General features: G+C 44.5%; 1 protein-coding gene across 3 annotated transcripts; it reads right to left on the reverse strand.

The window, feature by feature from the left end:
• Positions 1-23,769: 23,769 nt before the first annotated feature.
• CALCRL (calcitonin receptor like receptor) lies at positions 23,770-117,275 on the reverse strand. Of its 3 annotated transcripts, none has more exons than XM_083468951.1 (13): positions 116,930-117,275; positions 58,287-58,390; positions 57,199-57,370; positions 54,774-54,884; positions 53,197-53,309; positions 48,299-48,390; positions 47,533-47,659; positions 46,400-46,553; positions 37,929-37,989; positions 37,742-37,808; positions 36,115-36,333; positions 34,313-34,354; positions 23,770-29,498 (listed from the first exon to the last, which is right to left on the reverse strand). In XM_083468951.1, the coding sequence occupies exons 2-13, from the start codon at positions 58,335-58,337 to the stop codon at positions 29,208-29,210; spliced, it is 1,500 nt and encodes a 499-aa protein (XP_083325077.1). In that variant the 5' UTR covers positions 58,338-58,390; positions 116,930-117,275; the 3' UTR covers positions 23,770-29,207. The 3 variants fall into 3 exon arrangements, with proteins under 3 accessions (XP_083325077.1, XP_083325079.1, XP_083325078.1); XM_083468953.1 differs by lacking the exon at positions 116,930-117,275 and adding an exon at positions 70,355-70,379; XM_083468952.1 differs by lacking the exon at positions 116,930-117,275 and adding an exon at positions 59,004-59,157.
• Positions 117,276-130,921: the final 13,646 nt, after the last annotated feature.

The raw sequence follows: 130,921 nt of genomic DNA on the forward strand, positions 1-130,921 counted from the left end.
AGAGGCAGCCCTACATATAATTCATTACAGTAATCTAACCTTGAGGTTACCAGAGCATAGACAACAGTGGTTAGCTGCTCCGGGACCCCACAACTAATTCTCCCCTGGCCTCCTCGCTGGCCCAAGTAGGGCTAATTTAGCCAGCTAGCCCTGGTGACTATCTAATGTTTATTGGATGGATTCCCCCCCAATTGATTTTTGAACTTTCAATTTTATTGTTATTCATGCTTTTATAGTATATTTTATGCTACTTTTATGTTGTATTACAATTAAGTGTTTTAAATTTGTTGTTAGCCGCCCTGAGCCTGGGTTTATGAACCAGTAAGGGCGGGGTATAAATAAAAAAATATTATTATTATTATCCCTGTCCAGATGGGGGGGGGGGGGTTAGCTGGGCCACCAGCCAAAGCTGATGGAAGGCACTCTGGGCTTATGTATGCCTTAATGGCCCATACAAAGATGGCCATTACCTCACCAGGAAGCTAGCCTGGCTATCCCAGGAATTGAATCTGGTCAGATCCAGGAATTAGAAGGAGTCTCAGGCATCCAGTCTACCCCCACCAAACTCATAAGAATAATCTTATTATGCTTCGGTCTAATGTGCTGCACAGCACTTTGTTATGTACTAAGCTTGGATCCTAGAACAATAGGCAAGTAGGATCTTAGAATGCAACAACTGATTGGCTTGCAGGAGAAGACCAGTCATGCTCCAGGAAGAAGTTAATCAGCCTATTAGGCTGGTAGGATTGTAGAATGCAACAACTGATTGGCCTGCAGGAAAAGACCAATGAGGCTCCAGGAGGGAAGCAGAATCAGCCAATCAGACGGGACTCATTGTGCAAATAATGTATATAAAAGCCTGAGGTTTGGGGGCAATTCAGTCACTGTTTTACAAGCTGCAATAAAGAGTATGAAATCACTACAGAACTCTGAGTATATTTCAGTTTCATTGGGAGATAAGAGTGCATCTACACTCCACTTTAGGGCTTAATGCTGATTCATAGCCTGTGTACTTCAGATGAGCCAGAATAAGAATTAAGAAGAAAGTGAACCTATTCACAAACATTTTACGAGGGGCAGAACCTCTCTCTTTCTTTCTTTTCCGGCCTTAGGCTATGTGTTTCAGTGGGAAAGGTTAATAAGGGGAAAACACAGCATATAAACATATATCCTGTCCCCAACACCAGGGCATTCTTGTTATATATATATATATAAAAGTCACACTGGTTGGAATAATGCAGTCACTTTGATTGAGGAAATTGCTAGAACAAATGGGGCCCACCCAACTTCAAAACAATTTCTGGCCTTTAAAATAATAATTCCAAAAAACCCATAAAAATATGAACAAGAATGATGTTCTTTGGGGAAACAATGGACAACCAATAAGCATTTCCAGCATTTTCCCTTGCTTCGCTATATAAGCTGAAACAAGGTGCAGAATTGAGGGGTGCAGAATACGGCTGATTCTTGCAGGTGTTTGGATTATGGGCTCCCAACATACAAAGGAACGATGTTCCTTTTTCCTCCCGACTGATTCCTGCTAGCCAAAAAAGACAACGAAAGCAGATTATGACCATGGATTTAAAGTACCGCACTTTTCCATCCATAAGATGAGGGTTTTTTTTACTCAAAAATAAAGTCAAAAGGGGGGGGGCGTCTTATACATGGGTAGTGCAACGGGAGAACAGGCAACTGGTTGCATCTGCAAGCAGGATCTAGCGATTGGGTGGGTGAATGGTATCTGCTGCAAGGGCTGCTTCGGACTGGCTGCTGCTTTGTCAAATGGGTGGGTTATTTGTGGATGTGTAAATGGCTGCTTTGGCAATGTGGCTTGCTTCGCTTGTGATTGTTAGCATTTGCCACTTGGGTGAGTGATATTCGGTTCGGCATTCTCCCCCCCCCCAAAAAAAAACCTTGCTCAAAATCTCCCCCCATTTTCTTAAATTTGAGCCCCCCAATATAGGGGGCATCTTATACATGGGGGGGACGCGGGTGGTGCTGTGGGTTAAACCGCAGAGCCTAGGACTTTGTGTTTGCTGCAAAAGGCTAACCCAGTTTATATGGGTTTGCCATCTCTGGGAGACGGAACATGATGTTCTAAGCCAGTTCTCAGTTCAGAGCCTCACAGCGTAGGAAAGTAGAGGGCTTCTTTGTGGAATTCTGGTCCTGTTTTGAAGCACACCTTTGTTCATTTTCCACCTGTGTGAAATGAATCTAAAGGTAAAGGGACACGGGTGGCGCTGTGGGTTAAACCACAGAGCCTAGGACTTGCTGATCAGAAGGTCGGCGGTTCGAATCCCCGTGACGGGGTGAGCTCCCGTTGCTCCTGCCAAGCTAGCAGTTCGAAAGCACGTCAAAGTGCAAGTAGATAAATAGGTACCACTCTGGCGGGAAGGTAAATGGCGTTTCCGTGCGCTGCTTTGGTTCGCCAGAAGCGGCTTAGTCATGCTGGCCACATGACCCGGAAGCTGTATGCCGGCTCCCTCGGCCAATAAAGCGAGATGAGCGCTGCAACCCCAGAGTCGGTCACGACTGGACCGAATGGTCAGGGGTCCCTTTACCTTATACATGGGGGCGTCTTATAGGCGAAAGGTACGGTACATTTAAAGCACACATACCTAACAAAGGAATCGGAGGTAGACTTCAGTGTCCACGGGGGAAGCAGATCCCAATGTTAATCTTTCTTTCCCCTCCTTGTTCCCAATGTAGATCTTCCCTCACCCCTTCTTCCCTCACCCCACCAATATGGGGTTTGCCTCACGTGCCAAAATGCTAGTAAGCCCGTCCTTCCCACCTTTACTCATCAGGCAAGCAGAGGCATAGCATGAGGGGGCCAGGTGGCAGTGGCTCCAAGGGCACATTTTTGAGGGGATGTGACTAGGCACATCCACAATTTTGTGGTGTTCGTATGGAGCCCCCGGTTGTCTCACGGACTATTGACCCGTACACCACTAATCCGCTGCCACCAACCAGGTCCTCCCCGGTAAAATCACTTCAGCCTCAGTCAGGTTCTGAATTAGTAAAGAAGAGTGTACAGTGGTACCTTGGGTTAAGTACTTAATTCGTTCTGGATGCCTGTACTTAACCTGAAACTGTCCTTAACCTGAGGTACCACTTTAGCTAATGGGGCCTCCTGCTGCTACTGTGCCGCCCGAGCAAGATTTCTGTTCTCATCCTGAAGCAAAGTTCTTAACCTGAAGCACTATTTCTGGGTTAGCGAAGTCTGTAACCTGAAGCGTATGTAACCTGAAGCGTATGCAACTAGAGGTTCCACTGTATTTTACAGTGGTGCCCCGCAAGACGAATGCCTCGCAAGACGAAAAACTCGCTAGACGAAAGGGTTTTGCGGTTTTTTAGCTGCTTCGCAAGACGAATTTCCCTATGGGCTTGCTTCGCAAGACGAAAACGTCTTGCGTTTTTTGCAAGTTTGTTTCCTTTTTCTTAACACCCTTAATACAGTTGCGACTTGACTTCGAGGAGCAACTCATAGAATGCGGTGTGGTAGCCTTTTTTTGAGGTTTTTGGCGATTTTTGAAGCTTTTCCAAAACTTTTCCGACACCGTGCTTCGCAAGGCGAAAAATTCGCTAGACGAAAAAACTCACGGAACGAATTAATTTCGTCCTGCGAGGCACCACTGTATTTCAGACACAAACAAAACTTTTACAGCATTCCAAACGTTGTTGCTCTTTACTTTCTTAGTCTTATTTTCCTCTCTCTATCTCTTCTACCTCCCCACACTCAAGAACCCACTGCCCTAACTGTCTCTCTATTACCAACTGCCTTTCCCAACCAGCCAACCCACTAAAACCAACCAACTACCCCCAACAGGCAAGGAGCCCTGGCAGCTGAGGCCCGGCAGCGGCCAAGAGTGGGAGGCGACACTTGCCCTGCCATAGTTGCCTGCAACCCACTGCATGCAAGTTGGTCAAAGCAAAAGCCTAAGCGTTGAAAAAGCTTGTGTCAGTTTGGACAGACTCCCCCCCCCCTTTTTTTGTAACTCAGGTTCTGCTGCTTCGTCTCTCCCCACACCAGCACCTCAGAAATAACATCTGCCCCACAAGGCCCCACAACCCCCTGGAGCAGATTTTGAGGGTGAATGGGGGGGCTGCCTGGGGGAGGAGGGGGAGGTTTTCTTGCAGAAGTGGAATTCTGATGGCTGCGCAAGTGGAAAAACAGCCTTGGGTAGCTTTCCCCCCCTCTCTCTAACTGCCAGCACAGACTCAATAAATGAGTTGAATTTCTTTCGAAGCAGCCCTACACGTGTCTTCTCAGTCCCAGTTTAAATCGGTAAAGGACTGCAGACCTAACGGTGTTAGATCTTATTGCCCGTTTGACCAGAAAACAGTTGCCAAAAGGAGACTTTAATTTCAGCCATATAATTTCTTCTTTATTATTTCCCAGTAACAATGGATTTTAACATAACTGCATAAAAAAAATGAGATTAGGATTCATATTCCAACCCAACCCTCTTTTTACGGGGCTTTCCTGAAGTGCCATTTTATTTTCACAATTAAACCTCGGCAACATGTTGTGCCAACTTGTCAGACCACTTCCCAAAATGTTCACAGGAACATTTTCAAAAAGGAAAAGAAATCTAGGTGAGGTGTTTATTTTCGTAGAGGCTATCCACAGTGGCCACAAAATCAACTAAATCTGGACCATTTGCAGTACTTAGATCTTTATCGACACTCTCTACTAAAAAGCTGGTAATTTAGCTTAAATACACCCTCTGTACCAATCCCTAAATTACTGCTGCAACCTCTAAAGGAGAAATGCAGTGCCAGATTTCCATATAAGCTAAACAAGCTATAACTTAGGGCCCCACTCTCTTGGGGGCCCCAAAAAAATTTAAAGGGAAAAAATATACATTTCCAAAATATAAGATAAAAAACAAACATAATAAAACCTATATACAGTAACAGGGAACTGCCATCGCAGTCAGGAGTGGAGGGAGGGCTCCCGAGCGATGCCGGAGAAGGTCCCAGCAGGAAAAGAGGGGACTCAGTGACCGGGGAAGGAAATCAGCGTTACACCAGGGAGAAAGGCGGGCTTCGGCGGGCTTCGGAGGGATGGCTCCAGGACTCTTCGCCAGAGACCAGCGGGGAGAGCATTGGTCCTCCACTGCCCACACCTACCCTGCGCAGAAGACTTCCGCGCAGGGAGGCTAGGCGGCGACTATCCGTCAAGGAACTTTTATGTTGGAAGAAGTTCAGGAAACGCCCACTGACGGATTCTGCCAGTGACTGAGACAGACGCGGAATCAGGACTGTCCAGCCAGGGAAAGGTTTATCCAGGCAACCTCACTGAGAGTGGCGGCAACTTACGCACGAGCAACCCCCAATTCCCATTACATACAGCAACAGTGGTTTGTGTTGTGTAGGCTCCTATGATGTAAGTAATGGGCCCCGCCTGATAGCCTGCTCCCTAAAATATCACTGGTTTGCTCATTTCTATATATAGGGTGCCTACAGTCTGCATGTGCAAATGGCTTTAGATACCTATTAGGTTCATAAATTACCATATAGCATATATTCAACCCAAAAGAACAGCGACAATTTGTTGTTGACAAAGGACAGCTGGACATAGAAAGGGCCCCATTACCTTCAGTAGCTTAGGGCCTCATCAAACCTAAATCCGGCCCTGTATATGCGCTTTATAATCTGAGACAGCTCCATAAATTTTTAAACACCTCCTGAACTTGCTTTGCTACCTGCAAACTGAGCAGTGTACATGGCATGGAGATGTAAGCTAGACTGAAGATTCAGAAATATCACCCTCCTCTTTTGTTATGTCTCCTGTTCTGTAGGATTTTTACTGATGCCTGCTTGTTTCACGGGCTTGAGGGTCCCAGCCACACTGAAGAACTCGCTCCATGAGAGGAACGGTATCTGCGTATACGTGTTTCCATGGTGCTCTGAAACCTCATTTTGCTCTCTTAAGTGCACTTCCATGTCCACTTGCCCCGTCTTCCAGCCCTTTGATATTCATGTGTTCATAAGCACAACAAAGGACAATGAAACCATGCCTTGGTGAATATCAGAAACATCCACAACATCCTTCATATCAGGTTTCCTCCTCCTTTTAGTGGATTCCTTTGTCAATTCATACCACTCACTAGGCATATCCCTGTTCCTGTTTCCTTACATAAATATTATTATTGAAATAAGAGGCAGACTTCCTCGCTCTCTCTAAATGTGAAGCTGATATTGATCTTAAGATGCCAGCTTTCGGTGGTAACAATTTCATTTTTTATCGGGAATTTTGATTCGTTTGCTTCTTTTGAGACCAAGGACTCATCTACACGGCTGCAAATAAAACGTTTTAAATGTGCTGTAAAGTGCAGTGTAGAAATGTGACACTAGATGGGCACAGGGAGCTATGCAAAATTCAATGTATTTTTCAAAACGTTTTTTTAAAAAGCATTTTCATAGCATTTTTTAAAATATGTGTGTAGATTCCACCAAAGAACAGAACAGGATGTCCACAGGGTTGCTTATGCAAGAGCAGAGATAGGGAATCTGTGGCCCTCCACATACTGTCAGGGTCTGGATGAGAGACTCTCAGGAAACTATGTTACATTGCCTTGGGTTCCATGGCGGAAAACAGTTAAGATATAAATGTAAGAAGCTAATAAAAATAGAGAACAGTTAACCATGCATGTGTCATAACATCTAGTTCCAGCTTCCAAAGCTGGGCCAAATGCAAAACATTTTCTTCTAGTACAGCACTTTGAACAACAATTCCGTCGTTCTTATTTTCAGAACGCTCTCATCACCGAGGAGCCAACAGGATCAATATTACATACTTGTGATTTCATATAGTCTTCTAAAGGCAGAATTCCCTTGGTCTGTTTTCAAAATAAGGCTTACACAATGTCTGCCTTGAATGTTTCTCCAGTTCAAATAGTCCCGGAATCAACAAGGGAGCAATTAAACATTCACTATGACATTATCGTAATGCCATTAATTGCATTTATGTAACTCTTGTTGTGTTCAAAAATGTAGTAAAAGTACCAGCAGCAAGTCTCCTGCATGCTGATTAATCGTACTGAACAAATCACGCTGTTCCATCACAAAAATTGTCCACTTCTAATATCCTCTCTTTCTCTTTCTCTCCTTATCTTTTTGAAGTGAATATATAATGCTGAAAAGGGATTATTATTATTTTTTTTTACCCAATGAGAACAGGGAGAGCTTACAAAGCGAAAAATAGTGAGCCCCAGAGGTAAGCCTTTAGACTTCAAAGAAGCATATATTTTTCATAGTTCAGAACCACTGCAAATACTACCCTATCAGAAAATGAATTTGAAGCTATCTTTTTTTTGCATTTTTGTTCATCTTCAATTCACTGGCGCCATGAGAGACACACATTTCATACAGAACAGTTTTGTGCTGCACAATAATTCACGAAGAAAAATTCAAGAGCTCAAAGCCATTGTTTAAAGCCTTGGTTGTTTTGCATATTGCAAAATGGGCTTTTCCTGAAGAGGCAAGGGCTGGTGGAGGTAGAAGTGATCCTTCTCGGTTAGAAATGCAAGAAGGCATCAATTTCTGCTCCGACCTTTGTTTAACGCATGCTGCACTGTTTCCATTCTACTGCAGTTCGGCTTCTGACAAAACTTCATTATTGGCCTCACTGTCTGCTGTGGAAGATTTTTACCAAATGCATTACACTGTCATTGCATTACTCCTTGCCATTCATTTCAGAGCAAAGAGGATTTGTTATGATGCAAAGGAAACACGAGGCAATACCAAACACAGCAATTCCTCTGTGCACTCATACCAACTGCCTAGGCCGGCCCACTGTACCTATGCTACCATATTTTTTGCTCTATAAGACTCACTTTTTCCCTCCTAAAAAGTAAGGGGAAATGTTTGTGCGTCTTATGGAGCGAATGCAGGCTGCGCAGCTATCCCAGAAGCCAGAACAGCAAGAGGGATTGCTGCTTTCACTGTGCAGCAATCCCTCTTGCTTTTCTGGCTTCTGAGATTCAGAATATTTTTTTTCTTGTTTTCCTCCTCCAAAAACTAGGTGTGTCTTGGTGTATCTTATAGAGCAAAAAATATGGTACCTTTTTAATGTTTGATGTTTTATTGTGTTTTTAATATTCTGTTGGGAGCTGCCCAGAGTGGCTGGGGAAATCCAGCCAGATGGGCAGGGTATAAATATATGTTTAAGTTTATTATTATAAAGGGCAGCATGGGATGTGACAGTGAGACCAAGCAAGGATGATCCACCTTTTCTGCCTTACACAACCATCGCCACATGTCCAGATTGCACAAATAAGGCTGATGTTTCTGCACATTTGGTCTTTCAATATCACAAGTGGAAGTAGTCTATGGCAACCATGCAGAGGGGGAAAATGCTGCTGTACTTAAGAAGCAATAGAAACTGGGGCTTGGCCCAGTGAGCCCCAGTCTGCAATGGTAGCCCAATTGCAGCCCAATATGCGTCCCCAGTCCTGAAAGCTCTGCTCTGGCTGCCAATGTGCTACCAAGCCCAATTCAAGCTCAACTGCTTGGGACCCAAGTCCCTGGAGGAGGAACTCCTTCAATATCAATCATCTTGGTCCATGAAAAGGCAGGTCCTGTAGGTGGTTCTGCCTCTGGCTCCTGCCGGGTTGGCATTGTCCCATGGCAGGACCATCTTGGTGGTGGCTTCCCGGTTTTGGAACACCCCTACTGGAGAAGCACATCTGCCTCTCTCATTGACTCACAGGAGCAATCTAAAAATGTATCTTAGAAATGGTGGAAGTATGTAATTGCATTGGCTCCCAGTACGTTTCCGAGCACAATTCAAAGTGTTGGTGCTGACCTTTAAAGCCCTAAATGGCCTCGGCCCAGTATACCTGAAGGAGCGTCTCCACCCCCATCATTCAGCCCGGACACTGAGATCCAGCGCCAAGGGCCTTTTGGCAGTTCCCTCATTGTGAGAAGTGAGGTTACAGGGAACCAGACAGAAGGCCTTTTCGGTAGTGGTGCCCACCCTGTGGAACACCTTCCCTTCAGCAGCTATCCTATCTATAAAAGACATCTGAAGGCAGCCCTGTTTAGGGAAGTTTTTAATATTTAATCCTGTACTGTTTTTAACACTTGATTGGGAGCTGCCCAGAGTGACTGAGAAGGCTCAGCCAGATGGGTGGGGTACAAATAATAAATTTATTATTATTATTATTATTATTATTATTATTATTATTATTATTATTATTGCTTTTAAATGTCTTTAGATGGTTTTGATTTTTAAAATAGGCTTTTATTCTATTTTATATGCTTTGACCTGGTGCTGGGTTCCTTTGGGAGGAAGAGTGGGAGAAAAATTTAATAAGGTCGTTTTTCTTTTTAAATGTAACCTTTGGATTTAGCTGCATGGAGTTTGTAATGATGCAAATTAATACAGGAAGTAGTTGGGGATTGGTGTAGCGGCATCTAATGTCACAAAGGCACTGAGGTTCGGGGAGGGCTTTCTCCTGTGTGAGAAGACAGTTTTACTGAGAGTAGATCCTTTTATATTACTAGCCCTAACTCAGTCATCTTTATTCATTTCATAGGGTCTGCTCTGAGTAAAATCTAGCTCAACAGCTTTTTCTTCTATGGCGATCACTCATAGCTGAGTAGGATTGTTTTCCATGAACGCCGTTTTAACAGTGAGTCCGTAAATGACTGTGGAGGCCAATTCTGGATCCACATGACCTTTCACAGTGGGGACATAGGTTTCTGGATGGGAGTTGATCACGGTGTGGATTTGCCAAGTGTGCCTTCCTCTTAGCACGTTTCTCCCTTTTGTCCTGAGTTCAAGCGTCTTCAAAGCCCATGACACCTTCGGTAAAGGCTGTTCTCCAATTGGAGTGCTCGCAGGCCAGTGTTTCCCAGTTGTCAGTGTTTATACTACTTTTTTTAAAGATTTGCTTTGAGAGAGTCTTTAAACCTCTTTTGTTGACCACCAGCATTGTACTTTGCATTCTTAAATTAAGAATAGAGTAGTTGCTTTGGAAGACGATAATCAGGCATCCAAACAACATAGCCAGTCCAATGAAGTTGATGTTGAAGATTCACTGCTTTGACACTGGTGATTTTTGCTTCCTCTAGTACACTGGCATTAGTTTGCTTGTCTTCCCAAGTGATATGTAAAAAGATAAAAGATAAAGGACCCCTGGATGGTTAAGTGCAGTCAAAGGCGATTATGGGGTTGTGGCGCTCATCTCGCTTTCAGGCCAAGGGAGCCGGCGTTTGTCCACAGACAGTTTTCCGGGTCATGTGGCCAGCATGACTAAACCGCTACTGGTGCACGGAGGACTGTGACAAGTGCCAGAGCGCACGGAAACGCTGTTTACCTTCCCACCGAAGCGGTACCTATTTATCTACTTGCACTGGCATGCTTTCAAACTGCTAGGTTGGCAGGAGCTGGGACCGAGCAATGGGAGCTCACCCTGTCGTGGGGATTCAAACCGCTGACCTTCCGATTGGCAAGCCCAAGAGGCTCAGTGGTTTAGACCACAGTGCCACCCGGGTCCCTGTTTTAGATAGTGTAATGACCTTCTGATCAGCAAGCTCAAGAAGCTCAGTGGTTTGGACCACAGCACCACCCACTTCCCTCTAAGTGATATGTGTCCAAAGATGGCACCCACAAGCACAGCATTGTACCTGCCCGCCTGCATAGTTCATGCACAGAGATGCTTAATGAATGTAGAACAACTGCAGAGAGATTCAAATGGATCAAATCCCCCCTCCTATTGACCATGTATAATAGTCTCCTGTTGTGCTTCATTTCAAGGTGAGAGATGCCAAGAGCACCAGTATGATGCCAAGAGCACCACAATGACTACTTGTGGGACGCGGGTGGCGCTGTGGGTAAAACCTCAGCGCCTAATACTTGCTGATCGTATGGTCGGCGGTTCGAATCCCCGTGGTGGGGTGAGCTCCCATCGTTCGGTCCCAGCTGCTGCCCACCTAGCAGTTCGAAAGCACCCTTAAGTGCAAGTAGTTAAATAGGTACCGCTTTATAGCGGGAAGGTAAACGGCGTTTCCGTGTGCTGCTCTGGTGCCGGTTCACCAGAGCAGCTTTGTCATGCTGCCCATGTGATCCGGAAGTGTCTGCGGACAGCGCTGGCTCCCGGCCTCCATAGTGAGATGAGCGCACAACCTTAGAGTCTGTCAAGACTGGCCCGTACAGGCAGGGGTACCTTTACCTTTACCTTACTTGTGGAATCACCCAGCACCTTGTTACTGCATGGCATGGCCTAGACCACCTGACTTTGTGAGTTAGCGTACTAACCTAAGTGGTTGTTAATGCCATTTAAGCCATGCTAATCTCTACCACAAGGATGCAAGCACCATGTCAGATTTAGTTTGGGTTTGCAAATATTCATTTATCTGTCAAGTCCTGTTCCTGCGTTCTCCCAGGAATTTATTTGCTGCTAAAACTATGTAAACTAAAAGGAGACTGGTTTACAGGCAAGTTGCGAGCAGACGGAATAGTCCTGCTTTTTGTGAACTTTTGTTCTTAGAAAATGAGATAGTTAAGGAGAGAGATCACCCGAAATAGTTCTAAGAATATTTTTAGCATGCATGCGTAGAATTATGAACAGTAAATCAAGAAAACACAAACCCGTAGGTCAGATCTTTTTGTGCTCTGTTAGACAGAAATAAAATATTTCATTTGCCATACAGTACTTACTTATTAATTTATTTCCTTGTACTTATATTCCTCCCTCCTTCCTAAGGAAAACACAGAGTGTCTAGTAGCAACACAGTATCACCTATGCATCAGTACAACACAGGGAAATAATGGATTATAGCACATTATAACTGGCTATGAGAACAGAATAAAAACAATAAATTCAGATGTTGCTGAACTTCAGGTATGTTATGCTGCAGACCTTAAACAAATCTGAACAAATTGAAAAATACAAATTGCATATCACATATTCATCACGCCATGACTAAACATACAGTTTCCTCCCCTCAAATATATAAATGATACAAAACACGACACAGTGTTACAATGTTTTTGCAATATTTACAACAAACTAAAAGAGAATTTTTTTTTTAAAGCTACATTTTGCAATCTTCGTAAATAACTTGTGTGTTTTCTGAACGGTTGATTTCTTAACAAGCTTTATAAGTCTTTAGATTTTGGTGCTGTCCCCTGTGATATTGCATAAATAATACTTGCAGCAGTAAGGAAGAAAAGACGTGAGTTGATTGTGAATACTAGTAGGTGAGGCATCTTTAGGGTTGCCATATTTCAAAAAGTAAAATTCCTGACACTACCCAAAGCAGCTCACAAGGGCTTGCGATTTATTATTCACCCGAATCTGATGCACACCCATAGCTTCTATCCAAGAAGTGTGTACCAACTCAAAACATGGTGCAATGAGAGAAAGAAGAAGTTTTGCATTTGCAGTGCTATCCGTTCTGAACTCAGCTGTTAAGATTAATAGTAAACAGACTATTATGTAACAGCACTAAGAAAAAAAGCTAGAAGGTATGCATTTGCAAATCCTGAGGATATGATTAGATATAGATTTGTGTTCAGTGCCAATCACAAAAGGATCATGGGGGAAAGTATTCAGGGAGCATGAAAGGAATTGTATTTTTTTTTATATAAATATTTATTAAAGTTTTCACAATATTACAAAATGAAAAAGAAAAAGGAAAAAATACAAAATAAAAAGCAGTTAAAAACAATTCCAACTTTTTGTCACTTATCTTTCATTTACTTGTTTCCCAGACCTCCTCATACCTCCCTTTTTTGTATTCCAATTCAATTTATTAGTTCAGCAATTCCTTTCCCTCCTTATTTTATCCTGATCTTTAATCTAAATATATTGTAGCATTAAATTTTTACCTGTTAAAAATCCATTTTTTTCATATTCTTTTATACCATTACAGCTAGAAACCACTTAACCTCAATCCGACATCATTCTAGCATTCATTAATTTTGCAATATTTCTGTAAATAGTTTTTAAATTTCTTCCAATCTTCTTTCACCATCTCTTCCCCTTGGTCTCAAATTCTGCCAGTCATTTCTGCCAATTCCATGTAGTCAATCACTTTCATCTGCCCATGAAAGGAATTGTAAAAGGCATCTGCCGAACCTCACAGCCCACAATCAAATGGGGGGAAAAACCCTCTGCATTGGATACTGAGAAATTTATTTCCTGTAGGGCAGGAAAGAGAGGTCACATAAGTTCAAAGAAGAACAAGCCACCTTGATCACAAGGAAAAGCAGACAGACATGCAGACCCAAAGCCCACAAAATGTGCTTGCTGAGGCAAATGACACCTCTATGAGTTTTCCTTGCATTTTGGTCAAAATATCACAGATGTGGGAATGTGAATCAAGTAAATTATTTCAAACCATTTTAATCTGTTTCATTTTGATCAGTTAAATGTTTCTCGCAAACGGCTTACGGGTTTTGCCACAATCAAGGGGCATATACACTTTCTTTTTACAATAAATAAATGAAATCGCTGCTCTTCTATGTCCAGAACAAATGGCATGGGAAGGTGGAAAAATCACAGGTCTCTTTCTGAGTTTATTAGTCTCTTTCAGTCTCCCAGGGATAAATTATACAGGTTATCCTAGATGAGTAGCTGTGCCTATAAGTGCAGTTTAAGCACACAAAAATTGCTGCTGTGGGGCTCACAATCCAGATAGAATGGGGGTTTGGAGGACTTTAACCCTTGTTCCTGCTGTGCCGTCCCCAAAGTCAACAATTTGCATTCAAAAAAACCATCCATCTTGCTTCACTGCCTCCCCTTGCTCCCCCAGCAATACAAATCACACATATTGGGTCCATGGCAGCTTTCAAAAAGGAGTCTTTCCCAATCCTACTGGGAGATGTCTGAGACTGAACATGGGATCTTTTGCTTCTATTCCCCCCCCCCTCAATTTTTTAATAATTAATTTTCCAGAAAAATTTTTAGACCAACAAACAGACAAACATACATCCTAACTGTGGTTAAACCAATCTTAATAACATTGTTAAGTGACTTCCTCAAATCCCCCTGGTTGAATTTCATTGTATATCATTTTAGCAGTTTTCCAAAATCAATCTTCTCAAAAAATTAACTTGATCACTTAGCATCTTTCATGCTTTCAAATCTAATTTTAATCATCTTAATTCCTACCCTTACATATTTAAATCCTCAGCCTATCTAATATTTGCAAGCTTTTCCAATTAAATTATCTTAACATATTTAGCTAAATAGTCTTTAAATTTTATCCATTCTTCCTGGTACTCCTCCTCCTTCTGGTCGCGGACTCTTCCAGTCAGGTCGGCTAGCTCCGAAAAATCCATCATCTTCACCTGCCAATCTTCCACTGTTGGTTCTTTTGCTTCTAACACAGGTACTCACATACCCCACAAGTGTCCTGGAAAAATGGGACATACTGTTTTCTCATGGAAGAGCACGGCGGCCATTTTGAGTACTGCAATCTCGCGTGATTTCACATCGTGATCTCATGCTGAAACTCCCCCCCGAGAAATGCTTTCTTGGGGGCCACGATCTCACACAGTACCCCAAAGCATTCATTTTTGGGCACCATGCGAGCACAGCCTCGAAAAAGCACGTCTTTAGGTGATCTCTCACAGGTCATACGATTCACACTGTCGGGAAGATTTGCATCCTGGTTTGGGAACTCGAGATGTTGGTGGGCTTCAATAATACCTAACCTATTTTCAAAATTACTGAGGAAACCTTAAGGCATTACATAAGTGCTGGCAGAATTATTCTGTTACCATTTTTCCATAATTTTTTTTTTACACCCGTTCTAGTTTGTAAGAAGGAAGCTGCCTCACTCACTTAAAAAAAATAAAAAATACTACGCTTTGCCTTGTCATCCCATTTATTATTAAAAAATTGAAATGCTTCCCAAAAGCGATTGTTCGAAACATATTGTCTTAATATCTTGCACAGTTTTTCATAACACTGTTACTCAACGTTAGCAGAGATTCATTACTCAGACCATGTGGAAGTGCCAAAACTAGTAACAGCACCACTCAGTCATTTTTTAAGGGACCAAAAGCTCTCTGCTGAACTCCACTGTTTTAATTCTTCCAGGCGTTGCACAAATGCGGCCCATGGGGCATGACAGATAAAACTCTGAGGATATCCAGAAATTGGTGATAGCAGCAGGGTTTGTTTGGACAACATCTGTTGTGTATAGGACCATTGGCGTGGGTAGACATCAAAACATAATCACCATAGCTGTCAAGTGTCCCTTATTTGAAGGGACAGTCCCTTATTCCAGCGCCATGTCCCGCTGCTGTCCCTTATTGATGATGTCCCTTAAATTTCAAAGGAAGCAGCTCCTGCCGGCCAGGGAGGAGGGAGGCTCCAACTGTGTTGCTTGGCTGTGTTGCTCACCCAATAAGAAGTCTAAGAACGGCTGGGGGGGGTGGAGCTTGCATGCCTTGTGTGTGGCTAGTTAATGCAAGCTGAGGGGTTTTTTGAATGCTGGATGCCATTTTGTTGCACATGCTGCTGCAAACTTTGCAGTGCAAAGCCAGGCCGGGGAGCCATCTTAAGTTGAGGCTGCATAGGCCTTGTGGTGCATGTGATGCAGATTCTATTCAGTTGAACCTCTGGTTACAAAGTTGGTTGGACAGTGTTCTCGACGCTACCAGCATGAGTTTGACCAGACTGCAGGAGGACAGGAAGACTGGAGTGCCTGGAACAGGTGAGGCTGCAAGTCCCTTATTTGGGCTGCTGGTCCCTTATTTTCAAGGCTGCTGGTCCCTTATTTTCAAATCTGTAAGTTGACAGCTATGATCATCACTGAAGTTTGCTGAGCGAGCAAGACAGAGGAATGAAGAATTGTGAGAGTGAGCTCCTACTTTATGGCATTGCATGAGCAGTTTCTGTCTAGTTAACAGTTCTGATACTGAAAGCACCACCGTTAACGGGAGGCATTTCTGCTGTGTCAAGACTTTGTCGTACATATGTCACTAGCTCCATTGCCAGTTCCTGGAACGGAATCACCCATTCGTTTCCAACAGACACATGGAACAATAGCTGAAATATTGGAAGATGCTGCACATTTGTCTTCCTGTGGGGATCAGAAGAAAGAAGCCAGGGCATCTTCCAAACATAACAATCCATGGGAAACGCAAAGGCTGTATCCTATACTGCAGACTGAAGCTGGTTTAATGACAATTTCCATCAGCCGCAGCTAGGAAGTTGTCGTCCGCAGTATCTCCTCCAGTATAACTGAAGGAATGTCTCCACCTCCATCGCTCAGAATGTGGTCCACCTCCGAGGGTCTTCTGCAGGTTACCTCACTCCGAGAAGCGAAGTTACAGGGAATCAGGTAGAGGGCCTTCTCGGCAGTGGAACGCCCTCCCATCAGACGTCAGAGAGATAAAAAACTACACAACTTTTAGAAGACACCTGAAGGTATTGGGAAGTTATTAATGTTTGATGTTAAATTTTTGTATGTGCTGGAAGCCACCCAGAGTGGCTGGGGCGACCCGGCCAGATGGGCGGGATATAAATAATAAAATTATTATTAAATCATTATTATCTGGTGGGCACCAGGTTGGGGAAGGCTGGCTTAAGGCACGTTCATCTGCCTAGGGACATATTTTCCCCACCTCACGCTGCAGATGGTAACATTCTGCACGCTGACAGGAAGAGCATATCCGCACCACCAACAACAAAGAGGCAAAGTCAGCGCTGCCTGAGGGCGACACAACTCAAGTTAGAAAAGGCACAAAATAACTACTTTGTTGTTTTTCAAGGTCTCTGTCAGGTTTCAACAGTGGATGCATGGAGAAGTTTTAATGATTCATGTGGGATTTAGCCTTCTTTACAAATCCTGCATTTGGCCCAGTTCAAATCTTGTGAGAGTGACACCCTGCTCTGCTGCAAAGTTGTTTCTGTGCACAAAGCCAGGTGCCTAAAGGAATAAAAAAACGAAGCAGGAACTGTTCTGTGCTTCTTTAGATTAAGGTTCAGATATATTACAGTGGTACCTCGGGTTAAGAACTCAATTCATTCTGGAGGTCCATTCTTAACCTGAAACTGTTCTTTACCTGAGGTACCACTTTAGCTAATGGGGCCTCCTGCTGCCGCTGCACAATTTCTGTTCTCATCCTGAAGCAAAGTTCTTAACCTGAGGTACTATTTCTGGGTTAGCGGAGTTTGTAACCTGAAGCGTCTGTAACCTGAAGCGTCTGTAACCTGAAGCGTCTGTAACCTGAGGTACAACTGTATACCATTTCTGTCCTGCACAGCATTTGTGATTCTGTGTGTACAACCCACCTACCCACAGCTGCATTTGCATACCAAGGCACCTGAGCCACAAAGTTCCCAGGAAAACAATAAATAATAATAATAATAATTTATTATTTATACCCTGCCCATCTGGCTGGGTTTTCCCAGTCACTCTGGGCGGCTTCCAACTGAATATTAAAAACAGTACAGCTTCAAACATTAAAAATTTCCCTAAAGAGGGCTGCCTTCAGATGACTTAATAATAAATAACACTGACACGGAGTATTTTGGTTTATGGGTTCAAATAGGCCACAACTTTATTGGTTACAGATGTGAGCAGTTTGGCTTAGGCATTGGGGTGAAGCCAGGCTATATCCAGACTCCTGTCCATCTGCAGGGAGTCCACGGAAGCGTGAACCACCCATAGGGGGTGCCCTGTAACTCACATCAGATAGTGGAAGCCCGTGGGGTCCCAACAGGGGCTGTGACATGGCCCTAGCCCACGCACAGACTTCGAACAATATTCACACCCCAAATCCCTTTAACGGGATACCCTTACTGAGGAGGGGCAGGCGAAGGCAACAACCTCCCCTCCAGCCAAACAAAGGCTTACCCAATGCCTAACCTCACAAAAGTTGTGATGATTGTTACTAGGTAGGTGAAAGCCAAATGGCTGATGCCAATTTGCCAAGAGGAAAAAATTCCTACCCGGTCCCAACAACATGGCGACCGACAATTGCCACAGCAAGGTCATATCAGAGCAAAGCATGAAAAGAGGGTAGGTGTGTAGGGTGATCTGATGGAGAGGCAAGGAAGAGGGAGCTGGCCAGCTCTGCAGTGATTAAATTACTCGTGGCTACTCCCACCTTGCTGGCTGATTGGCTGGAGCTGTTGCCCAACACAGATGACGCGGCTGGCTATGATGTAGGAGGAAATAGCATACCTCCCCCCTAAGCTGGAAAACCGGGGGTCAGCAAACTTTTTCAGCAGGGGGCTGATCCACTCTCCATCAGACCTTGGGGGGGGGGGGGGTTGGACTATTTTTTTTTTTTGGGGGGGGATGAATTAATTCCTTTGCCCCACAAATAACCCAGAGATGCATTTTAAATAAAAGCACACATTCTACTCATGTAAAAACACCAGTCAGGCCCCACAAATAACCCAGAGGTGCATTTTAAATAAAAGGACGCATTCTACTCATTACATGACTGATTCCCGAACTGTCCGTGGGCCAGATTGAGAAGGCAATTGGGCCAGATCCGGCCCCCGGGTCTTAGTTTGCCTACCCATGTGGAAAACTATTGAGGCCTGGCTGCCTGGCTGCAACGCCGCCCACCGGTAAAAAGGCGAGCAGATTTAAAAGATAGTGTCTGGGTGAGGACATTTTGTGTGTGTGTCCATTCTGTGCTCCTGTTCTGGATCCTTCCCCCAACGAGCCTGCATTTGCCTCAGAAGAAAAGATGTCCATTTTCTTCACAGGGAAAAGATCAACTGTGGGTTGCATCCAAAGTAACATGTCTGAGTAACATGTCTCTCTTGCACACTGGGACTTCTCCTGCCCCTAAATATGTTCCCTGGAGATTTAGGGTGGGCTCAGGGCACATGCAGGGGGAGGAAAATCCCAATGCAGAAGTGGAAATTATTGCACTGATAAGGATGCACCACCAGTGGCGTAGCGTGGGTTGTCAGCACCCGGGGCAAGGCAAGTAATTTGCGCCCCCTAACCCGTGGATTTGCGCCCCCTAACCCTAACCCCCAGATGTTGCGCCCGGTGCGGCCGGCCCCCCCTGCACCCCCCACGCTACGTCACTGTGCATCACCATATTCTTCGCTCTATAGGACACACCCGACGCACCTAGTTTTAGAGGAGGAGAACAAGAAAAAAATATATATCTCCCTCTGTGCTCAGCGCCTCTCCAGCAAAGCTGGATCCCTCTTGCTCTCCTGGCTTCAACGAAAGCTACACAGCCTGCATTCGCTCCATAAGGCGCACACACATTTCCCCTTCCTTTTTAGGAGGGGAAAAGTGCGTCTTATAGAGCAAAAAATATGGTAGTTCATGGGTAGGCAAACTAAGACCCGGAGGCCGGATCCGGCCCAATTGCCTTCTAAATCCCACCCATGAACTGTCTGGTAATCAGTGTGTTTTTACTTGAGTAGAATGTGTCCTTTTATTTAAAATGCATCTCTGGGTTATTTGTGGGGCATAGGAATTCGTCCCCCCCCCAAATATAGTCCCCCCCCCAAGGTCTGAGGAACAGTGGACCGGCCCCCTGCTGAAAAAGTTTGCTGACCCCTGGATTAGTTGGAGACTGCTTTGAGTATGTGTAACTGATGGGGCACAATGGCAGGGGAAAAGTTTAATTCCCATCTTACCTTGCACTGTGGCTGAGGCCAAATTAAGATGGGTGAGGGTTCTGGTGCAGTTCTCCAAATAGGACCCCACTTTCCCAAAAGGGAAATAAAATAAAATAAGGTTTTTTGGATGTTAAAGACTAACACATTTATTATGGAATAAGCTTCCGTGGACCAGAAAAAATGTATTCTGAGCATGTGCAGTTTCACAACTCTTAGCAAAACACATGCACAACCACCATTACCCCTTTCAGCATTTGTCAACCTCGGTGAACAAAAAGGAAATTCCCTGAGTGTATAAAGTTTCACATTTTAAAATCACTTCCATGGAAATAAACAGTAAGCTCTTAATGGAAGGGAGGAGACGCCTTTCATACAATTACTGGAATTGAACGATGTCTCAGTGTCCATACGAAGGGAATAATTGTTGTGTGAGAGATTTCAGAGTCTTTTTTATTCATATTTATTAATAAATATATGTACCACATTTGCAATATTTTTCCTCTCCTGTGTGTTCTTATTTATTATCCCCTCCAGGATATATTGTATCCCCCCCCCCCCCGCTGCTGGAATTTTTGGGGTCAAACTTTCTGTATTACTACACATGAAAAAAAATGATTAAAGAAAGGAGAAAAACTAATTTGTTTCCATTTCCAATAAAAAGAATGAAAAACTGAATATTTGAGGATGTTAGCTTGTTCAACTTACTTTCTCAACATTCATTTGTCGTATGAGAGACAAGGCATTGAATCGACTAACATTTTCTCTTTGCAGAAATTGTAAAACAGAACTGTAACGTTCATCCGTTTTTATCTGGACTGTTGTTTTGAAGGAAACAACAAATAATTTCCTCATGCCAAAACAGCACATCCCTGTGGCCTGCCAAAAAGACTGGGTTATCCAAGCTCTCTTATGTATATAAGTTTGATTTTTTGTTGTTGTATTATTATTGTTGTTTGGCTGTTTATCAGAAAGTGACTTCAGTAAAGGAATGGAACAAGTCTCCATCAGATTTTCCTTATTTTAACTTTCAAGAAAAACTTGAGCCCAGGTCACCAGAGAAGGCAAGGTTCGCCAATGCAAATGTATCAAAAGTAACTAACAGGCAAAAGCAATCCATATTGCTCCCTTTTTTGAGGCTGGCTGCCATATCAAACTCATGTGGTTTTTTCAGTAACCAGGGAGGAGTAGGGGGTCGTTCAGGCTACCATATGTTTGGATTTTCCTGGACATTACAGGGATTTCAAAGGCAGAACTGACGTCTGGGGGAAATTCTGAAAGGCGGCACTTAGTTCTGGATCTTAGCCAAGTCAATCACATTTTTTGGTGTGTGTCTAAAAAGTGCTCAAAAACTTTTGGATTCCCAAAAACAACCCCCCCAAACTGAACAACTTTCAGGGTGTCCTGGATTTTACTTTTTGAAGTATGGCAACCCTAGGGGTTGTAGAAGCTTGTTTTATTGTGGCAGCTTTAGCAGCTAGGGGAGGGGAAAAAAACTCATGAGAAGCAGATTTTTTTGGCTTTATATGCTCAGAGCCTGTTAACTTTCACATCTGGGAGTGATGTTATTTTGGAACGGACACTGCCTGTTCTTGTAGGACGCAACCCTATAAATCTCTTATCTGGAGCATCTGTAAATAAACCAGGCTTTTATGAAGACACAACAAAGCATTTTAAATTTCTCTGCATTGCAGGCTTTGCTAATTTTCTATTTCCCACTTCTTAAGGGCTAAAATTTGAACAATTACACCTACATTTATTAGAACACCCCAAAGTAATTTGCAGACAATTAATTAATGAACGCAGGTGGCGCTGTGGGTTAAACCACAGAGCCTAGGACTTGCCGATCAGAAGGTTGGCGGTGCGAATCCCTGCGACGGGGTCCCTGCTCCTGCCAACCTAGTAGTTTGAAAGCATGCCAGTGCAAGTAGATAAATAGGTACTGCTCCGGTGGGAAGGTAAACGGTGTTTCCGTGTGCTGCTCTGGTTCGCCAGGAGCGGCTTAGTCATGCTGGCCACATGTATGTCGGCTCCCTCAGCCACTAAAGCAAGATGAGCACCGCAACCCCAGAGTCAGTCACAACCCCAGAGTCGGCCCCACAACTGTGGGTGCCCAGGGTTGTGGGTGCCATGCGGCGTGCCTGGCCCTGGCACCAAAATTTGTGGGTGCCCTGTCCCTTCATGGGGAATTTTGTGGGTGCTCGGGCACCCAGGGCCCCAGGGAATTGGCACCTATGAGTAGTCCTATCCTGTGATGTTCTTCGATGAGTTATTGTATTCCCGGATAACGTTGGCGCACTTTGCCAAAGGAGGAGAAGTCAGGAGGACTCTTCAGGATGGGCCGTGAAGTATCCAAGATATGGAACGATGAAGCAGCGCTGTTTAATTTCTCAAATAAATGGCCGGGCAGAAATTATCCCGGCGTCTAGATGAATGAGCGCAAGGGTATAAATCTGGGGACTTTCTGCAGCCTTTGGGCTCCATGCTCATTTCATGACACAGAGATGGGATGCCATGGAGGGAGGGATGAGGCGGCAGAGGGAATTGGAGGATAGGGTGGAACAGCGCAAAAAAGAAATGGGTTGTTGGTGCTGACCTTTAAAGCCATAAACAGCCTCTGTACAGTATATCTGAAGGAGCATCTCCACCCCCATCATTCTACCTGGACACTGAAGTCCAGCACCGGGGGCCTTCTGGCAGTTCCCTCACTGCGAGAAGCCAAGGAACCAGGCAGAGGGCCTTCTCGGTAGTGGCACCTGCCCTGTGGAACATCCTCCCACCAGATGTCAAAGAGAACAACAACTACCAGACTTTTAGAAGACATCTGAAGGCAGCCCTGTTTAGGGAAGCTTTTAACGTTTGATGTATTACGGTATTTTAATATTTTGTTGGAAGCCGCCCAGAGTGGCTGGGGAAGCCCAGCCAGATGGGCGGGGTATAAATAAATAAATAAATAAATAAATATACTAATTATTATTATTATTATTATTATTATTATTATTATTATTGTTGTTGTTGTTGTTGTTGTTGTTATTAGTGGAGATAGCCTCTCCGGCACGCGGGGCGAACCACCCATAGGGACAGAATGGGGCACTTGGAGCCCATAGGGATGGGACGGGATGGGCGCAGTGCCCTTAGAGAGGGAAGGGATGGGGCGCACGGTGCCTCAGCTGTCCTACAGCTGGGGGGAGGCAGCAGGCGGACAGTGTGGAGCCTGCGGGTGCCAAAAGGCATGACTCGGGCATGCTGCAGGCCCCGCAGTGAGTGCCGCCCGCCATTTTGTCACCGCCTTTCAGGGTGATACCCAGGGTGAACCGCTCCTCCTGCACTGCACTTCCTACCCCCCTGGGTGGAGGAATCTGGTCCCTGGTGTGGGCTGTTGCAGTAACCCTCCCGACTCCCATCCCTAGTTGGCCGTCAGCACTATTAGAAGTGTGAGTGAAGCACCCAGTGGGTCTTAGAGAGCCAGTGTGGTGTAGTGGTTAAGAGCAGTAGACTCGTAATCTGGTGAACCGGGTTCGCGTCTCTACTCCTCCACATGCGGCTGCTGGGTGACCTTGGGCCAGTCACACTTCTCTGAAGTCTCTCAGCCCCACTCAGCTCACAGAGTGTTTGTTGTGTGGGAGGAAGGGAAAGGAGAATGTTAGCCGCTTTGAGGCTCCTTCGGGGTAGTGATAAAGCGGGATATCAAATCCAAACTCTTCTTCTTAGAGGGAAGGAAGGTGGAGATATTGGGCAAGAGTTGCAGAAGGAGGAAAAAGGAAGGGAGGGAGAAAGGAGTCAGAAGGGAAAGCCGCAAGTGGAGGGAGGAAGGCAGGCAAGCAAGCAGGCAGATGGACTGACAGAGGAGGGAACAGAGCACACCCAACCTTAGTGGCCACGGAGGAAGTCACTGGCAGAGTGTGAAAGGTGACAAAAAGCAACCTTTTTGAGTTTCTGGTCCATGGTTTCTCCTTGCTTCAGAGGCACTGGTGCGGGTCCTCCATCTTAAATCTGGGGCTAACCCTGCCCTCGTAAATTATCTATTAACATGACTCAGTCTTGGATGTTGATGATTGAGCATGCATTGGAAAAAATGTGCAAACTCCAAGAGTCCAGAAATGCAGGGAGAAGGGAAGGAAGAGATTGAATTGTGTGTCAACCTTGGTGGAGAAGGAGAGTAACTAAGAATCTTTTAAGGATCACACGCAAATAGTAGTTTCTGACATTTTATTAACTGAACGCGTCAGCAGCAGAAGGAAAAAAATAAAACGGATATTCATTCATTTGAAGAAATATCTTGTAGCACTAAAATTTAGACATTCGTTGTTATTAGATACCATTTGTAAGGCGAAATACTTTTAAAAAAAAATCCCTTTCTTGACTTCTTAGGTTACTAAAATGATGACTGTCAAAGAATGTTGACCACCTTCAAAAAGTGCCATTATTCCAAGATGCTAGTTTACTAACCACATTTATAAGAGGATAAACCACATTTATCCATGCAAGAATGCCCTGCAGGTGAGGAATAACCCTGGGTTCAAGCCACTAAGGGCTGGCTCATACAGGCATGGTTGTCCCATGGCTGGAACATCAAACAACAATCTGCATGTCTCAATGAACTATCACCGATTAATCGCCACAGAGAGAACTTTCTTATCACCCAATATCTACTCAGTTGCAATATATTTCCAAACAGAGAGCTCATATACAGTCGTACCTTGGATCCCAAACATCCTGGAACTCGGATGTTTTGGCTCCCGAACGCCGAAGAACCCGGAAGTGATTGTTCCGGTTTGCGAATGTTCTTTTGGAACCCGAACGTCCGACGGGGCTTCCGTGGCTTCTGATTGGCTGCAGGAGCTTCCTTCAGCCAACCAGAAGCCATGCTTTGGTTTCTGAATGTTTTGGAAGTCGAACGGACTTCCGGAACAGATTCCATTCGACTTCCAAGGTACGACTGTAGTCACCTGAGAATCCGCAAGTGATGGCTGGATCACGTAATGTCCACGCAGGTTTGATAAAGGCCTCAGCTGATAGCGTCGTAGCACTCAAGTTACAATGACCTCACATCCAGGCCAGTGTACGGGAATGATATGTGGGTCTCAAAGAAATTTAGAATTCTTTTTTAGGGGGAGGGGAGCAGAGGTGGAGTTACTTATAAATAAAGAAAGGAATGGCTGTTATTGAGGTGCATTATGGCAAGCATGGCCACAATCCAAAGTTCTGTGTTTCCGGGGCTTTCCATTGTCTTCTTTGGAAGAAATATTCCCGATTCCACACTGCATAGCCAGAGCCTTCTTGCCCTGCTTACAAAAGAAAATCACAGCATGTCCCCAGACCCACAGCTTGGCCTTGGATGCAATGAAACGATTCAGGCTTTTCCTCAGATTTGGGCCAACGCAGCAGCCTGCTAGATTAAAATCTACAGACAAAATGACATTTCAAAGCTCTCCTCGCATGGCTTTTGAAAAGGAAGGGTTGGACCCTGAGGTACCACACCCATGAGCAAGCTCCACAGAAAAGAAAATTGTAAAATAAACATGTGTCCTTCAGTGACACCGTGGGTAGGGCAAATCTGTGTGTCATCTCTCCAAGAAAGATGCGTCTAATAGAATTAAAACATGTTTATTGTGCAACTTTAGGCCCAGATGTGTTTCCAGATGACACACTGTAAGTACAGCACTGTCAGCTAATTAGATTAAAAAACTCCTTTACACCCAAAATCTGAATGCTGTGACCTATATAAAGCAGAATATATTTGCATAATTTAGTCACGGAGAGGAGGAGGTACCCAAAGGGACCGGAAGGATCTTTCTGTGGAAGATTTCCCTCCGACCCCTGGATTCTGAGACCGGAACACACATTTTAAACCATTTTTTTATAACTCTAAAAAGAAGAAGATATTCTTAGGAACATGAATCCTGTAGACCAGCGGTCTCAACCTGTGGGTCCCCAGACGTTGTTGGACTACAACTCCCATCATCCCTGAGCTCTGGCCTTGCTAACTAGGGGTGATGGGAGTTGGAGTCCAACAACATCTGGGGACCCACAGGTTGAGAAAGGCTGCTGTAGACTTTACTGCCATGGAATCACAGGCAACACACAACCCTGAATAAATCCATGTTTTTTCAAATGACAGGAATGGCTCCAAGCACCCAACAACTTTAATTTTGTAACACCACACGGCCGCTTCAATACATTTCATTACTCCGTCAAACGCCATCCTAAATAACAAAATAACAAGAACTCGCCGAGCTTTCCCTAAAGCATCTGAATATGATTATACAATCGTGACGACAACCATTCAAAGCTTTTTCAAGCCTCAAAAGCATTGTAACGGCTCACAAAATTAGCTGCCTACCGAAGCCTGTTAAATGACAATTAATGTGCAGCCTTGAAAAAAAAGGAGGAAATTGAACACTTCACATTGCACCGTGGCATTTATAGGCAGATGTTGTTCTGAGAAAGACGAAGGGGCTTCATTTCCCTCTTTGCCAGTCCTTTCATAAGAAGTCAGAACCACATTGGTATGAGACTGTTCCATCACCAGTAGCAGTGACTAGACAGTTCTCATTTTTTCTCCACATTAAATACGCCACATATTATTTATTTATTTTAATGAAACTGCCCCCCCCGCATGCCCATTTTCTTTGTTCCTAAGTCTTTTGGGGAATTTATTTCACCTAGGTCCATGTGCTCTCGTAGCTTTCTCCTGCTAGTCAATATACATGATTTAAAATAAAAATAAAAATACCTCATCATTTTAAAATGCACCAGTGGTATTATCCACAGAGCAAAGCCCTTCTCAGTGTAAGTGGAGACAGCAGAATAAAGTTTGGGAAAGGCGTGAGAAACAAGAATATCGCACTTACTTGCAGACCTCAAGAGGCTAAGTCTCCCAGAAGGTTTTCCTGCATGCAGTTAAGCTACATTGCACCCCACTGACTTCTGCTGGATTTAAGTACTTTAGGGGGTATACATGGAATGAGAGGAGTTGCAGTCCAGCAATGTCTGAGGGGCCACAAGTTCCTCATCCCCAGGGCTTTTTTTCCAGCCGGAACTCACCGGAACTCGATTCCGGCACCTCTCAGGTGGGTGCCATTGCCATTATAAGAGAACAAGGCACGCTTTCCAGCACCTCTTTTTCTAGAAAACTATCCCTGCTCATCCCCATTAGGGCTGGGCAATATAGCAATTTGAAGTCCAGTTCAAAGTCCATATCACGAGATAGTCTTCATAGTTTTTGACCTGGCAATACATTGCAAATCATGATGTGTACATGCTACGCAAAAAATCACAATGTACGGAGAACCGTGAGGCCGGTCAACGCCTCTGCATACCTAGACATCGTGATATATCAGTACATCACGATGTTTCGCTGGTGATACATCACCACGTTTAAAAAACAGCTCCATCTTCATTTCAGACATTGCGATAGATCAGTTTATCACAATGTTTAGGGGGTGATGTATCACGAAGCTGAAAACCAAATACTGCCCAGCTCTATGGTTCACCTCTATACACCGTATTTTTCGCTCTATAGGACACACCTGACCATAGGGCGCACCTTGTTTTAGAGGCGGAGAACAAGGGGAAAAAAATTCTCCCCCTCTCTGTTCAGCGCCCCTTCAGCGAAGCGGCAGGAGAAACGGAGCCCCTTCCATTTCTCCTCCCACTTGGCTGAAGGGGTGCCGCGCAGCTCTCCCTCTCTGCTGAAGCCAGGAGAGTCTTGCTCTCCCGGCTTCAGCAAAAGGAACCTGAAGCCTGCGGAGCGCGGCGGGAACTTGCGTTGCGCTCCGAAGGCTTCAGGCGGCTATTCCTGAAGCCTGGAGAGTGAGAGGGGTCGATGCGCACCGATCCCTCTCTCTCTCCAGGCTTCAGTGAAAGCAACGCGAAGCCTCCAGAGCGCTTTGGAGGCTTCATGTTGCTATCGCTGAAGCCAAGGAGCCTGCATTCGCTCCATAGGACACGCACACATTTCCCCTTCATTTTTGGAGGGGAAAAAGTGCGTCCTATAGAGCGAAAAATACGGGTAGTTCCATCCTTATTTCAAACATTGTGATAGCTTGGTCTATCGCAACGTTTGACTGGCAATATACCATGATGTTGAAAAACAGATATTGCCCAGCTCTAATCCCTGTCCTATGCCTTCTATACCAAATTGCTGTCAGCGCTACTGCCAGTGCAGACTCATGGGTCCATAAGCCTTAGAAAAGATGATACCTGAGTCAACTCATGAATGGGTCAGGGCTCCTGTACCCATCTCCACTATTGCATTCTGAAGAGCCAACTTAGCTATGGCCAACTCATTCTCCGATCATTGCCTTTCCCATCAGTATATAGTCAGTCGGGTTTCTGTACCACAAGATGAGTGAGCAGCTGCAGTACATACAAATCTGCTCTGGCTGAAACATCTAGGACCCAGGAGACAAACCAGCTGGAAACGATTCGTTGTATTGTGTTGCGTTGCATTGCATTGTGCATCACAGGATGTGAGTTTTAAGTGCCTGATATTCTTCTCCTTACGAAATACAAACCTGCTACTGTCTCTAGTGCAAACTTCATGTATGCCATTCGACAATGTGCACCAAGGAGCACACGGAACTACGGTCCAAGCATTCGCTTCACTTTGTGCACATTCAAAAACAGATCCTTCTGCAAAAAGGAAAGGGAAGCTCCATGGAGAAATTCCTTAGAAGAGCTGAATGAAAAGATGAAGAAGCATAGCATAGCATTCAGGTCCAAAGATTCCTCATGCCTTTGCGACTCCCTCCATTTAAAATAGTGATCAATACAAGATAAATCATTGGGTCAGAGAAAGCAAGTTGTGACTAATGGCCCAATCCTGTTCATATATACCCAGGAGCTGTGCACATCTAATTCCATGGGCCTCAATCTCAAGTAAGGGTAGCATGTCCCATTGAAGCCAATGGAGCAGGTTAGTCACTGATTAACGCCAATCAAATCAGAGCCATTGTCTATACTGCAGATTTATACCTATCTTTGTCAGAGTTAAATGTTGCACAGACAACACGTAGAATACTTTACAATCATCGCATCCTTTCCAATACTTAATTAGGTTGCTCTGCTGGCTGCACTTAAGACCAAACGACATGATAAATACAGCATTTACAAGTTCTTCTGAGCATACAAAACGACCTCTTGGACAACCCCCAGTCATGATACAAAACCGCTGAAAATAAACCGAAACTTCCCTTGATTCCCGTCATACAAAAGAATTGCCCACTTTGTCTACACGGTAGAAGCTGAAGAGGCAACATCTATCTATCCCGACACATATCTATATGTACAAAACACATATGTAGATCTAGAGCTTGATTGATCCCCATGAAAACTTCAGCCAGTATTTCTCCGAAGGTTGGGCATCCAGAGGTCAGAGCATGAAACTTCAGTTGGTGGGCAAGACCAGCTCCAGTGTACAAACAAAGAGCAAGCACTCACATGCTGAGATATGCCAAGGCATGAGCACATGTGAGAAAGAAATTAAAATCCGTCACATCCTTCAAGAGTAACCGAGTTCAAAGACTGACCAAAAAAGTGTGGGTGGGTGGGTGGGTGGGACTGTCTTGTTGGCTCCTGGAGTCATCCACTCAAAATATCGTGAGGGTGGGAATAAAGAGTCCTTGCTAATCAGCCGTACAGCTTTTCGGCTTTAAAAACAACGTTTTCCGTGTCGTAAATGCTTTTCCCGTTCGTATGTTCCCAGTTGCACTCGCTATTGTAGCTTTGACTATCGACCATCGTGGAGGCTGTGTAGGAAGGCGGGTTGTGTAGGAAGCTCTCACGATTGTAGCTGAAGCTTTGACCATCGACGATCGAGGAGGCTGTGTAGGAAGCCGAGCGAAGGGCATCTGAGTGAGAAAAGCTGTGCCCAAGCTGGATCCTGTGTTGCTTCCAGTGTCTCCTCAGAACAGACTGGACCTATTTCAGGGAAGAAGGGGACAGAGAACAGGTTGACAAAGATGGCTGCCTCAGGTGCCATATCAGAAATACGATACGATAATCTTTATTGTCATTGTCCCATAGAGAACAACGAAATTGGAAATCTACATCAGACATTCAGAAACCAACAAGCCTGCTATCCCAGCCTAGTTAGCCCCCTAAAAACTCTGATACCCCATAATTAAATACAATATACTCCCATAGAGACTACCTTACACTGCATTTAAAACCAAAATCGCATTTGAATAGAAACTGTTTCTCAGGCGGCTAGTCCTAGTCTTTATAACCCTGTACCTTCTTCCAGTAGGCAGAAGCTGAAAGAGATCATTTCCGGGGTGTGCACTAACCTGCGCTATCTCTGCAGCTTTCTTATGGCACCTGGCAGTATAGATTTGATCCAAGGTGGGAAGAGTGCACCCACTTATTCTCTCTGCAGTCTTTACAACCCTGGGCAACATTGTTTTTCCCCTGACCGTTCAGCTCCCAAACCACACACACAGACCATAAGTTAATACACTCTCAACAGTACAATGGTAAAATGCCATTAACAGTCCGTTGAGACCATTGTACTCTCAACAGTACAATGGTAAAATGCCATTAACAGTCCTTTGAGTCCTTTATTTTTCTGGAGGATTCTCAGAAAATATAACCTCTGCTGTGCTCTCTTCATCAGGTCTTTGCTGTTTTCTCCCCAGGTTAGGTCATCTCTCAACTCCATTCCCAGAAATCGAAACATAGAAAATGGCACACATTTGCTTTCCTCGCCCAGTGCCGGATTAAACCCCATGGAGCAGCAAATAATCTGGCACTGTCTTCACCTTATGTTCCTAATTTTGAATAGGATATATATTTGAATTACGCAGGGGCTCAAGGACTGGAGGCACTGATTCCATGGACTGGCTTTCCCACCTCCTCAATTCAGGTAGGTAACCGTGTTGGTCTGACGCAGTCAAAATAAATAAAAATTTGTCCAGTAGGACCTTAAATTGGTCTCTAAGGTGCTACTGGACAATTTTTTATTTATTCCTCCACCTCAGTGTGAACAGCAACAGACACAATGGTGGAATCCTTCCTCATGAACTGACTCAAGGGGAGCCACACAAAGAATGCTGTTAGTCAAGGGAGCCGTGGACTCGAAAAGTTTGAAACCCTCTGGTTTAGTTTCTGAAATTAAGTAGGCATGGACCTGGTGACCCCTGGGTGGGAGATTGCCTGGTGACCTCTGCACAATTGGAAACAATAAATATCCCCCAAACACGTTGACCAACGTGAGATGTTCAGCATGGTTTAAAGCACTGTAGCATCCTAAACGTTATGCATCTGCACAATCTGGCAAGAGTTTTCAATCAGCAAACGTGATTCACATTTTTGTGGCGTTGATGGAAACGCCGCTTCCTGAATAGAGCTCTGTCTGCTTTCCTACCTTGTTTAAAAATACATGGGATAAAACAGATGAAGGCACACGAGGTCTGCGTTTGTTTGTAGAAGGACTATGGAAGGATGTTCTGTTTTACAATAGTTTCCGTTTATACAATATGGGAGGCCACCTGTGCAACAGGAAGCGGAGTTTACCAGCAGCCTTGGCAAAAGGTATGCAGAACCCATCCCCTCAAAGAACCGTTGACATCGGGAGTGGAAGGTTACTGAATCTGCTTTGTCAAATATTGGACGCGATAGCAGCTAGGATACCTTATGCTCGGAAATGGAAAGATGAAGAAGTTCCCACTAAATAAGAACGGATAAGGAAAGTAAAGGGCTATGTTGAATCAGCAAAGCTAAAATAAGATAATTTAATGATGGCTGGGTTTTTTGGGAGGTGTTTGTGTGTGGGGAGAATGGAATCCCTTCTCGGATTATTTGAAGAAATATTACAATATGAAGAACCCGCGACCAGGCTTCGAGCTACGAGCAACAGAAAGAACGTGAGATTATTGTGTCATGATAATGATGAAAAAAGAGGGAAGATGAGGTGCAGCAAAGAGGGGATAAGAATAACATCACGAAAAATGCGTTGGGAAGTTGAAAAAAAAATATTATAATATGTATTGGAATTTTATGTGCAATTTTTGGGAAACTCATTAACTATAAATCAATACCCACTAAAAAGAGAGAAAGATTGAATGTCATTCGGGGTGCCCTGGTTTTTACTTTTTGAAATATGGCAACCCTACGCTAGTATTATAATACCACCCCCATTTAGAGTGGCCTTGTACTCCACTTCATAGAGGGCCACCATCTATTTGAAAGGCTGTCAGTCTTCTGTTTAGAGGCACCCTCTGTTTGAAGGGTTTTCCTGTCTGAGTTGGGTTTAAAGATAAACAACCATAGTAAGGAGGAGCAGGAAGAAGAAGAAGAGGAGGAGGAGGAGGAGGAGTTTGGCTTTGATATCCCACTTTGTCACTACCCTAAGGAGTCTCAAAGCAGCTAACATTCTCCTTTCCCTTCCTCCCCCACAACAAACACTCTGTGAGGTGAGTGGGGCTGAGAGACTTCAGAGAAGTGTGACTGGCCTAAGGTCACCCAGCAGCTGCATGTGGAGGAGCGGAGACGCGAACCCGGTTCCCCAGATTACGAGACTGCCGCTCTTAACCACTACACCACATAGGAGGGAGCTTGAAGCTGCTGTGAGAAGCAGATTCACTTGTCACACCAGTCAACTTGCTCATGGTCTTCCCGACTATGGTGGGATGTACTGGAATTCTGTTTAAAAGATCGTTGTGATGTCTAAATTTGCACATCATGCAAACTGCATGCGCAAATTGTACGCACAACCGTGCCCTCTTTTGGCTTCTCTTTTTAATGGGGAGATGCTTCAGTTGCTATCCCCCCCCCCCCCAGTTCTGGGTGAGGCAGAAGCGGTGCATTGCTGCACATTCATCATACGGGAGGAAACAGAAATATCCGTGTGTTTCCACAGCCGCTTATGTAAACTGGGGTTTCAATATAATTTAAGGAAGTCCATGGGAGGAAAGTTTCCCATCACTTTCCCACCCCTTCCGTTCCCTGCATCCCATCCCAAATGGGCCCCTGACACTCCCCCCCCCCACTAGAAAGGGTTTTTTTGGGGTGTGGGTAAGTAGCTGCTGGTCTCAGAGGAAGGGAAACTTTCCTTCCACAAACGTCCTTAAATTAACTTAGAATTTGAGCCACATAATTCCAGGAATCCATTTATTGGTAACAGATTCTCAGTGGTATTACCACTCCTCTGTCAGTCCAGTACTGAATGGTACGGAAGTGTATTTCCTTCTTCAAGAGGGATTTTCCATCTCATCCCAACATCCGTTTTCTGTAGCAAATGACTAAAGGAGACCGATAACCCTAGCTTGCACAGAAGGACCAAGTACCGTATTTTTCGCTCTATAAGACGCACCAGACCACAAGACGCACCTAGTTTTTGGAGGAGGAAAACAAGAAAAAAAATAATCTGAATCTCAGAAGCCAGAACAGCAAGAGGGATCGCTACGCAGTGAAAGCAGCAATCCCTCTTGCTGTTCTGGCTTCTGGGATAGCTGTGCAGCCTGCATTCACTCCATAAGACGCACACACATTTCCCCTTACTTTTTAGGAGGGAAAAAGTGAGTCTTATAGAGCAAAAAATACGGTAGTTTGTGAGTTACATGAAGAAATGGCCACTGTGGGAGCTGATCAAAACCCAGCTATGTGGAAGCTGTCCCACATTTTGAGTCTTTTGTGCATAGCAGCTCACCATGTACACAGAGTGTTTTTTTAAAAAATGTATTTTTATTAAAGATTTTCTTAGTTTACAAAAGGTGCGGTATGTGCAATGTCTCTATCTCTCTTTTTTCCTCCATTTTTTACAGATCCGTTTCATTTGTTGAGACATTAGGAAGAAGAAGGGGGAAAGAGGGGGGGAGATGGGGGGGTTGGGTGGCAGTGTTTCTATTACAGTGGTACCTCGGGTTACATACGCTTCAGGTTACATACACTTCAGGTTACACACTCCGCTAACCCAGAAATAGTGCTTCAGGTTAAGAACTTTGCTTCAGGATAAGAAGAAAAATTGTGGTCTGGTGGTGCGGCGGCAGCAGGAGGCCCCATTAGCTAAAGTGGTGCTTCAAGTTAAGAACAGTTTCAGGTTAAGAACGGACCTCTGGAACAAATTAAGTACTTAACCCAAGGTACCACTGTATACTTAATATATGTAGGGTTTGGTGTCAGAGTTGCTTGTGCTGTTCGCTTGTGTTCCTTTGGTGGTGAGAGAGGTTGGGGTTGGCCCAGGGTGTGGTTGTCTGTTTGTGATTGGCTGTGGTGATCTTTGTTTTCATGTGTGAGTGGGGTGGGTGGGTGTTTTGGATCAGGTTAGCCATATTGATTTGTATGCTGTTGCTGGATTTTTGTCATTGTCTTGTTCAGCTGTGTATGTGATAAAAGGGAGCCATACCTGGCTGAAGGCATCTTCTTCTGTTTGTCCCCGTGTCAATTTCAGTATATTGGTTACAAGTATTAGAAATCACCCCAGAATTGGCCCTGCTAAACATCTTCCAAGACAATAATGCCCATTTACACCACAAATAACTCATAACCCACCTCCTTTCAGCAGCCAGAAACATCATAACCAGACACTGGAGAGACGTGTCAGGAGTAAGCACGGACCAATGGTACCAAATAGTATGGGAAAAAACCATGTACAGAGAGTCTACAGGGCTACAAGAAATGATTCTCCTCAGCTTTGTGGTGGAAAATGGAAGCAAGGACCAACAAGCATTTCACACAAATGTATCATGATATGAAAGAACCTTCATTCGTAAAAGTAAAGAAATCAGTTACTGTACCTCGCCATTAAAAAAGCAGAAAATGGTTGCCACCAACAAGCCCTGTGGAACAAAACAAGAAGCTGTAAATCTGATGAGACAAATGCACTTAATAAAATTCAGATGCAAGTAAGGGTGATTCAGAAACTCAGAGGCACACATTTTCTTGCACTGGTTCTCGGCTGCTTTGAGCTCTGATTTTCTGCAATGTTGGTGCCATTCTCTTTTACTGAAGAACAGGCTATTTTAATGCCACCAGAGGTGTCTGTGCAGGGAATATATTAAGTGGAAACGTCTAGCAAACCAGATCGGTAGTTGGGTTCCTACTGAGGGTATTTGGTGAGCCAACATGACAGTGATAAGAGATTGAAGTTTGGAGTGATCATTCTGTGATATTATGACAGTGGAAAAAGCTGTATTGTAACTTTTGAATAAATGTGTATTAATATTTTTTTTTAAAAAAATGGGGGATTGCCCTTCTTTTTTCTAGTGAGGTCCTCACTCTGAATATTTTTCTCTTGCCAACACCAGCCTTTGCTAACTTCATTCTGACTTGGGCTGAGTGGAGTTGTAGTCCTAAACATCTGCAGCTCACCCGGTTGGCGAATGCTGGAAACACCATCAAACTGACAAATCTGGTTATTAGGGAGAAGGTCCTTAAAAAAAAGAAAAAGGTGCCAACGCAGCAACTGGTAAAGAGCTGAAAAGAGCTAATTTTCAGGAACGTCAGGGCCTAAATGCAGGGTAGAGGGAAGTATGTTTCGAGGCTATACAAACACAGCCGCTCAATTTCTTCTGCCTTGCAAAATTGTGAGAAGTGGAGGGCACATTTCTTAGAGGAAGAAAATGTTGGAACAACTGTCTGCTCCCCTCCCCAATCCTTGTGAATCAGCTTTGTATAAGGTAAAGGTTAAAAATGTAAAGGACCCCTGGACAATTAAGTCCTGTCAAAGGCGACTATGGGGTTCTGGCGCTCACCTTGCTTTCAGGCCAAGGGCGTTTGTCCACAGGCAGCTTTCCGAGTCATGTGGCCAGCATGACCAAACTGCTTCTGGCTCAATGGGGCACCGTGATGGAAGCCAGAGCGCATGGGAACACCATTTACCTTCCTGCCAAAGCGGTACCTATTTATCTACTTGCACTGGTGTGCTTTTGAACTGCTTGGGTTAGCAGAAGCTGGGACAGAGCAACGGGAGCTCACCCCGTCATGGGGATTCGAACTGCTTACCTTCTGATCGGCAAGCCCAAGAGGCTCAGTGGTTTAGATCACAGTGCTACCCGCGTTATATACTGCATATATCAACAGTGCTTAAAAGTAAGGGTAAAGGACCCCTGACAGTTAAGTCCAGTCGCTTACGACTCTGGGGTTGCGGCGCTCATCTCGCTTTATGGGCTGAGGGAGCCGACGTTTGTCCGCAGACAGTTTTTCCGGGTCATGTGGCCAGCATGGCAAAACCAGAGCAGCACACAGAAACACCTTTTACCTTCCTGCCGGAGCGGTACCTATTTATCTACTTCCACTTTGACGTGCTTTCGAACTGCTAGATTGGCAGGAGCTGGGGCCGAGCAACGGGAGCTCACCCCATCACTGGGATTCGAACCGCTGACCTTCCAATCAGGAAGCCCTAGGCTCAGTGGTTTACACCACAGCGCCACCCTATCCACAGTGCTTAAACAAAACAAAAAATTGGAATGCATCTGACAAGGCTCGCAAGGGGCATTTGGATCAGTTATTGATCATCACGAGCACATCACTCCTTTTTTCTTTTCTTTTTTGACATTCCTGTACCCCCAAGCGCAAACTCCACATGCAGATTTGATACCTGATAGTGTATAAGGATATGCATCACATAGTCATAAATCTCTTCGGCGATAGGGCCCACGGGCCGCCAGGGAAACAGTACAAATTCGATGCCCAGAAGTGGCACTAAAATGAGGGTGGCTCGGACAGCCTTCATGTAGAGATTGGATTCCGCTTGGTGGGTGACCTTTAGCTTGGTGATCAACACACGCACAATGTTCAAGAGGAAAAAAAGATTCACCTACAAGGGAAGGAGAGGGACAGTGTTAACATGGATAAATTTTGTCATACGGTATCGATGCACTTGTTTTGGGTGAGGTTCCATAACTCATTGTGAAAATCCTATTGTATTGCGGGCAATTCCATGGCAGAACAATCGCAGCATGCACAGCTCTGCCAGTTTATGGAAGCAAGGGCAGGATGCTGGCAGTAGTGGTAGGGAATTTTCCATAACTGTGGGCCAATTTGGGGGGCATTTCAGGGGAAATGGAAGATTATTGGCTACTGTAGTAGACACACACACAAGCTCATTTTGGCTGTTGGTGGAACACAGCTAGCAGAACATCTATGTTGATGGAGATTTCTGGGTACATATGGGCCTCTGGTGGCGTAAGTATAATTCTGCCTGAGGATGATAGAATCATAGGCCTGTAGAGCTGGAAGGGACCCCAAGGGTCATCTAGTCCAACCCCCTGAAATGCAGGACTCTCAGCAAAAGCATCCATGACAGATGGCCATCCAACCTCTGCTTAAGAACCTCCATGGAAGGAGAGTCCACCACTTCCCAAGGGTGCCTCTGTTCCACTGTTGATCTTCCCCTCTTGCACTTGTGCTGACAACCAGCCTCAAAGCAGCTGCAGAATTGCAGTCTAATAAGTATTTTTAAAAAAAACATAAAAACTTTTTGGCAATTAAAATTGTAGTGTATATCAAAGTAATTATTTTATGAAATATAAAAGCAGGCCATTTTGCATCCACTGTCCAGAACACTGAAACTTTCAAGCAAGTAGTCTTCTTACAGAGAAGGTACTATATTTTTTGCTCTTTAAGACGTACCAGACCACAAAACTCACCTAGTTTTTGGAGGAGGAAAACAAGAAAAAAAAAATTCTGAATCTCAGAAGCAAGAACAACAACAGGGATCACTGCACAGTGAAAGCAGCAATCCCTCTTGCTGTTCTGGCTTCTGTGATAGCTGCGCAGCCTGCATTCACTCCATAAGATGCATACACATTTCCCCTTACTTTTTAGGAGGGAAAAAGTGAGTCTTATAGAGCAAAAAATACGGTAGTTAGCAGAAATATAATAACAACACACACACACACACAAACACACACATGGTGCGTGTGGATCATCACTACCCAAAACCAAAAATCCCAAACTCAGGCAAGAAGTTGGACTGTAAACCCATGGAAAGAAGGAATATTGTCTCCATCTATCTAAACAGGTTCATCTTGCCAGATTTATGTGTCCCAAGGGACAGATGAAGAAGGACAAATTCAGCACCCGGGACTCAGGCTGCCAACCCCTGCTTTAAGGCCTACTCCCTTTTAAGTAGGAAATCATACTGGTCCTCATGAAAGCCAAGACGTAAAACCAGGATTTTTTTTTTTAATAAAAAATAAATACAATATTTTAAAAATTCATACCAATAGAGCAGCGCAAATAGGACCATGGACGATGTACAACAGATTAGTCTCTGAACTGATCCAGCAGCTGCAAGGGAGCAGAGAAGAAATCAGAATTAGGGAAGAAGAAGAATCTGTCTTCTCTCTCATAAGAGGCGCTCTTGAGATTTGTTCCAAAGATAGAAGGATGAATTGCGTTTTGACTTACTTGTCATTGTAATATAGGATCCTTGCTACGGCATGGATGCAGGCCGGAATGAGCGGGAATCCTGCGAAGAGAAAATGGGATCTTCGTTACTAAGAAAAAGAAGCAGCAAGGATTCCTCTGCTGCCACAGGAATAAGGGCTGCTGAGAGGTCACCTTCTCCCTTGAAGAAGGTTGTGGTCAACGGAAGTCCAGGCTGGCCCAAGCCATTGGCCAGAGAATGAGATCATCCTCATTTCCCTTCTTGTCAAAAAGACCTCAGCTTTAGCTGCCAGACAGCAAAACTGAGAGGAAGGAGACGTTGGCCAGAGGAAAGACAACAGGAACAAGAACGGCTGGGTTAGTATAGAACTTCCATCCAAAGCAAGTGCACAAAAAAGGGGAAATCATCCCAGTGCTATTTGCCTGGAAAAAGAGGTGCTGGAACTCACCATGAACACCTCCCTCGTCCTCTTAGAATGACCACCTGAGAGGTGCCGGAACCGAGATCTGGCTGAAAAAAGGCCTGGATCACCCTAGCATACCTGTCAATTTACAGATTTGAAAATAAGGGACCAGCAGCCTTGAAAATAAGGGATTTTCATAGCACAGGTAGGTTCAACCTCTGAGCCCTCCGAGCCAAAGGCAGAAAGCCCAGCGCAGCAACCTGGCAAAGGGGATGCAGCAAGGAAAACCACCATCCGCTGGGAAGCGCTGAGCAAAGGCGAGTCCCCAGGCAACGTGGCCAATTTGATTGGCACAAGGCATGCAAGGTCCACCCCCCAGTCGTTCTTAGACTCCTTATTGGGTGAGCAACGCAGCCAAGCAACACAATTGGAGTCTCCCTCCTCCCTGGCCAGCAGGGAGGGGGGAGAGGAGCTGCTTCCTTTGAAACCTGGGAAATTTAAGGGACATCATCAATAAGGGACAGCAGTGGGACACAGCGCTGGGATAAGGGAGTTTCCCTCCAAATAAGGGACGGTTGACAGCTATGCACCCTAGCTCTGCATGAAAATGAATGACTTCTTAGCAACTGGGGATCGAGGATTCCGTTCACATTTAAAGGTGAGCCTACCAAATCTGAACTCTCCGAAGCCGTACGCAAACAGAAACACTGGAGGGAGCACCAAACTGTGTGCGGGCAAATTACCTGTCCCTATTTTGAATTCCAGCTCAACTAGGGTCTCTGGCTATAACCTGAAGACCACCTGATCTTCCATTCCCAGATCTTTACCGTGAGGATAATAGTGTGTTATTCCTCAAAACAAGACGGAAGTCTGTTTGGCAGATAGGAGCCGAGTCAAGCGATGCCACACCGTAATTCACCTTGATGTTATTCCGTGCCAGCGGAATCAACATTAAAAAAAAAGAAAGATCATGTACAAACTTGAACTTCCTTGAACAAAATGTCCCAAAACACCCTAAAAACAAATTTATTGTGAGACAAGATTCTGTAGATTAGTGCCCACTTGATCAGATGCAGGAAGAAATCTGGATATGTGACCATCTGGCAAAAGCAGCCTCTATCCCATGAAAACACATCCCCCAATAAATCTGTTAATCTTTAAGGTGTCATAGGACTCTTTGTTGCTTTTGCTCCACAGTTGCCCGTCTGGAATTCTTCAAGAGAACTGCAGAGCAATTTCTGTTTGGGAAATGAAAAGATGTTGTTTGTTCAAGCTCCAGTTTTGGCACAACCGATTCTTTTATTTAATAAACCTCATTTGATTGAATAAGCCTGTTTAAGTTACTTGGTAACTCAAATGTGATCTTAGCCTGAATATGGCCAGAAGGATAGATTGAAAATTCAATTGCTAAGCCCATGAATTTTCCTAGATTTCACATGCAGTTAGGCAAACTTTTAAGTGCTTTGCTGGAGTGAAGCCCATGAAAGAAAAGCACGGACAAACTTTCTTCCTCAGTGTTTATGGATTTGTTTTGTTTTGTTTACCCAAAACAAAAGAAAACTAATTACAAATGGGCTGGCACCAAGTTTTGCTACCCCTGCAATGATGGAAAGGGTGAATTGTAAGTGCTCCATCAATGAAGCATCCTTAAAGGTAAAGGTAAAGGGACCCCTGACCATTAGGTCTGGTTGTGGCCGATTCTGAGGTTGCGGCGCTCATCTCGCTTTATTGGGCGAGGGAGCTAGCGTACAGCTTCTGGGTCATGTGGCCAGCATGACTAAGCCACTTCTGGCGAACCAGAGCAGCGCACGGAAACACCGTTTACCTTCCCGCTGGAGTGGTACCTATTTATCTACTTGCACTTTGACGTGCTTTCAAACTGCTAGGTGGGCAGGAACAGGGACCGAGCAACAGGAGCTCACTCCGTTGCGGGGATTCGAACCGCCGACCTTCTGATCGGCAAGTCCTAGGCTCTGTGGTTTAACCCACAGCGCTACCTGCGTCCCTTGAAGCATCCTTACACAGATATAAAAACCACCTGTGAAAATGCTTTTTTTTAAAAAAAATGTTTTAAAAAATACATTGAATTTCCATAGCTCACTTTCGCCATCTAGTGTCACATTTGTATATTGCACTATACAACACACTTAAAACCTTTTATTTGCAGCTGTGCAGCTGAGTCCCCAAATTCTGAACTAGCTATTTAGACTTAGCTTGCAGTTCCCTTCTAATCAGTAAAACGAATCTATAATGCCAATGTAAGGTGAGATACATGTTTATAAATGAAGAATGATTTAAAATTAAACTGTTTATGTTAACACTGACACCTTCTAGACGATAAATCAAACTCCGATTGATCCCTGTGGAGTCTAATTAAAAGTGACTCATTATCATGTCTCTGTATCTGAGCCTGCCTCAATCAAAGCTGTCAGGGATGTCTATGTTAAATAGTTATTAAAAGCTTTAAAATTAAAATAAGGCACATGGTTCCGAAAAGCACAAAAATAGATTTTCGGAAGCTACCCACCATGCTGTGCCACGTACTTTAAAACAGAGGCTCCAAACCATCATTTATCATATTCAGATTATCTTTAGCATTTGGCCTGGGGTAGGACCTTGAGTTTGTTCCTTTGACCAAGGTGACATTTTTGTCCATGGGGAAAAGGGTCCCAGGAGGACTGTATGATAATCTCAGAGTATACTCTGATACTCTTTCTGAAGGGCTGTGATGGTACATAATGGAACCCTCATCCGATTCCTCGCAGCCTCGGGCCTTAAAGGTGGAGGAAGTCATTTAAGAATGAAGACCAAAAGATCCAGCTTAGAGCAAGCCACGTTCTCACTCTGGGGCAGGAGCGAGGGTGTCAGATGGCTCTGCTCAACCTACAGATAACAGATAACCCAGCCGTCACTGCTATTAAATCTCCTGATCTGGAAATGGCTTCCGAAGGAGCCGTGTTTTTATTAACTCACAAACTTATAATTAAAAAATATATAGCAAGGTAGAGTACAGCACGTAAGGATAAAACCAACGAACGATCCATAGAAACATAAATAAATATCAACAAATACTGAATAGTTAAAGGGGCAAAAGCATGTCATAAAGCAGAACTTTCCAAACCTGTCATAGTGTGTTGGCTCTTATTGTAAACAAAAAGCTGCCCTTTCCCCCCTTATGGGGTATCCAAGAGCCCATATAGAGTCATAGAGTCCTTATGTAGGTTCCCTATTGGTAGGAGAAAATAACAGAGGCCAACCAGAGAATATTGAGGAGCAAAGCACCTAGTAAGCCTGATTTTTATTGATCTGTTGCAACAGGGTGCTCCCCTCACACGCAGGAAAGTAGGAGGAACTCAGAACAAGTGTGCGCCTGCCCTTATATAGACAATTTAAATTCCCTCCCTGGAGTCCAAGACCACCCCCAGAAACATCATACCTACATCACAGAAGGAGTGTAGCTCAAGACACCCCCCCCCGATACATCATACCTACATCACAGATAGGGCGGTCTACAGCAGAAATCTGAGTGCTTTGTCTGCCAGGTTACCTGTTTAATGGTCACTTGATTGGATTGCCTGGGGAGCCTGGCCAGTCTTTTGTAATGATAAATACTTAGTTCCTGGGCCAGGTCACAGGCTCACACCCTATTCATATCTTAAATGTGCCCTTAAGACAGGATTTGTGAGGAAAGAGACAATGGGGAGGTTTCCCACTTTGACCTTGCAGAGAAATAATTGAGGTCAATTTGTTCAGGACTTTTTTCTGTGGAGTTTTCAGACATGTGATTTATATATGTACGTGATTTATATATGTACGTGTTTGCTTGGTACATTTAAGAACATTTATAACATATCTAAGACCTTTAAAATCTTATCACAGCTCTACTGCGAAGGTGCATTGCATGAACACTCCCCGTGCTCCTCCCGAGGCTGGAAAGGGGTTAGTTTAACCTCCGGTATGATAGTCAAGAGGGATGCGGGTGGCGCTGTGGGTTAAACCACAGAGCCTTGGACTTGCCGATCAGAAAGTCGGTGGTTCGAATCCCCGCGACGGGGTGAGCTCCCGTTGCTCGGTCCCTGCTCCTGCCGAAAGCACATCAAAGTGCAAGTAGATAAATAGGTACTGCTCCGGCAGGAAGATAAACGGCATTTCCGTGCACTGCTCTGGTTTGCCAGAAGTGGCTTGGTCATGCTGGCCACATGACCCGGAAACTGTACGCCGGCTCCCTCGGCCAATAAAGTGAGATGAGCGCTGCAACCCCAGAGTCGGTCACAACTGGACCTAATGGTCAGGGGTCCCTTTACCTTTTATGTTAGTCAAATTGAATTGCTGTGTCGCGAAAAGCGTGTAGCCAACATGAAAAGTTTGGAAACCTCTGTTGTAAAGGCTTGTCTAAACATCCCCCCCCCCCAGCGGAAGGGTAGGGGGATAGTTCCTGTTGAATCTCTCCAGAGGCAGGGAGTTCCACAGGTCAGAGCCTGACACACTAAAAGCCAGATCCCAAGTAAAGAATAACCAAACCTGCTAAGTCCCTTAAAGGCTGGGCTTCTGATACTGTATAGGTAAAGGTAAAGGTAAAGGTAAAGGTAAAGGTAAAGGTAAAGGTAAAGGGACCCCTGACCATTAGGTCCAGTCGTGACCGTCTCTGGGGTTGCAGCGCTCATCTCGCTTTATTGGCCAAGGGAGTCAGCGTACAGCTTCCGGGTCATGTGGCCAGCATGACTAAGCTGCTTCTGGCGAACCAGAGCAGCGCATGGAAACACCGTTTACCTTCCTGCCAGAGTGGTACCTATTTATCTACTTGCACTTTGACGTGCTTTCGAACTGCTAGGTTGGCAGGAGCAGGGACTGAGCAACGGGAGCTCACCCCATCGTGGGGATTCGAACCGCCGACCTTCTGATTGGCAAGTCCTAGGCTCTGTGGTTTAACCCACAGAGGTTTAACCCACAGAGCCACCCACGTCCCTGGGCTTCTGATATACTTTCTGCCAACTCCCTGCTAGAGTGCTGCAGTGATGCAGTTTTGAGCAGGAGGTGTTTGCTTAGATTGTCTGTGTGAACAGCAGATAAAAGGTGAAACACCCTGGGAGAGTAAAAAGCAAAGGAAGCTGTTTTGGTCCATAAGAAAAATAAAAATAAACTGAAATTCAAAGAGGGAGGGGCACAAGCAACTAGTACACTACGGGCCACCGAGTCACCGAAAGAGCTCATGTGATAGGACCAGGAGCCATCTTAAATCCAAGTTGAATTTGGCTCTTTTTGTGGATCAAATTCCCCAGTGTTTATGCTCACGGGGATAAGGCAGTTCACATGGGTCTAATTTTTCTTTAAACAGAAAAGTCCAAAAAGCTAACTGGATTAACTTCAGAAATTTCAGCCTACAGTCTTCAATACTGTTCACCGCATCAGGTTTTTCATCTCAATAATTATTATTTTTTTGCTTTCCTCTGAGAACAAAGCAGGTCAAAAGGAACTGCTGGAAAAATAGAAGTTGGTTCGACCTCCTACCATAGGAATGGCGAGACTTCTTTGAAAACAAACACTCATTCCTGTATAAACACCTCGGAGATCAGAAACAATGAATAATTACCCCTGAATGCCTTTTCACAATAGAAGACTATTTTCTCTTCACAAAAGAGGAGCTGTTTCCTGATTAGGCTAAATGTGCGCTGTCTTTTTTAGCCAAGATAAAGATGGCTGCCTAAATGCCACGGCAAAGGTTTCTTTGCCAGACTAAAACAAAGGGGCAAAGAAGATTGACATTCTAAGTTGACTCTGGTTTTATTTCTTAGCTATGAGAGCAAAGCAGAAAGGCTACCAACTTCTGACTTTCTCTCTTTGAACACAGAGCTGGTGCGCAGATTGCCATATTTCAAAAAGTAAAAACCAGGACACCCCGAAATTTGACTAGCCTAAGATCCAGGACAAAGCGCCACCTTTCGGGAATTCCCCCTGGACTTCAATTCCACCTTTGAAATCCCAGCCATGTCCTGGATGAGAGAAAATAAAAAAGTTCCTTCCAGTAGCACCTTAAAGACCAACTAAGTTAGTTCTTGGTATGAGCTTTCGTGTGCATGCACACTTCTTCAGATACACTGTATCTGAAGAAGTGTGCATGCACACGAAAGCTCATACCAAGAACTAACTTAGTTGGTCTTTAAGGTGCTACTGGAAGGAACTTTTTTATTTTGACTATGGCAGACCAACACGGCTACCTATCTGTAACTGGATGAGAGAGTCGTTGCCACTGTATCTGAAGAAGTGTGCATGCACACGAAAGCTCATACCAAGAACTAACTTAGTTGGTCTTTAAGGTGCTACTGGAAGGAACTTTTTTATTTTGACTATGGCAGACCAACACGGCTACCTATCTGTAACTGGATGAGAGAGTCGTTGCCACTGTCCCTTCCTCAGCCAACACTTATTCCCGATCCATTACTGATGTTTCTCCCATATCCTTCCCTCTTCCAACTCCTGCTCCCATTCTCCCCCACCCACTGTGCACTCCATGCAAACCCTCTGAATTAGAGATCCCTCCTCAGAGTGAGGAATTACGGACAAGTTTACCCTTGCTTTACTGCGACGTCCGCAAATTACAATGTAAAGTGACAAAACTGTTCAAAGGTGAATGGCAACAGCATTGGGACTGAGTCCCTTATGTGGTTCTATAATTTGCATTTAATAAATCCCTCCCCTGGGGGATTTCCTCTGGGTTTTGGGGTTTTTTTTACATTGCTTTTAGGATTCGTTCCTTACTGATTTATTGTGGCCTCCAATGGACCACACATTTATTTTTATTATGACTTGCCATTTTAAAATGAGGAATATATGAGGAAAAAAGATGTCAAAATTAAACTAAAATTTGCAGCAGCCACCGAGTGGTTCTGGTACAGGTTCTCCTAAGGTGACCTCAATTCACTTAGAGCAGAGCTTTTCCAAACTTTTTAGACAGGCATAATTTCGTGGCACAGCGATTCAGTTTTGCTAGCAAACCGGAGGTTAAACTAGCCCCTTTATGACTCCTGTTATGTTTGTAATTGTGTAAATCTTGTCATGTTGTGAGCCACCTTGAGCATAATTGCAACTATGGAAAGGCAGCATACTGCCCAGTCCCTGACAGTTAGGGGGTTGGGAGGAGCTGGAACAGATGGTATTAGACGGGCCAACCAAATAGTAGATGGCAGGAGCAGCAAAAGGCCAGCCAGCCAGCCATTTTGAGGTGGCCTCGTCAGGGCTGTCTTATCCATAGAGGCTAGTGGTGCGGGAGGGCGCCAGGTTCTGGAGGGCGCCAGGCGAGCGTCCAGGGAACATGGAAGGAGCGCGCTGAGTGAGCGAAGCTGTGTGTACAGTTCCCGCTGAGCGTCAGCTCGGTTTTTCCCACTTTAGCCTGCAGGCGTCGCATTCTGTGGGGTGCCAGAAGGCTAAAAGGGAAAAATACCGAGCCGTCGCTCAGCGGGAGTGGCACATGCTCCCAGTGGCGTAGCGTGGGTTGTCAGCACCCGGGGCAAGGCAAGTAATTTGCTCCCCCTAACCTGAGTGAGCCAGATAGGGGCAGAGAGCTGCGAGTGCGAGCGCCCCCCCCAGATGTTGCGCCTGGTGCGGCCGGCCCCCCTGCACCCCCCACGCTACGCCACTGCATGCTCCCTCGGCACAGGCCCGCTCGCTTGGTGTGCTGTCTGCCGTGGCCACTGTGGCACGAAGCAGCTAGCTGAGCTGGGAGGCGCCGCGTCCAGCCTCTGCCTCTTCCCCGCCAGAGGTACTACCCTCCAGCCGCTGCCCGCCTCCTCCAGCCCTAAAAAAAGGTCGACAACTGTGGGAAAGAGGGTGAGCTGGAGGGATCTTTGCACAACAGCGCCGGATATGCTTAAGACTGCCCTGGGCCTCGTGTTTGGTGGATGGGAGGGTGTTGGGCACACAATCTGTCACCTGTCTCAATCCGTTGCCTGAACCATGTGCTTCGGGACAGGCTTGCTTCAACCATGGCATTGCAAATCTCTTAAATGAAAGCACCATTATGCTTGTGCTCTCCAGCGGATATTGGCACATCTTTGGGATTTAAGAAGAAAAAGAAGGAGGAAAATAGCATACCCCATCCGAGAAGGTAATACCACAGTAGGTGCTGCTTTTCTGCAAATACAGCCACCACAATGAGCGTGTGCAGGTAAATGCCTTCGCAGAGCATCCAGAAGTAATTGCAGATCATTAAATAAAGATGGAAGAACTGAGCCACTTTGCATGTGATCTACGGGGAAAAAACACCACCGGAATGACGTCAAATCATTTGGAAAGTAGAAACAACCAAATAAGAATTGTTTTGGGCATTAATTTTAATGTGAAGAAAAAGATTTTAATTCTCCGAACTGCCATGTTTTGAAATAGATACATTTGTAACTTCCAAGTGTCAATGCTATAGGCTTGGGTGCTAAAATAGCTAAAATAAACTTGCAAAAGGAACGTTTCCTATTGCGTCCTGTTGCCAAGCAGCCATCTATGCTCTCCAACGATTTGAAAGGTCAGGAGGCCCCAGGAAGGATAGGGGCAGGGACGAGGTGGCAATGAGGTTGGCATGGTGGAAACGCGCTGGCATGAGCACTGGATTGATTCTGCTGGTGCTTTAGCACTGCACCAACCTGGCCATTTCTAGTCTCCATCCTGGTATGCAGCAGTGACCCAGTTGGAGCGAGGTCAGGTATAATAATAATAATAATAATAATAATTTAATTTAATTTAATTTATTATTTATTATTTATACCCCACCCATCTGGCTGGGTCCCCCCAGTCACTCTGGGTGGCTTCCAACAAAAGACTAAAATACAATAACCTATTAAACATTAAAGGCTTCCCTAAACAGGGCTGCCTTCAGATGTCATCTAAAAGTCTGGTAGTTGTTTTTCTCTTTGACATCTGGTGGGAGGGCGTTCCACAGGGCGGGTGCCACTACCGAGAAGGCCCTCTGCCTGGTTCCCTGTAACTTGGCTTCTCGCAGCAAGGGAACCACCAGAAGGCCCTCGGCGCTGGACCTCAGTGTCTGGGCAGAACGACAGAATAAAAAGGTAAAGCAGAATAGCCCTACCTTGCCCTCCATCTAATCTGTAGGTATCAAATTTGCCATCTAATTACTTCTGCTGGAAAAAGACTCACTTGCACTGCCTATCAGACTTTTGAGACTGGAAGGCTGCCACTTATGAAACAGTAAAACAACCAAAGGCCTGCCCACTTACTGGATTAGCTTTAACCAGCTGTTGGTTGTTGGCAACTCCTGTGAGAGAAATGACTGTAACAATGGAGTTGAAAACAAAAGAGAAAAAGAGATTTTTATGCAAAGTGATCCTCTGGCAACTCAGGCTCCTGAAAGGAAACATAGACAAGAGGAAATTAATGTGGATGGTCAAGAGATTTGCAACAGTAGCAATGCAGTTATATGCGGGAATACAGTGAACCAAGAAAGGAGCAAGCATTTTGCCTGTGCAAAATGTAGTACAAGCAATCAAACTAGGAAGCTCCCAATTAGTCACCGTTTCCTGTTTCATCCAAGTCGGGAAACTATGGCTACTGCACTTCACCACAAGCCATGGCATTAAAACAACTTCAGACCATGGTTTAAGTTCCTGGTTTGTTTTGATACTGATAACCATAGTTTCCTGGCTAGGATAAAATACGAAACTATGGTTTCCTGGTTTCGTTGCTTAGGCTATGAAGGGAGGAGCTATCAAGCCGTATGGGCAGGGAAGAGATTCATTCATATTTCGGCTTACTGAGCTGAGAAATGAATGTTCAAACATGGTCAATGTAAATTACCGTTAAATGTGAATGCATCAGTAAGAATTAAAAAATGACAGTTGCCATTGCCAATAGTTGTTCAAAATAATTTTAGATGTGAGAAACGGAATGATTTATAGGTCATGGTGATTTATTAGTGTTTGTTTCCATAATAATAAAACTATACAAAGTCAGGGAAGAGCAAAATATAAACAGAATTATACTTACTTAAAATAGGCGAATATGCCAAGGGAAATCAAAAGTGAAACTATTGAAAGGCTATGACCAATGATAGTGAGATAATACAAATTCAGAGCTGTCTGCAATAAAACACAGAGAAGAAGATGAAACCACAAATCCCATGAACTAAATAGGTACAAAGCATTCCAAAGTAACACGACTAGTGCAAAATAGGATATTAGCAATAGTTCATCTCACTACTGTGACTGTCTACACCAGGGACAGGGAATCTGTGGTCCTTCAGGAGTTGTAGGATTACAATTCCCATCATCCCCGACCAGACTGGCTGGTTTCCAGCAATATCCAGAGGTCACAGTTTTCCCATTCCTGGCCTACATGTTTAGAGTCCTAAAACCAGCTTCCATGGTTGGGCTATCTGAGTCACCATTAAGAACCATCAGACTGGTGGGCATGAAGGCAGGGAAGGATCAGTGGTGGCCTCGTGTCTTTAGATATCCCCCTCCAAGCACCTCATTTGCCTCCCTTATTTCAGGGAGCACCCCTACATATGCCTATTCAGAAGGTCCACTGAATTCTGAGTTGCTTACTCACAAATAAGAATGGTAGCTGTTATGTACTGAGTTGAATAGGATCCAAAATGCAGCAGTCTGATTGGTCTTAGAACAATAGGATTCAGAATGCAGCAGTCTGATTGGTCCTAGAACAATAGGATTCAGAATGCAGCAGCCTGATTGGTCCACAGGAGCCACCCAATCCAGCTCCAGGTGGAAGTGAATCCGCAACCTGATTGGTCTACAGGAGAATTCCAGAATTAGCCAATCAATTGGGGCTCATTGTGTAAATAAAGCAGACATTCTGGGGGAACATCCATTCCTCCTCACCACTATGAGCTGAATAAAGAGCATGAAATCCACTCTCGACTCTGAGTATATTTCAGTAGCCTTAAGCCCAGTGGTGTAGCGTGGTGGGCAGTGACCCGGGCCACAAATTTCTGAGGGGCGCAGCAGGTGCCCTTACAACAGGCTTCCTCATCAAGGCCGGAGCCATTGGCCAGGACTTTGGGGCTGGGCAGCAGCAGGGCCTGGCTTCTCTTCATGGCTGGAGAAGGGATGCCTGCATGCGCCCCGCCCCTGGGCCGAGAGGGAGGGAGGAAGAGCAAGGCAAGAAAGCACTGCCAGAGACATGTGCATTGCCTAGAGCGCCTCACTGCAAGCACAGGAAGGTGAGGCGACATAGCGGCACTCCTAGCTTTGTGTTTCTCTGCCTTATCTCTGCTGCCAGGTTGGGGCTGGTTTTAGAGAAAAGACTCGGTGGATTAGACACTGGCCAGCGAAGGGACTGACCGCTGCCCCACCCCCGGGTGCCAGCAACCCATGCTACGTCCCAGCTCAAGCCAGCAATAGTTTTCCGTTTCGCTGAGCTTCTTGTTGATTTGCCAGGTGTTTGTTTTTTTAATCTGTTTTCTTCCGCTATTGCTTTCAGTAGTTTATTACATGGTTTTGCTATATTGTTATATTTTTTTTGCTGTCAGGCACATTGGACACCGAGCTATAGGGCTAAATGATAAGCTCCTTCAGATCCAAAGGCCCCTGAGGCCCCGCTCCCCTCCCACCTCCACGCCAATAAAAGCCGTAACAGGAATCATGTTTAGCTTTGCTTATTTGCAGAGTAGCTTCTTTGAAGCTGGGGGGTGGGGTGGGGGGTGGACACACTGCATTTTGAGAACAGCAGCCATTATTTCATACTGCAATCTTTTATTTTTTTTTAAAAAAATACTCGTCTGCTGTTGCATAATTTGAGTTTACTTTATTGAGTACAGCTATGCATTCAACTTGATCCATCTCATATTGAGCCCATTACAAATGTTCTGCAAATGAACGTGCTTCTAAAGTGCTTCGATGAAATCCATGTGTACCGCAAGAGGATCTTAAAACAGCAAATGAAAGACACCTAAATAAACTGTGATTGACATACTGAACTAAAACTTTTCCATCAGTCTTTTTAAAAAAAAAAAAATAAGAGAGAAGGAGAAATAAATGGAAGTTGGTGCAAATGCAGATGAGATAATCTAATACTCATGGTAACTGGCGGAATATATATTTCTGAATTAATCACATCTGTATCAAGCTTGGAGTAGCATCTCTTGCATCTGTTTGCCGGCATTCACCGATTGGCAAATAGCGGTTAAGGGACTACGCTGTGGTTCTCAGCATAAACCACTTAGGACATTGACTGGGAGATCCCATATCTCTTCTCGGTCCCTATAACTTTCTTTGGGAGATTCCCAGATTCTGTGTTGGTGAGGCATTCTAGGACTAGCCCAGTTCTGCTCATGGCTGCTTCTGCCCCTCGTGCCAGAAAGCAGAGCTGGCCTCCATGATCAACACAAGTCCAAAAATGTAATCTGGCCTGAGTAGCTTGTGACCCGTTACGATGAACTGGAGTCTGCCTCTGGTTATTGCTGCTTGCTGGGACTTCTAAGCACAAAGGGAATCACCATCAAAGTCTTTGCAGGTTGCACAAACATGGGTTAGGGCATGGGTAGGCAAACTAAGGCTCGGGGCTGGATCAAGACCAATTGCCTTCTAAATCCGGCCCACGGACGGTCCAGGAATCAGCGTGTTTTCACATGAGTAGAACATGTGCTTTTATTTAAAATGCATCTCTGGGTTATTTGTGGGGCACAGGAATTCGTCCATTCCCCTCCCCATATAGTCTGGCCCCCCACAAGGTCTGAAGGACAGTGGACTGGCCCCCTGCTGAAAATGTTTGCTGATCCCTGGGTTAGGGTATGTGAAGCTATGCTCAATTCTGAGGACCACAAAAGGTGCAGGCTGGTTCTAAACAGAGATTGCTGCATGCCTGCTTCTCCATCCTTTATTTTACAAGAGGCTCTCATGTAAATTTGAGATCATGAGCACTTAGCAGGTTAAATCACACACACCAGCTTGCAAGGAAGCCACAGGGTGATCAAGGCCTATATTAATAGACCTTGCAAAATCCATGAGACCAACTGCACTGTAACCCAATAGGAACTTCATGGGTCTCAAGCTGTCATTAAACGAAATGTGCTTCCCAAACATCAAACACCTTTTATAGTTGGCTATGCTCCATTCAACAGAACAGCTTGAAGATTAGGATGCCGGGGCAGGGTGAGGGGAGCTTCACTCTTAAATGCTCATTGGTAGGATTTGTCATCTTGCCTATTCCATGGAACCAGGGGGCAGAATGGCCCAGCACTCTTTCACAATCACTGCCCCTAGGCTGTTGGTCCAGTATAGTGAATGGGGCACTGGTCTACCAAGCTCAGTAGGTAGAAGGTAAAGGTAAAGGACCCCTGGACAGTTAAGATCAGTCAAAGGCGACTCTGGGGTTGCGGTGCTCATCTTGATTTCAGGCCGAGGGAGCTGGCGTTTGTCCACAGACAGCTTTCTGGGTCATGTGGCCAGCATGACTAAACCACTTCTGGAGCAACGGAACACTGTGACGGAAGTCAGAGTGCATGGAAATGCCATTTACCTTCCCGCCGCAGTGGTACCTATTTATCTGCTTGCACTGGTGTGCTTTCGAACTGCTAGGTTGGCAGGAGCTGGGACAGAGCAACGGGAGCTCACTCCGTCACAGGGATTCGAACCGTCGATCTTCTGATTGGCAAGCCCAAGAAGCTCGGTGGTTTAGACCACAGCGCCACCCACATCCCTAGCTTAGTAAACGGTCAGCTAGCCACCCCCTGCCTGCCTTCCCTGCCTGTGGGTGGCATTACCTGTCATCCTTAGGCTATGTGCACATTACTGGCTTAAAACCGGCAAATTTGTTTCCCCCCCTATTGTCTTTCAAGTCACATTTGCACGATGTGGTGCACATCAGTAAGGTCCAATGTGCTTCTAAGCCACCCATTGCCTGTCCACACCAGTGGGACTGGGTCAGGCTAGGCACCTCCCTGCCGATTCTCAGTTGCGAAGCTGTCATCAGCATACAGTGGTACCTCAGGTTACAAACACCTCGGGTTACAAACACTTCGGGTTACAGGCTCCACTAACCCAGAAATAGTACTTTGGGTTAAGAACTTTACCTGAAGCACCACTTTAGCTAATGGGGCCTCCCGCTGCCGCCACACAATTTCTGTTCTCATCCTGAAGCAAAGTTCTTAACCTGAGGTACTATTTCTGGGTTAGCGGAGTGTGTAACCTGAAGCGTCTGTAACCCGAGGTACCACTGTATTTTGGTAAATAATTCAGTGCTGCTGGGGTGAACCCTCACCCTCAGTAAAAATATAATAAAAAAGAAACTGCTTCAAGGATTGGTAAGTTTCTGTCACGTTTCTAATGTTCCTTTATCAAATAAAAACTCATGGAAACTGCTAATGTCTCCCATCCAACATGCAGCAGTTCCTTAAAAACAACAACAACTGTTTATGATCCTGCCCTCACTAATTTGTGAGCCCCTCTCTCTATAGGATGCATTAATATCTGCCCAATTGGAAGGGGCAATAAAAGAGCCAGGGGTCAGCAAACTTTTTCAGCAAGGGGCCGGTCCACTGTCCCTCAGACCTTGTGGGGGGCCGGACTAGATTTTGAAAAATAAATAAATGAACGAATTCCTGTGCCCCACAAATAAGCCAGAGATGCATTTTAAATAAAAGGACACATTCTACTCATGTAAAAACATGCTGATTCCCAGACCGTCCACGGACTGGATTTAGAAGGCGATTGGGCTGGATCCGGCCCCCGGGTCTTAGTTTGCCTACCCATGAGTAAAACCAATAGTAACCATTTGGTAAAATACTACATGCATTTCAAACTTCCCTGAAATACAGTGAAAAATAAAGGTTGTATATCAAAAAGCGCATGATGCCATAATAACATCAGTTCCATGTGCTTTTGAAATGGATCCCATCCCCCGATAATATTCATTTTTCAGCCTACCTGCACTTTATCATTTACTCCTAAACTACAGCGCGTGTAGTTTGTCCATGTTCTGTTGCTTTCGGGATGTACAAACCATTGCCCATTTTCTTCGCAGGTCTTAAAAACTTTTTCTTGTTATGGAAAATTAAGGAGGGGAAAAACACACACATAGTCATTACTCCTGTTTCTCCTCTGTATTTAACAAGTAGATGTAGAAAAATAAAAGAATTTAAATAAAAGAATCAAAATTTCAGAGAAATTGAAAAACAAACAAACCTGATCTATCTCATTATTTGACTTGGGAAGTAAATGCGAATTTATTACTTAAGGTTGCATTAACGCAATAACGCAGCACAAAGGTTCTGTGCACTCACATTGAAATAGAGAAACATGCATTAAAGTGGGCTGTAAACATACATAATTGCATTGTGGATTATAATCATGACACTTTTTCAGATAAATGAAACACTCACTGCCCTATAGTATATTACAAATTCCCAGGTAAGATCCTCCCTCTATTGTGTGGGCAGGTAGTCCCTCCCCTACCTGGCCTGGTCTCCTTGGCAACGCTTCCCCCAGGCGGGATTGGACAACTGACTGAGGTAGGCGGAGACCTCCAGGTATCCCACCTGGGGGAAGGCGAAGCCAAGCCTGTGTTGATGGAGCCGCTCAAGATCCAGGGGCTGCGCGCGTCCACGCAAAGGTCGCCCCCCGTTTTATGTGGGGAGCAGTCATTACAAATTAAATGGCATAAATGTCCAATAACTGTTGAATTGAAGCACAAAGTTCAAATGACATTATTTAGGCACAAGATGGTCTTGCGGGACCCACTCTCACCCTTGGGCTCCAGTGCAGTTTAGGAGGCTTCGAACAAACCGCGCGGCTGTCCTAACCTTGGTTGTCTCACCTCTGGGTGAATGACAATTCTGCCCTGGTGTGGCATTTCAGCATCAAGAGAAAAAGTGCACAATATATTCCGGCCTACAGAACTTAAATCCTTTCAAGCTAAAGACAGCTTGGTAGCCAAGCAAGGCACTTTAAAAAATCTTTTTTAAAAATGCAAAGTGATGTGGGAATGCAAAGAACCAGACCTAAGACTCGAAAAATGAGAAAGTGGGGGAAACTGAAATTGACCCATTTGCCCATCTGTAGTTAGGTACCATAATAATAATAATAATAATAATAATAATAATAATAATAATAATAATAATTTATTATTTATACTCCATTCATCTGGCTGGGTTTTCCCAGCCACTCTTGGTGGCTCCCAACAGAATATTAAAAACACGATAAAACATCAAACTTTAAAAACTTCCCTAAACAGGGCTGCCTTCAGATGTTTTCTAAAAGTCAGGCAGTTGTTTATTTCTTTGACATCTGATGGCAGGGCGTTCCACAGGACGGGCGCCACTACCAAGAAGGCCCTCGGCCTGGTACAATGTGAAGGAACCAATGTTGGTCTAAGGCTGGTCTTAAATGGGGCAAAGAGTGGCTTTTAGAAAGGCACAAGAGCAGCACCACAAACAGCATCTTCCTCGTGGTATTGGTGAGACTCGTTCACATTTTAATACATTTCCTCACTGGCAGAGATTTACCTGAGGGGTCAAAGTCCTGATAGTAATCAGGGCAGTTCTGGACGACTGTTTTCCCCAAAGCAGTATCATCCCAGCACAACCAGCCATCCCATGTCCTATTGCAATAAGGACCTAAGCAAAAGACAAGAGAAGAAGTTATGAAGTGTTTGATCCTAAGTCACCATGAAGAATGTCCTCCTGCGGAAGGAGACTTCCTTTGACAGAAGGACTCCTTCCGTTCCAGGAAGCTGACCTTTGGATTAAGTCCAGTGGATTTGCAATGGCTACATATCTGCTTTCGAGGTAAACAAAAAACCTTCCCCCATGACCACTACATCTGTTTCATCTGGGCTTTCAAACATCACTACCATATCCTCTTGAGTATCTATAGTTTATTGGGAGCTCTTGAGGCTCTGTCACCCTACAATATGATACGATATGATACGATACAATACGATATGATAATCATTATTGTCATTGTCTCATACAGAACAACGAAATTGAAAAATCTACATAAGACATTCAAAAACCAACCAGCCTGCTATCACAACCTGGTTAGCCCCCTAAAAACTCTGATGCCCCATTTTTAAATACAATATACTCCCATAAAGGTAAAGGTAAAGGGACCCCTGACCATTAGGTCCAGTCGTGACAGACTCTATGGTTGTGGCGCTCCTCTCACTTTATTGACCGAGGGAGTTGGCGTACAGCTTCTGGGTCATGTGGCCAGCATGACTAAGCCGCTTCTGGCGAACCAGAGCAGTGCACAGAAACACCGTTTACCTTCCCGCTGGAGTGGTACCTATTTATCTACTTGCACTTTGACGTGCTTTCGAACTGCTAGGTTGGCAGGAGCAGGGACCGAGCAATGGGAGCTCACCCCATCACGGGGATTCGAACCGCCAACCTTCTGATCGGCACGTCCTAGGCTCTGTGGTTTAACCCACAGTGCCACCTTACATTGCATTTAAAACCAAAATCGCTTTTGGATAGAAACTGTTTCTCAGGGAGCTAGTCCTAGTCTTTATAACCCTGTACCTTCTTCCAGAAGGCAGAAGCTTGACACTAGCATGACCAAGAAGCAGAATGCTATTAGCCCCCAAACAGAAAGAAAAAAGCACTGGCCCAAAAATGGAAAACGAGCAAGGTCCCAACTAAAGAAGAATGGCAACTTAAAAAGAATGGCAACACAATATGCACAATTTGCAGACTTAACACACAGAATAAGAGAACAAGAAGTATATGCATTTAAAGAAGATTGGAAATCGTTGGTTGAATACATTGGGAAATAACTGTATACAGTTGGAAAAGCTGGCAGCATTAAGATAAATTCAACAGCGTAAACAAGTTTTGATGGGTACAATAACGGAATACTGAGTTGGTATAGTTTTTGTAAAATATGCAGGGATTTGTGATAGGTAAAATGAACCATGGAAAGAGAAGAAGGGAAGTCATTGCTATCTTAAGGATGTAAAATGAGTATTTTGAATTGTAAAACGGAAAATTTAAATATACACATGAAGCAGAATGCTAGAGTGAAGCTATGTGACAAACTGGCTTGCTCTGCCAGGGCCTCCGATGCAGCTGGTCAAAATTAGGCGTGGAAGGTCTACATGGTCCCATTTCTTTTAGGTCTCATTGATTTGTTGAGACCTGCACCCCACACTTTCAAAACCCTGATTTAATTAGGATAATTTCTAAAAATATGTAATCCCATGAACTGTGTGCTGCAGCTTTCAACTCCCTGAGTTTGTTTGCTTCATGTTCTTCCTCTCCTCCTCTGAACTGTTTGCAAGGGATCCTTAATACCATATTTTTCCGTGTATAAGACGCCCCAATTTATTTTGGGGGACTCCAGTTTTGGGGAGGGTTGCCCATAGTTGTTGAGCTTTTTTTTGGGGGGGGGGTTTGCCAAAAATCACTCACCGGACTGACAAACGCTGCCAATCGCCACATGTCACGAAAGCACAGAGCAAGCGCACCTACAATTGCCGCAGCGGAAGCCAATCCACAGCAGCCCTTGCTGCAGCCACCAATCGCCAACCCAATGGACACAGCAGCCAATCTAAAGCAGCCCTTGCCGCAGGCACCAATTACCCACCCAATCGCCGCTGGCAACCAAATGCCAGTCCCCCTTCCGCACTAGCCCCGATTTTGAACAATTGTTTTACAGTAAAAAAACCTCGTCTTATACACGGAAAAGTACGGTACATAAGGCATCAAGAGTGCTTTTTAAGCGAAGGCTGGATGGCATCCTACCAGGAAGACTGTACGAGTCGGTTTCCTGCAGTGGTCTGAATGAGATATTATGCTTGCATGGGGATTGCCTTTGTTTTTCAGAATGTAATTTTAAGTAACAACAGATACAATGCTTTCATTCAGAATATATGGGTTTGTTCAGGTTTTTTTTTTTTTTAAATAACATTTCAGGTTTCTTTTTTTTTACCTTCATTCTTTTGAGAAGGTGTTTGCATAATTTTCTGGTAACATTCAAACTGTGCTGTCATGATTTTATTCACAGTTACGCTTAATCCATAGATATCTTCGGTTGCGTTCGTATCCCCTTTTATATAGCCTTCTTTGGTTGCATTCTCGTCGGGAACCGCCGTGACAAAAATCTGAATAGAAAGGGAGAAAAAAATTGCTGCCGTTCTCAGGAGGGATGCAGTATTTCATCGATTAATTAGTTAGAATAAGTGGGGCGAAATATTCCAAGCGATTAAAGAGGCCTCTTCCAAGAAACCAGGCGGGAGATTTTTAAAAAGAGGTTTATACGTGTACCTGTAAAAACCATTGGTCACAACTTACAAGGCTCTACCCTTCCACCATTTCTCTTGCGCAGCAGGCACGACTCTTTAAATGTAGTCATATGCCTGTGCCAGTTTAAAATAAGCAGGTGGCGGAAACACTTTTTGTCCGTATGCAAATTTATGCAAATGAGATCTATTCATTGATCAAATTCCCACAATTAACTAAGACTTAACAAGACCGATTTCCTTGTGAGATAATGACTTTCCACTGCAGTTTGCAACTGGGAATTCACTTTTTAAGGAACAGAAAGAATAGTGGGTTCTCTGAGATGGGGCTGTCCTACTGCCACCACAGGTCTTGTTCATGCACAGAGCTTCCTCTTCCTCTTCTGTTGCCTCCAGCCGCTTCAGGCACCCTCAAAATCAGCTCCAGAAAGTTGGGGGGCACACAGGGGGAGGAAATGAAAATCCCATTGCAGCAGTGAAACCAGGTGCATTAGACACAACACATTGTTTCATTGTTGAAATGTTTAAAGCTAGCAGAAATTTATAAATTCATTGGCTTGATCCATAGGAGAAATGCCAGTTTTCAGATTATTATTTTTTTTTTTTTTGAGGGATGGATATGCTATCGGAGTGAAAAGCATGAAAATCTGAGGCTTGACCTGATTTTGATGGTGTCGGTAACATAATATGCGTGCTTTGCATGTGCATATTGAAAAAGAAGAAGAAAAACACCTTTATTATACTCTATGAGTAACTTCAGGGAAAGAAAGCAACTCACCAAGGTATGAGCTAAGAGGAACACCATCTGCATGATCCAATTTGTCTCCATCACTCAATATAGCTAGTGTAGTTGTTGCACCGTAGTTCAGAAAAGAAGTGTGGCTGAAATTAAGACAAACACATTTTTTAAAATAAAATAAAAAGCAACCTTAAACCGAATAGACACTCATAATATTTCACTAGAAGAACAATAACCAGCCAAAGTTAAGCACTTTCATTTCTATTCTTTTTCACCGAAAGGGAGAAATTAAAATATATGGTTAATTGCTCCCATTGTAGTCAACTTAAAAGTGACAAATGGTTTAACTGTGTACTAAATATTTAGGAAGGGATGCAGGTGGCACTGTGGTCTAAACCACAGAGCCTAGGACTTGCCAATCAGAAGGTCGGCGGTTCGAATCCCTGCGACGGGGTGAGCTCCCGTTGCTCGGTCCCAGCTCCTGCCAACCTAGCAGTTCGAAAGCACATCAAAGTGCAAGTAGATAAATAGGTACCGCTACGGTGGGAAGGTAAATGGTGTTTCCGTGCACTGCTCTGGTTCGCCAGAAGTGGCTTATTCATGCTGGCCACATGACCTGGAAGCTGTACGCCGGCTCCCTCGGCCAATAAAGCGAGATGAACGCCTCAACCCCAGAGTCGGCCACGACTGGACCTAATGGTCAGGGGTCCATTTACCTATGCACAACAGACTTTTGTTTCCACAAGTGGAAATTACCCTTCTTCCCCTCCACGTTCCTATTTGCCCCTGCCATGGACTCTAGTACCAATCTGGGGGCAAGCGAAGAGCCTGCAAGACGAAAGATGGAATGGTACACAAGCCAGGACTGAAATTGTGCAATTTTTAAAAAAGCAACAACCCCAAACCCAGAAGCTTTTCTCTTGGGAATGATGGGAATCAGAGTTACCTAAACAATATAGATATTCATTTATGCAAGCAATCACTGCCACAAGAATAATATTTGCCCCAAAACGGGAAGAAGAAGAAGTCCCGACGAAAGAAGAATGGTTACAGAAATTCATGGACTATGCAGAAATGGCGAAACTTACCGGAAGGAAAAGAAATCAAGACAACAGACTTTTTATCAAGGAATGGAAATCGCTTATTGGATCTTTACAAACAAATCATAAACAAATTAAAACATTAGCAGGATTGCTGTAAAAACTTGCAGTTTCTAAAACGTGTATGAAATGGATGAAGAAAAGAATTGATAGTGTTTATTGGGATATGCAGAAGGGCGTAAAAAAAGAGGGTAAATTCATGGAACCGCTGAAAGAGGGGGAGGGAAGTCAAAGTTCGACATGTGAGAATTGTTTTAATTTCTTTCTTGAGATGTTTATTTGTTATAAATGAAAATCATAAATAAACTTCTTTTTTTTTTAAAAAAAAGGACCGAAATGGTGCTGAATAAGATTGCTTCCCCTTCCACATCAACTGTCACCAATCCTATTTTTCTACTTGGTCCCGCTTACCCTTCTGAAACCATTCTTCCTCCTTCCCTTCCCAAACTCTGCATTCCATAATGGCACAAGCGAAGTCATTACACATGTTGTGCTGAGTCTAGCAGACATTGCATGGACCAGGTTCTTTGGCTTATTTTTTGTGAAGAAAAACTGAATTATTGGATGACGGCCTGAGGCTGTTCTTGAAGGAGATCAGACAATTTCAGAGGACAAGTCTCTACCAACCACAATTAACCATAGTGTTGTTGTTGTTTAGTCATTTAGTCATGTCCGACTCTTCATGACCCCATGGACCAGAGCACACCAGGCACTCCTGTCCTCCACTGCCTCCCGCAGTTTGGTCAAAATTAACCATAGTAGCTACATGCAGTTTCCAGAATGTCACTGAATACTAAGTGTGTGTGATGTAAAGGTGAAGGAAAACAAAACAAAACTTTTTTTAAAAAAACAAAAATGCCTTCGTTTTGATCAGCTTCATTTTACTTTAATTGCTCGCTCGCTGGTTTCAGCAGAGACCCCGCTGCATTCCGATGCCCGTAACTTTGGTGTTTTCTGTTCAAAAGGCACCAAATGTGCAGAATTCTACGATTCTCTCAGGGCACCAAACTTGAAAATTTCAGACAGACTGGGCAAAAGGTCCTTGGGATTTGATATCTCGCTTTATCACTACCCTAAGGAGTCTCAAAGCGGCTAAGAATCTCCTTTCCCTTCCTCCCCCACAACAAACACTCTGTGAGGTGAGTGGGGCTGAGAGACTTCAGAGAAGTGTGACTAGCCCAAGGTCACCCAGCAGCTGCATGTGGAGGAGCAGGCAATCAAACCTAGTTCACCAGATTACGAGTCCACTGCTCTTAACCACTACACCACACTGGCTCTCCTTGTTTTAGAGGTGATGAAAAAGGACAGGACACCTGATAAGCTTCCTTTTAGAAGAGACCCATCCTCTTCTCCAGATTGTACCTTTGGTGTTTTCCAGACAAAAGGCATGAAATATTCACACGTTGAACTGCTACCTCTGTCAATTTTCAGGCAATTTGCATGCTCACAAATACAAGTGAAAATGAAAATGAACGGGGGAGCATTCATTTGCCCTTTGCCTTTGTTTTTTGAAATAAATGCATACCCCTACTGACTGTCAGCTGTTAGACTGAAGGAGAAACAGGAGAAGCATTTTGCCCTCATGCCCAGCTTGTTTGCATCCCAAAAACATCTGGGTCACCACTGATAGAAATAGATTTTCTGGGAAAGACGGATCTCTGATCCGGAAGCCCCTATCATATGTTCTTAATTTGATCATCGAAAGGAAGAAGAAATATCCTCAACAACATTGAGCACTGCTCATCCATCCTCCATTGCTTTTGTGGCCAATGGGTGATAGCCATACAGTGTTACCTTGTTTCTCAGACTTAATCTCCGTTCCAAAACAAAAGCGTTCCAAAACCAAGGCGCGCTTTCCCATAGAAAATGGATTAATCAATTTCAGACTTTTAATAACAATCCCCAAAACAGCAATTTAACATGAATTTTACTATCTAATGAGACCATTGATCCATAAAGTGAAAACAATAAACAATGTTCAGTGGTACCTCGGGTTAAGAACGTAATTCGTTCTGGAGGTCCATTCTTAACCTGAAACTGTTCTTAACCTGAGATACCACTTTAGCTAATGGGGCCTCCTGCTGCCACCGGAGCCCGATTTCTGTTCTTATTCTGAAGCAAAGTTCTTAACCTGAGGTACTATTTCTGGGTTAGTGGAGTGTGTAACCTGAAGCGTATGTAACCTGAAGCGTATGTAACCTGAGGTACCACTGTAATTGACCGCCTTAGTGTTCTTTGTAGATCCCCCCCAAAATAGCTCAGCAACTTTGGCCAACCCTGCCCCCCAAAAGCTCAAAAACTTTGTAGTCTACTCTCCACAAAATAATAATAATAATAATAATAATAATAATAATAATAATAATAATAATAATAAATAGCTTAAGAACTTTGGCCAACCCTCCCCTAAAAAAATCTCAACAACTCTTGGCAATGACAATGGGTAGATCACAGCCAGTCTTTTTATACAGTTTCTTGGGAGTTGGATGTGCCTGGTGTACAGTGGTACCTCAGGTTAAGTACTTAATTTGTTCTGGAGGTCCATTCTTAACCTGAAACTGTTCTTAACCTGAAGACCATTTTAGCTAATGGAGCCTCCTGCTGCCGCCACGCTGCCAGAGCACGATTTCTGTTCTCATCCTGAAGCAAAGTTCTTAACCCGGGGTACTATTTCTGGATTAGCGGAGTCTGTAACCTGAAGCATATGTAACCTGAAGCGTCTGTAACCCGAGGTACCACTGTACTGCAGTCACACAATCAATCAGTAGCTGAACTGGGTTCCACACAGTCACACACACACAAAAGAGCCACAAAAATGCAAAATAAGTAGCAAAGACAGACAGACTTCAGTGTAACACTCCAAACAGAAGTGTGGCACTAAACTTGGAAGCGTAAGTCTCAAAACGGAGCATGTTCAGCTTCCCAAAAAAGTTCACAAACCGGAACACTTACTTCCAGGTTTGCAGTGTTTGGGTTCCAAGTTGTTTGAGAACCAAGGTGTTTGAGAACCAAGGTACCACTGTATTAAGCGAAAACCCACAGAAATCAATGGCCTTGAGTGGGTTTTATGCCAATAGCTAGATCTCGCTCCATGGCTTTGCGTTGTTTAAGCAACTCTGTTTTGTACTATGGAAATTTAAATTCCTACATGCACAGCTCTGTCTAGACTCAAGCAGCATTTTCCCATACGCTCCACTCCCTCTAATCTTCAGACTTATTTTCTCCAACAGTCATGACCTACAAGATAGATTTATGACAGTAAACAAACAGTTGACTCCATGGATACTATTTTGGACAAATGCAACTCTTTTAAATAGGTATAATAAAATTCTTCTCAAGCTAGGACTGGGATATGAAGCATATTTACTCAGTTCTAGGCATGTTTATTAGACGTATGTGGCATTAATCTGAATGGGTTTTACTTCCAAGTAAGTGCATAGCATGATTTCACAACCCGATGTGGTGTCTTTCGCAAAAGCCAACATATAATGTATGTCAAAAGATTTTTTTTTTTAAAAAAAAAAATCCTGATTTAACTTAATTGTGGTGGCATCCTCTACCAAAATAAAAGTGTATATTGGTTAACAAAGATGTAAGAAATCTGTCAAATGCAGGCAAATGTAGGAAATCTGCCAAATGCTTAACACTTACTGAAAAAACGATCATGTAAAATGTGTGGACTCTCAGCCTAACCATGCCACCTGGATATAAATGTAATAAGAAAATGAAAAAAAATAACTGCAAAAGCTCAATTACCCTCATTCAATTTTTTCACTGCATAGTGACACTAATGGCAAGAGATAAGAAGGGAGTGAAGGCGTAACAAAAATATTGAGTATAAGGGAATAAAAGCATGCTTCTAGGATAGATTTGACATATAATAAATGCATTTTTGACATACGATTTCACTGAAGCAAGGAAGACTCTGTGAACCAGCTTCTGTTGCTTCATTACTATTGCAAAAGCTAGGCAGACAATATGACTTTATTTTTATTTTTATATACAGTGGTACCTTGGGTTAAGTACTTAATTCGTTCCGGATGTCCGCTCTTAACCTGAAACTGTTCTTAACCTGAAGCACCACTTTAGCTAATGGGGCCTCCCACTGCCGCCGCGCTGCCGGAGCACGATTTCTGTTCTGTGACAGATGGCCATCCAAGCTCTGTTTAAAAACCTCCAACATAAAGGTAAAGGACCCTTTGACTCTGCGGTTCTGGCGCTCATCTCGCTTTACCGGCCGAGGGAGCTGATGTTTGTCTGCAGACAGTTTTTCCGGGTGATGTGGCCAGCATGACTAAGCCGCTTCTGGCGAAACCAGAGCAGTGCATGGAAACACCATTTACCTTCCTGCTGGAGCGGTACCTATTTGTCTACTTGCACTTCGTGCTTTCGAACTGCTAGGTTGGCAGGAGCAGGGACCAAGCAACGGGAGCTCACCCTGTCGCGGGGATTCAAACTGCCGACCTTCTGATTGGCAAGCCCTAGGCTCTGTGGTTTAACCTACAGCACCACCTGTGTCCCTTTAGGTAAAAGGTAAAGGGACCCCTGACCATTAGGTCCAGTCGTGACCGACTCTGGGGTTGCGGCGCTCATCTCGCTTTATTGGCTGAGGGAGCCGGCATACAGCTTCTGGGTCATGTGGCCAGTATGAATAAGCTGCTTCTGGTGAACCAGAGCAGCACACGGAAACGCCGTTTACCTTCCCGCTGGAGCGGTACCTATTTATCTACTGGCACTTTGACATGCTTTTGAACTGGTAGGTTGCCGGAGCTGGGACCGAGCAACGGGAGCTCACCCCGTCACGGGGATTCAAACTGTCAACCTTCTGAACAGCAAGCCCTAGGCTCTGTGGTTTAACCCACAGTGCCACCCGCGTCCCTTTACTTTTAGATTTATTTCACACAGGTGGAAAATGAACAAAGATGTGCTCCAAAACAGGTCCAGAATTCCACAAAGAAGCCCTCTCCTTTGCACTATGAGGCTCTGAACTGAGAACTGGCTTAGAACATCATGTTCCATCTCCTAGAGATGGCAAACCCATTTAAACTGGGTTAACCTTTTGCGGCAAACTATTATCAACTCAGCGCCGTGTTTTTTCCTGTTTTAAAAACATGTCCTCAATGGACATTTAAAATAACTTTCTTTCCTGAGCAACCTGGTGCCAAAAAAGAAGAAGCAAGAAAGCAACACCGTATTTCAAACAAAGCCCTGCTAGAAAAGAAATGCGTTGTCATGCTTGAAAGAACACATTTTGAAAACGCTCGCTCTTCCTAAAGGCAACACACGTTCATTACTGGGCAAAATAATCTGAGAAACCAAAGAAGCTCGTTTCTGAAGAGATAGCATCTCATCATCAGACCAAAAAGTTCTCTTTGGGCATTTTACTTGCGTGCAAAGTCAAGATGCAAGCGGGGAGCGGGGAGAAGAGGACATGAGTCCAAACACAAACACCCATCTCTGCCTCCTCCATGCGTTGGGGGTCAATGCGGGGGGGGGGGGGGGAGAGCAAGGGGGTGGAGCTCATCACAGTTTCCTTGCACCCATGTTGGCTTCTGCATTCAAGCAGAATGGCCGAAAACACCTGAAGACGGCAAGCCTTTCTTGCTGGTGAACCAATATTGCGGAATTTTAGCACTTCCTATCGGTAGTCCCATGGACTGCAAGAAAATCAGACCTATCCATTCTGAAGGAAATCAGCCCTGAGTGCTCACTGGAAGGACAGATCCTGAAGCTGAGGCTCCAATACTTTGGCCACCTCATGAGAAGAGAAGACTCCCTGAAAAAGACCCTGCTGTTGGGAAAGATGGAGGGCACAAGGAGAAGGGGACGATGGAGGATGAGATGGTTGGACAGTGTTCTCGAACCTACGAGCATGAGTTTGACCAAACTGTGGGAGGCAGTGGAAGACAGGAGTGCCTGGCATGCTCTGGTCCATGGGGTCACGAGGAGTCAGACACGACTGAACAACAACAATTGGTATTAACACTCCAGCTCTTGTAGATCCACCTGTTTAGAAGCAAGCATTCCCCTGAACCTGTGCCCTACTTGTTTTTATTAATTGTTAGACAACCCTGTATTGGTAAATTTATCATCTTCCAAAGCAACTACTCTATTCCGAACTTAAAAATAGAAAGTGTAATGCTGGTGGTCAACAAAAGGGGTTTAAAGACTCTCTCAAGGCAAATCTAAAAAAATGTAGTATAAACACCAACAATTGGGGAACACTGGCCTGCGAACCTTCCAATTGGAGAACAGCCTTTACCAAAGGTGTCATGGGCTTTGAAGACGCTCGAACACAGGACGAAGGGGAGAAACATGCTAAGAGGAAGGCACACCTAGCAAATCCACACCGTGATCAACTCCTTCCCAGAAACCTGTGTACCCACTGTGGAAGGACATGTGGATTCACAATTGGCCTCCACAGTCACTTGCGGACTCACTGTTAAAACCGTGTTTATGGAAGACAATCTTACTCAGCTACGAATGAAGAAGAAGAAGAATGTCTAATGCTTTACAATTTTTTACGTGTTGTAAATAGTACTATTGTTGTTGTTGTTGTTATCATCATCATCATCATTAAATTGATTTGCTTTATTGCATTTTTCAATTGCAGATGCTTTCATTCCTTTGATGGAATTCTTTTATTGTATTTTAATTATGCATTTATGCATTTACTTATGCATTTTAGTTACATCGTATTTTATACTTGTAAACTCCTTAGAAGCTATTTTACCATGCAAGTGCATAACCTCCAACAATTCACCGATGAAATGAGGGACGGCTTCCAATGTATATAAAAACATAATAAAACAAAAAACTCCCCTATACAGGGCTGCCTTCAGATGTCTTCTAAAAGTTGTGTAGTTACTTATCTCTTTGGATTAGGGGTCCGATAACTCCATACCTTTCAACATTTCCCCGATGAAAATAGGGACGTCCTAAGGAAAAGTCGGACATTCCAGGATCAACTCAGAAACCAGGATGGTTCCTGTAAATCTAGGACTGTCCCTGGAAAACAGGCACACTTGCATATGTTATATACACCATTAAATTAATAAACAAGAACTCTGGAACCACCAAAATTCAATTTTTAAAAAAAGTGTCACGAGGAGGCAGAAAAAAATAAGCCTCTTTCCTAAGAGAAGACTACTTTCTAGAAAATGGAGTACACAGCACTAGCCTAGATTCTGCAAAGCTTGCTTTATGCTCGATAATCAAGCTTGCTGCATCAAAGGAAATGTGCCTTGCAAAGTGCACTTAGAAAAGCAGAAATGCGCTTGCTCTGTAGTAAAATGCTTTGCATTGATGCCAAAACCTTGACAGCCTTAATAAGAAATGAGAGAACTTCTCTAAAGTTGAAACTGATCACAACACAAGCACAGTTAAAAGCAGGACCAGGGAAAGAGGAATAAGCAAACATCCGTACAGAAAGAAATGTGATGGGTTTTTCGATTCAGACATGCATTTGCAAATATCAAAGGGGAATCAGATGTCTGTATAAAGTCAAGGGATGCTCTCTGCAAGGGCTGACATCAAAAGTGAGCAAATGCCGTTCCAGCTTGACTGGAAAGGACCCTTATTCAATTCAGTGCTTTTTCTTTTTTCTTTTTTTCTCAATTAAATGCATTTTTTATAAGGAATAGATGTCTCTATGGGTACATCTTCATACAAAAAAAAAGTAAAGATAAAGGACTCCTGGACGGTTAAGTCCAGTCAAAGGCAACTATGGGGTTGCAGCGCTCATCTCGCTTTCAGGCCGAGGGAGCCGGTGTTTGTCCACAGACAGCTTTCCGGGTCATGTGGCCAGCAGGACTAAACCGCTTCTGGCGCAACGGGACACCGTAACGGAAACCAGAGCACATGGAAACAAGTTTACCTTTCCGCTGCAGCGCTACCTATTTATCTACTCACACTGGCGAGCTTTCGAACTGCTAGGTCGGCAGGAGCTGGGACAGAGCAATGGGAGGTCACTCTGTACCATGGATTTGAACCGCTGACCTTCTGATCGGCAAGCCCAAGAGGATCAGTGGTTTAGACCACAGCGCCACCTGCGTCCCTCTTCAAATGTCACTAGTTTAGGAACATAGCAATCTGCCTAATATAGTGGTACCTCGTGCTAGAAACAGGATCCGTTCTGGAGGCCCGTCCATAACGTGAAATGCCCGCAACTCGGAGCGGTGAGTATGCGCAGGCACGTGGCGTGATTTGGCGCTTCTGCGCATGCGCAAAGCGTGATTTAGTGCTTCTGTGCATGTGAGAGTGGTGAAACCCAGAAGTAACCTATTCTAGTACTTCCGGGTTGCCGCGGGATGTACCGCGAAAAGATGCAACATGAAGCGGATGCAACACGAGGTATGACAGTGGTGCCTTGGTTTACGAACTTAATCAGTTCCGAAAGTCCGTTCTTAAACCAAAGCATTCTTAAACCAAGGCGTGCTTTCCCATAGCAGTGGGGGACTCAATTTACAAATGGAACACACTCAACAGGAAGCAGAACATGTTCTGCTTCCAAGGCAAAGTTCACAAACCAAAACACCTACTTCTGGGTTTGCAGCATTCTTAATCCAAGTTCTTCATAAACTACCGTATTTTTCACTCCATAAGACACACTTTTTCCCTCCTAAAAAGTAAGGGGAAATGTCAGTGCGTCTTACGGAGCAAATGTGTGGTCGACCACTGGCTCCCTTTCTGGCTCCGCCCCCTTGCCCAGGCCTCCATTGTTGAATGTTCTGCAGATGGAGGCTGTTTGTTTCCCCAGCGACATGTGACTAGCTGATGAGATTATTTGTCTGGAAACTGTAGAAATGGCTCCCTTTCCTTTCTAAAGAAGCTGCAGAACTGTGAGTTGAACTCCATAAAAACAGGATTTTTTCCCTTTGCAAAGTATGCTCAACAACTTTAAGCTGACCCCCCTCAAAAAACGGGGCTTTTCCCCTTTGCAAAAGAAGCTGCACAACTGTGAGCTGATTCCAAAAAAAACGGGGCTTTCCTCCTTTCCTCCTCTAAAAACTAGGCGCATCTTATGGTCAGGTGCGTCTTATGGAGTGAAAAATATGGTAAGCTGTTCTTAAACCAAGGCACCACTGTACAGAGTCTGACAAAGGGTACATCTGAAGTGTCTGTACAGACTTGCAGTGGCTCCCTGGGAGTTCAGCCCGGAGTCTTTCGCAGCACTGCCTGGAGTTGCCATTAGCTCTACCACTTTCCCCAACTTTGCTTGCTTGTCTGTTGTAACTAACTCTGTAATTAGAAAGCGAAAGGGCAATACATGCCTACACTCGTTTCTATTTGAGATGTGCTCCCTCAGTAATTTGACGGAAGAGCTGATCTGCTGTCTTTAGGATTTCAGAGCCAAAATGAAATTGAGTGGCACTGACTACATGCTTATTAGGAACACTCTCAGGGCCCTTGAAAGTGCAAATTAGATTTTCTTGTTCTTAAGATAAAGAAATCATGGGTGAGCAGGGCCAGAACTTGCTAGGACCTCTCAGGTGGGCGCCATTGCCATTCTAGGAGAATGACGGGAGCATTCATGGTGAGTTTCGGCACCTCTTTTTCTGGAAAAACAGCACTGCGTGTTTGAGAAACAGTGAAATCTCATAAATTCCGAATTCACTGAAATTGACGGCTTTTATATGTATCTGAAGAAGTGTGCATGCACACGAAAGCTCATACCAAGAACTAACTTAGTTGGTCTTTAAGGTGCTACTGGAAGGAATTTTTTATTTTTATATGTATGTTATTTTTCTGCAAGGAAAATGCTGCCCCAGTCATATCAAAATAGTGTTCTTTGCCACCCATAATGCCAGTGATACTAATCCAATCAGATAGCAAACGGTTGAATGTGACTAAGGGAGCAGTAGAACTCAGCTTGAATTATGGATACATACTGTCATATCTGCTGATCATGATTTAACTGCCCTGCTCTCAAATAAACCTAAGCAAGGATAAAAGCATCATTGTGTTGTTCGGTTTGCCCTGAAAGTACTCAAGCGTAATGTGCAGTGCAATGAAATTAATGTGGTGTCCTCATAAACCATAGATTAGAGCCGCCACTCTGCAAACAAACACACCGCAAGTGGGAAAAAAGGCAGCAAATGCACTGGTTTTCCAGACTTTCACCAAATGGCCCCTGTAGACAAGAATGTTTCAAGGTTCAGTCGCAGGATTCATGCCCAATGAAATAACACAAGTGACATGATGGCTTGCACTATGTTGTGAGAGTTTATGAATCCACTGCAAAACGGTGTATGAATGTTGTTGTTGTTGTTTAGTCGTTTAGTCGTGTCCGACTCTTTGTGACTCCATGGACCAGAGCACGCCAGGCACTCCTGTCTTCCACTGCCTCCCGCAGTTTGGTCAAACTCATGCTGGTAGTTTCGAGAACACTGTCCAGCCATCTCGTCCTCTGTCGTCCCCTTCTCCTTGTGCCCTCCATCTTTCCCAACATCAGGGTCTTTTCCAGGGAGTCTTCTCTTCTCATGAGGTGGCCAAAGTATTGGAGCCTCAGCTGATCTTCTTGCAGTCGATGGGACTCTCAAGAGTCTCCTCCAGCACCATAATTCAAAAGCATCAATTCTTCGGCGATCAGCCTTCTTTATGGTCCAGCTCTCACTTCCATACATCACTACTGGGAAAACCATAGCATTTACTATACGGACCTTTGTTGGCAAGGTGATGTCTCTACTTTTTTTTGTATGAATACTACAGGCTATTGGAGACATCTGATCTCTTAACAACTCATGGACAACTCATTTATTTATCACTTGATGCTCTAGTAAACTAGCTCTTAGTGAAACCAGAGGCAGTTACTGGGGGGACGGGACTCCTCTCATTCCTTCTAACATTCCAATTCTACTTCATGCAGTGCAACATTTGTATTTATTATTATAATCTCTGTACTTGTGAGATCCCCCAGTTAATAACAGGTCCACAATGAATGAGTGAGACTGTTGGTCCATCTAGCTCAGAAAGCATTCTCTAAAGTTTCACGGCATATCCCAGCCTTACCTGAAGATGCCAGGGATCAAAGCTTCCCCCTTACAGACCTCCGCGTTTGTTGAAAATAACCTTCTACTAATTTTTTTGCTATCTGCCTTCAATTTAATTCCCCACCTACATCTTCAATAATGGAATTATGAGAATTAGCATTAGTCATAGATGAATATGATGCACTGCGCTGTCATCAAACCTGACAAAGACAAAGGAGAATGTTTTTGGAAGAAAACTAATACCGAACACATCTGATAGTTTTCTAAAAATTGTAAAGATCTGGGGATGATGGAATGAGACCACAGAAGAAGAAGAAGAAGAAGAAGAGTTTGGATTTGATATCCTGCCTTTCACTCCCCTTCAGGAGTCTCAAAGCGGCTAACATTCTCCTTTCCCTTCCTCCCCCACAACAAACACTCTGTGAGGTGAGTGGGGCTGAGAGACTTCACAGAAGTGTGACTAGCCCAAGGTCACCCAGCAGCTGCATGTGGAGGAGCGGAGACACGAACCCGGTTCCCCAGATTACGAGACTACTGCTCTTAACCACTACACCACACTGGCTCTCTCATTGCAACCTGGTTCTCCTAAATGTTACAACCTTAAATACACTGCGGCTTATACAATCATTTCTCCTATGCTGGTGGCTCTCCAAATATTGTTGTGACTCTTTACTCCCGATGGTGTGAAAGAAAGAGATCTAATCCAGCAACCTCTGGAGAAGCAGGTACCCCATCCAGCTCTGAGCAACCCTGGCCTCTCTTTAGCACAGGGGTCAGCAACCTTTTTCAGCCGTGGGCTGGTCCACCGTCCCTCAGACCATGTGGTGGGCTGGACTATATTTTTTTGGGGGGCGGGGGATGAACGAATTCCTATGCCCCAGAGATGCATTGTAAATGAAAGGACACATTCTACTCATGTAAAAACATGCTGATTCCTGGACCGTCTGCAGGCCGGATTCAAAAGGCGATTGGGCCACATCCAGCCCCTGGGCCTTAGGTTGCCTATCCCTGGTTTAGCAAGACCACCACCTAAGTTCACACCTTGAGGTGGCTTCCATAAACTTGTAAGTACAACGAATGCAACCAGCTCCCTTTTATCTTCCGTGACTCTTCCCATATTAAAGGAAAGCCTCTCCACTTAACCCAAAGCAAATGTTACAAAGGATTAACAACCTTAAGTGAGGGATTAAAGGATTACGTTACCTGCAGGGATCTGCCGTTTATTTGAGAGAGGAACTGAACAATCCGCTCATTATCCTGGAGAAATGCCAGCTTTTCTTCATTCCTACTATCTGGTGACTGACATTGCAACATGACATGTCTGTCTGTCTCCAGAACTGCTTCTGGACCCTATTGCTACCTCCTGGAAGTGGAAGCAGATTCCATGCCATCATAACAGAACACAGCCACAATATGAGCTTCCTGGCAGTCGCGTTGCTGCCGCTGAACAGAGGTGGCACTCAGCTGAGGTGGCAGAATGGCTGGCGAGGTGCGGGTGCCTTGGTGGAACCAATCTGGTGTTCCTGCTTGGGCATCCACACAGCCCCGACCACACACTATTCCCATCCCCCTTCCCAGCAAGCAGTAACAACACGACCGCTTGGAAGCTAGAACTTGGAAGCTTGGAAGCTAGAACTCTGACCCACCAGGCAAGCTGCTTCAGAGACGTGGCCAGCATTGGCTAATGGTCAGGTAAGGTAAAGATAAGGTAAAAGACCTCTGGACTGTTAAGTCCAGTCAAAGGCGACTATGGGGTTGCGGCACTCATCTCGCTTTTCAGGCCGAGGGAGCTGGCGTTTGTCCACAGACAGCTTTCCGGGTCATGTGGCCAGCAGGACTAAACCGCTTCTGGCGCAGCAGGACACCATGACGGAAAACAGAGCGCATGGAAACACCCTTTACCTTCCTGCCACAGCAGTCCCTATCTTTCAAACTGGTGTGCTTTCGAACTGCTAGGTTGGCAGGAGCTGGGACAGAGCAATGGGAGCTCACTTCATCGTGGGGATTCGAACCGGCCACCTTCTGATCAGCAAGCCCAGTGGCTCAGTGGTTTATACCAGGGATGTCCAACAGGTCAATCGCAATCTGCTGGTAGAGGTTTTGGTAGATCACGGTCAATCACTGTGTCCCTTTCCTTAGAGTTGGTAAAATAGAATCTGGCCCCGCCCCCTTGCCCTGCTCTCCATTGTTTCATGATCTGCAGAATGGAAGATGGAGTTTACTCAGGGAGGCTGTTTGTTTCCCCTGCGATCTGCTGGTGAGTGGCTGTCATAGCTGTCAACTTTCAGATTTGAAAATAAGGGAGCAGCAGCCTCAAAAATAAGGGATCAGCAGTCTCACCTGTCCCAGGAACAGTCTACGGAATATCTAACAATCCAGGATAGCAGCGGGAAACGGTGCTGGAATAAGGGAATTTCCCGCAAAAAAAGGGAAGGTTGACAGCTTTGGTTGCTGTTCCTCTTTTTCTCCCCAAACTAATAAAAATGGGGCTTTCCTCCTAACTTTGACCTGAACCCCCCCAAAAACAGGGCCTTCCTTCCCCCAAAAGGTAACAACTTTGACATGAAACCCCCCCAAAACAGGGTTTTTTAAATTCTGTAAGTAGATTGAGTCTCTTGGGAGCTGGCCATCTGCATCCCAATCAGTCAGGGAAGATTGGAGTTGCAGTATGGCAACACCTAGCAGGCCACAGGTTCCCCATTTAAGGAAAAAGATGTTATAGAAAAAGGACATTTTGTGGCACTAATTGCAGGATAATTACAGGACAGATGCCCAGATGGTCTCAGCTGTACTTTGGCTGCTCACACTCTGGTGAATTATGGAGGACACTGTTTGCACTGTCTTTCTGCATTGGGTCCCATTTCTGCAACAGGCAGGATCATGCAGTCCCCAGACTGTACTAACTGCAGGTGGAAGGCTGCATATTTGAATGCTCCCAGACTACAAACGCAACAAGGAAGACTCGGTTAAAACACACCCCACGATGTGCTGCTGTTCCACAGGCAATGAGTCCCCATTGGAAGAGTGAATTCAAACATGCTTTCTCCATCCTGCAGTCTAAATTGGTACAGTCCGTGGAGGGGGGGGGGGATAGCAAATTGACCAATGAATACAGGCATGTGTGCACAGCACACAGAGTATTTTCTTCACTACACGACATGTGACGACGAATGCCAGCATCAGTCTCTGAAAAGCAGGCACAACGCTGGGGTGAATTTGAGCTGGGCTCAGATGCTTAAGGCGTGGCCGTGAGAAAGTCTGCTGCTTCTTAGACTTGGCCCCTGAAGTCCAATTAGCATTCTTCTTAAGTACAAGCAGATTTCCACACACACACACACACCCTTTAGCGTTACTCCACCCTGTCGCTCTACCTGACAACGCAAAGTAACAACATTTCTCCTGAATATTGAAGTGCGTGAAGCCGAAAATCGACAACAGACACATATTTCATCCAAGAAATCTATGCGAGTTGCCAATCTCTCCTGATATTTAGGCGGAGAACTCCATCTGTGGGAAAGTCAAATCGGAGCAAACGAGACATCGGATGGGACGTTGACGCAGCAACAATATGGATGGAATCAACTGACTGGAGACTGAGCTCAAGATCCCGCAATCTAGGAGGCTCCACATAGCACCTGTTATATTCAGTGGGTGTATACATATTTTGAGCGGTAAGCCCTCAGGCACCATTTTTTGGCTGAATGCACAATCTTCCTCAGAGAACTGAGCTCAGCGGAAGTAAGTTCTTCCTCTTTCCAGCTAAAGCTAACTGTGCAGAGCGCTGATTGCCACATGGGTCAGCCAACCAAAATTCAGGGGCACCAAGTATAGGGGGCTCTGGGTTCCTGAGCACCCACAAAAAATTCATTGTGTGTGCTCAGCACCCACACCCCAGGCCCCCCCCCAACTTCCGAGGTCTCGCAAGGCCTCGGATAGCATCTCTGAGGCCTTGGAGATGCTTTCTGAGGCCTTCCTAGACCTTGGAACCTGACTTCCGGTGCCACTGAAAGTCAGGTTCCGAGGTCTTGGCAGGGGGCACAACATCATGACATCATGTTATGACATCATGCACACTGGGCACCCATAACCCAAGTTGGATCTCCTGCCACACCTCTCCTTTCCAGCAAGGTATGCAAACAATCACATAGTTATTCCTCCACCCTGAAGCAGCATTTCCAGTATGCTTACTGGGCAGGTATGGGAGATGGGACTGACTGGCTTGCAAAAAGAGGTGCTGAAAAAACATTTGAATGCCTAAGCATGCTGGGTGTCTGATTAATTATTTTAAAAGCTGGAAGCTTGTATGGGTCAGCACCGGATTCAGAGAAAGATATGCTTGTGACTAGTGGAGCAAAGGTGAGGAAAGCCAGGGTTTGAATTATGGAGAGGACTTCATTAAATGCACCAGCCCAAACTCATGACATCCCTCATTTATTTATTTTGAAACCCATACCCTCCGATAGTCATCTAAAAATAGTAGCCAAGTGGATGTAACACAGAGCACACCCTCAGCAGGAGAAAAATGAATTGACTGTTAAAGGTTGGATAAGTCTGTGTTCACCTTTACAATAGAAATAGCTTTGTTTTCCTACATTTCATGACTATGCCATGAGGAATAAGGAGATTTTACCTTTGGGTTAGACTAGCTGGTGGTAAATAAAACTACGAAAGAAATCCCAGATTCTGGCCTCATTTGTGTGTAATACTGAGCTATGGTGAAGGCTAAGTAATGTTATAAACCAACAACAAACCAGTCTTGGTTTATGAGTGTGGTTTGTTTGTGGTTAATAAATCATAGTTAAGTCACTGGGCTGGCTTTGAGATGATCAGCTGAAACTACGATTTACTCAGCTATGTGCCCCAGTTTCAAAGGCAGAATTGACGTCCAGTAGGAATTTCCGAAAGGCAGTGCTTAGTCCTGGATCTTAGGCAAGTCAATAGAAAAATTGTGGGTTTTCGGCGTTTTTGTAAAGAAAACCCAAAACACAACAATTTTGGGGTCTTCCTGGAAAAGGCTTCTGGGGTATCCTGGTTTTTACTTTTTGAAATACGGCAACCTTACAAGCTCTGAATTGTCCCACCTCAGCCTCACTTCTGCTAAGAGCTGCATTTGTGCTTCCTGTTATCCAACAGCAACATAAAATTCCACTTGCCAGCACATTTGCTCGCAGCTGCTAACTTGGCAGCCTTCTGAAATTGAGAAAATATTCCAGGCTGTGGTGGAAACATTACAGCAAAGCTTTCATCATCAACGGCCTTGATGGCCTTGAAAAAGAAAAAGTGCCCAACGTTCTTCCCATGTGACGAGAACACTAAAAGCTCTCCTACATTGACTTCCTCCGGGATAGTGTGAGCCAATTCTTTATTTATTTAAAGGTAACGACCTATCATTTATCCTCAGCTTCCTCTCAGTGCTGATGGAGTGGGATATTCACAGATGCAGCCGGCAGTCCGAGTGCTTCTGGATCCATCAGCACAGAAAATGAGACGGTATTCTGCGTCAAGCTGCCATGTGATGAAAGAGCTATTCTAAAACTCACTCGGAGATGTATCTTTCCAATAATGGAAGACCGGTTTACCTGCGGCTACAACGATCCCTGGGATGCTGTATGCCACACGTGAAACTGAAGGAGGGCTTGGTCTCCAGATGTCAGAGTCTGTGCTAAGGAAGGCTGCACCGAGGAAGAATGGTGGGAGTCACCCCCTCCCCCTGATCATGATCCTGAATCTTCTCAGAAGCAGGAGGACAGTATAGATTTGGAACAGTGGTTTGCAGAAGGGCATAGTTCCGAAGGCAGAAGCTGGGAAATACTGGATGGGGAACAACTAGCAGAAGAAACACTAAGAGAGAGTTAACAGATTCACAGTCTCTGGACAGCATTCACCCCCCCTTCCCCAAAGACACAGAGAGCTCAGAAAGTGTTAGTGCAGAGGGTACAAACTCAGATTACAAGATGTAGGAGTGATGTAGTTTAATAGGGACAGAGGGGGTGTGAGACTTAATTGGGAGCACCGCCATTTCTAGGAGATGTGTTCTCTGTTCTCTCTCTGCGATTATAAAAGTTTCTAACTGGTAAGACGTTCCTTTCTTTGATCTTCTTATCTGCCATGGGGGGAGGAAGGCGATTCCCCAAAGCCTGACACCAGAAGAGGCTACACAGCACATCCAGAAGTGCATACCCATTAAAATTCCTCAGATGAAAATAGGCACATTTCTCTCTCTTCGCAACTGACCCTCCTTGATCCCACCCCCTATTTTTTGTGTCCCCCCACCCCACAGAGCATTTCCTAACTGAAGGGTGAGTGTCACCAGCACAACGCCACTGGGGCACAGCTCACACGCCCTCCTGAGAAAACTGCTTAATCCTGATTTGATTTAATTCTTTGGTAGATTTACAAAACACACACACCAATAAATCAAGTTCAGAAAGGGGAAGGTTAGAAGCGGACACACAAAGCATTTATAGATGATCGATAGATAGATGATAGAGATGATTGATAGATCAATAGATCGATAAATGATAGATAGAGAGATGATAGATAGATGATAGATGATAGATGATAGATGATGATGATGATGATAGATAGATAGATAGATAGATAGATAGATAGATGATGATATATAGATTAGATAGATAGATAGATGATAGGTATAGATAGATGATGATACATAGATTAGATAGATAGATGATAGGTATAGATAGATGATGATATATAGATTAGATAGATAGATAGATGATAGGTATAGATAGATGATAGACAGACAGACAGATATAAATTCCATACTACTTGCGCTCTGCTTCCCTGCTCCTTGCACCCAGGGTAGCCCTGCCCTCAGTCTGCACCAGTCTGCCAACGTGTCATACAAAGCTGGTCATCAGAGGTGGCAGCCTCTCCTCCTCCTCCTCGCCCCCTTTCCAGCAACCCCTATGAGCTGCCCAAGGGAGGAACCCAAAAGCAGTGGCCATGGAAGGGCAACAAGATGCTCTCTCGCAGCCTTGTTCTGCCACCTCTCCTCGGTGCAAGCTCCAGTTCCTCCTCCTCCCCAAGACCTGGTGGGGGAAATAGGGATGCTCCAGGATCAAATCAGAAGCCCAGATGGCTTTCGTAATTCCAGGACTCTTCCTGGAAAATTGGGACACCGGGAGGGTATGGAAATAGAATTTTACTCAGTTTATGCAATGGGAGAAAGAAAGCACTGAGAACCTTCTTGGAGTTCCACCCGCCCTCCCAAGTTATTATGGGTTTGGTGGGTTCCTAGGTTTCTAAAAGAAAGCTCAACAGTTTTGAAACTTTTTTGAAATCAGGTCAAATGCCTGGAAAGGGCTCAAGTGTGTTTGGATGAAGACGGACATTTGCTTGCCAAGACCACCTCCCCACCCAACCCCTTCCCAAACCTAACTTCCCCCACACCTGTCCAACCCCTCCACCACTGAAAGCTCACTGAACCCACTCCCTGCACACTTCGCCCCACCCCTCACCTATTCCCTTTCCCAGATCACCCCAAACCCCTCCTTGCACAGCTCATCCCAACCTGCAACCCTTTTAAAGAAGGGAGGAGGCGCTGCAAACAGCTGTTTCCCCACGTACCTCCCCACCTCTGTTAAACCTTGCTGCAGCCACTGTTCAAGAGGGCTGGCAGAGTGTGGGGAGCTTCACAGATTGGTTTGCCAAATCACTCTATGCACCACTTCCCTCCCTCGCCTGGGCACCTGTAAAAAAAAAGCTCAACAGTTTTTGATGTGTCCTGGTTTTTACTTTTTTAAATATGGCAACCCTACTACGTACAGCCATACCTTGGTTCTCAAACCCCTTGCGACTCGAACATTTTGGCTCCCGAATGCCGCAAACCCGGAAGTGAGTGTTCCGGTAAGCTTCCAGGTGTCTAAGAAAGCTGCAGAGATAGTGCAGGATTGTGCGCACCCCAGAAATGATCTCTCTTTTTTAAAAAATATTTTATTAAGTTTTCACAGTAAAAAACATACAAAGACAAAGAAAATACAACATCACAAAAAACAGTACAATACAAAAATACAAACATTAAACACATCAAAAGAAAAAGAAAAAAGGAAATAAAAACACATATAATAACAAAAAACAAAAATTCCCTCCTTCTTAGTTTCACATCTTCAATTAACTTATTTTCCCGACTTCCTCACGTCTCCCATTCTTGTATCCCTTCTTAGAAATTAATTCAGCAAATTCATATCTTATTAATTTACCTGTTATTAATCCAATCTTACATTTTACTTCCCAGAAATGATCTCTTTCAGCTTCTGCCTTCTGGAAGAAGGTACAGGGTTATAAAGACTAGGACTAGCCGCCTGAGAAACAGTTTCTACCCAAATGCGATTTTGGTTTTAAACGCAGTGTAGGGTAGTCTCTATGGGAGCATATTGTATTTAATTTTATGGGGTATCAGAGTTTTTAGGGGGTTAACCAGGCTGGGATAGCTGGGACAGCAGGCTGGTTGGTTTTTGAATGTCTGATGTAGATTTTTTCAATTTCGTTGTTCTGTATGGGAGAATGACAATAAAGATTATCGTATCGTATCGTTTTTTGGAAGCCAAATGTCCAACGTCGCATCTGCAGCTTCCAATTGAGGGCAGGAAGCTCCTGCAGTCAATCGGAAGCTGCGCTTTGGTTTTTGAATGTTTTCAGAAGTCAAACGGACTTCTTGAATGGATTCCATCCGAGAACCAAGGTACAACTGTACTGTACTCTTCCTCTTTAAAAAAATGAGCTTTCAAAAAAACCAAAAATAATTTTTTGATTGACTTTGATTATTTTTTGATTGACAAAGCGCCACCTTTCGGAAATTCCCCTCGGAATGTTAATTCCGCCTTGGAAATCCCGGTGACATCTGGGAAAATCTGGACGTATGGCAGCCCTATGCAGTAGCATGTTGTGTTGGGCAAGTGCTGAACAGAAACTTGTACGGTGGTTGGGTTACAGATTGGGTTACAGATGCTTCAGGTTACAGACTCTGATAACCCAGAAATAGTACCTCGGGTTAAGAACTTTGCTTCAGGATGAGAACAGAAATCGTGCGGCGGCAGCATGGCGCCAGCAGCGGGAGACCCCATTAGCTAAAGTGGAACAGTTTCAGGTTAAGAACAGACCTCCAGAACGAATTAAGTTTTTAACCCAAGGTACCACTGTATTGTGCAGAACAGTCTTCCCATTACAACATCCTTCCATAGAGTATGTCCGTGTTCTCTTTACAGACTAGAACAGGGTGGGGGACTTGTTGCTGGACAAAGATAAAGGACTAGGGCTGATGGGACTTGGAGTCAAAGAACATCTGGAGGAGTCAAACAACATCTGGAGGGCAATAGGTTCCCCACCCCTGATCTAGAACTAAGAAAAAGATCTCTGCGGTTCCCAAAAGCACACTGGGATTTGGCAGGTCCACTTAGTTGTGACTGCATGTTAGCAATATGATGTCCTTATCGAGCAAAGGAAGAGCCAGATGTGGACAGTGGGAGCCAATGATGCTGAAAAACCAATGCCAGATCTGTGTAAACATCTGTGTTTCCATTTCCGTCCACATTGCCATACTCATATGGGCCCCATTGGTTATGAAGAACCTGGATGTGTCTCTTGATATGGATGGGAATGTCTATCCCCATCCAAAGTTGACTAATATGTAAGACAATATTCTTGTAACTGGACGTGGATCAGGGCCATAGCATTTTAAGAATGTAAGCTGCCAATCTGTACCGATTATGCATATCTGGCTATGTTCACATACTGCTGCACAGAATACTTCAGTGTTTAAAAGATCATAAGAGGCAAATTGTTACATAAATAGGGCTGCCATACATCCGGATTTTTGTGGACATTATCAGGATTTCAAAGGTGAAATTGATGTCCAGGGGGAATTTCTGAAAAGTGGCAGATCTTAGGGAAGTCAATCGGAAAATTATGTTTTTGTCCAAAAGATGTTCAACAACTTTTGGGGTGTTCTGTTTTTCGCTTTTTGAAATATGGCAAACCTATACATAAAGGTTATCCCGTACCCTGGTGTTTTTAAGAAATGAAAACCTCTTTCTCTTTTACGGGCCAATAAATGGTGGCACACTTGACAGACAAGAACATACCCACAGAAACCACACACACAAACATTTAATCTCCGAAAGGCTGTCAAAAGTTTCAGAGCAATAATTCAGAAAATTCGGAAGAACAGTCTGCAATCCAGTGTTACATATTTAAGGACAGCAGAGTCATAGTAGACTACAGCTGCAATCTGAAATGCGCATACTAATGAGTGATTTACTTCCATGTAGATGTGCTACTTCTTGGCATGTTATATAGAGTGCAAAGGCCAACCAAGGACTGACTGAGAGAATTCTGCTGGAATTGTAAGACAAGCCGACTGGAGACACAATAAATAATACCAATATTACTCACAAACTTATGTTCGTCTACACCCTAAGTAACTTGTTCAGTTCCTACATTCCCGCTCTAATGGAATAGTCACTATCTGCCCATTTTGTATTTCATTTCCCTCTGACTTCATTGCTTACAGACCACTCCCCACAATTCTATATATGCTTCCGCTTTGTGTTTGTGAACATACAAAGACACACCCCTGAAACTGAAGGTTGCAGTCCATGCATGTGATGGAGTGGGCTCTTAATTATTACTACAATAATAGTAATTATTGCTTAATTATTACTACAATCAATTTATTGATCACATTCTAAACCACCATCTCAAGGTGATTTCTGCATAAAACAATTGAAAAACAATTGAAAACACAAAGGCAGCAATAATTTAAAACAAGACTCAAACACTAACAAGTGGACACTCATGGTAAAGATTATTTTTAAGTTGATGATGATGATTAGAATTATTAGAATTTATATACTGCCCTATACCTGGAGGTCTCAGGGCAGTTCACAGAAAAGATCAACATAAAAACCACAATACAGTGGTACCTCAGGTTAAGTACTTAATTCGTTCCAGAGGTCCGTTCTTAACCTGAAACTGTTCTTAACCTGAAGCACCACTTTAGCTAATGGAGCCTCCTGCTGCTGCCGCACCACCAGAGCACAATTTCTGTTCTTATCCTGAAGCAAAGTTCTTAACCCGAGGTACTATTTCTGGGTTAGCGGAGTCTGTAACCTGAAGCGTATGTAACCCGAGGTACCACTGTATATATACAGTGGTAACTCGGGTTAAGAACTTAATTCGTTCTGGAGGTCTGTTCTTAACCTGAAACTGTTCTTAACCTGAAGCACCACTTTAGCTAATGGGGCCTTCCGCTACCACCGTGCCGCCACCGCACGATTTCTGTTCTCATCCTGAAGCAAAGTTCTTAACCCGAGGTACTATTTCTGGGTTAGTACAGTCTGTAACCTGGAGTGTCTGTAACCTGAAGCGTCTGTAACCCGAGGTACCACTGTAATCAAAATAAAAGCAACCCAATAATACCCCCTCAAAAAGAGCCACATTTTAAAAGGGCATAGGATATCAATCAGATCAACCAAAGGCCTGGTTGAAAAGGAATGTTTTTGCCTGGCACCTAAAGGTGTATAATGAAGGTGCCAGGCAAATTTCCTTGGGGAGAGCATTCCACAGATGGGGAGGCACTGCAGAGAAGGCCCCGTTCTTGTATTGCCACCCTCCGGACCTCTTGAGGAGGATCCGCAACAAGTTAGGGTCCACAACACAGTTGAGGATAGAAGACCGAGTAAAAACAGTAAAACAGTAAAAGAAAGCACTTTGTTCCGCTGCATGTGCAAGCCTCATTAAATTCCTTAAAAGTGTAGAAAGAAGAAAGGGGAATGTCAAAACTAAAGTAGTACCACAAGACAGACAAATTACAATACCCCTGGGGGGAATATAGATGGGTGCTACTGAATGACAGGCATTGAAAAGCAGCAGAAGTATACTGTGAACAGCTCTAGCCATTACGTGAGCAACGCTCGCGACCTTGTCAGGAGAATCGATAAGAATAATGTTCTTTTTGCAAAGCACCAGAGCATAGAACGTTAACGAAACGCAAACTGCAACTGATTGAATTTGAGTTCAGATAATGGGCTGAAAAGGCAAACAGGTTCAAAACAGTGAGACTCATCCTTATCAGGGACTGCTGTGCTGTAAAAAAAAAAAAGGGGGTAGGTCTAAAGCAAGGGTAGGCAAAGGGTAGGGGGCCGGATCCAGCCCAAGTGCCTTCTAAATCCGGCCCACGGACAGTCCGGGAATCAGTGTGTTTTTACATGAGTAGAATGTGTCCTTTTATTTAAAATGCATCTCTGGGTTATTTGTGGGGCATAGGAATTCGTTCATATCCCCCCCCCAAAAAAAATATATAGTCTGGCCCCCCACAAGGTCTGAGGGACAGTGGACCAGCCCCCTGCTGAAAAAGTTTGCTGACCCCTGGTCTAAAGGAACCCCTGAGCCTCTTGGGTCTGACGATCAGAAGGTTGGCGGTTCGAATCCGTGTGACAGGGTGAGCTTCCGTTGCTCTGTCCCAGCTCCTGCCAACCTAACAGTTCGAAAGCACGCCAGTATGAGTAGATAAATAGGTACCACTGCGGAGCGAAGGTAAACGACGTTTCCGTGAGCTCTGGTTTCTGTCACGGTGTTCCGTTGCACCAGAAGCAGCTTAGTCATGCTGGCCACATGACCCAGAAAGCTGTCTGTGGACAAACGCCCTTGGCCTGAAAGCGAGATGAGCACCGCAACCCCATATTCCCCTTTGACTGGACTTAACCATCCAGGGTGTGACGTTAACATATGAGAGTGCTGGAGGTGAAATAGTTAAACAAGTTACCCAATCAGAACCCAGGAGGTGGAGTCAGAGGGACTATAAAACCAGCTCTGGGAGGGGTGAAGGAGGAGTTCGTTGGAAGTTGGGTGGTTGGTTGGAGTGGGAGAGAATTGGGATAGAGTCTGTGGGTAGGTTGAGTTAGTGTAGTGAAATAAGCTGAGTCAGGAGCTAGGAAGACAAGTAAATATCTGAGAGGTGGTTTAATGAGTGAGAGCAGGTAGCGGAAGTTATAGGTCTGGATAAGGCACCACATGATTGTAACTGAGACTGTTTATGAAACCACACGCTTGTTAAACTGCAATAAATAAACAGACGTTTATGTTCCAATTTAACCCTGACTGGACTCAGTATTTTACCCAGGTAGGGCCTGGGTGGTGGCAGCGAGAAATAAAGTGGTGGCACAGGGATCAATAGACGGTGAAATGTCCGGGGACCCTGTGTGATCGCCACACAGGGGTCCTTTACCTTTTTACCATTTTAAGAGAGGAGCTTCTCCTCCATGACCTTAGGTGACTTAGATGATGGGCACACCAGAAGAGGCTCTGCCACAGATCTCAAAGTTGAGGCACGATGCCGCTAGTGGAAGTGAACTCTTGCATATGAAAGATCCCATGCTTCTGTTTCTGCGCGCTTTGCTATCCGCATTAAAAGCAACTCTTCCGTTTAAAATATAAAAAGTGCAGAAGCATCCATCTGTGTCCATCTACGCTGAAGTGTAAACATGGAAGGCGGACAGGGGTGGGGAGGAGAACAAAAGAAACAATAATAAAAATAAAAATAAAAGAAATCCCTGAAAGGGGTCAATGTACACAAAGAATTGCAAAATGTAAGCAAAGCAGACGGGAATAGACAGAAATAGTGTTATGAAAGTTTTCGGCTGGAGTTACATGACTGGGAGGGATGTCAGAACTCAGAAGACATCTGGAGACGAATTGGCAATCGAACCCAAGCTATTAAAACAATTGCTAGGGCAGAGGAGTACTGCCAAGTCCGCTCCGTTTCGTCCCATCTAGATAGCGTCTCTTTGTAGCAACACATCAACAAAGCTAGTTTGCAGCCAAAAGAAGGAAACTGAGGATATTCCTCTGTCAGCTGTGCTGCATCCAGGATTTGAGATGCCCTGGGGAAAGCTGGTCTCAGCGGGGGTCTCTTTCTTCAGCAGGCCTCCGCCTTGCTGGCATCACCCGCTGCTTCTCCTTGCTACTGTTGCCAACTGACTTATAAGAGAGACAAAAAGACGAGACAGACAGACAGAGATGCTAGACAGACATACAGTGGTACCTCAGGTTACATATGCTTCAGGTTACATATGCTTCAGGTTACAGACTCCGCTAACGCAGAAATAGTGCTTCAGGTTAAGAACTTTGCTTCAGGATGAGAACAGAAATCGTGCTCCGGCGGCGCGGCAGCAGTGGGAGGCCCCATTAGCTAAAGTGGTGCTTCAGGTTAAGAACAGTTTCAGGTTAAGTACGGACCTCCGGAACGAATTAAGTACTTAACCTGAGGTACCACTGTAGAGGGAGAAGGGAAGACCAGATAAGAAAGCAGAATTTCGATCACCACCGTCCACAGCTTTTTAACATGGTTGCTCTTTGACTTGTGTAAATGGGCAGGAGCGATTCCATATCAAAATGTATGAATCTGGAGAGTGTTCTGGAGCCACCAGGACTGGTAGACCCTCCCAAACCTTTGCATTGGCATCAAAAATAGAAGGGCCAGGGGCGGGCAATGTAATAGTTGGGGGGGGGGTTGCATATACAGTGGTACCTCGGGTTAAGAACTTAATTCGTTCTGGAGGTCCGTTCTTAACCTGAAACTGTTCTTAACCTGAAGCACCACTTTAGCTAATGGGGCCTCCCACTGCCACCACACCGCCACTGCGCGATTTCTGTTCTCATCCTGAAGCAAAGTTCTTAACCCGAGGTACTATTTCTGGGTTAGCGGTTAGCGGAGTCTGTAACCTGAAGCACATGTAACCTGAAGTGTATGTAACCCGAGGTACCACTGTATACCTAATGGAGTGTCTCCACCACCATCGTTCAGCCCAGAATCTGAGATCCAGCGCCAAGGGCCTTCTGGTGGTTCCCTCACTGCGAGAAGTGACGTTACAGGGAACCAGGCAGAGGGCCTTCTCGGTAGTGGCACCCGCCCTGTGTTACACCCTCCCATCAGATGTCAAGGAAATAAACAACTGACTTTTAGGAGAGCTCTGAAGGGAAGTTTAGGGAAGTTTTTAATGTTTTATGTTTTATCATGTTTTTAATATTCTGTTGGGAGCTGCCCAGAGTGGCTAGGGAAACCCAGCCAGATGGGTGGGGTATAAATAAAATCATCATCATCATCATCATCACCAGTGCTATCCACATTTCACAGAATTCTACGTTCAGGGTACATTGCTGGACTTCATATCAGACCAATGGAGACAGTCAGCTTATTTGGTGATATTACCCCATGAACATGGTATGCCAGATCCCGTCACCACCCAATAAGAAATAAATATGGCAGGTAGGGCAAATCTGAACCCCTTGCTGCCTGACTACAACGTCTCTTAACCCACACCAATGGCCACACTGATATGAGTCAAACAACATCTACAGTTCCTCCATCCCTGATATAAGGCGACCACTTGCAAAGTGGTCTGTCTATTTAACTGTAGCAGGATGGAAACATTCCTTTCTCCCAATCAACAGTCCTCTTTCTTTTGTTGCTATTGTTTAGTCGTTTAGTCGTGTCCGACTCTTCATGACTATTGTTTAGTCGTTTAGTCGTGTCCGACTCTTCATGACACCATGGACCAGAGCACACCAGGCACTCCTGTCTTCCACTGCCTCCCGCAGTTTGGTCAAACTCATGCTGGAAGCTTCGAGAACACTATCCAACCATCTCGTCCTCTCGTCCTCTGTCGTCCCCTTCTCCTTGTGCCCTCCATCTTTCCCAATATCAGGGTCTTTCCCAGGGAGTCTTCTCTTCTCATGAGGTGGCCAAAGTATTGGAGCCTCAGCTTCAGGATCTGTCCTTCCAGTGAACATTCAGGGCCGATTTCCTTCAGAATGGATCGGTTTGATCTTCTTGCAGTCGATGGGACTCTCAAGAGTCTCCTCCAGCACCATAATTCAAAAGCATCAATTCTTCGGCGATCAGCCTTCTTTATGGTCCAGTTCTCACTTCCATACATCACTACTGGGAAAACCTCTTTCTTTTATATCTGGCCAATTTAGCAACAAATCAAGATAGGATTGTTGAAGACACCAACCTGAATGGCTAGCATTGTCAAAGTCACCTACTGTGGCAGAAAACTCAATTTGGGTCCGCTTGCCACTTGTACCATCCTGTGACAAAACATGTGGTCTGCATCCTTTTTTCCAAACAGGATTTGGAAGCTAAAGACATGGAATTATTTTAGTGAGAAATGCTGGAGGTGATGCGTTTGATATATTTCGTTATCTGTAATAATATTTGTTCGCTGCCTCTCTTTGCTAACAGATATCCTAGAAGGGGAACGTTCAGCAAACAGCAAAACAACAATCCTATGAGGACCATGTGTGGTGGGGATCAAAGCAAAGTCACAACTAATAAGCAGCACAGAAAACCTGAAGAGGATCCAAAAGAAAATCTAAGCAACAGAAAAATCAAAAGCTCGATGGAACAAAAAACAAAACAACTTTTCAAAGGTAGCTCATGATAAAACAAAATCTCAGCATATCCTTCTTTTGTGTTAAGGCTTGAGAACAAGGAGAAACACATCGGAATTTATGTCTGGTGAATTTAAATGTACTACCTTTGGGTAACATATTGTACAATCAATGTGTCAATGCAGACAATCAGGAATATGGGTTTGTGGGATCCTCCTACTCTTTCACACGTAGATTTCCTTCTCCATTTCCAGTTTGCTCTTACTGTAGCCTACTGGTCTTTGACCGGTTAGATACTGATCTAACCTTGGTTGTAACAGGAGCAAAACCACCATATGAATATATGGCAGAAGATTAAGAAATGGATCCTCAAATGCGTGCTTGGGTTATTTATTTATTAAATTTATATACCAGCTTTCACCCAAGGATCACAGGGTGGCTTATGGTGTAAAAACACAAAAATACACAACACTTTAACAAACAAAACACCCCCCACCCAAAAAAAAATGGTTTAGAAGGCCGTAGATGGTTTAATTAGCCAAAGGCCTGGGAAAAGAGGAAGGTTTTTATCTGGCGTTTAAAGAGATGTATGAAAAAGGGACTCAGATGAAGATTGCAGGGTCCAGTTCGGTTCTTATGGGGAGAGATGGCCCTTGAGGTATTGTGGTCCTGAGCCATTTAAGGCTTTATACGTCAAAATCAGCACTTTGAATTGGCCCCGGAATCTAACTGGCAGCCAGTGCAGTTGGCCCAGGATTGGTGTAATATGCTCACACCATCTTCCCCACCGGTGAGCACCCTGGCTGCCGAATTCTGAACCAGCTGATGTTCCTGAACTGTCTTCAGAGGTATAACATGTTGCCATAATCTAACGATAAAAGTGGGTCTTGACTCTTAAGAATCCTAGTGCAGTAGTCTGCTATGCAATATCCACACTGAACAACTAATGTTGAGACTAAAATCCAAGCTTGCAAGTTAGCGCTAATTCGGATGCTACAATTTGAATGTCTGCTTATCGCAATCTAAGAAAAGTTGGGGCAAGGAGCCTGTGAGTCCGAGGAGGAAGAAGAGGAAGGAGGAGCACAAAGCCCATGACGAGGAAGACTAGAATTCTACATCTGAACTGAGCTATTCTCCGTAGCTTGCTGCAGCAGGCACAGAAGCAGTGCTGATTAATATCGTTGCTATTAATGGCATTTGTAGCTATGCAGGTCATAATAAGGGGAACCAAATATAAGACTTTTGGGAAGCGAAAGTACTTGAAAATGTCAAGTTCCCCCCTCTCTCCCTTGCTTAAAAACGTAAGAGAACTCAGTATCATGAATCAGTGGAATGAGCATACTTATGTGGGGGTGTGCTTATACTCTAAGCCTAATTTAGACATTTGTCCTGGCTTTCACCCTGCGTTGCTATAATTCTACATACAATATTCTCATTACTTTTTTATGGGGAAGCATTCAAAATATACAGTTCCCAACCTACAGTCTGGAGAGGCCATGTCCAGGAAAGTGGACTTGTCTGGGCTTTGCCACCTGATTCTATTGTCTGTACAAACTGCTCCTTATTTGCACCAGGTTGCCAGAAGACCGTTCAGGACTGGGTCTAATGGACAGCTTATATTGGAGGGGGCTGGGCAAGAAGCCAATTATAGCCAGGGAAAACCCTCTAAGTAACATGGAGAGATGGAAATGCTCCAGAACTTCCTTCGGTTCTGACCGCTTAGGTGGGAGTTACATTCCTGGCCACCACGTGTATAAGCCAAATCGTGTAAAACCACCACCACCACCACCACAACATTATTTGTTTGCTTGTTTGTTTGTTTGTTTGTTTGTTTATACATACATACATACCCCACCCATCTGGGGTTGGAGAAACTCCTTCAGGTATACTGGGCCAAGGTCGTTTAGGGCTTTAAAGGTCAGCATCAACACTTCGAATTGTTCTCGGAAATGTACTGGGAGCCAATGTAGGTCTTTCAGGACCGGTGTTATGTGGTCTTGGCGGCCACTCCCAGTCATCAATCTAGCTGACGCGTTGTGCGTTAGTTGTAGTTTCCAGGTCAACCTTCAAAGGTAGCCCCACGTAGAGGACATTGCAGTAGTCCAAGCAGGAGATAACCAGAGCATGCACTACTCTGGCGAGACAGTCTGCGGGCAGGTAGGATCTCAGCTGGTGTACCAAATGGAGCTAGAAGACAGCTGTCCCGGGCACAGAAATGACCTGCACCTCTATGGACAGCTGTGAGTCCAAAATGACTCCCAGGCTGTGCACCAAAATGACTCCCAGGCTGTGCACCTGGTCCTTTAGGGGCACAGTTACCCCATTTAGGACCAGGGAGTCCCCTGACCTGCCCGGCCCTTGTTTCCCCAAAACAGTACTTCTGTCTTGTCAGGATTCAACCTCAATCTGTTAGCTGCCCTCCATCCTCCAGCCGCCTCCAGACACTCACACAGGACATTCACCGCCTTCATAACAACCCCTAGAAGACCGCAAAAAAGGCACAAATCCACTGATGACTCTCCAGCCTCCTCCACAACTTTCTCCGGCCTCCTCTGATCTCTCTCCAACTGCTTCCAAAACCCTCTGCTCTTAACTCACACGCCACTTTCCAACCACACCCAGACACTCTCCCAATGCCCGATGGGATTGCTGGCCTTCCCTTCTGTCTGCCTATTATTTTTTGGTGATCCACGTAAGGCTGCGATTGTGTGTGGGAAATCCACAGAAGAAGAAGAGGACTACCTGTATCTTCAAATGGACACATAGCTGTCAAACTCCAGTCCCTCAGGAGCTGGCAATGGCCACTAATTATACCTGAAGCACCCACACGGAAACACAAGTTGAAATTAAGAATGTGGCATGGCCGTTAGTTGCCCTTTAGTGATGTGCTGAAGAAATGCTTTCTAGAATACACGAAAGGAACTCTGCTTTGTCATATATATTGGCGCGTCGGTATGGTTTATGATTGTAGAGCAACAGTGGCTAAGCTTTGAAATGTTTCATTAGAAACCTCTGCCATCGCATCTTCAAGCTGACCTCTCTAACAGCCATGAAATGGAGCGCAAGAATGGAATTCAGTAGCAGAAGATGTGGTGTTTGACAGACTGCTGTCAAAGGAGATGGGTCAAATTCATAGAGGCTATCAAGGTTGACTAGCAGGGCCGGCCCACCCATGAGACAAAGTGAGGCAACCACCTTGAGCTTTGGGATCCATAGGGGCAGCTGATCTTCACCACCTGCTGCTGCGGTGTCTCCTTGGCAGCCGCCCCTTCAATGCCACCTCTACAGTTGACCCCTTGGTGAACAGGAGGCACCTCCCACCCTTGTTCCCATTGTAGATCTTATTCCCCATTTGATCCTGATGTAGATCTTCACACATCCCTTCATCCCTGGCGGTGATGGGAAGCATCATTTGTGGTTCATCTCAGGTGTCAAAATTTCTTGGACCGGCCCTGAGCATGATGGCTATATGCTGCCTCCAGGATCAGAGGCAGTATGCTGGGGAGCAGCCATGGCGAGGGAAGTTATCCCCATGTCCCACATGGCCTCTGGTTTGCCCCTATGTGATGGCCCTTTGGTCTGACTCTGCAGGGTCTCTTCTTGTGCTGGTGTGGTGTAGTGGTTAAGAGCGGTAGACTCGTAATCTGGTGAACTGGGTTCGCTTCCCCGCTCCTCCACATGCAGCTGCTGGGTGACCTTGGGCCAGTCACACTTCTCTGAAGTCTCTCAGCCTCACTCACCTCACAGAGTGTTTGTTGTGGGGGAGGAAGGGAAAGGAGAATGTTAGCCGCTTTGAGACTCCTTTGGGTAGTGATAAAGCGGGATATCAAATCCAAACTCTTCTTCTTCGTTTTCTTCTTCTTCTTCTCTGAGCAATTCACTCCCTCAACCTAATTAACTCCAAGTGCAAAGCAGTCTGAAGAGCTTGACCAAAATAGGGTATTTTATCAGATCAGATTCTATCCATAAGACGGGGTGCTATCGGAAGCAGGAGCCCATGTCGGCAGTCTCATTTTTGCCGAACTTCCTGCCCCCCCCAAAACAACTTTCAGATTGTCCCTTTTTGAAATATGGAACCCTACTGTAAGACAGTGTCCATCTGCAGGCTGGAGAAGGGCATATGGAAGAAGGTAACTCTTCATGCTCCCTTCACAATTAGAAGTTGGTCCCTACCAAACAGATGTAAACCCTACAACCTAATCGTCCCTGCTTCATTTTTCCTTTAACTTTACGGAAAATATTAGTCATCTAATGACACCGGGGTCTGGGAACGGAAAAGGAAACCGATGTACACAACTGTTTTGTTGATGGGCAAAAGCTCGAGAGCTAAGGAAGTGCAAAGATGTTTCCTCTCAAATGCGCAGAAAATGAAGACGAAGGTTGGGAATGGAGGGAGGGGAGCAGGTAGCAATTAAGAGTAATTCAGTGGTCTGATCCTATTCAGATATAAGTGGAGGCCATGTTGTTGAAGAAGCTATTCCAGATTTCTTTGGCCAGAAATCCAGGATGGGAATCTCATTAAAACGGGTTTTCTGGTAAGACCGTAGATACTTTATATGTTATAATCATCATCAAGCTATAAATAACGCAGCAGAGAGGGGGCATTTGCCTTCCCCACCCGAGGCATTTTAGTACTTCCGTTTCCATTTGCGGCCCGAGTGTAGGAAGTACACAGGGAAGGGAACATTTGATATATAAGAAACTCGAAACTTGCATTTTTCCAGTTCTCTGTTTATCAGCAGACGGGGGAAGCTTTAATTCCAGTTTCATCTCCACCCAATAAAAAACCATGACATAAGTCCCGCTCTGAACACCCCCACACAAAACTAGCAGACATCAGGAACCCTCCAAATGGTTGCCTAATCAGGGAGTCGTGCCTTTGCAGACGTTGACCCAAGAAAGGGAACAGAACAGCTAAATCCTCACAGGTTCAAGGAGTTCAGAATCATTTATTTTTTTAAGGCACTGGCAAAAATGCTCAAAAATGACAAGCAGGAAAGAAGGCCTGTGCATTGCAGTAACTACTGTCAGGACAAGGATAGCCTGTGTGTGTGTGTGTGTGTGTGTGTGTGTGTGTGTTTTGCTTCCCCTTCTCCCCAAATAGGACTTAAGCTGCGGCCAATGTCACATAGGCCACAGAATTCAGCAGCACCACTGGGAACTGAAGCCCAATGTCACCTCAGTTGCTGGAGCATGAGACTCAATCTCATAGGTTTGAGCCCCACACTGGGAGAAAGACTCTTGGGCTAGCCTTCCCTTCCCTTTCAACACTACAATACTGTGATACTATGACCCAGTCAGTTGTGCAACCCTTGGACTTGCAAGACCAGGGCTTCCCTTCCTTGTTATGATCCCTTTACCTGTGAAGTTTTGCTAGTGGGTCAGCACAAGAGATCCTGCTGTTTCATGTACCCTCAACATTGGCTCTGATTCCAGGATTGATAATGCAGCATTATCCCAGAAAATCCTGCCTGTATCTGAAAATGCTCCCTGTAACAAAGCAATTTTAGGATTGTGGTTATCACCTCCCTTTCTACCCACACCTCTCATGATGGGCTTTCCTGGCCCAGTACTGTTTTTCCACGTTATGGACAACCTGGCTGAAAGCGCTTTAACCAAGAGACAGCTCCGGGTGTTCAATTAGACTAATTTCAGCCACCCGTTTAGCACTAGAAAGTAATTAGGAAGAAAGTGTGTGCTTTTGTCTGAAAGGAAGCATCTGAAGCGTAACTAGAAGGGGGTAATATGCAACCGAATTAAAAAGATAAAGAGCGGAGGGAACGTTCTTTTATATGCGGTGGACTTGTAAATGGGTAAAAGAGTATTAGGAAATTATCCATAATGAATTGAGAAAAAAAATGTTTAAAAGTACTTTCCCAAAAAACCCTGAGTCGTTTTGTTGGGGATAATTCAAACTGAAATTCCCAGGTGTCAAAAATGTTTATTTAAGTATGGTACTACTGCGGCCCATGTTTTGTTAGCCCAGAAATGGAAAATGAGTGAGGTCCCAACCAAAGAAGAATGGCAACTTAAGTTGAGAGAATATGCACAACTTGCAGACTTAACATATAGAATAAGAGAGCAGGAAGAACGTGCATTTAAAGAAGACTGGAAAACGTTTATTGAATATATGGGAAATTACTGTGCTCAGCTGAAAAATGCTGGAAGCATTAAGATAAATTCAACAGTAAATAAGTTTTGATGCATGCAATAATGGAATACGGATTGGTATAGTTTTTGTAAAATATGCAGGGATTTATGATATGTAAAATGAACCATGGAAAGAGAAGAAGGGAAGTCTTCTCTCAAGGATGGGAAAAAAGCATTTAACAAAAATTATATATATATATATATGTTAAGTTGTGGGCGAACATATCAGACGACACAGCGATTCTTCCAAAGCAGCTCTTTATTTGTAAGCTGGAACAGAACTGAACTGCAAACAGCTCAGCCGGCCTGCTTTTATAGGCAGCCGACTGTCAACATTGTAGCAACAACAACCCAGGGTTTGCCACCTAAAATAACTGACGTGGACCTGAGTGAAAACTACATACACAATACTCCTGGTGGCCAGGGTGAGAACTTCAGTACATAACAATACATGGATCGGCTTAAGTTTGGGATTTTTTATATATATATATATATATATATATATATATATATATATATATATATTCCCAAATTTAAGCCGATCCGTGTATTTTTCAAAAGAAGAAGAAGAAAAGATTGACTTTTAATATTTGAATATTAGCATGTGGGAGTCCTTGATAAGTATTAACGGTTTGAGTGAGCTGTCAGCTGTACTATATAAATTAATACCTGACAAGCTGTCCAAAAGAAATTTACTAAGCAGAGGAGCTCCAGGTGTTCGATTTCTATAACTCCATTTGCCCATCACGTCCTTAGAAGTCATTAGGCTCCTTTTCCTTTTAGAAAGGAAGCTTTCAGGGTACTTCCATGTGCTGCTAAGTGCAGCTGACTCAGGAGGAGCCCAGCAGGAGACAGGCTTTTCAAAGATTGATTTCCGTGACTGAATTTAAAGATTCGCTTGCTCCTGTCTACCTTTGCCTCCGGCAAACTGCCCCCTGAATGCTAGTTCCTGAACAAACAGGAACAGAGGAAAAGGAAAACAAGGCTGTTTGTAGACTGGATAGCGGCAGAACTTGTGTGTGTAGTGAGCCAGTGTGGTGTAGTGGTTAAGAGCGGTGGACTCGTAATCTGGTGAACCGGGTTCGCTTCCCCGCTCCTCCACATGCAGCTGCTGGGTGACCTTGGGCTAGTCACACTTCTCTAAAGTCTCTCAGCCCCACTCACCTCACAGAGTGTTTGTTGAGGGGGAGGAAGGGAAAGGAGAATATTAGCCACTTTGAGACTCCTTCGGGTAGTGATATCAAATCCAAACTCCTCTTCCTCTTCTTCTTCTTCTTCAGAACGATTCTGGTCGCCCTTGTTACCTCAAGGATTTCTTAAGTCCTACAAAGCTTCCAGCCCATTCATCTGGTTGGGTGAAGAGTAGTACAAACATTCCCTAGGTCACATTGGCCTTGTCTCTCAGGCCTTATCCAGACTGTCACTATTTCTTGGAGGGATCCAATTGCATACCAGCAAATTCAGGCCACACAATTATAGCTGGTGAGGAACTCAGCAAACCCATTACTTCAAAGGACTGGACTTCTTGCAGGAAGGAAAGTGATGAAGAAATGTACTGTGACACGAGCTTTGGCTTAACATCAGATGTGCCCCCCCCCACAAAGAATAAATGATTGTTATTTATCTAATCTCCCTGCAAATTAATTAGGATGAAGAAACAGGTCATCCTCAGATATCTTTTCTTCTGTTCCTTGGTCTGCTCTTTGCCATCAGCTGCAGACTGCTGGCCCCACACTGGCCTATATGACTGCAGCAATGAGCCACTATGGGGTTCACCCACGGTGCCCCAACTTACCGTATTTTTTGCTCTATAAGACTCACTTTTTCCCTCCTAAAAAGTAAGGGGAAATGTGTGTGCATCTTATGGAGCGAATGCAGGCTGCGCAGCTATCCCTGAAGCCAGACCAGCAAGAAGGATTGCTGTTTTCACTGCGCAGCGATCCCTCTTGCTATTCTGGCTTCTGAGATTCAGAATATATTTTTTCTTGTTTTCCTCCTCCAAAAACTAGATGCGTCTTGTGGTCTGGTGCGTCTTATAGAGCGAAAAATACGGTAGCTGCTATTCTCAGGCAGGCAGGCTCACACCCACAGATGTGTGTGTTCCCCCCACAGAGCTTTCTTAAGCAAACAAAGATAATAGCCATATCTGCATCAGTTTGGTCTTTCAGCGGCCTGAACTGATTCTGTTAACTTGGATGATTTGTCCCGAGGAAGCAAAATTATGAAAGAAAAGCTAATCCACCAACAAGGTGCTTTTCACACTTTTCCATCTTGCTGTGCAGCATCCTTTGCATGTGATCGTTGGTAATAACTTGTTTCTTCAGCCAAGGACGTAATGGCCAATGGGGCCTAAAACCAGGGTCTTCTTACAGCTTCTCAAATTCCAGAATTGGTTTAGAAGCACCAGCTATTCCCAGAGTCAGGTCCCCTGCCACAGGAACGCACACCAGTTCCCTGCCAAAGGTAAAGAATGTGCTATACAGATATTTTACTCCTCATATAACTGAGCCCATCTCGCTACATCCGTGTCTGTCAACGTGCTGTAATGCGACTCCAGGAGAAGCTCAGTGTGTCAGCAGATTCCTGGCCTTATCTTTCCGCCTCTAAATAAAACAGGCCAAGTGGAGCTCTGCAGGTGCAGAATGAGTTTCACCTTTACACAATGTCTGAAAGAATGCAATCAGTATAGAGATATATCTTCCATAGATCAACAGAGTTTGTATATGACTAAAGGAGAGGCGTTAGCTGGAAATTAATCATTTATCTGTCTTGGGAAAGGGCAAGCGTTTATAACAAGCATCCATGGGAGAATGACAAGGAGATTTTACCTGATGATACATGCCATGCTAAAACTCAACCTTGTACTTGAGCGTCAAAGCCAAGCCAATCCATCAAACGATCCACAGGGAACGAGAAGCAAACCTCACCCAATATTGCTTCTCCAGTTGTGGACAGGCCTCAGAGGAAGAGAAAGGAGACAGGATCTTAAAAGACAGGGATGTTTCATTTGCAGAGGGTTGGAGTCAGTTTCGAAACATCTCTGGCATGTTCAAAATGTGCCTTTTTCTCTCCTTGCTTGAGAGGTAAGACAAACAACCCCACAATTATTCTGCAGAACCTCACACGGGTAACACTGATTGACAGAAGCCCATGGCATCATAAATACACTTGTCTCTGGCCTCAAATACCTGGAGTAGTTTTGCAACTTAAAAAACAACACCCACCCACACTTAAAAATTAATGTTAACAGACGGCTATATGATTTTTTTATATACATAAGGCAGGCAATTCACTTAAAAATATAGGGGTGCAAGACTGACTTGAACCAATGTTCAGTTTGTTTGCACGTGTGTCTAACATGCACACTGCAAAGCCAGGGGAAACCGGACTGAAAACCTCAGCGCAGGTCCTCTTTTTAAATTACAGCTATCTTTATTCAGCCCCTTCATGGATCACTGCCTTGCTGTGGCAAAGGGGCTTGAATAACTCAGAGAAGCTATGAACTATGCCAAGCAGGGCACCCAAGATGAACAGGTCATAGTGGAGAGTTTTGACCAAACGTGATCCACCTGGAGGAGGAACCGGCAAGCCACTCCAGTATCCCTGCCAAGAAAACTCCATGGACAAAGACAACAGGCATATAAAAGTTATGACACTGGTTAGGTAGTGTTCTCGAAGCTACCAGCATGAGTTTGACCAAACTGCAGGAGGCAGTGGAAGACAGGAGTGCCTGGCGTGCTCTGGTCCACGGGGTCACGAAGAGTCGGACACAACTAAACGACTAAACAACAACAACATCTTTATTCAGAGAAATGCTTTATATTCTTCACTCAGTTCCTCCCTTGATCCAATAGTATGACTTTCATAATGTTTTAATTTCTGCGTTTCAAGTTTGTGGAGGCTCTGCCTATTCCTTAGACAACATTTTTTTTTTATTAACAAAAATCATTATTCTTCCTGCTGTTAAAAGAAGAAGAAAAAAGGTCACACATCCACAATCCTTTTTCAGAAACGGTTTAATTAAAGAGCTAATTAAAGAGCTAATGACAGTGATTGGACCAGGGGAATCTGGGTTTGAATGTCAACTCAGACATGAAGTTCACTGGGTGATTTTTTGTCAATTGCTCTCTCTCTCAGTCTAAAACCACTTTTCAAGGTTTCAGAGGAAATATGGGACAATCCCCATGGGTGCTACCCGGTGCTCCTCAGAGGAAGAGAAGGATAAAAATGTGAGAAATAATAAATTGCCACAGGTAACATGGCCACTTAACACATTTCCCAAAAGGAAAAGGGAAAAAGGAAGCACATCTCTGAAAAAGAACACAAAGAGAACACTTGGATACAATAACTATAACTGAAATGGAAGTTCAACATGTCTCTCTGTACGGGAGAAGACTGAATAGGTGGCCTGTTTAAACCGGACAGCCCTTTAAATAGAAGACTGCCCTCTGTAAAATAGGGCTTATGGCCACCCTAATCTTACAAATCTTCAAAAAAACAGTGCTTGAATTAAGGAATCAAATATAGGGGCACCACCCCAACTCCTCTCAATCTTAGCAAAATCACAACACACAAAATACTAGCTTAGGGTGATGTCATAAAAGGTACAGAGGCTACCCCCTTCTGTAATTCAGGTACTATTAAAACCCCCCCTGTTCATATCACCTTTGCATTCTTAGAGTTGTCTGCAGGAGGTATAGATTAACAAAGGCATCAATATGGTAATTAATCAACCATTACAGGTTTGTGGATAATCTGAACATTTGAAAAACGTGTGATTCCTAAAACGTACCATGGGATTTCGCAAACCCGAAGAAGTTGCGACAAATGGAAAGTAGATTAGACAGTCTGTTCATCCAGCCAACCACCTTTAATCTTTACTGAGTAATTTTGATGGGATTGCACTCATTATCAGCCCAGTTTGGATGTACAAATCTTGGCTTAAGAAACCAAGACATGAATGAGTCTTGTGTCTTCTGGACGCAGCCACTTCCTTCGTCCCTTCTCAGCACAATGAAATCAACCCATTTCAGCTAACCATTGTTTTCTGTTGCTTCCAAAATGGGAAATTATCATTACCAGGTTTGGATCGCACAAAGATATTAAATAAATTTGAAGCCATGGCTGAAGATCCTGACTCTTAACCTGGTAATACCACAGTTTCACAGACCCTCCAAGTGTCCCTGATTTAGAGAAGTTGTCCCAGTTTCTGATCTGATCCTGGAATGTCCTACTTTTCCTTAGGATGTCCCTATTTTCATTGGAGAAATGTTGGAGGGTATGGAGTTATCTGACCCCTGAGCTGTCTGAAGGTATCCCTGTATAGGGAAGGTTTTTTTTTTTTAATGTTTAATGTTTTATTATGTTTGTATACATGTTGGAAGCTGCCCAGAGTGACCGGGCAACCCACTAAGAGGTGTGGGGTATAAATAGTAAAATTATCATTATGGAATGGGATGTCCTGATTTTCATCGGAGAAATGTTGGAGGGTATGGTTTCATGGTTTGGTTCTAATGAGAAACTATGGTTAACCAAATAATTCCCAGGATCATTGTGACATAGGAGAAGAGAAGACAGAAGTTTGTGTATATCTTGGTTTGAACTATATGTATGAACTAGGCCTTTTTGTAATATATAACTACACAGAGCTCCTTCTTTGTCATCACACAAAGAGCAACCTTCCAGGGAGGATATTTATCCAGCATCTATTTAGTAGTCCTACTTTCTCAGGGGTATTCTGAATGTGGAAAAGGCTGCCTGAAAAATCTAATATTACAGGCACACATTAAAATAAGTTTGAAGCAGTGCTTAATGCCATATACAGTGGTACCTGAGGTTACAAACGCTTCAGGTTACAAACGCTTCAGGTTATTTCTAACCCAGAAATAGTACCTCGGGTTAAGAAATTTACCTCAGGATGAGAACATAAATCGCGCACTGGCAGCACAGCGGCAGCGGAAGACCCCATTAGCTAAAGTGGTACCTCAGGTTAAGAACAGTTTCAGGTTAAGAACAGACCTCCAGAACGAATTAAGTTCTTAACCAGAGGTACCACTGTACCCGAAACCAGTAGTGATACAGATTTGGGGAAAACGTGGCTGGTTTTTATGGCTTGCCACAACATCTCACTCAACACCATCGCTGGAGAGGAAATAGAACGAAATAAGAAAGGAACAGGATGGATCTAGAGAGGAAAAAAAGGAAACAGAGATGCTTTATGTGGTCTGAGGTTGCACACGGATGTGATTAATTGTATTTACTGTTTCTCTCTAGAACAGTGACAAAGCGGTTAGAAATTCTAATAATACCTTAGATTCATAGGAAGAGGTTCAGAGATAGCCTAGCTGTGGTTCTAGCAGTGGTTGTATTCAATGTAACAACTTGATTGTAATCGTACATTGTAGAAGTTTTTGCTTAGCTCTTGGCACATTTCGTTCCCTGGAAGACAAGGAGCATAAACTGCTCTTAAAGCCAGATAGCATGCATGTATTCAGTGCTGGATTGACGTATAAGCTAAACAAGCTATAGCTTAGGGCCCCACTCTCTTGGGAGTCTCTATAAATTTTAAAGGAAAAAAACCCTGGATGTACATTTCCAAAATATAAGATAAAAAACAAATAAAACCTACATACAGCAACAGTGTTTTGTGTTGTGTAGGCTCCTATGATGTAAGTCATGGGCCCTGCCTGCTAGCCTGCTCCCTAAAATATCACTGGTTTGTTCATTTCTATATAGAGAGAAGCTAGCCGACCTGACCGGAAGAGTCCACGACCAGAAGGAGGAGGAGCACCACCAGGAGGAATGGATGAAATTCAAAGACTATTTAGTTAAATATGCTAAGATAGCTTAAATAGAAATACTTGCAAATAACAGATAGGCTTAGGATTTAAATATGTGAAATTACGGAATAATATTGTCAGGGAACTGCCATCAGTGCCGGAGGGAGAGAGCAAAAGCCAGAGGGATTCCAGAGAGCGTCCAGGGATCGGGAGAAGCAGCCCATCTTCTGGGGAAGAGAATCAGCGTAGCACCAGTGGAGGAGGGGGGCAGATGGGGGAAGCGGCGAGGCGGTCCCATGACTCCTTGCCTGGGACCAGCGGGGAAAGTAGGGGTCCTCCGCTGCCCACGCCCTCCTTGCGCAGAAGGCTTTCGCGCAGAGAGAGTAGGAGGAGACTAGGCGTCAAAGAGCTTCTTTGCTGGAAGAAGTTTAAGAAAAGCCCACTGACGGATTCTGCCAGTGATTGAGACAGCCACGGGTGAGTGGCTGTCCGGATAGAAAAGGTTCACTTAGGCAACCCAGCCAGGTGTTTGCACCCAGCCGGGGAGATAAGCACCAGCTTACGCACGAGCAACCCCTAGAACCATACAAATATGTTTAAAGTAAAGATGAAAAGAAAGCAAGATATTGAGTGATTAAGTAAATTTTATGAGAAACTGTTACAATGATATATACTGAAATTCAGCAGGGGGATTTGAGGTTAAGTCACTTAACAATGTTACTAAGATTGGATTAAGTACGGTTAAGTTGTATGTTAGTTTAAAAATTTTGGGAAATCAATAAAAAAATTGAAAAAATATATAGAGAGAGGGTGCCTACATTCTGCATGGACTGGTTGCATAGCAACATATGCAAATGGCTTTAGATACCTATTAGGTCCATAAATTACCATATAGCATATATTCAACACAAAAAAACAGTGGCAATTTGTTGTTGGCAAAGGACAGCTGGACATATAAAGGGCCCCGTTACCTTCAGTAGCTTATGGTCTCATCAAACCTAAATCTGGCACTGCATGTACCCTTGGAAATGCATTTCACTGGAGTTCAATGGAATGTGGAGCCAATTCTAGGGGCTGCATGCATGACTAAGGCTTGCCCATTATTAAGCCAAGTTTTGATAGTGGTTCACACAGTAGTTTTCCAAGAATAACCTATGCTAACAGGCTTGGTGCTTTTGGATAGCTTCAGATTAGTGTCCTCAGGAAACAGGGCCATTGTAGCGGTGATTCCACAGCAATGGAACTCCCTTCCAACTGATTTACACCCTGCCACTTCAGTTCAGCGGCTTAAGCAAGGCTTGAATATTTTTCTCTCTACCTCTGCCGAAAATCACACACAGTCATAAAAAACTTAGGGAACAAGCCCTTCTACCATAAAACTCAGGGAACAAGCTGTACCACCAAAATGATTAAGGTTTTAAATGACAATTTTAGGTTATATTTTAGTGATCAAGATTTAATATACAGTGGTACCTCTGGTTATGTACTTAATTCGTTCTGGAGGTCCGTTCTTAACCTGAAACTGTTCTTAACCTGAAGCACCACTTTAGCTAACGGGGCCTCCCGCTGCCGTGTGATTTCTGTTCTTATCCTGAAGCACAGTTCTTAACCTGAGGTACTATTTCTGGGTTAGCAGAGTCTGTAACCTGAAGCGTATGTAACCCGAGGTACCACTGTGTATTTTTAACTGCCGCTATATCTGAATTGTCTCTGTTATACCCAATTGCAATTCAGTGTATTCCTTTTGTGTTTTATGATTTTCCTGATATTGTAAGTGAGCCGGAACTGGTCTGTGACCATAATAATAAAATTCAATTCAATTCACAAACAGTCTGTATGCTTCAGTTTGAGCTTTCTTACATATAATGCACACATCATTCTGATATCTTCTATCTCAAAGCTCCCCCTTTTTTGTAGATTGTTTTGCAAGGGCAATGTACTTATAAATAATATTGACTTATTAATATTTGGAATGAATGAATCAAGTAGCCAAGACCAACAATTCACAGCACGTACAAACAAATCATTTGTCTCAACAAAACATCCAGCTTCCCAACAGGAACAATACAGCAAATCAGTTCCCCGCTGAGCCCAAAGATAATTTCAAGACATATTTCTACAAAGAGGGACCCACACCCTTCCATAAAAACACACACCCGCTGTAACCTTTTTTCATAAATGCATGACCTTTTTGTTGACAAACCAATAAAGTTCTCTATGTTATTGCTATCAGACATGGGAAATGTTCTGGCTTCCTTCTTGACTCTGTACACTTCTTTGTGGATTTAGCATCTCAGAACACATGCACTCCTCTTACCGTGAGAATATTCCGCGGCAATATCATTTTGCCTAGTGAGACAGACCATAGGCTCAAGCTGTAGCCATCAGTGTTAGAAACTGAGATATGACAGCTAGAAGCTAAATGGCACCTTAAACACAATGGAATGTCTAGGTGTGTGTTTTTTTATAACAAGAATACAAAGCTGAAAATGAATGAAGCCAAAATGGTAGGTTCCTTTTTCACATGGTCTTGTCCTTCCCCTGCCCACCCCCTGATATTCTTAAGAGGGTCTCTTCTCCAGTCTTCAGAGAGCAGCTGGAAGTGGGGAGGCAGAAAAAGGTCCTCCTTTCCTTCCACTCTGCAGTTTTAATCCAAAATCTCAGGTGCAGCGCTGCGCCTAGAGCTCAGAAGCTGCTTGCGCTAATGCCCTGTCGCAAAATGCGCCTGGAACAATGGGAGTTTCAAACACTGGTCATAATCACAGTTATCCGCAGCAACCCATTGTGTATGTTTGCATAGTTGAAGCAGCTGATTATAGTCAATGAATGCAAGCACCATATCCAGGGCCATGTGTGTGCCATTCTTCAAGTAGATCACACATCAAAGTTACAACAGTTTGTAACAGAGGAGGAGAAAGGTCTTGAGAAGCAGCTTAATGCCAGCTTAAAAGAGAGTGAGATAGAACTGCAGTAAAAGGACTTCTTATGGGTTATGAAGAAAATATATTTCTTCAGCACATCCTATCTTCAGAAAAAAACATCATTCTAACATCTCCTTCATGTTTAGTCCCCAGAGTGACACCTGCTGGACTCCATTGACAAAACCCACCACAAGAGTTAAGATATTCCCATAATAAACTCACAAGTACATTTCCATTCGGAGGATTTCGGTGTCTATGATAAAGGCTGTTTGCTGAGGGCTGTTTTCCCTGCATATCAAGAACTGATCTACTGCACTCAGGAGAATGCCTTCTTTTTAAAAAGTTTGTTTTCCGTTTGCGGGGTCCAAGCTAACTTAGTTGCACTTCATTTCCACGGAACTCAATGGAACCTACACCCTTGCGCAAATTAATTGAAACAAAGCATGTTTTCTATCTTACTCGTAATCCTGTACTCAAAACAAACACGAAATGTCAGTTGATCATTATGGTGTTGGAAGCCTGCAGCCAATATAAGGAATGATGCGCTCCCCACAATATATTGAGGTTCTACGAAAGAGGGTTATTCCAGAGCTGGAAAAATGGTATCTTGACAGTACTGGGATATTGCCCCCTGTCACACATCGAAAGTGGTGAAGAAAGTCATGACAGAGCAGCAAATACAGGTACTTGATTGGCCAGGGAATTCCCTGGACGTAAATCCCATTGAGAATTTGTGGGCTATATGCAAAAGTCGCCTCCATGCTGTAGACTGTACGACTATGGAGAAGCTCATTCAGGCGCTGATTCAAGGGTGGTTCAAGGATCTGAAAATCAACAGTGACTGTTTGAAACTAGTAGACTCCATGCCAAACTGTATTCAAATGCTGCTTTAAAATAGCGGAGGTCATATCCATCACTAATGTACATATATGTGAGTTTTGTACATATATATGTGAGTTTTGTACAATAAACTACATTGTTTGTTTCAATTAATTTGTACAAGGGTGTAAGTCAGGACTAACATGTCCCATTGGTTTCAGAGGGACCCTGGGGTTTCTGCATGTAATAACGAGACAGTGCTCCTGTTAAGTTGTGGGTGAACATATCAGATGACACAGCGATTCTTCAAACAGCTCATTTATTCACAGGCCAGAACAGAACTGAACTGAAGGGTTCAGCCAGCCTGCTTATATAGAGCTCCAGTACAACATAACTGTAACAACTTTCTGTGACTATCCAATCACTGAATGTCACTTTCAATCCCTTATTTGCATATGTGGACCTGAGTGAAAACTATCTACAGTATCCCCCTGCTGGCCCAGGGTGAGAACTTCAGTACATAACAGCTCCAAAACAAAGACACTCTAAAATCACAATTCTGAATTTTTAAAATGGAAGCTGCCGGGTCAGTGGCAGGTAAGTTGAAGTGGGAAGCAATTGCTTTTGTGGTTGGCAAAGAGGGCATGGTGTGAGAGTTAGACTCCTTTAAGAGCAGAAATGGAAGAAATAAGGCAGGAAAGGGAGTTACATCATGAAGAAGGTCCTTTGTGTTTAAGTTAAATTTGTTGGTAGCGTTCAGCAGTTTTCAGCTTTTATTTACCATATTTATTCCACTTGACTGTATCCCCCGCCCCCCGGCAGCCCATCTCAGAGCAGTACACAAGGAACAATACATGTTGTTGACTGAGCCACTACAAGCACTTTGCCTGTTTCCTCAGACCTGGAAAACTGTTGTTGATCCCATAAAATCGCATTACATCCTGGCACATCGGACCTTTATTAGCCATGGCATCTGAGTTGTTGTGGCGATCAGCAATTTTATCCTCAAAGAACCTAGCACATCCATTGGCATCCTAGTCATTGTTGGGCCTGCATCTTTCCCAACAATGGCTTTAGAATCAACCCGTCTTCCCATGGAATTCTGGGAATTGTAGTTCTGTGAGGGCAACAGGGGTCTCCTAACAACTCTCAGCTCCCTTAACAAATGACAGTTGGGGAGCCATGGCAGTTTAAATCCCTACGATAGTGCTTTAAATGTAGAGTTGCCATATAACAAGTTGTTGAGCTTTTATTTGACAAGTGTTAACGGAAAAATCCGAGGGCTCTCTTGGACAAAACAAAGACACCAACCAGGATAACTTGGAGCAAAACAGCAGCCTGTAGGCTTGGCCTTTATTGAACTGTTGCAACAGGGTATTTCCTTCACTTGCAAGAGAGAGGAAAAGACCCAGAACAATGGGCTGCAAGACCTTATAAAAACTTTTGAAATTCCCCTCCTCTAGGTCAAGCCCACCCCCAGAAACATCATGCATACATTACAGAAAGGAGGGGTTGACATCATGCATACATTACAGAAAGGGTTGACATCATGCATACATTACAGAAAGGAGGGGTTGAGGGAGGAGTTGTGGTGGTAACCTGAGTGTCCAGTCACCCAGCTGGTTCCTCCTTTCCCCCTCCCCATGAGTACTTTCCAGGTGACAATGGGGAGTTTGCAGTTTCCTGCCCCCAGAGGGAAGATCTGATCATCGTCCTTTGTTTCAGCCTGTGGTGAATCCACTGTTCTTTATGATTTTGATTGTCTTCTGTCTGGGATTATCAGGGTTGACATAGCAACTGGGCAGGGCTCCTGTGGATGTGCTGGGATGGTGAAGGGATTATGGCTGCCCAGAATCACCGCCCCCCTTTGATAGTCATTGTCATATGGAGTAAAATAAAAATGGAACAGTGCAAATCCGATGTATGGTTGATTTTCTATGAATTTATAACAGAAATGTGGCATATGTAGTGCGTGAGTGTGAGTGTGTGTGAAGTTTGTGCAAACAGAATGATTGGGGTGGGGGGGTTCCTGCTACACAAGATAAAAACAAAAAGGGCACAGTAATTTGGAACTGGACCACTTTACTTAGTGCTATTATTAAAACCAACCCAACACTCTGTGTTTAGTAAACAAGAAACTGTCTTACTGTCACTAACCTTCAGGCAGACAAGAAACACAGCTGCTTTAAACCAAACACTTCGTTTTAGATAGAGAGGAAATGAGCGTTCTTTTTTCTGGTGTTACTAATTATACAACAAGCCGCTCTATTTACTATTTGCATAACTACTTAACTTCTTTCCCACGCTGCCCAATAAACAACCTATTTACTTCAAAGAAGTACTCCAGCTAGGGTTGCCATATTTCAAAAAGTGAAAACCCAGACAGAAAAGTTCTTGAGCTTTTTCTCTGGCAAAGTTGCCAGGAGATTGGACAATTTGAGCTGTTTCTGAGGAAAACAACACTACCGACATAGGCTTTCGTATATCCGAATTTTCCCAGACATTCCACCGAGTTCTATCCAGACACTGCTTGCGGCTCCAGTATTCCAGATATGTCCAGGAAATTCCGGATGTATGACAACCCTAACTCCAGCTGAATGGCTTCAAAGAAAATGTTTCAGGACCATATTTGCTGCAGTCAACAGACACACTACATATGCAGACACTGTCACGGAATTCTACTCAATATTGATCCAGAACAGAACTACAATATATAGTTTGTTGTTGTTTAGTCGTGTCCGACTCTTCATGACCCCATGGACCAGAGCACGCCAGGCACTCCTGTCTTCCACTGCATCCTGCAGTTTGGTCAAACTCATTTTGGTAGCTTCGAGAACACTGTCCAACCATCTCGTCCTCTGTCGTCCCCTTCTCCTTGTTTCCCAACATCAGGGTCTTTTCCAGGGAGTCTTCTCTTCTCATAAGGTGGCCAAAGTATTGGAGCCTCAGCTTCAGGATCTGTCCTTCCAGTGAGCACTCAGGGCTGATTTCCTTCAGAATGGATTGGTTTGATCTTCTTGCAGTCCATGGGACTCTCAAGAGTCTCCTCCAGCACCATAATTCAAAAGCATCAATTCTTTGGCGATCAGCCTTCTTTATGGTCCAGCTCTCACTTCCATACATCACTACTGGGAAAACCATAGCTTTAACTATACGGACCTTTGTTGGCAAGGTGATGTCTCTGCTTTTTAAGATGCTGTCTAGGTTTGTCATTGCTTTTCTCCCAAGAAGCAGGCGTCTTTTAATTTGTGACTGCTGTCACCATCTGCAGTGATCATGGAGCCCAAGAAATAGTTAGCAGAGTAAAAACTTAAACCTCGTTGCAGGATTCCCAAAAAATAGACCAGAGGCAATTAATATTACATCCAGCAGAGCTTTATTGCTATCGAAGGCAAATGAGCATAATGGCCACATATGTAGGCAGAAACGGATCATCTGAATTTTTAAAACTGTGCTCAATGGCGGAATTATTATTAAATGTTCTTAACAGCTATGTGATTGTACTTTCCTTTGTTCAAAACCCTTGCATTTAAAATTCAGTAAGCTCTGCCACTTGAATTTAAAGTAATCAAAATGATGTTTTCCAAGTGGATTACGCAGAACGATTTTGGCCTCTTTCTTTGCCCGGAAATGTTAACAATCTGAATCTGGGCTGCAAGGTTTGAAGTCTTTATCACACACACATAATAAATTCATACCCTGAGGAAAAGTTGCTTCCCCTTGATCCAAAATGCCAAAACGGTATATTTAAGTGAGGGTGGTAAGGAACTGCTGTTGAGGTGGGGGACAACATCTCATGAGACATTTTGCACTTGGTATGAACACCAGGAAACAAAATTAATGTCCCCATACAATTAAAATGGTTAAATTGCCAGTTTTCTTTGGAAAACCCACAGAAATAGAGGCCTGAGCTGTTCCTGATTGCCACTTCTATGTGTTTTCCCGGGAGAGGTTTTTACTTGGTTCACAAGAGCCACTCACAGTGGATGCACCCTTTGTTTTCACACTGCTTTTCACACCCCTCACAATCCTCCATTCAGACAAAAAAAGTGTCATTAGCAGAGTTTAAGGCACAGGTAAGCAAACTAAGGACCAGGACTGGATCCAGCCCAATCACCTTCTAAATCTGGCCCATGGATGGTCTGGGAATCAGCGTGTTTTTACATGAGGAGAATGTGTGCTTTTATTTAAAATGTATCTCTGGGTTATTTCTGGGGCCTGCCTGGTGTTTTTACATGAGTAGAATGCGTGCTTTTATTTAAAATGCATCTCTGGGTTATTTGTGGGGCGTAGGAATGCGTTCATTCCCCCCCCCCCAAAAAAAAAATATAGTCCGGTCTGAGGGACAGTGGACTGGCCCCCTGCTGAAAAAGTTTGCTGACCCCTGGTTTAAGGAGTTCTGGCCAGGTAAATCACTCAAGGAGAAGGTGAAGCAGGGCCAGTCAGGAGTGCAAGGAGAGTTCCTGAGGACCAGAGTGAGAGTGCTGGAGTATTTGGCTCCCAGGTCTGAGGTCCACCCCCGCACTTCACGACAGAGGAAAACCACTTTGTTTTGCCATGCCACAATGCTGTGTGTTGCCTACACAGAGATAAGATACAGAGTGGGCTAGATCTGGGCTTCCTTCCAGAAAGTTTATGTAATGTACACATATGCAGCTGACTGCAAAATAATAAAGCTCAGCGAATGTTGTGGTTACCAGGTTAAAAATTAAATATATATATATATGTATATATAAGGGGAATTGCACCTTATGTAAAGAGGCCGAGCTGCAAAGCAGGAAGTCCTTACTTTTAAATGTCACATCTGCTGTGAACACGGCGAGGAGCTTTGAACAAGCTGCTTTCAAATTCTTGGACAGAAGTGCTCACTGGGTTCTTCAAACTTTTCAAAACACAAAGTGTGCCAAACAGCAAGCCCCATTTTCTCCTCCTTTATCGGCACGAACGCAGTTTCAAAGCCGTCAATAAAACCATAAATTGACTTAAGTCACATTGCAGGTTTGCTCTATAGAAGCGCCAGAAACAGGGCAGAAGCTTTCAAATGCCAGGGCCCTTTTGGTAAATCTGTGCAAAAGCCATAGAAGCAAAGGGAAAGGGGTTAGGTACTTGAAAGACTTGGGGCATAGGCTCACTACACAAGCTTGCACCTGCTAATTTATATGTAGATGCACACTGAGGCTGGCTTTTAGGGGGGTAACTCTGGTTGTCGGGGGCGGGGGGGGAAGCTCTGGGTGTCATAGGGCGAAACAACCTCTGCATGTCAGGACTTAAGCTGAGCTATGAGGTGCTTAAAGTATTTCCTAGATCCACAACATTGTACGTGTGCACTGGTAAAGGGATGTGGGTGGCGCTGTGGTCTAAACCACTGATCCTCTTGGGCTTGCTGATCGGAAGGTCGGCAGTTCGAATCCGCACAATGGGGTGAGTGCCTGTTGCTCTGCTCCAGCTCCTGCCAACCTAGCAGTTCGAAAGCACACCAGTGCAAGTAGATAAATAGGTACCACTGTGGCGGAAAGGTTAACAGCGTTTCCGTGCACTCTGGTTTCCGTCACGGTGTTCCGTTGTGCCAGAAGCAGCTTAGTCATGCTGGCCACATGACCCAGAAAGCTGTCTGTGGACAAACGCCGGCTCCCTCGGCCTGAAAGCGAGATGAGTGACGCAACCCGATAGTCACCTTTGACTGGACTTAACCATCCAGGGGTCCTTTACCCTTTTTTTATGTGTGCACTGGGTCCTCTACCCTGCTCAGGTTGCAATTTGTACATCAGCACTCACTGTGCTACTGTATTTCAATAACTTTTGTCTCTGTGTGCAAGAATTGTGCGTATGTACTTGAACATTTAAAAAAGTCCTCTGGGTAAATTGAAACAGCAAGTGGCTGGGGTCTCCTTTTGGGTACTCCAACATGTAGCACACCCAGTCACCCTGATTTTTATTTTTATTTAATTAAGTTTTCGAAAGGAGGAATGGGCCAGGAGATTTGCAGCCTGCCACAAATATCCCCTGAAAACCCCTCTTCATCCAAGCAACAATATCCACATCTATTCAATCTAATCTTCCCAAGGCCTGTAAATGTGAACTTCTTTCTGCACGATTCACTCAGAAACTACAAACATGGGCAGAAGGTGAATAGAAGGAAGGAGCTTATGTTTGCAAAAGTGTGACTGCGAGGTACAAGTATACTTCGCGTTGAAACTATAATGCTGACCTGAAGCAGCGACAAAACTTTTTAAAACACCGTTTGACAAAACTGCATTGGGAATTTAGAGTGTGTTGCCCCCCCCCAAAAAAAAACTTCCACTCAGTGAGAATAAAAGCAGTTGTGATGCAATTACTTGTTGGTTGGGTTTGGATGTGGGAAAGTTGACATGCCTGCTTCCCCTTCCTGATCAACATGGGATATTTGAACAATACAGCTAAAGGTTAAAGGATGCTTAATTATTATTTTTTTAACGCGAGCATTTGGCCAATTTTGCCATGCCAGGGTGAACCAGCCAGCCTCTGTCGCTCACCACACCTCCACAACCCTGTGGAGGTGTGCACTGGTGACGGTTCAGCTGGCTTCACTGAAAAGGACTGAAATATTTTGGTGAGCTTCTGTTCAACACATGTGCAGATCTTCAAAAAGAGTAAGTATAGACCTGCCACTTAGAGGGAGATGCAGAGATCAATGGCCTGCTGGAAATTACGAAAGAAGTGAAAACTGCTTCACCTTGTGAATCTTATTTGTTCCAAAATAGTGGCTTTGCTGAACTGTGCACGTACCATTTTAAAACCACCTCAGCTTTGGCAACTCGTGTGTAACACTGTTAAAGTTATCCCCCTAACTTTCCACTTGCCCACGTCCTCAGATTCTATTAAACATAAAACCAAAGACAACAGAAGATTCACTCTAAATTTTGACTTATGAAAGATCAGGCTGAGGTTTCAAACAATTGTTTTACTGACTTCTAAAGTAACCAAAATTAGCCAGCATCACCACCATTGAAACATAAGTATTGTAGGACTAATAACTAACCACAGAAGAGCTACAAAATGTCCTCTTGCATGTCCTTCTCAAAGCGGATGAGCCAACGGCTTGAATTGAACACCGGTGGTACTCTCTTTCATTTTCCTAGCTACAGGAGCACAACTGCCTATACCACGTCAGTACTGAGAGTGTTAACAAGCAACATAAATATAATATAAAAAATACAAAGTGAGACATTAAGGAAATCCAAAGGGAAAGTATGAAGAACAGAGGTTCTGACAAATGGATTATTAAAAACGCGTGAGGTAAACGGTGGAAGTCTTTTTTTAAAAAAACCACCACACATTTTAAGGTAGATAAGGACAAGATGAAATTATACAATTGAATATAAATATAGATGCAAAATGGCTATGTATTGTGAGTACTTATCTAATTTTAAAATTTTTCACCTATGGTCTTTTTCTTTTACTTCTTTATTCTTTGTTCTTTTTTTCTCTTTTCTGATATATTATCTTTCATTTCACTGCTTTTTTGTGAATAGCATTTTATAGAGGTATAAATAACTGTAAATATGAAAAGAGACAAAATATTCTCTAATTCCCCCCCCCCCTTGGTTAGATGTATTTTCTTTTTCTTTTGTATTTTCTTTTGCTGTGAATATGTATGTTTTCTAATTTGTACTTAATAATATTTTTTAAAAAAAAAATAAAAACCAAACAAACAAACAAACAAACAAACAAACAACATATCCTTAAACAACGGAACAATCCATCTTCTTATATATACCATTTTAAGCAAACTAAAATAAAACGTTTATATCCCAGAAAGCAAAAATGCTTGCATTTGAACCCGCCATTGCTTTCAGTTTATACTTTCTTTCCTTTGGGGATTCAACTGCAAAAAATATAGGCTCAGAAGCCCCTTTCAGCCTTTTCCTGTGCCATGTGTGAATTATAGATGGATCTTTGGTTTGATCTAGAAGAGGGCTTCTTACATTCCTAAAGTGGTTAATGCCGGACCAAACGCAGGGGGGGGGGGGAAATCGAATGTAGATTTTTTTATTAATGAAGTTTCCTATTCACATTTTAGAGGATGTTCAAAGCAAAGGGTGATTTAAGCCTTAGACATGACAACTCCCGTGGATTTCAGTCCGCAAACAAACTTGTTTGACAAATTTATGATGTTGGATTTGGATTTTACAGGCTGCCTAACCGCCATACATTCAAAGCACACAGAGAGAGTCACAAAAGGTGTTTGATCTAGCTCTAATCTGGATAGCTTATTCACTGGCTGTGATAAGATTTGGTTTTGCGGATGAAGTGGCTTTCTAAGCACCTTGGGTCCAAATTAAATGATGCTGCAGGTGCCTGGTGGCCACTGAAAATAGGAGCCCTGTGTCTTATTCTCTCTCCTGCTCTTCTTCCATGGTGCAAAATGTGCTGCATTGTGGTGTCGTGGTCAGAATTCCCCTGCTTCAAAACGCTACATAGAGTGACATGAGGTGAGAAAACCTTGAGGCTGAGGCCCCTGGAAACTGCACACTGCTACCGTTCCCAGCACCCTTAACAAACTACAGCTCCCAGGATTCTTCCTGCCGAGTAGTGCTTTAAATGCATGGTGCATGTGAATCCCTTTGCGACACGGGGAGAATCGTATTCGCCTGCCTTACAGGACTGTGGTAATGATTCTTGAGATCAGTGGTGAGGAACCTGTGGGCCTCCGATGGATTTCATGCAGTTGGGGGGAGCTGGAAGGAAGAGAAGGAGCGCAGGGAAGCAAAACACACACAAAGCCAAAATGGGTGGAGGAAGGAGGAGGATGGATGGATGGATGGATGGATGGATGGATGGATGGATGGAAATCCCTCTGGGAGCAATCAGTTGAGACCTCTGGCAACAGCAAACTGTCCTTTCCTCGCAGTTCTCTGGGCGGGCAGGGAGGAAGAGAAAGAGGGAGGGAGGGAAGGAAGGAAGGAGAGAGAGAGAAGTGGGGAAGCAGGTGGCAGAAAGAGAGAGAAAAAACACAGGCCATGACCATCTTTGCTTCTAGCCTCACTGTTATGTAGCCCTCACCACCACGTTTCCAAGGGATCGTGGCCTTGGAGTGGGGGGGCGGGGAGGTTAACCGCTGCAGTGTTCACGGCTGCCGCCGTGAGTGCTGGAAGGAAAACTGCTCCCTGCCTCAAGGCCCATTTTCACCTGTCCTAGGGGATGGAGCCCAGACTCACCTTGACAGCTAAAAGGGGCTTCTGGGAGGCTACTGGGACATTGCTGGAACAACTCTTGGGTTGGGGCAACTGGCTAAACTGTTTCAAAATGCTTTAAACGGTTCCAATTCTGGTTCCTCTGTTTCATTTTTGTCAAGTTGGTGTTAGTTAAATGTTTAGTTGGGGTTGGAGGTTATTTTAATTTGAAGAAACTGTAAACTGTTTGTTATTGTTGTTGGTTTCTATTGATTTATTGGTTTGTTTGTTGCGTGTATAGGATATGTGGTTTTTTAATGTTTGATGTTTTGTTGTGTTTTTATATATGTTGTAAGCTGCGCAGAATGGCTGGGGAAACCCAGCCAGATGGGCGGGATATAAAATAAATAAAAATTAAATAAATTCACACTCCCCTTTACAGTGAACTCACAGTGAACAGAGGGCCTTCTCGGTAGTGGCGCCCGCCCTGTGGAACGCCCTCCCATCAGATGTCAAAGAGATAAATAATTACCTGACATTCAGAAGACATCTCAAGGCAGCCCTGTTCAGGGAAGTTTTTAATATGTAACGCTGTACTGTTTTTAACACTGATTGGGAGCCACCCAGAGTGGCTGGGGAAACTCAGCCAGATGGGCGGGGTATAAATAAATTATTGTTATTATTATTATTATTATTATTATTATTATTATTATTATTATTATTATCATCATCATCATCATCACTGCATTTGCAGGGCTGGGTTTTGAACCTGTGTTCACACAGCTCAACATCATCCAAAATATAGTTGCATCCTGTACTACTGTCATAAGAAAACTATTCACACCGGCGAGAGTCCTTTGGCCATTCCTAGCAAAGGTGTGAGGATCCCTGCCCATCAATGCCCCCTGTATACAAACAGACACAAATATGACACTAATGAAGCCATGTTGATTTGAACATCTGAGGAAGGGGTTGGAGGATGAGCTGAGGAACACACTGAAAAGAAACACACAACTTCACCATCCTCTAAGATGGTAATGTGAACTATAGTAAAGGTAAAAGGTAGAAGTTAAAGGCAAAGGACAGTTAAGTCCAGTCAAAGGCGACTATGGGTTTGTGGCACTCATCTTGCTTTCAGGCTGAGGGAGCTGACGTTTGTCGACAGACAGCTTTCTCGGTCATCTGGCCAGCATGACAAAACCACTTCTGGTGCAACGGGACACTGTGATAGAAACCAGAGCGCACAGAAACGCCATTTACCTTCCCACAGCAGTGGTACCTATTTATCTACTTGCAGTGGTGTGCTTTTGAACTGCTAGGTTGGCAGGAGCTGGGACAGAGCAATGGGAGCTCACTCCATCACGGGGATTCGAACCAACAACCTTCTGATTGGCAAGCCCAAGAGACTTAGTGGTTTAGACCACAGCGCCACCTGTGTCCTGAACTCTAGTTTTGCAGCACAGCTAAGCACTACTCAATGGCCGGTTTCTCTATAATCCAAAGAAAGATATTCTGATCTGATGTTTTAGATCTGTGAATGTTTTTGAGAACAGGTCCCAAATCCCCTAGTCCACCCTCTGAATGAACTGGCAGAAATATACTGGTCAGCACTTATCTGGAACATGGCAACAAAGAGCAGGATTTTATTTGACCGTTTGCAAAGCGTCTCGTTCCTTTTCCTTTTCTTTTTTTAAAAAAGGTCAAAAGTAGTAATACAAGCAGACAGCTGGTATCCAGCAGACAAAAGGAAACGTTGAAATGTAGAGCAATAGCCCATTATGGGTTACAAGCAGCAAGGGACACAACAAATGACACAATTTCTAACCATTGCAATGGACAGACCTTTGCAGGCGCAGTCAAGAAATGTGAGACATGTGAAGCAATTCATGCACTTCTGAGCTATAGGGATTTCTCCTCCTGGGGGAATGGAGACAAGGTACCAGCCTGAATTACCTCATAGGGTTCACGGATGAAAGTTAACCCTGTGCCATTTGAGTTCTGAACGAACAACAGCAGTACTTAAAAATATGATAAAACCAGGTGTAACTCTTAACTCCAGAAGAACAACTCCAATCCTTTAGCAGCTACTCTTGTATGAAGGGGGTTTACTTGCACTTTCAAATCTCTGGCAAATGAAAAACCCCAAACAAGTCTATTCAAAGTGTTTCAGCACACTCTGTGCCCCAGATATTTCTATCGGGGGTTTCCTCAACAACCCCTTGACCTTCCAGGTAAGTGGAGTCCTGCTCCCCAGTGCTAAGAAGGGTTAATTTCAAATGGCCAAAATAGCAGTGGAGGCTTGGACCGCACATCCATTCTGCACTCACAAATTCTCCATAGAGTTTAAATGCAGGGCTGCCAACCTCCCTGGGCGCCCTAAAGGCATTTCTTTCCCTCTATACACCTCAGTAGGATTTTTGTCATTGATAACTCATCACACAGGAGCCAATCCTCCTTAAACTATTTCTTCCTTACACACAGAAAATCAATCACCAAAGCTGAACCTCATGGAAATAATAATAATAATAATAATAATAATAATAATAATAATAATAATACAGTGGTACCTCGGGTTAAGTACTTAATTCGTTCCGGAGGTCCGTTCTTAACCTGAAACTGTTCTTAACGTGAAGCACCACTTTAGCTAATGGGGCCTCCTGCTGCTGCCGTGCCGCCGGAGCACAATTTCTGTTCTTATCCTGAAGCAAAGTTCTTAACCTGAAGCACTATTTCTGGGTTAGCAGAGTCTGTAACCTGAAGCGTATGTAACCTGAAGCGTATGTAACCTGAGGTACCACTGTAATAACAATAATAATAATAATTTTATTTATAGGCTGGCCATCTGACTGGGTTGTCCCCAACTCTGGGCAGTTCCTAGCCGAATATTAAAAACACAATAAAACACCAAACATGAAAAACTCCCCTATATTCATGTGCTACATCCAAATCAAGAGAAGTCAAACCACATGAGGATGGGGAGAAAATGTAACCCTACAAGTCCACACGCTTCCACATTTTCACGGCTCCAATGGTTTTGAGGCTGAAGGAGAAAAAGCGACAGTGTATGTGGTGAACACATGAGCCGCTAATACCCCAGTCCTAACCAGGCTTACTCAGAAGTCCTCTCGCTCAGTGTGGGATTGCCAGTTGCTTGGGATTGCGACCATGCAGTCGGATCCAAACAATGTATGCCTACTCAGAAGAGTGACCAAATTGAATCCGGCACGCTCCCAGGTAAGTGTGCGCAGAATTGCAGCCCTGGGCAGAAATTGGCACCTAAAGGACTGGTAGCAGCAACCAAGGCTATGGACCTTAAAGCATATTTCCTGGAAATAGCGAAGCCGGCTAGATTCGGGACCTAGGCTATCCATACATAAAATCAGAAATAGCAACATCTAGATGCAAATATGATTAGTACCAGGTATTGAACTTTATCTACAGGTGAAGGGTGGTATACAAACAACAAAAACAACAACAATTTATAAATATGACCCCCACCTGACTGTGTTGCCCCAGCCACTCTGGGCAGCTCCCAACAAAAAAACAATAAAAGCGCAATACAACATCACACACTAAAAACTTCCCTGAATGCTAATAACGATGCTAAGCCTACTCAGGCACAAGTGCCATAGCGCATGGCCTCAACTGTGCCTCCTTATGTAGGAAAGAGCCCCACTGATCTCTGTGGGACTTCCAGAACAAGCTTTCCCCCGTTTACGTGAAGGAAGCCCCCTGAGAGCTTATTCCCAAGTAAGGACGCGCAGGTTTAGAACCCTGAGTCTGATCTGACACGAACAGCAAAGGGCTACCGGGGGTGCCTTTTCGCGCGCTCCTCTCTCTCCACGCCACCCTTTCCCACAAGCGAAGGAGCTCGCAATGCGCGCAAACCCTCGCGCCGATTCAGCCACCGAAACGGCACCGAGGCGAGCGCGGCTGCAGCGCCGGCATCGCCCTCGTCCTCTTCTTCCGTTCGCCCCTGCTTTGCCCAAAGCCGCCTGCTTTCCACGCCGGGCTTTGCTCCAGAGGGATTCTGAAAACTCCGCAGGCGCCCCGAGGATTTCCTGCACTTCCCCAAGTCGAAACCGGGTGCGCCCGGGTGTCGCTTGCTGCCAACTTGGGGTCTGTCTCTTTACGCGCAGCCAGCGAAGCCCCGAGTTGCGTGTGGTCCCACCTCTCTCACCCCAACACGGAGGCGCGCTTTCGAACAAAGGGGTTTCCCCTCTCCCTCCCTCCAAATAAAGTTCCTCTCCACGGCTTGTGCAAACCACACGCGCGCGGGGAGCCCCCAACTTTGCCAGCGGGAGCGATTGCCTCTAGCGCGCGTGGGGAAAGAGTGATCTCTATTAGGATCGATGCTCACCCAAAGCTCTTCCTCCCAGCGGCACCGTAGGCAAGGCGATCGGATGTGCGTCCAACTCTCGGTGGGTTCTTCGTTTCGGAGGCAGCTTTGCCCCCTTCCACACACACACACACACAACACTCCAAAAAGGCAAATGCGAAGCGGAGTCGAAGCGCACAACAAAGGAGTCGATCAGGAGAGGCAGCTACAATCCAAGTTGGGAGATGGGGCGAAGGGAGGCGGCTCTGCTGCGCTCTGCCCTCCGGAGGAGGCGGCTGGGTCTGAGGAGGGACTGGCGAGCGTGGTCCGGTTGTAAGCGATCCGCAGCGCAAAGGAAACATCCCCGTTTCCTGTTACATCAGTCCCAGACCCCGCCCGCCGGGAGGATTGGGTTACTTTCTTGGCAAGCCGAGCGCTGCTCTCTTTCTCTTCCCGGAGACGCGCTCCCGGTACGAGCGCAGGGCTGCTGCTTGTTGCTGCTTTTCCCACCTTCTTTAACCGACCGTCCTGAAACTTGCCTGCGCGCACCCAGGAACTGAAGTGAGGCGCGGGACAGCGAAACCTCTCCACCTAAGAGGCATAGAAAACGGGAGTGGTGCAGCAAGAAAGCCGCTGGAACGTTTGCAAAGCTAAGCAGGGTCCGGTGTGGTTTCAGATTGGATGGGAAACCTTGTGTGGAGGTGGGGTTGGGCTAGATGACCCTCAGGATCCCTCTTAACTGTTAGATCACAACAGGCTCTCAAGGCAACGAAAGCGGAAAGCTGTCATAAACCCCTTGCAGCCTACCTTTCTCCATTGCATCCTGCCTTTCTTTGAAGGAGCTCAAGGCAACATGCAGATCCTCACAACGACCCGGGGATGTAGGCTGCTTAGGCACAGCGATTGTGCATGACCCAAGGTCATCCAGCAAACTTCAGGGGAGAATTGGAACCGGGAGACTCCTTGGCTCTTGCCTGATGCTCAGTCTAAACTACGGCATTGCTCTGGTTTAAGTGGGGCATGGAGGTGCAACAGAGGAGAGGCAGTGTGGTGTAGTGGTTAGAGTGCTGGATTACTGCTGAGGTTCAGAATATGATGTGGAGAGGCCCCTGGTTGAACTGCCTGTGATTCCCCACCCTGCCTCAAAAGTAAAAGCAGATGCTGGAAGTCTGTACTGGGCAGGTTACTCATTTCTTTACAGTGGTACCTCAGGTTACAGATGCTTCAGGTTACATACGCTTCAGGTTACAGACTCCGCTAACCCAGAAATAGTACCTCGGGTTAAGAACTTTGCTTCAGGATGAGAACAGAAATCGTGCTCCAGTGGCGCGGCAGCAGCAGAAGGCCCCATTAACTAAAGTGGTGCTTCAGGTTAAGAACAGTTTCAGTTTAAGAACAGACCTCTGGAATGAATTAAGGACTTAACCCGAGGTACCACTGTACAGTGTTTTCCCAGCCACATTGCACATTTACAGCACATGGATTCCCTTCACCAAGAATCACAGGAGCTGCAATTTGCCTCTCACAGCCAGAACTACAATTCCCAGCTCCTTTAACCAACTATGGTTGCCAGGAAGTCTTAAAATGCCTGGTGTGGATGTGGCTATGCCTAAGCTACCATTTGCCCCACAGTGCTGCTTATACATGCCATGAAACACACGGAGTGACTTTGAGGCACTCAGCCTAACCTCTCTCGCAGGGGTGATGTGAAGACAAAGTCATCATGAGATTGGGTATGTGCTTGAATGACTATGCTTGAGCATGCTGTGATGGAGTAAACGTATCATCATCATTAAGCTGCACTTGCTTTTATCCAATTGCTGGATAAAGCTACACTTAGTACTCTTCAGTGATTGAGACCAATCACTCAAATCCCCATTACCTTGAAACTCTGACCTTCCCACAACGATGCAGGGCCTTTCTAGAACTAAGGTTACAACAGATGCCCTCAGCATATTTAGAGGGGAGATACTGGAGAATGGCCTCTATGCAGGGCCAGATTTAGATTTGATGAGGCCCTAAGCCAGGCACAGGCAAACTCGGCCCTCCAGATGTTTTGGGACTACAACTCCCATGATCCCTAGCTAACAGGACCAGTAGTCAGGGATGATGGGAGTTGTAGTCTCAAAACATCTGGAGGGCAGAGTTCGCCTATGCCTGCCCTAAGCTACTGATGGTAATGGGGCCCTTTATATGTCCAGCTGTCCTTTGTCAACAACAAATTATTGCTTTTTTGTGTTGAAAAGCTTGGGGGGGGGGGAGAGGAGCCCAGGATCGACTAGAGGCATCCTGTGATCCACCTGTTGGACAGCCCTACTTACTACATGGTAATTTATGGACGTAATAGGTATCTAAAGCCATTTGCACATAACAAAATATGTATTTTATCAAAGCAATGGTTGTAATTGTTGAACTGAAATACAATTAAGAAGAAGTATATTAATAGTGAAATACAATTAAGAAGAAGTAAAGTAAACACCACCTTGCCAACAAAGGTCCGTATAGTTAAAGCTGTGGTTTTCTCAATAGTGATGTATGGAAGTGAGAGCTGGACCATAAAGAAGGCTGATCGCCGAAGAATTGATGCTGGAAGGACAGATCCTGAAGCTGAGGCTCCAATACTTTGGCCACCTCATGAGAAGACTCCCTGGAAAAGACCCTGATGTTGGGAAAGATGGAGGGCACAAGGAGAAGGGGACGACAGAGGACGAGATGGTTGGACAGTGTTCTCAAAGCTACCAGCATGAGTTTGACCAAACTGCTGGAGGCAGTGGAAGACAGGAGTGCCTGGCGTGCTCTGGTCCATGGGGTCACAAAAAGTCAGACATAACTAAATGACTAAACAACAACAACAACAACAACAACAACAACTATTAAGCTCTAACTGTATGTAGATTTTATTTTATTTGTTTTTTATCTTATATTTTGGAAATGTACATCCAGGTTTTTTCTATTTGAATTTTTTTGGGGCCCCAAGAGAGTGGGGCCCTAAACTATAGCTTGTTCAGCTTATATGTAAATCCGGCGCTGCCCATATGGATCGCAAATGTATATATGGATGCAGTCAGGTGGAGGACATCACAAGCTATTTGCTGATTTCCCCTTTGTATGCATCGCCCAGAGGGAAATCTATATTGCCAATTTTTCATTGCCTTCCAGGTCAATCCGCACTGGAAGTGAGAGTTCAAATCCTAGCAGATAAACACCTATATACTATACACCAGGTAGCCAAATTTGCACCAGCAGCCAAGAAGCCCCGTTCCAGCTATGTGAATGCACTCCAGTCTTAAGTTTTAATGTTGTAAATTTCTTTTTATGTTATCTGCTACAGGTTACATTATAGGGTTTTAGATTAAAGTTTCCTTTTATTCTCTACTGTCCATTGTAAAGGACTTTGGTGATATACGATAAAATAGATTGAGTACTCTTAGCCTAACTGACCACTCTCTCCCTAAAGAGAAAATTTAATCCCTCAAATCCCTAAATACTCACACACATGCTTTGCTGAAATGGTTGAAAATTTACAAGGAAATGAGCAGCAAAGAAAGATGTGTCCGTCCCGTTGCTTGGTCCCAGCTCCTGCCAACCTAGCAGTTCAAAAGCACCTCAAAGTGCAAGTAGATAAATAGGTACTGCTTAGGCAGGAAGGTAAACGGCGTTTCCGTGCGCTGCTCTGGTTCGCCAGAAGCAGCTTAGCCATGCTGGCCACATAACCCGGAAGCTGTACGCCGGCTCCCTCGGCCAGTAAAGTGAGATGAGCACCGCAACCCCAGAGTCAGCCACAACTGGACCTAATGGTCAGGGGTTCCTTTACCTTTATACCTATTTGGGATTCCCCCCACCCCATAAACACACATAGGATCAGTCTGCCATTGTATCAAATGCACATAAGCCCTCGCAAGCCCAGGGTGGATCTCAGCCTGCCTGTAGATTTGCCTCACACAGAAGATGTCTCAGCTGTGCAGGGAATCCCCATACCATATCGCATGTATTTTTAGCACGCACGGAGAGACCTTTCTGTGGGAGCGTCCCCCATAGTTCAGTTGCAGCCCTGAAGCACCTCTTTGGAAATGTGCAAAATTCTTGGCCAAGGAGGCAGACCCATGGCATCTGAGAATGCCGGAGCAATCCAATCTGTGCAAATCTCTTGGCAACCTCCAGCTTTCTGCAACTAGTTGCCGCAGGGGCACAGCTTCAATGCTGCTGTCGTTCTACCTAACCTCTCCCCTGTTCTACCTAACCTCTCCCCTACCTAACCTCTCCCCTCCCTGTCATGTCTTTGCCCTCTGGTTTTAGAAACCTGGTGGTGGTGACTCCAATGTTCTGGAACTCAGAGGTGCTTAAAGCTAGACAGAGGCCAGCAAACATCAGTAGATTCCTTCAGGATGAGCTTAAAGAGACCCAGTGCTCTGATGGGCAAGCCCTGCCTCTCTTCACAGGACTATCAGCTCTGCAAAGCAATGGACTGTGAAATATGAATAGTCATTTTATGCCACATTTCTTTCTTTTCTTTTTTTAAAAAAGGAAGATGTTTATAATAATATACAGGGCTGGATTTAGGTTTGATGAAGCCCGAAGCTACTGAAGGTAATGGGGCCCGTTATATGTCCAGCTGTCGTTTGTCAACAACAAATTGTTGCTGTTTTTTGTGTTGAATGTATGCTATATGGTAATTTATGGACCTAATAGGTATCTAAAGCCATTTGCACATAACAAAATATGTATTTTATCATAAAATACATACTTTATGTAGGCATCCTATATATAGAAATGAGCAAAGCAGTGATATTTTAGGGAGCAGGCTAGCAGGCGGGGCCCATTACTTACATCATAGGAGCCTACACAACACAAAACACTGTTGCTGGATGTAGGTTTTATTTTATTTGTTTTTTATCTTATATTTTGGAAATGTACATCCAGGTTTTTTCCCTTTAATTTTTTTTTTTGGGGGGGGCCAAGAGAGTAGGGCCCTAAGCTATAGCTTCTTTAGTTCATACGTAAACCCAGCACTGATAATATAGAAGAAAATGATCAGACGACAGCTTTGCAAATCCAATCGTTAAAACCAGTTACAAATCAGAGAGTTTAAAAAACCTGAATCAGATGAAAAACGAATATAAGGTAAAATAAAAATAATATGCACCCTATAAGACTTGGATTTTTCATATCATGAAACCAGGAATAAAGGGATCAGAGAAGGGGTTTAAAAGTATGGTTTGGTTTGGATCAAGGTTAAAGCAACACAGAAAAAGAATTGGTCTGTTGTATGATGCTGACCTCTAGTGTTTAAGCACCAACCAGCCGCCTTTCGATACACAGCACTGCTATACATCCAGATTTTCCCACACATTACCGGGATTTCAAAGGTAGAATTGACGTCTGAGGGGAATTTCCTAAAAGCTGCTCTTTGTCCTGGATCTTAGACAAGTCAATCGGAAAGCTTAACAATTTGGAGGGTGGGAGGAGTGCCGTAATATTTTTTTAAAAAAAGGTAAAGGACCCCTGACAGTTATATTAATAATCTAAAACTTGAGAGAACAATGTACAAGATCTACTACAGAAGCCACAAACAGAAAACTCATTCAAATTGTGTCCAAAAGGAAGATTCAGTCTTTAAAGTTCCTTTAGCCAGGCTCCTGTAGATATCAACAAAGATAAGTTTGATCAAACAAAGTGTCGGTGATGTTACGCACAAGAGTTAGACAGGGTGCCAGCGTTTGTCACCTGTTTCGCCCTTGAAGAGTCTTGGGCTTCTTCAGTAAATTCTCTCTCACGATTTTGATATATTTATAAACACTCACTGGTGGCTTAAACCAAAACTTGTTAGTGTTTAAACAAGATTTCTAAATAATATCTGAACAGACAAGTGCAAAAGTCTATACTTACAGTCTATATGTTACATTTCTTCTTGGCTTAGGCTACAATATTTAATTGTGGATCGAGGGCCCGACCCCGCTATGTGAAATAAATACACAAGGACACGTGATATAAGGTTAATGGGCAAGAAAAGGCCACAACTTTATTGATTACAGCAGTGAAAAGGTATTGGCTTAGGCATTGGATGACTATAGGTGGTGGGTTTATTCAACAGTAGGTGGAGCCTGTTGATGCTCATCCAACTATAGGCTCACCCCCTGATGTCACCGAGGGTCGTGCCATGGCCTCCCGCCAAGCAGGCATCGGACGGAATACACGACCGCCAGATTCCTTTAACGGAATAACCCACGGTAGATAGCATAGGCGATGGCCACACCTAGCCCTTGACACAGCACAACACATGAATCCAATGCCTAACCTATCCACCAATACCACAAAAGTTGTGACGATTGCTACGAGGTAGGCGAAGAAACCAAAAGGCCTAATGCCAAATGGAAAAATTCCTACCATGCCCCCCAGCCAACCAGGGCGACCAACCTAAGGTCCATAGCAAGGCCAAAAACCTATACCCTGAGCTAAATGAGAGTGGAGGGTGGGTGACTCACTGAGGGACGACGACGAATGAGGAGGAGGCGGAGCTGGCACCACAGCATTAAGCTGCTACACACGCCCCCCGGAGGCACCTGGTTGGCCACCTCCAGTGGGCGTGGGCGCCAGCCAGGTAGGAGGGGAGGGGGCTAATGCCCCCTACCAGGGGCGGAGCTCGGTCTCCCGCCCACAACCACTCCCCTCTCTTCCAGGGAGGAGAGTCTTTTCTTTCTCCAGGAAATTCTCCCTCAAGATTTTGGTGTATTTACATACATTCACTGGTGATATAAATCAAAACCTGATTAACCTTTAAACATTCATTATATAATTTCTGAGAATATAGAATTGGCAGCATAGGTTCATTTTTTCAACAATCACAAGACAAGCAGACTTGGCTCCTCTCAAAGAATTCTGGGAAGTGTAGTTTGTTAAGGGTGCTGAAAGTTGCTTGGAAACCTCTATTCTCCTTGTGGAACTACCATTCCCAGAGTGGTTTAACAATCAATTGCTCTTTACAGGGAACCCTGCGCATTGTAGCTCTGTGACAGGACTAGGAATCGTCTCACAACTTTCAGCCCCCAACTTTCAGCTGGGCATGAAAATAGACAGAGCAGAGTTTGACAGCAATGAGACCAAGAATGATGGGGAATAACTGGACGACGACCAAGGCAAGTTGCAGGCCCAAAATGTGCTCACAGTGGATTGTGCCTGGCTAGAGATGTGCTGCAGACTTTTCTTTGCAAATCCCATGAGCTAATTGCTAGGAAGCAAGCACATTTTGCCCGCCTGCGCTCCTTTTATTTACTTGATCCCCAAAGGCATCTTAAACCAAAGGAAGCCCCACATGTTTTCGTATACGTCAAGCTAAAAGCTAGGCAGAAGAACATTCTTAAGACACTGCCACAAACGGGGGGCGGGAACGGGACTTTTTCTTTTCTTTTCTTTACAGCCCACCATGCTTTTGTATTGCATGTTATAGAAATAGAGCGTTTCCGTCACCCAACAGCTTTAAAAGCATGTGTCATCATCGCTCATGTCACCAAGTGCGAGCTTGAGACAGTCGATTCTTAGCAAAAAAAGCTTTCAAAGTAAACCCCATCTTACAGCAATTATTCCCCAGGCTAAGGAATGTTCTGTCACCATCTATTTCCAGCATATTGGCTGACGGAACTGAAAGGAAATAAATGATGTTCACAGCCTTTCATTACAAAAAAGAAAGATGGAGAGAAAGCAGTGATTGACATATAATTAACGGTGGAACCCCAGTTGCACTATACCATTTCAACAAAATGTGTTATTTTCCATATATCACCTCCTACATTGGCAGTAGTTCATCTGCCCTGCATATCCAGCAGGCTGTTTCGCAGCTTCTATATCTTTCATGCAGCTTCTTGAATGAGGGGTTAATGGCTGCTGTTGCCCTGTGTTTTGCCAGCTGTACGCTGAGGAGCTTACCTGAGCATTAAGATCAGCATCTGAAACTGCTCTGTGGCCTGACTTAGGAGTCAGCTATTTACCTTTACCTTTATACAGCTGTGTGGGACATGGGTGGCGCTCTGGGTTAAACCACAGAGCCTAGGACTTGCTGATCAGAAGGTCGGCGGTTCGATTCCCCGCGACGGGGTGAGCTCCCATTGCTCAGTCTCAGCTCCTGCCAACCTAGCAGTTCGAAAGCATGTCAAAGTGCAAGTAGATAAATAGGTACCACTCCGGCAGGAAGGTAAATGGCGTTTCCGTGCACTGTTCTGGTTCGCCAGAAGAGGCTTAGTCATGCTGGCCACATGACCCAGAAGCTGTACGCTGGCTCCCTCAGCCAATAAAGCGAGATGAGCGCCGCAACCCCAGAGTCTGTCACGACTAGACCTAATGGTCAGGGCCCCCTTTACAGTGGTGCCCCGCAAGACGAATGCCTCGCAAGACGAAAAACTCGCTAGACGAAAGGGTTTTTCGGTTTTGCGTTGCTTCGCTAGACGAATTTCCCTATGGGCTTGCTTCGCAAGATGAAAACGTCTTGCACTTTTTTCTTAAAGCCGCTTGAAGAGGCGCAGTTGCGATGGACCGTGCTTCGCAAGACGAAAAACATCGCAAGACGAAAAGACTCGCGGAACGAATTATTTTCGTCTTGCGAGGCACCACTGTACCTTTACCTTATACAGCTGCAAACAAAACATTTTCAATGTGCTGCAAAGCGCAATATACAAATGTGACACTAGATGGCGATAGTGAGCTATGCCAAATTAAATGTATTTTTCGAAACTTTTTCAAAAAGCATTTCACAGCTTTTTTAAATATGTGTGTAGATTCCACCTTAGAATCATAGAATTGTAGAGTTCGAAGAAACCCCAAGGGTCCAATCCCCGGGAACGCACATGGAACATAGAAAGTTGCCTTGTGCCAATTCTCTCTATTGTCTACATTTGAACCTGGGCAGCCTGAAGTCATGGTGGCTTTGAGCAAATGAGCTTACACTCCATAGGGTTACTCCTGCTCTCCTGCTCTGGAGAGGCAATATTCACATCTCTGCTATTCTAAAACTAGCAGACATTGCACACTGTGGGTGATTAGGCGTAACAGCTGAGCTTAGCAGAGCGACTGACATTACCATCATGGAAACCAAGGAGCAGAAGGTCAGGCCTCCACAGGAAGACCATCAAACAGGTGCAACATCTGTGGAAAATGAGCCGATGAGATATCTGTGGGATACTGACCAGGGATAACCCATTGAGAGGTTGAGTCTATTCCTATTGAAGATGCAGGCTGGCTTTTTCATGTTGCTCCCCCCCCCCCCCCCAGTTGCTGAAGATAAATTATAAGGACATGTTAGTCTAATACAAGGGTAGCCAACGTGGTTCGTGGCTTCCAGATGGTGGAGTCCAACAGTTTCTGCCTAACCTTTCCCTGTGGAATCAAACAAATCTGAACCTTAACGTACACAGCAGTTGGCACTTCCTTAAGAGCTGTCCAGGGTCAAGAGACATTAGAAGAGGGGTGAGAAACCTGTGGTTCTCCAGATGTTCTGCAATCTTCTGCTCATGCAACGCCACCGATGCAGCCACACAAATGCTTTAGCATGTAGCCAAACCTTGTGTAGATCCACATTGTTAAGTTCTGGGCGAACATATCAGACGACACAGCGATTCTTCCAAAGCAGCTCTTTATTTGTAAGCTGGAACAGAACTGAACTGAGGAGCTCAGTCAGCCTGCTTATATAGAGCTCCAGAACAATGTAACTGTTGCCATTTTCTAAAACTATCCAATCACTGAACGTCACTTTCGATCCTTCATTTGCATACAAACTATCCAATCACTGAACGTCACTTTCGATCCTTCATTTGCATAACTATCTACAGTACCCCCCTGCTGGCCCAGGGTGAGAACTTCAGTACATAACACACATAGTCCACATTTTCACTTCCCAATTAAGATATTTAAAATAATTCACAGTGCTATCTTATAAATGTCTTCTCAGAAGTTATGTTGTTTGGTTGAAAGCCACTTTGAGTTGCCCCAGGGGCAAGATGGAGTGACTAATAATAATAATAATAATAATAATAATAATAATAATAATAAGACGATTGAGTTCAGTGGGACTTGCCCCCAGGTAGCAATGGGGGAGAAATTCAGTTCAGTTTTCATTTAAAGGCAAACATACCTTATTCACACTTTCTGAAACTTGTGAACCAAAATACACCCATCCTTCAACATTCACAGTTCTCTGAATTTCGCAGTTCTCTAGCCAAGTAATATGTTGATGAAACTAAAATCTCCAGAATGCATTGCGGTAGGGGAAACTGCAAACAGAAATCATATTATATTAGGAGAAATTCACACAAAAATGCTGGGGGGATTTTCAAGATGACATTTAATCACAAAAGGATGTGGAAATGCGGGGAAGTGAAGACTGCAAAAATGAGAAACAGGGAGAAACTGAAATGAGCAGAATCACCCATCCCTGCTCCCAGGGAAACATGTATAGGATTGAAAGCCATCATTTCACAAAGGATTCAGTCAAATTCCCCCAACCACACCTAGGACAAATATTTGCTTCTCTGTATGCAAGCATCCTCTTTGAAATGTTCATCTTAATTCTTCCAGAGTTCACATCTGATCGGGTTTAAGGCAAAGCGCTCATATGATGTGCCAACAGCTGCAATTTAACCAGGCCCTTTGAGCCTACTTTGAGAAGAGGAGTGAATGAGAAGGGAGAGCAGGATTTGGTATTTCAGCTGAAACCTGAATCCAGAGACCAGCTGAAGTTTACAGAACACCAGCCAGCCCTACATGCTAAGAATTCTTGACTAAACAAGAAATGGAGTCTGTCCCCCTACGGTTTCCAATGTAATGTTTATTTCTCCTCGCTATTATGGTGATCATACAAATGACAAAAGAAGTAAGCTGCTATAACAAAATATGTTTTAAAGGGCTTTTTAAAGCTTCTCTCTCTCTCTCTCTCTCTCTCTCTCTCTCTCTCTCACACACACACACACACACACACACGTTTGTCTATGCAAGGACGTTTTCTGTGGCAACTGTTCTTTGGACAAGTGCAGTGTGACAGGAGGTAAAGCTAAAGGTAAAGGGACCCCTGACCATTAGGTCCAGTCGTGACCGACTCTGGGGTTGCGGCGCTCATCTTGCTTTATTGGCCGAGGGAGCCGGCGTACAGCTTCCAGGTCATGTGGCCAGCATGACTAAGCCGCTTCTGGTGAACCAGAGCAGCGCACGGAAACGCTGTTTACCTTCCCGCCGGAGCGGTACTTATTTATCTACTTGCACTTTGACGTGCTTTCGAAATGCTAGGTAGGCAGGAGCAGGGACCAAGCAACGGGAGCTCACCCCATCACAGGGATTCGAACCGCCGACCTTCTGATCGGCAAGCCCTAGGCTCTGTGGTTTAACCCACAGCACCACCCGCGTCCCTGATCGGCAAGTGCTAGGCTCTGTGGTTTAACCCACAGCGCCACCCGTGTCCCGTGACAGGAAGTACTGATAAACAATGGTTCTGTGTGACTTGTTGTGTGACTGTGTGACTGAGTCTCTTCCTTCCATATTTCAGTGAGAGAAGTAGAGAGAGAGTCTTGGACTCTTGTTGGACTCTAAGCATGCCTTGACATGGCAGTGGTGAACATCTGCATATATTTGCTACCAATATGCTTTTATGCCTGTCAAGTAAACCTCTACACTCGACCGAATCTTTATGGGGCCCTGAGTGTTTATTGTCTACTGTGTGTACCCCAAAGACGCTTCCAAGGAAGGGAATGTGTTGAGATGTAACTCTGCTGAGTATGAATACTGGCACACACATGCAGCAAAAGTAATAGTAGTAGTAGTAGTAGTAATAATAATAATAATTTATTTATACCCCACCCATCTGGCTGGGTTTCCTCAGCCACGCTGGGCAGCGTCCAACAGAATATTAAAATACAATAATCTATTAAACATTAAAAGCTTCCCTAAACAGGGCTGCCTTCAGATGTCTTCTGAAAGTCTGGTAGTTATTTTTCTCTTTGACATCTGGTGGGAGGGTGTTCCACAGGGCAGGTGCCACTACCAAGAAGGCCCTCTGCCTGGTTCCCTGTAACTTGGCTTCTCTCAGCAAGGGAACCGCCAGAAGTCCGGGCAGAACAATGGGGGTGGAGACGCTCCGTGCGCTGCTCTGGTTCGCCAGAAGCGGCTTAGACGATACTGGATCGAGGCCGGACTAAATCTGGACTAAATCATCCATCAGAGGTTGATGGATTGATCCAACAGTTTCGTTGTCTGGAGAGGTCACTTCCTGGCTTGCATGATGGAGATGCCGTTTTCAGCAGAGCCCAGTGATGGAAGCGTGCAGCTGTATTGAGGCAGCACTGGGCGTTGTAATTTTGTGCCCAAACAATTTTGCGCCCGGGCCAAACACCCCTGTGGCCCTCCCATTCTACGTCACTGCTCGGTATTATCCAACTTTGTTACCATGTCTTTGATCTCTGACACTTTCCACCTTTCTACCTCATGTCAAAGTGAGGGCTTTGCCTCTGCCGCTTGCAAACCAGTGGGGGCAGGGCTGGATTTAGGTTTGATGAGGCCCTAAGCTACTGAACATGATGGGGCCCTTTATATGTCCAGCTGTCCTTTGTCAACAACAAATTGTCATTGTCGCTGTTTTTTGGGTTGAATATATGCTACACAGTACAGTGGTACCTCTGGTTACATAATTAATTTGTTCCGGAGGTCCATTCTTAACCTGAAACTGTTCTTAACCTGAAGCACCACTTTAGTTAATGGGGCCTCCCGCTGCCACTGCACAATTTCTGTTCTCATCCTGAAGCAAAGTTCTTAACCAAGGTACTATTTCTGGGTTAGCGGAGTCTGTAACCTGAAGCGTATGTAATCTGAAGCGTATGTAACCCGCGGTACCACCGTATGGTAATTTATGGACCTAATAGGTATCTAAAGCCATTTGAAAATGCAGGATGTAGGCACCCTATATATAGAAATGAGCAAACCAGTGATATTTTAGGGAGCAGGCTAGCAGGCCGTTACCTACACCATAGGAGCCTACACAACACAAAACACTGCTGCTGTATGTAGGTTTATTTTATTTGTTTTTTATCTTATATTTTGGAAATGTACATCCAGTTTTTTTTCTTTAATTTTTTTGGGGCCCCCGAAAAGAGTGGGGCCCTAAGCTTTAGGTTGTTTAGCTTATACCTAAATCAGGCACTGCAGTGGGGGCAAGTAGCTGATGGCACAGCAAACGCCCTGCTCTTGCTGAGGCCACTCTTGACTGAAACACTGAATCCTTAATAGCTTTCGGATCCTACAAGGGGGCGGGGACTGGACACCACCTTCCAGCAGCAATTTCCTCACTATTGTCAGGGACAGGGCAGAGGAGGAATGGTGGAGACCGCCTCCCCAGCCTGACCCTTCCAGGAAGAAGGAGACAGTTCAGAATTACAACAGGGGTTTGAGGGAGGTCACAACTCAGAGGCAGATGAGGGGGAAAGCTGGGAAACAATGGGAGAGGAAGAAGAAGGCAAGAGCTGACGGACACGGTGTCTTTAGAAAGCATTCCAGACACAAACCCCTCTCAGAAACTGGTGGGCTTGAAAGTAGGAGAGCAAATATCTCAAAGGCAGAGGGCACTTTTCAGCTCCAGTAGCGATGACGCATGAGGAAGTGGGAGAGACAGAGGAGGTGGAGACTCACTTGGGACAATGCCATTATTCCAAGAGGCTGTGTTTCCAAGCCTCTCTCTGTGACTACTGAATAATAAGCAGATGGTAAGGACTTTTCCTTGTCTTATCCATTCCTGGCAACCTCCTGTGGGGGTCGGATCCTCTGCTGTCTGACAACTATTCACTTCCTCAGACTTTTCAGATTTTAGACATGGACCTGTCTTCTTGTTACCTGCAAAGTGCCAGGTACCCTGCCGGTCCTGGATAACAACAACGCCATCTCTGAACAGAGACCAAGTTCTAGTATAATCTGGAAATATAAGCAGTTGGCCTGAAAGCCATCAAGTCACTGAGTTGCTGTTATGTACTGAGTTGAATAGGATCCAAAATGCAGCAGTCTGATTGGTCCTAG

Source organism: Podarcis liolepis, assembly GCF_965112155.1.
Source record: "Podarcis liolepis genome assembly, chromosome: 1".
Lineage (NCBI taxonomy): Eukaryota > Metazoa > Chordata > Lepidosauria > Squamata > Lacertidae > Podarcis > Podarcis liolepis.

Coding starts and splice junctions, on each gene's coding strand:
- CALCRL (XM_083468951.1), bottom strand. CDS start 58,337: ATGGAGACAAATTGGATCATGCAGATGGTGTTCCTCTTAGCTCATACC. Junction 34,355..36,114: donor ATATCCTTATACACTATCAG/GTATCAAATCTG, acceptor TTTGTTCCACAG/GGCTTGTTGGTGGCAACCAT. Junction 29,499..34,312: donor TCTGCTTTTTTAATGGCGAG/GTACAGTAACTG, acceptor TCCCTGAAATAG/GTCCAGTCTGTTCTGAGGAG.